Source organism: Chlamydotis macqueenii, chromosome 17, assembly GCF_036417535.1.
Source record: "Chlamydotis macqueenii isolate bChlMac1 chromosome 17, bChlMac1.mat, whole genome shotgun sequence".
NCBI classification, from domain to species: Eukaryota; Metazoa; Chordata; class Aves; order Otidiformes; family Otididae; genus Chlamydotis; species Chlamydotis macqueenii.
In genome coordinates, this window is record NC_141572.1 from 6841729 (window position 1) to 6983613 (window position 141885).

General features: G+C 42.4%; 3 protein-coding genes, 3 long non-coding RNA genes and 1 other non-coding gene across 21 annotated transcripts; all 7 read left to right on the forward strand.

The window, feature by feature from the left end:
- Positions 1–4736: 4736 nt before the first annotated feature.
- PUS1 (pseudouridine synthase 1) lies at positions 4737–13307 on the forward strand. The gene is made up of 6 exons (XM_086761737.1): positions 4737–4912; positions 5247–5474; positions 6968–7105; positions 7825–7927; positions 8197–8894; positions 11323–13307. The coding sequence occupies exons 1-6, from the start codon at positions 4817–4819 to the stop codon at positions 11371–11373; spliced, it is 1314 nt and encodes a 437-aa protein (XP_086617863.1). The 5' UTR covers positions 4737–4816; the 3' UTR covers positions 11374–13307.
- An 11752-nt stretch (positions 13308–25059) lies between these two features.
- Positions 25060–28034, forward strand: LOC147598581 (uncharacterized). Its single transcript, XR_015260449.1, has 4 exons — positions 25060–25115; positions 25708–25869; positions 27565–27768; positions 27867–28034. It is a non-coding gene; the product is annotated as an uncharacterized LOC147598581 (long non-coding RNA).
- Positions 28035–28411: 377 nt separating this feature from the next.
- LOC147598582 (small nucleolar RNA SNORA49) lies at positions 28412–28550 on the forward strand. The gene has a single exon (XR_015260508.1). It is a non-coding gene; the product is annotated as a small nucleolar RNA SNORA49 (small nucleolar RNA).
- LOC147598583 (uncharacterized) lies at positions 28446–31027 on the forward strand. Of its 2 annotated transcripts, none has more exons than XR_015260435.1 (4): positions 28446–29226; positions 30049–30182; positions 30343–30421; positions 30907–31027. It is a non-coding gene; the product is annotated as an uncharacterized LOC147598583 (long non-coding RNA). The 2 variants fall into 2 exon arrangements; XR_015260436.1 differs by lacking the exon at positions 28446–29226 and adding an exon at positions 29267–29958.
- A 567-nt stretch (positions 31028–31594) lies between these two features.
- Positions 31595–32514, forward strand: LOC147598584 (uncharacterized). Its single transcript, XR_015260447.1, has 2 exons — positions 31595–31670; positions 31970–32514. It is a non-coding gene; the product is annotated as an uncharacterized LOC147598584 (long non-coding RNA).
- A 2404-nt stretch (positions 32515–34918) lies between these two features.
- EP400 (E1A binding protein p400) lies at positions 34919–82672 on the forward strand. Of its 14 annotated transcripts, XM_086761970.1 has the most exons (54): positions 34919–36241; positions 38437–38547; positions 42404–42491; positions 42915–43022; positions 43722–44101; positions 44358–44660; positions 45384–45569; positions 46991–47131; positions 47236–47314; positions 47590–47642; positions 48699–48756; positions 49400–49489; positions 50710–50817; positions 51309–51502; positions 51695–51872; positions 52459–52595; positions 52956–53125; positions 53601–53775; positions 54183–54319; positions 54945–55131; positions 56102–56268; positions 56823–56977; positions 57499–57735; positions 58820–58984; positions 59457–59624; positions 61566–61657; positions 62451–62743; positions 63531–63733; positions 63835–64004; positions 64219–64415; positions 64900–65011; positions 65688–65831; positions 66126–66284; positions 66554–66637; positions 67165–67296; positions 67417–67461; positions 67569–67722; positions 68156–68397; positions 68957–69130; positions 69375–69422; positions 70441–70577; positions 71129–71185; positions 71307–71385; positions 72116–72316; positions 73376–73421; positions 73513–73622; positions 74240–74444; positions 74936–75099; positions 75482–75688; positions 75980–76175; positions 76792–76922; positions 77543–77710; positions 78465–78542; positions 80156–82672. In XM_086761970.1, the coding sequence occupies exons 1-54, from the start codon at positions 34919–34921 to the stop codon at positions 80426–80428; spliced, it is 9399 nt and encodes a 3132-aa protein (XP_086618096.1). In that variant the 3' UTR covers positions 80429–82672. The 14 variants fall into 14 exon arrangements, with proteins under 14 accessions (XP_086618096.1, XP_086618085.1, XP_086618086.1 ...); XM_086761959.1 differs by lacking the exon at positions 38437–38547; XM_086761960.1 differs by lacking the exon at positions 38437–38547 and having other exon boundaries at positions 77543–77704.
- Positions 82673–82869: 197 nt separating this feature from the next.
- NOC4L (nucleolar complex associated 4 homolog) lies at positions 82870–91988 on the forward strand. The gene is made up of 15 exons (XM_086761773.1): positions 82870–82965; positions 83103–83223; positions 83359–83465; positions 83746–83853; positions 84367–84516; positions 85147–85246; positions 85550–85584; positions 85688–85738; positions 86281–86392; positions 87019–87079; positions 87629–87739; positions 89051–89214; positions 89968–90050; positions 90976–91089; positions 91405–91988. Exons 1-15 carry the CDS (start codon positions 82870–82872, stop codon positions 91519–91521), a joined length of 1530 nt encoding a protein of 509 aa, XP_086617899.1. The 3' UTR covers positions 91522–91988.
- Positions 91989–141885: the final 49897 nt, after the last annotated feature.

The window sequence follows — 141885 nt, forward strand, 5'->3', positions numbered from 1 at the left end:
CAGCTCAGCACACTTGGATCTTTGTTTTGGGGGTGGGGGGGAGGTTGTGGGGGTTTTTTTTGCTTGTTTTTTAAACATGTAAAGCCCCCTTTTGTGGAAAAACCTTGTATGTGTTTGTTTCCTGCGGCATGGGATTGTGGAAAAGAACATGTACATACAAGTTTCCCATGCTGTGAGGGTAAGTGAAGAAGTTTCTTTAGAAGCTGCCTGTGAAGAATTTTAAGGGTTCAGGTGGAAACCCTGTGGCCAAATGAAAGATGGGCCACTGTGTGTCACGTGCCCGTGTGGACAGAGAACACTGCTGAACCCGTGGGACTCTTTCATAGGCAGCAGAGCAAAGGGGGAAAGTGCTAGCTAGGAAGACTTAAACAACAGAAATAAACAGTCTCTTCTAAAAGCTCTAAACCACGGGGCCTGGACAGTTCAAAAGCACCAGTGAAAACTGCACAACTTTCTAGATGTTTATTGTGACGTTACACTGCTGTTGACTCTAGGAGAAAACAAACCCGAGCCATTCTTCCAGGGTATTTGGCTCAGATTCCACATTTTATATTTAGTTGTTGGTAAGTACGTCAGCAGAACCGTGCTCATTCAGCTCTGAAAGATCAGAGGTGGTTTAGTGACATCAAGGAAGTAGAAATGAGTGGGTGTGTGTTGAACCAAAGCAATACAAAGATCAAATATTCCGCTTCTAGTTGCCAGCTCTTGTAAAGCTGTATTTCACGAGGAGTTAACTCCTTCACAGCACATTTTAGTTCCATGGTGTTTGACTTGACATGGAACTTGAGCTGGTCCCGCTCACCTGAGCAGGGTGAGTGTCCCGGGAAGTCGTGACAGCTACAGGGTTTTTGCTGAAGGAGGGGAAGGGCTGCGCGGCAGGGAGGCAACACGCTACCACAGCTCTGCAGGGCGGGAGCTAACGCTCTCCTGACAAGTCCTAGCGGTTGGGTTTATTTAAATTTATTACCATAAATATAGCGCTAATGACGGGTGCCATTCCCTGGACGAGGAATGGCACGTAGTGCGGGGATACAAACTTCCACGGGACATTTCTGTTCTAAAAGCAGCGTTTTTAGGGACAATAGAGTCAGAACCGCTCTGCCTCCTGGGAGCTGAAACCTGGCAGGGGATTTGAATGCTTTCAGGAAACGTTAAATACTGTATTTCTACGAATGGGCTTAAGCAAATAATATCAAACGGGTTTCTTCCCTTGCTCTGGACCGAGGGTAACCCACTTTCCAAATGTTCACAGTTGTCCTTCCTGAGCCCTCACTGAGACCCAGATGCTGTATTGGAGAGCCATGGGAGCTGGACTCAGCCACTGCTCGTGTTGTTAAACACGCCCAGCTGTGTCTGCAGGTCAGATCCAAAGCCCTGGAAAAGTCATTCCCAGTTCTGCTGTGCATGAGGCAACGTGCCACAGACCTACGGCACACGGGGTTCGTGGCTTCGGCTTCTCCTCAGCACCTGCTGTGCGTGAGCGTTTGCTAGCAGGGGCAGAGGGATCATTAATACACCGTGCCAGGGAATTGCACGCCTGCTAGGATTCCTGCTGCAGGTAACCTTGAAACACTTACAAATGAATTGTTGCTAAACTTCTCACAATTCAGACCTTGTTTTAGGCAGTCGAGTCACTTCCAATGAGAAGGGACTGGCCTGCGCTACGCTGGGAGCACCTGGTGGAGGAAGAACGCCTGACTTGGTCGCAAACAGGAACATTGTCCACAGCTGAAAGAGTTTCCAGTGCCTTTGCCTTCTGTTCTTCTGTGTGCTGGTTTCCAGCTAACAGGAAGCTGCAGATGAAGGTACTCCTCATCCCTTCTAGAGCAGCAGAGTCTCCACGGAGGTAAATTGCAATGTTATTGCAGAGGTTATTTGTCTAAATGAGAAAAAATTGTCTCCCCAGATTTGCTTTGGATTTACTTTCCCAGCACTGCAGTGAAGATGCTTCCACCGTGGCTCTCTGGGCTCACTGCGCTGCCCACCCCTAATCTCGTTAGTCAATTCAGCAGGTTTTTTTCTTCCCTTTAGTAAAAAACAATTTGAAGACAGTGTCCTTCAAAACACAGTGTTCCTTCAGAGCTTTTTAAAATCGATTAAAAAGAAATTATATTTCTATGAAAACGCAAAGAAAATCCTCTTGAAAGAAATCTGTCCTTTTCCAAAGCCGGGGAGGGGGACGAGAAAGCTGCCGGAGTCAGGTCAGGGCCGTGCGGGGCCGGGGGGAGCAGCCTCGCCTCGCCGCATCCCTCGGGAAGGGGCAGCGAGCCGGCGGCGCGGGAGCAGCGGGAATTCCGCGGAGGAGCGGCGGCCGGTGCAGCCAGAGCCCCACCTGCAGGCGGCCGCCGCCCGGGCACCGGGGAGCGGGGCTGGGAGCGGCCCCCCCGCCCCCGGCCGAACGGGGCCGCGGCCCTGGTGAGCAGCGTGGGCCGGCGAGGGAGGGGTGCAGCCAGCAACGGCCCCAGAGAAGCCTTGAAGGACCCCGTGAGCGCTCTTACAAAGCCATTTCCAGTGAGGACTGGTACCGAAGTCATCATGAAAACGAAATTAATGCACCTCAAGTCGTGGCAATCCTCGAGCCCCCGTCCTGCGGCTATTTGGCTCCCCGTGCCGGCTCGCTGCTCACCAAAGGCGTAACTGTCCGTGAGTCCCCAGATGCACGTGTCCCTAGAAAGCTTTTTTTACGAGGCTGATTTCACTGCTGAGTAAACTTGATGGCAGCACTCGCCGTTAAGGCCAGGCAGACGTGCCATTCAATGTACTTCCATTTTATCGGCCCTGCTAAACACATACGCAACGTTCTGCTCCTCACATAAACAGCAGGGAACTTCGTGAATTGTTTGCACTGATTCCGATTTAATCCTGGGTATGTGTGAGAGAGGAATGAAACCGTGTGTTAATTTAATTCCTGAAGAGGCTGGGTGCTTGCTGTGCATTGCAAATCAAATCCAAGCAAGTGTGCTGTCTTTGCAGCCCACGCATGGTGAGCTGCAGTTGGACCTTCTGCTCCACGCTGGAGACCGCAGCCGTGTCTCTGCCGCCTTTTCACTTGAGCCACGCGCCCCCGAGGGGCTGCCCTCCCCTCCGGCAAGTCACTTCCATTTCTCCTTGCCTTTGGTAGCTACCTGTTAAAGATAAAATAGATAAATTAAACAGAAAGAGGCAGCACGTGCCATGGCAGGTTGAGAGCGGAGCTTGTGCTGCCTGGTTTGAAGCCCCTTTGCTGCTCTCGGAATGGGTGAGGGGCTGGGACACCAAAGCTTTTCCCTCCTGGAGATATCCATTATCCATCTAAGCCCTTCTCCTGTCCCACCGCTGTTTTTCCATATGGGTTGGGGCCTCCTTCCCTCTCCCAGATTTAGCTGAAATGAGCCAAATTCAGAAATCACGGCAGGGAGGGAGGAGGAAGCGATGGTGGTGGGCAGACAAGCAGCACGATTGCATAAGCTTCACCTCCTAAGAAAATAAGGCAAAAAAAAAAGACTCAGACACCCTGGTCGAAGTGATAGAGAAATTTGTATTCCTGTTTCCCTTGGCAGCAGTGCTGCACTGTGACAGGCCATCTTTTATCACTTCTCTAAACAAACTGCAGCTGGGACCGTGTGATAAATCTTCCCCCTGCCCGGTGCCGCTACTGAAATAACTCAGAAGTGTCAGTTCAAAAAAGGACGCGCTGCATTTCTTCCCCTTATTAGCAGAAATAACAAGCCTGTGTTTGATAATCTGGCCTGCTTGGAAATGTCAACCCTTCCATTTTCCACCTGAATGAACAAACGGAGCCCTCTTACGCTAATCTCGCAGCGTGCCAGGGAACCCGCGTCCTCTCTGGGTAGCTCTGTCCTGTGAAGCGCTGAAGCTCGCCGCGCAACAAAACAATTTCCAGGTGCGCTTGGCTTTCCAGGAGGTACATGCTGTTGCCTGATAAGGGTGCCTGTTGTGCTCAGCTTTCCCGCTAAGCGCATCACCGCAGATAAAACTTGTTGCAGAAGACGTGAGCGTGACAACTGCTTGAAAAAGCCGGCTGGAGAAAAACCCAACGGGAAAACAAAATCGTAGGTGCCTGGGCCTGATGCTGGCACAAGCAGAAGCTGCATGGAAAGGGAGGACAGGGACCATCGTTACACCCCTCTGGGAAGGGAAGCCTTGAGCTTTTAGTGACAGAGCTGTGTCGTGCGGGGTATTTCCTCTGACTTCTCGTCCTTGTCGCGCTGTGGCTGTGCTGGTGTCCGCAGCTGGGTTTGCAAGGGAAAAGTGGACTGGCTTGCCTGCACAGCTCATATTTACCGCAGGAATGTATTTGTTAGGTTGCCCTTCTCCCTGCTGTTGCTTGATTCAATAACTTTTGCAGGCTTTTTGCACCTGGGGGCCCGCATGCGGCGGGGGCACGGGGCAGGAGCTGCTGGCCGACACAGGAGGCGGGCAGGGCCCAGCGCCCGCTCTCCGGGCTGCAAACCCCCGCGGCGGGCCCCGGATCAGCTCGCCGCCCCTTTCCAGATCCCGCCGGGCGAGCTGCTCTCCAGCCAGCGGCTCCGGGAGGGACCGGGCCCCACACGCCCCACGGCGGGATCCCCCCCCCGCCCCGCTCCCCTCGGCCCCGCCCGCGCCGCTCCCGCCCCGCCGTGTCCCCGCGCGGCCGCCGTAGGGCGGCACGTGGCTCTCTCGCGCCGCGTCCGCGCGGTGGCGTCGCTTGGCAGGGCCCGCGTAAGTGGCGGCGGCGGGAGCCGGGAACCGGGGCTGCGGCGGCGGCGGCCTCCTCTCCTCCTCCTCCTCTCCTCCTCCTCCTTCTCCCGCCCGGCGGGGCCGGCGCTCGGGGACGATGCTGCGGCTGCGGTGGGGGCTGAGGGTTGTGAGCTGCGGTCTCTCCGCCCTGGGGAGCGCGGCGTGCGGCGGGCCCTGGCGCCGGCCGCGCACCGTACGTACCCGGCGGGCCCTGCCGCTGGGAGAGGGCGGGCGGGCCGCGGGGGAACCTTCTCGGCTCGTCCCCGCTCACCCTTGCCGGCCTTCGCAACAGGGCTGCGGGCTGCCGTGTGGGCCGGCTGTGCAGGCCCCGCTCCCCGTGTCCCTCAGCGGCCGGCGGCAGCCCTGCGGAGGTGGCAGGGCCTAGGAGGGAGCAGGGGGTGGGCGCCCTTCTTGCCGCCGGTGGTTAACCGGCGCTGGGTGCCTCGCTCCGCTGCTCCGCGGCGTGGAGCTGTCGCTTTTGGCCTCAGTTTCTTGATGAGCCCTGTCTGCTCTTCCATCTCTTGCAGGTTCTCACAATGGCTGAGGAATCGAGAGCAGCGGTTGCCAGCCAGACAAAGAGACTGAACAGCGGCAGCAGTGAGGTGGTTGAAAGGCTAGACGAAAATGGACATGAAAATAAGAGGTTGAAGAGAGATGCAGATGAGGAAGATGCAGAGGATCAGAATAAAAAGTCACCCAAAAGGAAGATTGTGTTGTTGATGGCATATTCAGGGAAAGGCTACCATGGGATGCAAGTATGTGGTTTGGCGAAACGACGCGGCCTGCTTTTCTTTGAAGTCTGTTAGGTTTATAACTGTAGTCACAGTGACTGAGTAGAGAACCAGTTGCAGCTTGAAAAGCTGGGGCAGGAACAGTGCATACCTAGATTCAAATGGCTTGGTAGTAACTTGAATAAAAAAAGTCAGTGGTACATCTCTGATATTTGGTGATTCTCGTGAGTCTGCCTTTACTGTAGAGCATCAGCAGAAGATCTTTCATAAACTGCTGCTCTTGAGGAGGAGATAAGGCTCTTGAGGAGACTGAAAGCATGGGCACTGCAGTTCTGTCAAAACCTGAAGTGCTGCCTAGTGATCCCCTTCTGACCACTCCAGCTTCTGGCTGAAGCTTTACATTTCAAAGCAGTTGGGCTAAGTTTCTTTTAGGTTAGACCTCAAGTTGTCTCATTATGTGCAGATTCTGGAGAACTGAGCTGCGTAGTTGGATGAAAGAAACCTGCATCTATGTTGCTATCTTATGTACTTTTAAAAATATCATCTGTACTGGATTTTAAATTCTCCTTTTCAGATGCACTCTAATGGAGTGGCTTGTAGCAGTTTAGAAACAGGAAAACTGTGGCAAGACTTCTGTATTTGCATGCAGAAGAAAAAGGATGTTGCTTTGTTACAGCACCAGCATTCGAGCAGTGCCTCAGCACCAGCTGTGCCTGGGCAGGGATGGTGGCACACAGTACTGGCAGCAAGAGGATGATTTTGCTCCATCTGCTGCTCCTCTCAGCGTACTGCAAGCTCCGTACACGCTCTTGAGGCGTACTTTAAAAGCTCCACGGGATAGTAATAAGATTGCACACAGGGAAGGAGTCTTTCATGCTTATGCCACAAAGCGGATTTGTTCAACAGCAGCAAACCTTATGCTTGTGGGCACATCTGTGTAAGTGCCTGTCAGCTTTACTGCTCTCATAATTGAATGGTGTGTGTCGAGGGTGCGTGCTTTGCAGCCTTACGCACAAGGGGAGTTGTGCATTCTGTTACAGTTAATCTGTGAGTTCAGCGCAGAAGTCACTGGAGAAAACCCTAGTCTGCGTTACGCAACAGCTCAGGTGAACTGAGCAGAAGAACCCAACATAATTTATAGAAGCAGAGTTTGTAGAGGCTAGGTTTGGAGCAGCTGCTGTTAACTTGCAGGCACCAGAATGATATTTCATTGGTGCTGTTTCGTGCAGTTGAAGGAAGCTTCAAAAAACTCCATTGCAGAAGTACTGCACAGTGAAATTAGAAATGAGGCTTTACTTGCAACAACAGTAAAAGGTACATCAGAATGGAGATGTTTTATTAACATCTGGTAAAGTATAGTTAGTTTTATTAGAGAATGACAGTGCTTTTAGTGCTGTGAAAGGAGGACTAAAGAGTTTCACAACAATGTTAGATTAACAGAATTTTTCAGTTGTCATCTTCAGTTGTCCAATTATTATTTGTTCTATTTCTTATTTTTACTATATATCATCTTTTAGAGAAATGTGGGATCTTCACAGTTCAAGACAATTGAAGATGACTTAGTATCTGCCCTTGTTCAGTCAGGCTGCATCCCAGAAAACCATGGGGAAGATATGAAGAAAATGTCTTTTCAGCGCTGTGCTCGAACAGATAAGGTATGTCGATTAGGGCCTGTGCTCTCAAACTCTGGTGTACCCCACCAGTGTTACTGGGATTGACTGGTAAAGCATTGTCTAGAGTGAGATCCAACAGCAAATACTATTCACAGTGAATGTTGCTTGAAACTTCTCCTTTCATCCACTACTAAACTTAAGGACAGGCAAATATTTAGAAAGCACAGGATATTGATTAGATGGTGTTTGTAAAGCTGGTGCTTCATACCTAAACTTTGTCTGTGTTCCTGTCACATTCACCTCTTCAGCCTCCCAAACTGCTGCTGTTGCCCCTCGTAGTTGCTGCCTGCCTGATGCGGTGCTTGAGAGTTTAGCTGCGTCTCAGTTGTTTTTAAGCCTGCCACAGTGGGGTTCAAAGTCTGAACTGGAGTTCATGGCTGATCTTATGTATAAGTAATTTCTTTTCAGTTGGTGCTTTGCTTAACAGCAGTCAGATACAGTGAGATGCCATGGAAGGGAGTGCAGTGTTCTGCTGTATGAGGCTGACAAGGTGCTGTATGGATATACAGCACCAGCAGGTCTTCCAGGAGTATTCTGACTTGGATTTCTGCCTGTGGCCTTCCCTTTGCCTCGCTTCAAGCTGGAATCACCAGTGAGAAAAAGAATTAAACTTGTTCTTCAGCTGTTTCAATTCTGCAAGTGCTATCTCAGAGCTTCCACGGTACATAATTATGTATTTGTGTGTTTTATGGTTTTTATAGGGTGTGTCTGCAGCTGGACAGATTGTGTCACTAAAGGTCAGGCTAATAGATGACATCTTAGAAAAGATCAATAACCATCTTCCTTCTCACATCAGAGTTCTGGGTAAGGATACTGGAGTGGGCTGAGAAAACGTTTTCAAAGAGGAGCTTTCTCCTGCAGAAGGTCTCTCCCTTACCATTAGAATTTTACTCATACGCGGTTTAGTTTTAACATAAATCCATATGTTTCTGTTAGTTTGAAACTAGGGTCCTATAAAATAAATCTATCTTTTCATTTTATTTTATTTTTAAAATATTCATGTTGTTAGGAGCGAGATAACAATCATTTTGTAATCTACTGATTGAAAAACCTAATGTCACTTTTAAAACAAGGTCTGAAGAGAGTCACGGGGGGATTCAACTCCAAGAACAAATGTGATGCCAGAACCTACTCTTACATGTTGCCAACGTTTGCCTTTGCTCATAAAGACCATGATGTGCAAGAAGAGGTTTATCGACTGGACAGAGAGACCCTCGAAAAAGTCAATAAACTGCTTGCGTGCTACAAAGGAACACACAACTTCCACAACTTCACATCTCAGAAGGGACCCAGGGACCCCAGTGCCAAGCGGTACATCATGGAGATGTACTGTGGAGAGCCGTTTGTCAGGGAAGGCATAGAATTTGCAGTGATCAAAGTGAAAGGTCAGAGCTTCATGATGCACCAAATAAGGAAGATGATTGGGCTGGTGATAGCTATTGTGAAAGGTTATGCTGCTGAGTCCATCATAGAGCGCAGCTGGGGAGAGGAGAAAGTAGATGTCCCCAAAGCCCCAGGACTTGGGCTGGTCTTGGAAAGAGTACACTTTGAAAAATACAACAGACGTTTTGGAAACGATGGGCTGCATGAGCCACTGGAGTGGACAGAGGAGGAGGAGAAGATTTCTGTTTTCAAAGAGCAGTATATCTATCCTACCATTATCAACACAGAAAGGGAGGAGAAATCCATGGCGAACTGGCTAAACACCCTCTCCATTCATGACTTCAACTCTTCTGCTGTTGGGATGCAAGCTAACAACAAAAATTCAAAGGTAATGATTGAAGCCATTATTTTATCAAACGGAAGCTGTCAGGTTGAAGTGGCTCTTTCCTTAGTAACATTCTTGTTTTCCACAAATATGCTGTGGAAGATGACAGTCATCTGGAGTATGAAATGTGCACTAGCGTTTCTGTCTTTGTGCCCTTGGTGATAGTGGAATGACTACACCGAGTGTTATTTTTGCAGGGTTTTGCATGGGGCGGTTGAGGGAGGGAGGAAGGAATGCTTTAAGGCACAGGCCAGTTTGCAGAATCATAAACTGGCAACAAAGATTGTGGACACATTACCAGCCTTAGCTATTGTGAAACTGTTTGAGAGACTAGTTTTCAGGTTGACAGTTTCCCTTTAAATACCTGCTGGCTTTTTGTATTCTCAGATTTTGGGCTGATTCTCATTTTGTGTAATGCTCTGTTCACTAGATAAGGTTTGGGATCAGTGGGAAATTTAGGACCAGCTTTTCTAAGTAAATCTGCCATGAGCTCAAAATGGGTGATCGGAACAACTCCTGCTGAGTAAAATGAGGTGTTGCAGAATCTGATTTCTGACAACAGCAACTGCTGTCAGCTGTAAGTTGCAATAAAACAAAGGTGTAGAATGCGTTTTTAACAAAAAGAAAATTTCAATTTATGTTAAAGATTTTTAATTTTTTTTTTTCTGGTTGAGATGTAGAATAGCCTCACAAGAAAAGAGTGGAAAGACCTTTGGGGCGTGCTAGACGTAGGTTGGAAACCACATGAGGAATCTTGAGGCAAACCCGCAAAGTATTTCTTTAAATGGACAAGCACTGGAGTGACTTAAAATACACCCATGCTTGGTTGGAGAAGTCCCTGATCAACTCGACCTAACTTGTAAGCAAGCCCTGCTTCAGTGTGGGTTGGACTTGATGACATAAAGATACCTTACAGTTCTGTTTGTGATTCAGATTTTCTTGGTCAGAGGGCTGGCATATCCTTGAAGGAGGAATGATGGGCAGGGCTAAAACTTCTGTGTAGTGCAACTCAGAAGAAAATAATGACCTTTTTCACTTAATGGAGTCCTTCAAATTACCTTTATTTTATGTAGATAATGATCCTGCTCTGAAGAACATTAGGTTTAATCCTGTCTCTACCATTTTTTATTTGAGTACGAGAAAGAGTTTCAACATACAAAATAAAATTTACAACCTTGTTGAATAGTACAAGCAAGATACCAGAAATTTCTCAGGGTTATTTTTGTACTTGTGGTAATTGTTTTTCTGAACTATAGTGCTGTATGAGGACATTTGTGACAGGAGGTTATGACAAATGCTGCGTTAGTTGGGTTAAATGGGACCCAAAGAGACCATGTGGTGCAGAGTCCTCACCTGGCTCAGGGCCCTCGCTGATAATGCTGGCAGGACGTAACTGCTGACGGGTTCAAATCGCTGATGTATTGCTAGCAGGAGGCAGGTCTGCTTGCTTTAGATAAACTCAACCAAATACCATTTTGGCATCATAGTTAGCACAAGCTGTCTGGAAAAGGCTAAATAAGGGATGATATGACAGACTCCTTTGAGATTCTGCAGGCTGTTTGCACTTCAATGAGCTGTGATTGCTGTTACGAAGGCAACTGTCTAAATCTCTCAGAATTTGTTTTGTAGTAGGATATTAAAGTGTCACTGTTATGTTCATGATATTTGAAGGTTTGTATGTTTTCAGCAAGTGGTGGTGAGGAAAAAAAGGAGTAGCTACAGGCATATTGTCATGTTAGCCTTTCTTTATAAAATCCTTTGATGCCAATCATAGCAGTCAAAACACTTGCTTCAAAAAATTACGTAAAAACCCCTCAAATTTATTGTATCATATTCACCTACTCCTGAAGGAGTGGCTCCCAGTTAAGAACTCAGACTTCAGTTTCCTTGTAACTTGCTAACATTTGTAGTATTTCCCTGATAGTACTTTGTGCAACTGACTTCATCTTTAAACAAGTATTTGTGAGCCCTTGTATCTCTCTAATACAGTTTGGACATAAATTCTCTGCAGCAGACAAACAAAATTCTCAAATCTGGCTTTAGACAATGTAACACTTAGCTTTTGAGGGACTTGCATGGAAAAAAAGCACTTGTTAACTTGTCTCACCTGCGTTTATTTTAAACATCAGCATTTTATGCTATTGTCCCACTTGTAAGTGTCCCACGTACTGCAGGTTGTAATCATGCAGTTGTAAATGAGAAGAAATTTCTTCTGCTGATGCGTGTAATCCAATGTACATCTCTTTTTGTTACAAGAAGCATCATTTACCATCGCAGAAGTTTGTTACAATAGATGGGTCTAAGACATGAAGTTGGGCTCTAGCCCCATTTTCTTTACTTTTAGAGAAGCTTGAAGTCGATGTCTTTGATTTAGGTCAGTCTCTAGATGTAAATGAAATACTGACAAGCCATTTCCCTTTTTGTTTTACAGAACAGCAGCGATCTTGAAGGCAGTGATGGTTGTGATGATGATTCCGACTGAGCCAGTAAGTGGCTGGACATGGGACCCTTACTGCTTGCAATTCCCTTTTGTCTACAAAAAAGTGGCCTTTCTAAATTCAAGAATCCAGTAAAGCAGGGGCTTGTGTGCTTGCAGAACAAGAACTGGATGCCCAGGAGAAACTGGGTGGGGAAGACAGTGCAGTAGAAAAAGTAAAAGAAGTTTTTTATACCACTGACTGGTTCACCTGACTGATATACTTGAAAATAGTGTAACAAGAAAGAAGCTTCCTAAAAGAGTCTTGTAATGCAGAATATCTTAATGGCTATTTGAATAATGTTTTTATTCTATGTTTACCTGGAAAATAGTATTTTACATGTGTATAATCTCTACGTAAAGATGGGGCAAATAATTTTAATTTACTCTTTTAATTGTTATTGTGATGTTACGACTCCATGAACTTCTGATTTTTCTTTTTTTTTATTATTATTTCCTTCACCTTTACTTAACCTGATCTCTAAACAGCATTAAGCTTTTATTGTCCTTGTCATCTGTGACTTTCCTGTGGAATAACCTGTACAGGTTAGGAACTCATCATGCTGACTGCTGCGAATTCTTTTGGTATTGAAACAAACTTTCTGTGTTTTCTAAAGCTTTGCAAATCTAAAAGAAATTATTCTTTACTCAGTGAGAGGTCTTAATTTTGGAACATGGACTGATCCATGTATTTCAAGACAAGACCTTTTCTTTGGGAGATGTCATGCTCCTAGTGTTGCCTGTGTTCTTGGGCAGGCTCAAGAACATAGCTCCACAGCTGCGTGTGTAACTGGGCCACTGCTACCTGAGGTGTCGTTTCACAGAGTTGTAGTTGTGATGTGAGGAGAAGATATAAATTGTTACAACCGCAATTCAAAGTGTGCGGTCATGAATGTTCTAGCTTTGCCTGTGGTGGATCACTAAATGTGTTGCTGCTGGTTTAGTATTTCTGGTTTTAGTGGGAACTGCTTAGCCATCTGCTAGATTTGGGGTTGCGTCAATTTAGGATGCGTGAAAGGAATGGTGCTGAATTTCTCTGGGCTTTAATCAAGTCTGCCTTCACTTTGTGTGTGTGAGTTCCTAATTCCCATCAAGCTGCTCAGAACAGAGTAATGTGTGCAATGCTGTAGGAAGCACATGTCTCAGGACTGTCTTCCTTTAGGAATCGATTTCAATTTTCTGTGTTTTCGGAATCTGTGTACTCTGAGTTCTTGCTCTCCTTTCCCCATCTGTGGTTTGACTTACGGTTCTTGTTTCCAACTCTCCGGGGAGGTAGGGAAAGGAAAAAAATAAGTAAAGGCAGCGGCCTTCTTCCCCTCCCTGCCTGTAGAACACCTTTGGAAGGGGTGGAACACGACTCTGGAAGCATTTGGCTATTCATACAAATGCTTGATGTGCTTCCCTAGCTGGGTCTGTGTGGAGACCTGCTTTGTAATGTGGTAGTTTCTGAAAATGAGTAGTCAACTCTTTGGTCCTTCCTTTAGTGGCCTCTAATTTTATGGCTCCTTCTGGAATTAAGTTGTTGGGGTTTTGGTTTAGTGGTTTTTTTTTTTTTTTTTTTTTTTTTGCCAGAGCACAGCTGTCCTTTAAAAAGGGATTTGCTTGTTTATTTTATCTGGGTTTTAATTATAGCTTTTAGTTTTATCGTGAAAGCCTTGCTCATTTTATGAGAGCAAGTGTGTAACAGTCTTCTGGAGAGGGACTTTACCTAGATTTTAACTTATATCCCTTGGTGGTTCATACTATTGACCTCCCCTGCGTTAGTCCTCTATCCAAAGCTCTATCTTTCTATCCCTTTCAATCTGAAAAAAATACATTTGCTTATAATAAAGGCTCCCACACTGACATATATCTCCGTTGAAATCAACCACAACTTCTACTTATGGCCTTTGGAGAAAACAAAATAATAGTAATAATTAAAAAAAAAAGGATATTTCTTACCTCGTTTTGCGTTCTCTTTTATTTAATGGGGACTATAAATTTGGTATTTCAGCTCTGTTTTCAGTGCAGAAGCCAAATAAAAATAATTTAAAAAATACAGAGGCGGTCTAAATTCTAAAACTGACTTTTATAAAGGGTGCAACGCTAAGCTGTGTTGCGGCTAAGAAAATAAAGACTGTGCACTGTCCTGGCAGCAGAAGGCTGCTGGGGTGGGCCTGCACCGGGCCCCTTCCCCACCTCAGCCTGCACGGCCCCTGTGTTCGGATTCTCCCCACTGGTGGGTCTCTGAGATGCGGCTTGGGGGGAAATGCTGTATTTTAAGGGAAATTTAGACTGCTGCTGCCTAAATTCCACTTAACGACGCCCGCCCCAGCTCAGCCCGCTTCGCGCATGCGCCGAGCTCGGCGGCTCAGCCCTTCCCTGCGGGTGGGACGCGGGGCGGGGCCGGCTGAGGGGGCGGGGCGAGCGGCAGCTGCCGCCGTGTCCGCGGCCGCCAGGGGGGCGCCGCAGTGGCTGTGGCCGGCAGGGCGCTGGCGGGCGGCGCGGGGGCGTGGGGCGGGCAGCGGTGCCAGAGCGGGGCGAGGGCCGGGGGCGGCCGAGGGGCCGTGCTGCGCCGCGCCGAGCCGAGCCGCGCCGAGCCGAGCCGCGCCGCGCCGAGGGAGGGCTGCTGAGCTGGGCGTTAGCGGCTGGTTTTCTCTTTCCTGGAAGATGGAGGGCGTAAAGTAAACCACGTTCTTCCTACCCCGGGTACCGCAGCCCATCCGTGACGGGGTGCGAGGTCGGTCCGGGGCCGGGCGGCGGCGGGCGCTGCGTTGCGGCCTGTTGGAAGGGTCCTGGCGGGAAGGCTGGAGGTGAGGCTCCCGCTGGGTTCCTGGTGCACCTTGCAGCCGGGGAGGTCTGGCAACGCGTTGCTCTGCTGTGTTCCCTCCACGTTATCTTTGCGCTAAGGCTTCTTCCCAGCATGGCCAGTAGCACTGCAGACGCGACCACATTTTCAAGGCAGCGTTTAAACCCCGCTTGGGTTTGTGTTAATGGCATACGTGGCTGTAAGGTACTTACAGGTTAAATCACTCTGCCCCTCAAACGGCAGCGCTTTATGAAACGAGAGGCCTGGGGATTGCACGCGTGACGCCAGGCATCGCCCTGTTGTTGCAGCCTTCCTTGTCCCCGCGTGTGGCTGTGGGCACCGGCCTCTCTCTGTCTGCACGCCGACGGCGGTGTCAGTCGTCGTGCGTCCATGTGCTGCAGGGAGCCCGAAGCGCCCATTGACTGTCCCGTGTGATCTTCAGAGTACAGCCATACCCACTCAAGACTCCGTATGTGCTGCAGGAACCTCCGTGTCTGGCTGCTAGGAATAAAGTAACCGGATAAATCTACTGGAGCGGTAAAGAATTGAAGTGGATAAATGATTAAAGGGTCAATGACCGTTGAGATGAACTCTCTCTATGAAAGTTGAGCAGGAAGCAATTCTGTGTCCATAAAAACCATTTCATAGCAAAATAAAGAGAATGTAAAAGTGAAATCAAAGGTCAGTGTGGACAGAGCTTTGGAAGTGGTAGACTGATGCACCGTTTTATTGATAATGAGATACTTTATTAGGTTAACTTTATTTTAGTTCCAAAATGATACTTCATGTAAAGATTCAAAATTAGTTTTGAATAACCTTTTTTTTTAAAAAGTCGCACCTTTAAAATAACGTTGGTACATCTAGTACATATGTTAATGATTTATGATGAAGTATTTACGATCAAATGTAAGTTTTAAGCTTTGTAATTAAAGATAATTGCTTTAATGAGATTTGCTGTAATTGTAACAGCATATCCAATACCATTTATTATCTGATTTAAAAACCCTCTGGAGAAAATCTGAGAAATCTGAGCACTGCACATCTCATTTTCCATGCACTAGGCTTAAATTTGTACCCTCTGTGCCTGATTTGTTTTTTCTTTAATTGATGTTGTTGCATTGTATTTTTCCTTTTTGGTCATTTGATACCCTGATAGCGATTGGTTACCTAGTTATCACCTCTCTGTAGGATATTTTTTAAAAAAATCTTTGTGTCGACAGGTTAAAGAGCAGATAAGGACATTCTACACCAGTAGGTTTTGGGTACGCAGTTGTGTTGCGGTATGGGAGAAAGTTGATTTGAACGACTATATAACAGTCTGTACGGCCACTTTGTTTTTTTTTTTTTAATATTCCACTATTTTAATTACTGAAATTGCAATTTTTAAAAGTTCCTCTGCAGGTGGAATGCCTCCTGTTCCTCAAGTGGCTCAACAGATTAGCCAGGAGCAAAGCCACCAGCAAACTGGACCAAACTTGTCAAGTTTGCATAGTTCCTTACGTGCTCCGCACAGCAAGAGCCCAGCTTTTCTTCAGCAGGCTGTGGTAAGCAGCATGTGATTTTGGTCCCAACTCCAGTTCCTGTACAGCAACAGGTATGAGGTTTGCATATTATATTGTATGTGGTTTTGAACGGCTGTTTTATGTGTGTTGTAATTGCTGTTGTTGTCCATTCTCCACCTTTAAATAGTCTGTCTGAATACTGGGAAGAGAGTATCCACAGAAACAGAGTTATAACATCTGACTTGTTAAAGCGTAGACAAGATTAATTTTTTGCACTTTACCACTACTTTCTCTTGCAATTTTACTTCTATGAAGAACGTATCTATTCATTTATGTCATTTGTCATGGCTGCCCAACTCTCAGTTTAAATATTCTTGTGCTAGGTTTTCATTTTCCTTGAATCAGATTCATTTAATGCTTCAAAGTAGATTTCAAACGTGTGTAGAAGGCTGGGGGTAAGTTACAAGGTGCAGCAAGTGGGAACAGCGTGCTCACCTCTCCCTGTGTCCTGGCAATGTTGTCCTTGGTGTTTTGTATTGAGACTTTGTGGGTGATAGAATTTGTTACTCCAGCCTGGGGAGAAAGAAGCAAATCATTTCAGTAGTTTTTGCAAAACACTTTGCCCAGCACTAATAATTTGCTTCAGATAGCCATTGTATAGCACAGCTGGGTATAAATCTTTCTTTACAATAAAACTTCGTGTTCATTTAAATAGCTGCATCTCTCTTTTGGTTTTAATTAGTGATGCAGACATGCCATATGATTTTTCTTAAAGAAAGAGAAGGACTGAGAAGAGATCAGGCAGATTCCCTAGGGAAGCAGAATTTGTTCTTGTAATGAAATCCTAGAAGGAGTTTTAATTAAACAGAATCAATGATTTTAACTTTTTATGCAGCTTATTTAGAATAAGGGGGGAGAAATCACAATGAAAATTTGTGCTGCTTGTGCTTGCTTGCCAGCAGTTGCAGGATGCTTTTATGTGTTAATTAAAATGCCATAGACTAATCATATTTTTAAATGAACTTTTTAGAGAATTCTGTCCATCTGCCATGTAGCAGAGCATTTCAGTTCTGTGAAAATTGTCACTGAAACAGCCTTGCTCTTCTAGTGAGATTCAGGTGTACTGTATTTTAGGAGGAAACAATAGAGTTCTTAAGACTTGAGTACCACTGCATCCCAAACCTCTTTACTGATTTTACATAATACTGCTGCATCACAAAGTCCTTCAGAGACTTTACATAACGTTGCACAAGACGTGTTATGAATTATCTTTTAATAAAGTGCAACTTCAAACAGCGTAGAATGTTTCCAAGCACTGAAAAATCATTTCTATTGATTATTCATGTAACATTTTTCACAGAGTCTCTATCTTGGTTTTGTGTTGTGCAGTAGGAAACATAAGTTTAATTATGTTTACTTCAAGGAAAATGAAATTCTGCAGCGAATAACAGCACTGAGGAAAGAAGGTTTATGGTCTCTGAAGCGTCTGCCCAAACTCCAAGAGGCTCTAAGGCACAAATCACACCATGATTATCTTCTGGAAGAAATGCAGTGGATGGCAACTGATTTTGTTAAAAAAAGAAGATGGAAGATGATAACTGCCAAGAGAGCAATGTGAATTTGATATTTCCAACCAGAAAAGGGAGGAAGAATAGGCAGCATTTTCATGAGGAGGATGTGTGAGTTTGATTTGCCGCTCCAGTGTGTTTGTAAAGTTTGAGCAGTGCTCCTAAAGGGATTGTATTTTTTTTCTTTCTTTAGAAATATGTATATTAGATAGAACACAGTAAAAACTTAAAATAATTGTATTATTTTATTCAGCTAATTTTGAGTGTGGCTCTCCATCATGAGGGTATGATACTTCATAAGGAAACATGCCAGAAAAGAGAAGAAAAGCGACTGAGGGCTGTTGCTGCTTTTACTGCTAAAGAAATTGAACATTTCTGGTCCACCATTAAACAGGTAAATGTAAAAAAAAAAAAGAAAGAAAAAAAAAATCTAAAGACATCCTGAATAAAAACCTGTTGGACCATAACAGCAGGAATCTTACAACTGAGCTTTGCTCAGCCCACGTGGTGTATATTATCTCTTGGTAAAGACAGCTTCATGTTATGGGTGCCTGAATAATTTCAGGCCTTGTATGGCATGAGGGAGAGAGCTTCACTAATCCTAGTCGGAGCAGTTGGCTCACTGCAGGTGTTTAAGTTTGGATCTGAGTTACTCTTGGGTAGCTCTCGCTGATGATGTGGATGGCTTCTACTCATGGCTAGTTTTGTACACACTGTTCCGAGTGCTCTGCATTGTAGCCACGTCTGATGCCTGTCTTGCTGTTGACGAAATGTTAAGTCATTGAGAGCTGTATTTGAAGCTATGTGCACTCATGTTTGTCATTTCCTTCTGCTCTTTCCCCCCCGCCCCCATTCTCGCTTCATTTCAGGTGCTAGATACAAAACTGCAAGTAGAGTTAGAAGAGAGGAGGAAGAAAGTACTAAACTCACAGAACATCTCAAACAAAGGTAATAGGAATTTAGGGCTTCTTTTTGTATTACTTTTTTTCTTTTCTTTTGCATCCTGGTAGTAGAAGTATAAGCTTACCAAAACAAATGTTTAGGAGCTAATATTTTGGTCTTAGTTTTGAGTCATAAATATCTCCTGTCTCTAGCTCCCTAACTTCCTATAGCTTACTAAAGCTTTGATGAACACAATGTAAAGGCTTTTTTTTTGCTGAGCTCTTTTTTGTATCAGAGTTTAGATATTTGTCCCTTGGGGGCTACGCATGAGACTGAATTCACTAAAACTATCGTGTGTGCACCTGTGTCCCACTGCAGTTTGCCGTTGTGTATGTAGTCAAGTTTGACAAACTGGATTTTACATTATTTTTACAGTGTAGAATTCTTGTGTTCTTTTGACCCTAGCTTAGCTGTAAATAACATCAAATCTGTTAATGAATTATTCATCTCAGATATGGCAGCAGCATGCTTTTTATTATTTTGTGCAGAGAGAAGAGATGCTCCGGATAAGAGAGAGAGCCTTCAGAAGGAAGTGGTGCTTCCAGGTCTTCTCACATCTGCTGTAAAGCAATACATGGCAAATTTAGCAGATGCTGCCGCTGCTGCAGAAGCGTTGTTACCCAAAGACAGGGCTCAAACCACAACAGTGGTAAAGAGTGATACTTTGTCGTTATTGCGCGGCACTCTTAGAGATTATCGGAAGACTGGACTGGAGTGGCTGGCAAAGCTGTATAAGATGAATCTCAATGGCATTCTGGCTGATGAAGCTGGACTTGGAAAAACAGTGCAAGTTGTTGCTTTTTTTGCACACCTGGCATGTAATGAAGGTATGAAATACTGTAGATCTTCTATTTTATAAATCTGTATTTTTAACAGTTCATTAGTGAATGTGCTTTCAGTAAGAGGAAAAAATGCTTTTAATATGTGTAAGTTAAAGAAATGTATCTGGAATAAATTTTATAAAAAAGGAGAAATAATTCCTTTCATTGTTTGTGTGTGTATATATTGTTGGTATATACAGAATTGCCTTTTCTTGTAAGTTTTGAAGTGTTATGCGGTCATTTCCAGTCATGCTGTAACTTTTATCTCTATAGGTGACTGGGGTCCTATTCTTGTTATTTCACAACACTTTAATGTGCTGAAGTGGGAGATTGAACTGAACTGCTGGTGTCCTGCTTTGAAAATTCTTCTGTATCTTGGGAATCCACAAGAACTTTTTTAAAAAAGACAGGTATTGTGGAACACTGTTTCATCTACACATGTGCTGGCTAACACAAGCATTACACAGAAAATCAGCCTGAATCACCGTTATACTGTTGTGGTTAAAAAATTCAGCATGGTGATAATCACAACCGGATTCTTTTCTCTTTTGTTGTGTGGCGTACTGGAAGAATTAAGATGCTTCCTCATTTCATGAATGCTGGTTCATAAGCAGAGTTTGATATTTACCAATAAAATCTGCTTTGATGACCAGCAGTGTCTGGGTCGCCTTTTTAATTAGTGTGTAGGTACTTACTAGCATGATGTCCCTTTGCACAGACATTTTTGACTAGTGCCTAATCTCTGTATGGGAAATTGGCATCTTTGCTCTGGTGACTAGTACCTCATCTTAGTATTTGCAGAATTTTTTTTAAGAAAATGTGTTTAATTTAGCCATTTTTTTGGATGAGAAATTGACGTGTAATTCAGAAGAAGCAACAAGAAGTTTGGTGTGTGTTTTGTAGCTTAAAAGCCATGTATGTGTTTTTAGGCTTCAAAACTTCACTGAACTTATTTGCAAAATATACTTCTTCCTCTTTTTTTTTTTTCTCAAATATTTTTATTTTCAACTTCCACAGTTACAAGGAACTTCTTGGGTTCCTCCATGAATGCTTTTACAACATAAAACTTTTATCCCTCCTTTTGGGATGATGTATCTTTTCCAGTTACTTTTCAATTTCTTGCCTTCATATAATCTTATACTCAGTAGCAATTTTTCACTTCTCTCTTGAGTTTGTAGGATTGGGCCATATAAATAATGTAATAAATCTTTCCTACCTTGTGACCTAAGCAGAGCAGAAGAAAATTAATGACATTGACATAGTTTTGAGCATTTGTATTCCTTTAGATCTGTGACTTTTCCTTTAATTCATATTTTAATTTGATGTCTTGTGTTTCTATTTTTTTTTTTGTTTGCCTTTGAAAGCAAACATTAGGATGTTAATTCACACATTTGATGGCTTCTGCAGTCAAGTTCACAATAATTTCGATACTTCTGGGTAGAATTTACCTAAAGGTTGACACATAAGTCTTGGAGATTAGAATTTATCCATTAAGTATAGGTACTATTGATAACCTGTGACAACAAGTATAGGTATTCTAAAACATGTCCAAACTCTTCAACGGACAATTTAAAAGCACTTAAGGAAATATGGCTTTTCGTTACCAGTTGGTTTTGGATGGTTAGGAGACTTGGCTTACTGTGTTTTGTGGGAGAAGTTTTTTCTGCTTTAAAAAAACAGTTTCTCTTAAAGATATTTTATGTAATGTTTTCAACATCACAACCAGAGAGTTAAATTGAGCATTCTCTTCACTTTTGGGATTTTGAAAGCTTTGAAGAACTGCACTGGGTAAAGTGCAAGATAATCTCTTTTGATCCCAGAAGAGGAAACACTTAATCTTTGCTCTGAAATCCATCAAAAAAGCCTTTAGGATTTCTGTGTTCTTATGTTGCAGGAATAGACTGACCCCAGCAACTTTAATGTTTGTATTGCCTCCTGCAAGCAATTCTTTAAAGACTGTGAAGCATTCATGGAAGTACAATGGAGGTTCCTAGTTTTAGATGAGAGGCAGAATGGTAATAACTGGACAGAGAAGCACTGGGATGCAATATTCAATCTCCAAAGGTCTGGAGCATTCATTAAAAATTTTATTTTTGCTGTTGTCTATTACTTATTTACTTACTGAAATAACTTCATGCTTATAATGGCAGGTTTTAAAAATATCTTTGCTGTGATGTAATTTAAGTTATGAAATAAATCTTAGCATAGTCATTATATTCATTGTTCACAGTCATCATCGTCTACTCTTCATGGACACGCGTCTGCCTACTGCCTCGAAAGATCTGTGGGCCATTGCCTGTTTCCTGATTCCAGGGATTTCCCAACCCCATCTGGATTTTATGAAGATAGCGTCTGTGGAGGGGAATGAAGATCACGACCAGAGAGTGGCAATGAGACTGCAGAGAGTAAGTCTTCCTTGAGGACAGTCTCTTAATACTAGTGTCTCAGTTACAGTTAGGAAGTTCTTGTTTTGTATTCTTTTAGGTAGCGCAGTCGTTTATTTTGCGGAGGTCCAAAATTCACGTTGAGCAGCAGTTACCAAAGAAATACGAGCGTATCCTGACGTGTCCTCTTTCTAATCGGCAGAAGTCAATGTATAAAGACATCTTTTCTCAACAAAGGTACATCCATTAAGTAGTTCTTAATTGTTCATTCACTGTTACAAGTTAGAAACTGTTCCAGTTACACTAAGAGAGCTTGTTTGCTGGTATGTAATTTCTAAGTGAGCCGTGGCCAAACACAAAGACTGGAGCACATGGCATAATGCTAGTGCAGACTAATCACGTTCTGTATGTATTGAGCAATTTCTTCTTTTGTGTTTGTTTTTTTTAATATCTAATTGTTTTACAAGGTGAAAAGAAGCATAAATAAACAATATTTGCAGATTATGGGACAAAACACAGTATTCTATATTTGTAACATAGACAATTGAGCGTGTGTCACTGTTTTTGTCTGAATTTAGTTCTTAAATCATTTAGGAACTGAATATGCTAGGTTATATTTTACTTTGCTTTTCTGATGTGTCTACTTTGTATTTTCCAGTGAATTTGATAATTGAAAGTGGTATTTATTCAGGCATTAAAAAAACAGCCTTAATATTGACAATATGTGTTTCATATATTTTCTAATGTCATTTTAACTTGAAATAGAGTGGTTATTTGAGAAATTCAGGTTCATGATAATGTGGATTTAAAAATCAGAATATATTTTATAAATTATTAAAAGTTTGTGTGAATGTGAGAGAAGCTGGAGGAATAGAAGATTGCATTTTTAAACTCACACTTTTCTAAGTTTGATAACTTGGTGTTATCTGATTTATTTTGACAATAAACAATTTGAGTGTGCAGAAAGACCTAAGCTCCTAGAAAGCACAGTTTTTAGAATACAATTTAAATTATATTTTCATTTTAAATAACAGAACTCAAGAATGTCTTAGAAGTGGGCACTTTGTCAGTGTCCTCCATATTCCGACGCAGCTGCTGAGGGTGTGTAACCATCCTGATCTGATAAGTCCCCGGCTTCCAAGTTCTTCCTTTGTATTAGACGCGCTGCAGTTTACAACTGCTTCCCTGGTGCTGAATGCGTTAGGATGGGATCTTTGGAAGGTGAGTAGTGAGGTAATTCTCTTGGGCTTGATTTGATTTGACTGGGAGAGCAGATGGCTTAGGACATAAAATTTTTTACACATAATTCAGGTTCCAATTAAATTTCTAAATCTGAATTGCTAATTCCTTTATTTTTAGAAGCAACTACTAAGACTATAAATAATAACCATTGACTTTATGGTAGTACTGAATTTAGTAGGTATGCTGGGAACTTGCTGTCTTTATCAAAGAAGGTCAGACTGTTTTTGCAGCATTTTCTCCTTTTGCTTAAAGTTCCCAATTAACCTAAACCGATGGGCCTTGGAATCAAGGGAAGGGTGCCATTCTTGTCCTCTCCTGAGGAGCTGTAAGGGTATAGTGAAGCTGTGTACAGCTCCGGAGATGAGAAGCAGTATCAGATTCCACAGTTTAGTTTTAACTATAGTCTGTTAAAGTTAGGTTGCAAGGGATTTAATCCATTCTTTTTTTTCTAGTGATTTTGGCAATACTAGAGGCTTAAGAAAGACTGGGCAAAGCTAAAACAGCAGCTTTTTGTGCCCTGAGAAATTCAAGTAGTTACTTCTTTAAGCCTGTTGAAAAGATCATTTTGGGGTGGGGGGACGGGGTGCGTGTCAAAGGCTTGTGGAGGAAATTGGGTCAACATGCGAATAGAGACTAGAATGCCATTTCTACAGTGGCAAATGTTTTAATTACAAGCACTAAATTAACTGCAGAGCTTGTAATGTGAGGGTGCTGGCCTGTTTTTGACTCGTGGTAACTTGAGCATAGTGCTTTATTTTCATGGTGTAGATTGCTGAAACCTTTTAAAGTAACAGCAGCTGCTCTGTGCAAAATCACATGACATGTGGCTCTTGCACGTTTTGGTTTAATTCTGGCATCAGCTGTGAGCTTTTTACTCATTCTCAGATAATGTGGTATTATTACTACTTTTTTTTTTTACTGCAACTGCATGGTAGTAGAATATTTCTTTAGTTTGTTGAGTTTTTTTCTTTTTAAAATTTTTTATAACTTAAGCGTGCAGACTGGTCTCTCTTTGATGTGATTGGGATGGAAAACCAAATGACTTGCTACGAAGCACAAAGACTGCCAAAACGGAAGGTAACTAGGAAGTTTATTGAAGAGATCTACTGTTCTCCTTCATCACCCAGGCTTGAGCCGGTGAAGCTCAAACCAAATAGGTATGCAGTGTTTCAATCATTTTTTTTCTTTTTTTTTTTTTTTTTTTTTATGTAACAGGGGAAAATGAGGGCAGGGAGGGTTCATTCAAAATTTGTCTTGCTATCTTTTGTTTCCAAAGTGCTCACTGCTAAAGACTATATGGCAGTCTTCTGAGGGAAAGCAGACTGCTTTTTACCACTTAATATTCCTTTCATTGACAAAGGCTCAGTTGTGATCTTTCCTGCCAAACTCTATTGAGTTGAAGTCTGTTGTGTTTTTGATCAAACAGTGAAAGTGACTTCTGCAGTAGAGTTTCCTAAGCAAAATAAGGAAGTCTTTTCCTTCTAATTAATTTTAAGTCTAAGATGGGGGGCTTGAGGGGACAGGAGGAAAAAAGGTGTTCTGTTTACTTTTGACCTTTTATTTTTGCTATTGACTCTTCTCTCTGACAAGCAGTTGGCAGGGTTCATTTCTGAGTCTTGGAGTGAATGTAATTCTGCTGTAGAATATGTCAGAACAATGTAGCCTTAAACATTTTACAATCAATTAACCTGATAAGAACAGAGAATGGTTACTGAAGCCCAAAACAGCTTGTGTAACAGGTGGCTGTAACAGGTGACAAGAAGGATGTCCTGCACTAGTTCTGTTAGGCAGTTCTGCCAGAAGGGAGCTTTGTCAGTTAATGAAACTTAAGAATTGGAAGTGATAGCTAAAACATCTATGTAAAGAAGAAAAGAACTAATTATTTTGCCATTTAGACATCTTTAGTTTCCCTGAAGTACTATATGTGAAAGTTATTGTGACATCAGCTAAAAATAACTATTTTCTTTAATTTGATTTTTTTTTAATTAGGTTGAATGGATTAACAACTTCCTCATGTATGTATTTTGTATGTGTAGAAGGACAATTCTTAATTTTTAGGTTATTTACACCAGTGCAGTACGGACAGAAACCCAAAGGTAGGACTAGAGATTTCTCACGGTCTCAGTTGCAGCAGACAGTGGACACAGCAACACTTACGGCAGATCATCATGAGAAGATGCAAGGACGACAACCCTTTGCCATGTTTTCTGAAAATCAGCGTAGGAAAGGTGTGTTGTATATATAATAAATTGCCTTCTGGTTTGCTGTCTTCTTAAAAAATATTGCTTGAATTTGGGGAAGAATTGAGGTACTGAATGTGTTTGTGCATTCTGTATTTGAGTATCAAGTCACATTAGCAGTTTCCTAACAGGAATTCACTCACGAAATTTAAAAAAAAAAAAAAAAAAAAAAGCGTGTCATTATCTGTCTGTGTTTTATAAACAGAATGATACTGTAATGTGAACACTGTAAATTCAGCTGGCAGTTGTGCTGATCTCCAGGTATGCCATCTTAATGAAACTCTCTCCTCAGACCTGACCTGACCTGCAGTGTGAGACAGCTTTTCACACGTCAGTCCTAACTGCCTGAGCAGATTTAGGCATTATCACTGTCCCATTCTCTGTGTCTCTGCTGAGCCACTACTAAAGATCATTATTAACTGGGTCTTTTTTGTGTGATATAGCCCTTTGGAACAGACCATTTTCAGATGATTGGGGATGTAGTGCAGTATTTCAAGCACACTCTTCTTCAGGCCTTTTCTAAATTCTCTACATACTGATTTTAGCTGGGCACAGTATCATACAGTTTGACTGGTATTTCACTGGTATCTAGGAAATAATCCTTTTTTTTAAATAGGTCTACCAGTGGTACTGAGGGGAAGAACATTTCATGTGTAGTTTAAGAACACAGTATTAGAGGGAGACCTAATCTGTTCGCAGTTAAGTGCAACCTAAGAGTTATGTCTGGAGTAAAATTGCCCTTCGTTGGAAATATGGCACATTGCATGCATGGGATAAGCATTCAAATCCTGCGGTGTACAGTCAGGAAATTCTTGTTGTTAAACCTTCTACATTTTTTGTTTGCTCTTAACAGCCAGCAAGAGAGTACTTGGCCCAATGGCTTCCACAGTTGAAGCACAAGTGAGAATTACTCAGCCAGAGAAGCCTGTAACATTACAGTTTAGAGGGAAAACATTTACTTTGTCTTACAGTCAATTCTGTCGGCTTCTTGGTGGACAGTCTCTGAAACATCAAGGTAAGGTGCTACATGATTCTATTTCCATCTTTCTCTTTCTCTTTTTTCTTTTTTTCTTTTCTTTTCTTTTTTTTTTTTAACAGAGTGAATCTTTTGCCTGTCTTTTAAATTTGTTTCTTCCTCGAGGAGCATGGAACTTTAATGAAGCTCATAAATGATCTTGAGCTCAAATTTTTTTTTTGCTTTTCCATTTTTTAACTATTCAGAAATTGAAATTCTAGAAGCTACAATATCCTCATATTGTAATATCATGTGTCTATGAAGTATAATTATTTTTCTTCATTAAAATATTTTTCTTGTCTTGCTGCTTTCCTGGAAGACTGAATTTATTAATGTGACAGTGGATGATTTGAGCACTAAATCTAAATCTGTATCTACACTTTCCTGTCCAGCTCAGGTACTATGCTAACTCTTTATATGATAGAGTATATACTTGATCATTCACAATGTATAGTATACAGGATTTGTGTGTGCATATCTGTTCATTGAAATAGTCAAAGCTTTAATTTTTAAATCTTGTAGAATATTGTAACCAGCTAGACTCATCCATCTGTACTAGTGGACTCTCCAGTGGTAGTTTGAAAGTCCCATTATATTCTTGCCAAAGGCGTAAATTAGGAGAGCAGATTTATTTTTCACTAAAATACCAAGCCTAACATCTGTCCTTGTATCACAAATACTACTCTGATTGTCAGCTTTTCTCCTGCTCATAATCAGTCATAGAACTATCACATTAAGTAAGCTATCCTTATTTTCAACTTTCTTTTGCATACATTTATTTTTTGCTTAAGCTTTATCTGGTCAAAATATATTCAGAAAAAAAAAATAATATTTAAAGGGTGTCATAGAAGAAAAAAGACAACTAAAGGAACACCTAGCCAAAATATATTTTGGGAATGAGTGGCGTTGTTCCAGAACCCCCCTGTATGGCAGAGACTTGTTGGAAATTTGCCCTTGCATCAGTGAAAGAAAAATCTCTCAGCATTCTTCTGCCGGGATTAACAAATAGCGCTGGGCTGGCTTTGCAAATTGCCTTCCACACTCAAGTACTTCAGAGGTTCTAAAGAATCCCTTGCAAGAACTCCTTCTGACACTGAAGCAGCAACAGGCCGCCCTGAAGGATGTTGTTACTGGGTAACTGAGACAAATCCACTTGCAGTCTCTGCACAAGTTTGATGAGTGTATACTGCCATCCAAACCAGGGTGTTTATGTAAAGAACTGTAAAATGCTAAAAGTGATAAATGAGTTGCCTTGTTTTATCCTAATTGCAGGCTAAATTCCTTTGTGTAGAATCTATTTGCATCCCTGATGTATAATTTTAGATTATTCTAAGATTTTAAAATTCTTAATAGTTCCATGGCAGGTGTTATTAGTTATACAGCAATTCTAATTTATTTTGACATATCTTATATTTTTTGTGTGAATACTTACAAAAAAGTAGGAGTTTTAAGTCAGCTTATCTGGGTAACTTTATGGGTAATGGTAATTTCCTCTTGTCTTGTTCTGATCTTGAGTGTTTTTACATTTACTTGATGTTAGTGTAAAACTCAATCTACTGATGTACTTTCAACTGCCTTTAGCCAGGTCCTTTATGCTTCCATGCAGACATCTGCTTTTATTACTGGTTTTGAGTGGTTAGTAGCCCAAGTTGTTAAAAATTAGTATATTAAGGGTTTTTTTTTGTTGTTTTATAGAAATTTGTGCCTATTGCCAGCTGTAGCTGTTGCTCCTCCATATTTGTATGTAGCAAATCCTCCTTATACATATACCCATGAAATGAAGGTCTTGAAGTTTAATCTAAAGGAACAGATACTTCCCTACATCCATTCAGTGCGGCAGATAGCAAGGCCTCATTTTCCTGCAGTTTCCAGATCCCTGACTGATGCGGAGTGACTCAGGTATTAAACACCCACCACTTGTTACAGCTGCGTGTATGTGCTTTCTTTAATTGTTGAATGCTACCTGCAGAACCTTCAGGTTCTTATTTCATAAACAGGCAAGATGGAAGCTCTGGCTGTCTTGCTTCAGAAGCTGAGAGCGAGAGGACATCGTGTGTTGATTTTGACACAGATGATTCCGATGCTTGATATACTGGAGCTTTTCTTGAACTTCCATTTTCTCACGTACGTAAGAGTTACTGAGAGTGGTGCTCACAGCTGGCATTATCTGGTGAGAGGACCTCTTACTCAAGCTAATAGTGAATAGATGTTCATAGTAGGAGGGAAAATGCTAAAGGGAAGTCTAATACATTTGCAAAATTCATTTGCATAATTTCACTAGTTATTTAGCAAATTGTGTGTGTAGCTGTAGCACAAAGTATGTAATTATATGTGAAATATGTCAGTCATATTACTATTTGATGAGGCATCCAGGGTGTTTCCACGAGGCATGCCACTAGTTCTCCTACATTTATGAGTAATTTGTGCTTGAAATACAGACCTTTTGTCACAAATGTGTTTTGATTAATTGCTTTTGCTTTCGTTATCTGTTGCTATCTACATTGTTAGTACTTCATGTGTAGTTACTGTTTTTATGTTGGCACTTCCTCAGCCTTACTCCAGGGGCTTTTGTTTTTCGTAGAGTGCCCTGGCATTGCCTGAGGATAAATTGAAAGTATGCTCATTTCCCTCCCCAGTAAGATTTTCTATATCCGCTGGGGCCTACAATTTGAGCAAACATTAACAATATAGTTATTATTTTCTTATTTTCTATTTCAAATGACACTGCTATGCTTTCTGTCAGACGCAGTATAAAACATGAAGGAGTATTTTGCTTTAAAGGAACACAAGGCAGCACAATAGAAAGGATTCAATTTAGTAAATAGACAAGAAAAAATGATGAAGCACACAGAATGTAATAATGCAGTCAGGTGTGCTTAGTCATAGGATATAATAGGACTGCCATAATAGATCTCCAGATTTTTATCTAGTTGACTGCACCATAAATTAATGTTTAGTTGTACGCAAAATAATTTTGAATTGTGTAAATCTGTAATGTGGGCAGTCAGACAAATTAAAATGTTTGTATGCTTAATGTAGGTAGGGGAGGTAATAAGAAAGCAATTTTTCTGATCTTCTCATTCTGTAAAAAAATATTATTTAGAGATTTACGCTTTATTAATGTGAATTTGTAATTAAGTTGCTTGTCTCCTCATTTTAGGAATCCATAAAAAACTTCAACCAAGACAAGCGAGTCTTCTGTGCTATTCTTTCTTCCCACACTCCTTCCGCAGGTGTCAGCCATGTAGATGCAAGTACTGTTGTCTTCTATGCCACTGATTTCGATCCGCTGATGGATACGAAGGCTAAAGAATGGTGTGATAAAATTGCAAGAGGCAGAGATATTCACATATACAGGTGACTTTTACGCTAAGAAACAAGACATAGTGTAGGTGTTTTAAAATCAAAAATAGAGGGAAGATATTGTTAGGTGAAGATATTGTTAGGATTTTTTATTGAGGTCATCCTTTTAGCTTAAGTCATTTGGTCATTTAATATCCCTTTAAAGATTGGATCAGTCATACATCTTCCCTTCAGACTAAAGGGAAAATGAAAACCCTGTCCTTTCCCTTACTGTCTGTTCTATTCCTGTCTTTCCCTCCATCTTGTAAGCCATCTGGGTTTCTGTGTTGGAACAGACAAAACAAGAATTAGTATCTGTGGGGGTTTACTGCTCTTGATGAACAGTAAATGTCTGTCTTGATGGTCTATCATTGGATTTCAAATCCATTAATGATGAGATGCTGATGTTCATGTAGTTCCAAGATGTATTTGAAAGCTTCTCTTCCAAGCGACTGTTTCTGTTCCTGGAAGGACTTCCACCACTGACCAGGAATGTGTGGGTGTGCAGCGCAGACACTTAGCAAATCCCCTGCTAGTGTAAGGATTTTTTTTTAATCCAGTTGTATAGGAAATAATACTGTTTATTGTTCATTTTGAAAATAAGAACTTAAAGGAACCCGATGTTTTGAAAATACTAAATCAGATGTAAAAAGAAAACTTTCCTCTAAGAAACTAAAAAACTAATACAAAGCTCCCTGTGAAAATACCTGATGGACTCTAAATGAGTGTTGGTGCTTACTGCCATAGGTGAGGAACATTAGCCATGAAACAGTTGAGTTTCAGAACGCGTCAAGGTTTTCTAGGGAAAAGTATTTAATGAGTTTCTTTATTTTACAGGCTTGTAAGTGGTAATTCTGTCGAAGAGAGGCTGTTGAAAAACGGTTTTAAACATGTGATTCAAGAAGTGGCTGCTCAGCCCAGGCTTTCAACTCTTTTTCTCATGTCTGACAAAACAGCTGTCATATTTCTAGGTAAAGAACTGGCTGGAGTTCCCTGCTAATCTCCAGCTTTGTCAGATCTTAATTGCAGATTCCTGTTCCAGAATTTTTAAATTCTTTGTCTTAAAATGTCATCAATATTAAAATGATTGCACAAAATTTAGTTAGCTTACGCTACTTCATTTACTTTCAGTGCAGAGAACTATGACAAGCCACTACCTACATGTGAGGTAGTTTCCAGCTGTGCAGAGCCTATGATGACGCAGGAAAAGGTCTGTTCAGTTTTTCCAGGTGAATTACACTCTGCGCATTGTTTTCACTAGCTTTTCAATTATTTTCATTTTCAAATCTTTTCAATTACTTTTTAATGTAAAAACAATTGCAAAGGCTGGGAATAAAGAAAAATAACAAAGGATTTTGGAAGACTGAGAATTGTTCAGTATGGGTTTTGGCTGCCTAATCCCCTTTCAGTGCATCAGCTGTCCATGCCAGATCTGTTCCTTTACACGTCTGTGGTTGTCTAATTTTTTGGCATTTTAGCAATGTCAGAAGCAAGCAACCCTGATATATAATAATTATTTGTCAAGTCAGAGTTTTCTGTCCCAATTATTGGTATAGACCATTAGGAATTTGTTCTAGGATAAGCCTTTACGTCACTTCATGGTAACAGTCACGTTACCATGTCTACTCAGAATGAAGATAATTAAAAAGCCTATTGCTGTGATCCCCCCCGATCCGTCTATTTCTGTTGTGGTAGGCACTGACTGAAGGACAAATACCTCCACAACTGCAGGAGCAACAGCCTAGGCAGGAGCAAGAAGAGGAACAAACAGTGGAGCAAATCCAAACCCAGTTGCAAACACAGGGGGAAACACAGGTGAGAAGCACCAACATGATTGCCACGTGGTATGTGAATTCATTTCACTCCTGCACTTGTAGGCAGAGAAATACGTTTCTCCTGGCTACGCGAATCTGTAAGCCCAGATTCATGTGCGCTTACTGCGTCTGTTTTGCCTTTGCGGAAGCTGTGTGTAGGACTCTTGGCAAATCTCGAGAACTAGGATGTTGAGTAACAGGAGCATTTCGTTTGGGCTTTTTTTGAGCATTTCATCTGAGCTGAGGTGATGGACTTAAACGTTACTTAAAAAATACAGTCTTGTTGTTCAAGGATATAAGAATACTATTCAAAGAGTAATTATAGACAAGCTCCTTCTTAAAGATACAGGATTTTGGGCTTCATCCCAAAGGGGATTTTATGATGCTGAAAAAGGCATTCCATATATAGACTGGAACAGATGTAATTTTATGATACTAATATAATTGCACTTTTCCACTGTATTTATCTCGCTCACTGGAAGAATTTCTTAAATCTTCACGCTCTCTTTTGTGATCACTTTGTAACACTTGTAAATGTTAAAAATACAATGTATTTTATGGCACTTTCGGGCTTCAGGACGCCAGCTCTCTCCAGCCATAGCTGGACAACTGCGCAGATCCTTTTGGGGATTCTGCTTATACCAGGTAACCTTTTACTTTTTATTTTCAGTTCACATTTAGCTATTGAAAAATAAATCCTCAAATCTTATTGCTTACTTTAAAATTTATTGACAATAAATGGAAATGATGGGAGAATGGTCTTTCAGTAAGTCCTTTACTCTTTAGAAAATAGTTTATCCCCAGATGCTGTATTACTTAAGTGTAATTAATTTTAATTATGTAGAATTTTAAACACTGTTATCTTTGTATACTCTGTCACTTATTTTCAGTTTATCTCTATACGTTTAGCTAGTAACTAATATTCATCTAAAATTTACTTTTAGATTTAGTTGCAGAGAGTTCCAGGAACCAAGTCCAGCTCCTTAGACCACAGGGGCTGCTTTGGCACAGATGAAATCCGTGCAGAAGTGATCCCGATGGCAGCTGTGTGTCAGCCCCTGGAAGCACGGCTTACCTGCACCCTGGATCCAGCGTCCACGACAGCCTCAGGAGCTGCTGTTAAAAGTAGTGAAATGTCTGCTTTGTAAATGAAAACCGAATATTATTCGTTAGCAGGTAGAAGTTATATTTTCTTTACTGCTAACCTATTCCCCGGGTTTTTAGGCAGTGTTTATTGTAATCGAGAGTAGCACGAGGTTACTTCTTTATTTCTCCCTTTGCACTGTATGCGGCTTTTATTGCCCGTGCTCCAGGTGAGCAGTGTCTAGTTTGTCCCGTAAGCAGACAAGTTCTCTTTATGGATTTTTTTACAGTAAATCCTGGAGGAAAGCGTCAGCCCTGTCCGTTACCAGCCCAGACAGGCCTTACCCTTCGCACCGCTATTACCCTCCCCTCTCCGCGCTACAATAAAAGTTCATTTTCCCTCCTCTCCCCGAGTCTCGTTCGTGCGCCTGCTGTGCCCGAGTTCCCGCCCGTCCCGACACGCAGCCGGGACGCCAGGAGCCCGCAGCCCCTCACCACCCTAGGCCCCCCGCCTGCCTCCCTGCCTGGGGACCAGCGCGGCGCGGACCCCGACCCCAGCCCGCACGGCGGGACTCTAGCGCGCATGTGCGGGCGGCGGCGCAGGCGCAGAGCGCTGCCGGGCCGGCGGGGCGAGGGCGCAGGCGCCGGGAGCGGAGCGAGGCGCAGGAGGCGCGGTTTGTCTCCTGCCGGCGCTGGTAGCGGCTGCCGCTCCGGCCGCCCCCCGCCCCCGCTTCCTGTGAGGAGCGAATGGAAAGTCTGGCCCCGGCGCCCGCGGTAAGTGGGGCCCGCCGGGCTCGGGGGACAGCGGGGGGCGCCCGGGCCTCGCTCCTCCCCGCCTTCCCCCCCTCACCAGACCCGCAGGCCTTGGGCCCGAGGCCCGGCGGCACCGGTCGTGGCGGCGGGGGCGGCCGCGGAGAAGCGGGCCTGCCGCGCTGCGCCGGGGCGGGCGGGGGGGGGGGGCGCCGTGCCCGGGGGGCGGGTAGGGCCGGCCGCGTCCCGCCGCGGAGAGGGGAGCGGCGGCGCTTCCCGGGGCGCTGCCTCTGCAGGGGGGGCGCCCGCTCGGGCCTCGGCGTGGGGAGCCCCGCGCCAACTTCGGGCGCCGGCCCGCGGCGGGGCTGGGCGATCGCCCTGGGCCGGGCCCGGCCCGCGGCGCGGGCCCCTCGCACACTTCGGTTTTCGCACACAAAAGGCGATCCCCGCTCACCGGGCCGGCGGCGGCGCGCTGGTGGCGCTGCCTTATCAGCGTGTAATTAATTAATTGTTTTCACTTGGGCCGTAAATGTTAGCGAGGTATAGGTAATTAAAATAATAAGACCTTGTTCCTGCCGATAGGTGATATCATTTGAATCTTAATTATTTGGTATCAGCGCTATGAAGGAGTCACAGTAGCACGAAGTATTGCAGTATTATTAAATCTTTTAGAAAAGGTGCCTCTAAGGAGTGGAATGTTTTTTTTCCCTTCGCGCCCTGCTGAAGGATCTCCCTCAGATTTGAGCTCCCAGGAGCGGGAGAGACAAAACCTGCCCAGACTTCTTTTGGTCCCCGAGCGGGCTCCGTGGTGCCTGCCGGGCGTGTGAGATCTCCCGCTCCCGCGGCCCCTTTCCTCTTCCGCGGCCTCCTGTCGCTGGCACGCGTGTGACAGCGCGGCTCTGCTCCCTCACCTTCCCGGAGAGCCGACTCTTTCCCGGCGGCAAGGAAGGGAATATCTCCGTCCCCGGGGCTGGAGCAGGTTGCTGCAGGTGGCCCCGGACGGGGCAGAGGAAGAGCTGTGTTGTGTTTCGCTGCCTGAGGAGCAGAGGAGCAGCGGGACCGTCGGTCAGCTGCTGCACCGCGTACCTTTCCAGGACTGCTGCCGGGTGCGGCTGCCTGTTGCCACTTGTAACCAACTTCCGAGTTAGGAGCAAAGACACATACTTGTATGTGTGTTGGGCCTGGAGTACTAAAGATGAAACTGTTGTTTTCAAAATATGAGAGGGATTTAAAAAAAAAAAAATCAAGCTTCGTTTCACTTCTGCTGTTATTGTTATGTGACTCCCAGCGCTGAATCTACCTGTCAGTGCATGTCAGTGGAATTTTTTTTTTTGGTCAATGGTTGAAATACAAAACCAGAACGTTTTTAGATTTCTGGGTAGCTTGTTTTAATAAATAAGCATTTTAAATGAAGTGTAGATTTGCATTAATTTTAATCTCTTTAAGTGTTCTGAAGGAAAGAGAAGGCAAAGTTAAATATCAGCTACAATACTTGCAAACATCTAGATGATTTGGTAGGGAGATTGTTAAAGATGCATTTTTTCTCCAGTAGCTAGAACAATAAAGTTGAATAGTTTGTGTCCATTTTTATAATATTTTTAGTTATTGTTGAAGAAACCTACTGTACATTGTTAAAAGCAGCACTGAAACATTGAGAATAACGAACACAAAAAAGAATAGATGCTTTTGGTGTTGGAGACTGTTGATTCTTGAAGTTCTACAGAAAGGGAAAAAGTTTTTATTTTATAATTCTTTGAAGTCATTCTGACTAGCTAAGAGGAACACAGCATTTGTAAACTATTCAAAAGCACTTTGTTGTCTAGAGAAATGGATGAGAGATTTAGGTGAGCTTTTGTGATGATGAGGATTTCAGATAATGTGACTGCTGACATAAAACATTTTAAGTAGCTGCAAAGACAAGATATCTGAGTCCTTGCTATAAGGTAGCCTTTCAAATAGTAACAATAGTTTCAGTTACAGAAATGTTTTTACCTTCCCTAAATTTTTGTTTTTGTGTATTTCTTTAGAGTATACTGTAAAAAAACCCTAGAACAGTGAGAATGCACCATGGTAATGGTCCTCAGAATGCCCAGCGCCAGCTCCAGAGGTCCAGGTCCTTCACGGGCAGTGAGGGAGAAGAGCAACAGGCAAATTTACCCCAGTCCCCTGCAGCTTCTTTTGCACCTTCTGCAAGTCCGTCTGCGCCCCAGTCCCCCAGTTACCAAATACAGCAATTTATAATGAGTCGAAGTCCAGTAGCTGGGCAGAATGTGAACATCACGCTGCAAAATGTTGGACCGGTGGCTTCAGGAAACCAGCAGATAACGCTTACCCCGTTGCCAATTCCAAACCCAACGTCACCGAGTTTTCAGTTCAGTCCTCAGCAGAGGCGGTTTGAGCATGGGTCCCCGTCCTACATTCAAGTCACATCGCCGCTGCCTCAACAAGTTCAGTCTCAAAGCCCTACACAGCCTAACCCTGTGCCAGTGCAAACGCTACCAAATGTTCGGGCAGGCACTCCCGGCCCTGGCTTGGGTATGTGCAGCCAGAGCCCTACTAGAGGATTTGTAGATGCAAGCGTGCTTGTGAGACAGATCAGCTTGAGTCCTTCAAATGGTGGACACTTTGTGTATCAAGAAGGACCGGGAATTGCACAAATTGCTCAAGGAGCTGCTGCGCAAGTACAGCTTCCATCCTCTGGGACACCCGCTACGGTAAGGGAGCGCAGGCTTTCACAACCTCATTCGCAGTCTGGTGGCACCATTCATCATCTCGGTCCTCAAAGTCCTGTAGCTAGTGGAGCAAATATGCAATCTTTGACTAGCCCGGGCCATATTACGACGACCAGCTTGCCTCCCCAAATCAGCAATATTATCCAAGGGCAACTTATGCAACAGCAGCAGCAAGTGCTTCAGGGACAGCAGCTGGGTAGACCCATTGGGTATGACAGGACTTCTGGTGGATTGATAGCAGGAGTTGGAGGACCTACTGCATTTGGAATGACGTCACCACCTCCTCCCACAAGTCCTTCACGGGCCACTGTACCACAGGGGCTGTCGAGTCTTCCTCTTGCTCCTACAGTTAATACGGCAGTGAAAAAACAACCCAAAAAACTGGAGGAGATTCCTCCTGCCAACCAAGAGACTGCTCAAATGAGAAAACAATGTTTGGATCATCACCACAGGCAGATGGAAATTCTTAAGGAAACTTTTAAGGAGTGTTTGATTGAACTGTTTTTCCTGCAACATCTTCAAGGGAATATGATGGACTTTTTGGCTTTTAAGAAGAAACATTGTGTTCCACTGCAAGCGTACTTGAGGCAGAATGACTTGGATCTGGAGGAGGAAGAAGAGGAAGAACAATCTGAGGTCATCAATGACGAGGTAAGAAATCCATTGCCTAATTTTTTTGCAATAAAATTGTAGATGAAGTTGTGGCACCTGGATTGTGAAGTTTTAGAGAATGTGACAGTACCTGAAAAATCATTTTTACTTGATGAAGTATGGCAGTTTTTCTTTAAATAGTTGGTCTGAGAGATTGCAGTTCTGCTAGGTAGTGTGATTCGACAGGTCGGTTTGAGCATGCACTTAGATGTATTTATTTAAAAGAAAAGAATAGAGAGGTGAAGGGAGCTTTTGCTGTCCTAGCTAGTATGTAAGCCAGCACACAAATAGAGATGGCATTGGTGTGGAAGCTGTTTTAAGCTACCAGAATGAGTATGAATAGGAATCATAGATCAAATTTCACTTACTAGACTCATGCAAACCAAAGAAGAATGAGCAAAAAGTCTTATAAAAGGTTAACCTTTATTTGACTTGCATGACTCCTAACCATAGGTACTGCTGAAGTTCAGTGTTGTTGTGGCCAACCAAAAACCTGAATTAATGTAATTACTCGGAGAGAACATGTGAATCATCATGTATGGGGGTCCATAGTAATGAATCAGATTTCTTAGGCTGTCTTAGGGCTCTGTGCATCTATTGCTGTTGTCTAAATAGTTAAACAGATGGCACTTACAGACTGGACATTAACCAGTTAACTTTGTTACTTACACAAAGGTTTAAAATGACTATCGAACTTGAATTCACTGTTTATTCATGGCAAAGAACTTGAAATAAGCTTGCCACAGACAAATGCCATGCAACTTAAAGTGCACGGTTGTACCCGTTCGTGTAGCTGTTGACCTGCAGCACCCCCTTGGGTGCTGGAGCAGTGCCCGCCTTGCGCAGAGCCTACCTGCAAGCCTGCATGGCAAGTAATTGTGATAGAGTAGATGTAACCGATGCCACTGCATCACTTGGCACCTTTTAAGAATTGTAAAAGTATGTAGGGATGTATAGTTGCCAGTTTGTAAACAATCAAACCGAACCTCTTATGTAAAGAAACTCATATTGCTCTGAAATACCTGTTAGAAATGAGCGTCTTCAGTGAAAATTGGTGACTCTCTTAGGTCTGAATTGTTAGTGATCGTATCGTCGGTTGGAATGTTTGTGAAATGTTAACAGTATAAGAACTGAAGTTTAATTTATTCATTGTTTTGTGGTCTAAACTTGGCTAGTAAAAATATAGTATAGTTCTGCTTGTGATAGTTATTGATAATTTTAAAGGAATAATTTATTTCTATATATAGGAACATAAGAGCTACGCTGTTACTGTAATTTATTGACAATAGATAGTCAGTAATTTTTTTTTTCACCTGGTTTGTATTTTGTCAAATTGTTTAGGTGTTCTTGTTGAGTGGCATGTTTGTCAGCTGAAATACCAGGTATTTTTAACTACAGTACACACATTTTAGTGGGTATAAATTATGTAGGTTCATTGAAGTCAGTGGCACTATGACAATTTACATCAGTTGAGGCTCTACCCCTCAGTCTTTCGGGTTTGGAGTTTGCTGTACTTCACTGCCTTCTTGTGATGGAATTGCCTTTTGTTTGTGAAAGCCACTTGTCTGTTTAACTGGTGGAGAGTTTTGCGAAGTGCAACAGCAAAAGCCTTTATGTGTTTTCAGGTGATGAATACTTTTGAAAGACTAAGACATCTTTTGAGGATGTTCTCTCTTTGTATTTTTTTGTCTTTTTCTCTTTTATTTCCCCCTCCCTCCTCTTTATCACTTTCTGCTAAAGCAACGCACTTCATCCCTTGCCTGGAAAAGCTGATCACTTTGGGAGTTCAAGGGGAGCGTGAATGGTGGCTGTGCTCATTGCTTAAATAAATGTTGGAGCTCTCTTAAGTTCAAACTGTCTGTCATGCTAATTTGTTGTCTGTTAGGAGCAGCAATCATTAAATTTAAAACACACTTTTATGTTAACTGGATTTAAGAAAAGGTTTCCCGTGACGAGGAGCCACTATCAGTAGTCAAGACCGTTCTGCTATTAAAAGTGAGACAGAACTCTTCACAAACAGGCTACGTTCAAACCGAGCCGTACTGGTGGTCGGTTAGTTATAATCCCCTCTTCACTGAGGTACCATCAGTACAAAATGAGTGTGTTGAACAGTACAAAAAAAAAAAAAGAAGAAGAAAAACTTTTAAAAAGAAAATGATTCTCCCTTCTTTTTTTTCCCAAAATATTTCTCTCAGGTAAAGGTTGTGACAGGAAAGGATGGGCAGACTGGTACTCCTGTTGCTATAGCAACCCAGCTTCCTCCAAATGTTTCTGCTGCTTTTTCATCCCAGCAGCAACCATTTCAGGTACTTTTCAATGGTTCTAAAATGTAGTTTCATCCCAGATTTTTTTTCTTCATTCAGATTTGATATTTCTTAGATGAATTAGAATTTTCCCAAGAGCCCATCCCTTATCATCTAAACAAAACAAAAAAAACCTTTTGCAATCTTCAAATGCATCAGTAATAATGAAGCCTTGAGGAAGTTAAATCTTTGTCTCCAGGTTGCTGGCTTATTTCATTAACTTTCAGCTTGAATGTTTTCACTTTGGTTTGTTTGTCTTTTGTTTCCCTAATGCATTTGATTCATTTGTGCATTCTGCGTAGTAATAATATGGATTCTTTTGTCTGTGGCATTGTAATTGTGGATTTCTTCTAAATTTCTTTTCTTTTTTTCCTATCTATTAAAGGTTTTGAATATGGCTACAGAAGGTTTTGGATTTGCCTTCCCTGAAATGTTTTGAACAACAATAATAACCCTCTGACATAATGGTTTTAAGTAACTGACAGCTTTCCATTAGCTCTACTATAAATGTTGGGAAGAAGAAACTGAAGTGCTTATTTTTATTATATAAATCCTTTTTGACAATTTTTTCTTCTTTTTTTTTTTTCCTAAGTGAATACTGAACCAAGTAGAGATATTAATCAGTAAAATTTTTTTTGTGACTCAGTGATGGTGCTACTTTTAAATTCAGGCTAGTACGGGTTTATGCAGCTACCTTCAACTCCCTGTTACACAAACACCTTTGTTTATATACCCTGAGAAGTAATATACCCTAATTCTTCCATAACTAAACTATTTACCTTTTAGCTCAATTATACTCACTTAAATAGCAGGTGTAGCAGGGTGAATTACTCTGCTGCTGTACGGTCTGCGCTGTCTTCGTCTAGGTTTTGCAAAATGGAGAGTTAGATGAAATGTCAAGTGGCTTGTGTTCCCGTGCATGACAAATGAGATGTTCACTGGGATGTTTTACGAACAAGTTGTGTAGTAAAGGGGCTTGCACTGAGAACTCTTCGCTGTGGCCAATACTGACATGTGTTAGAAACCTCCTTAGGTAGTCAGACTTCCTCTAAGGTGTTTAAAATATGTAATATTGTATCAAGTTATTTGTTATAGTTATTAGGGTTATCATCAGCCTCTAGCTACATGTGTGATGAAGTGCTTCTGAAAGTATTGTACCGTTTCAGAGCCGTTTCAGATAAAATGGCATGCACATGCTAAAAATGTACAAAACTCTGTGTAATTGTGATACCTTTTAGCACAAACTGTTAACAGAAAGTATCATCTCTTTCCATCAGTTTTTGTCTTTGTAACTGTTTATAGAGAAATAATGTGTCCCAAGCAGCATCATCATTCAAATTTGAGTGCGTAAGTGCAGCGCTCAATGGTTGTGGGCGTGCTGCGTAATCACGACCTCCAGAGAACTACGTTATTTTAATTAAAGTTAGAACAGGTTTAGTCTAATGTTAGTGGTATATGACTGCAATTTATAAAGACATAACATCTTTGCTCTTTGAAACGCCTGGCCTAAGTTACATAGTGATAATGCAGACAGCTGGGAGGCATACTCTGAAGAAAATGTCAGTCAAAAATCCTAAAGTAGAGATGCAGCCTGACACCGTGAGTATGCAATCATCCAGAGTAAGAGTGCAGGTGAAATAAACGGCGTTTGAAGCAGAGTTTGGAGAACATACTTTCTTAAACTGATGTCCCAGAAAGCATTTGATGCAAACAGGGCATAAGCTGAGTTTGTTAATTAGTCCAGTGGCATTGTAGAAGATAAGTTTTTGTGACTTATGTTGGAAATTCTATAAATGCCCAAGTGTGTGATGCTCTGCCAGACGCTGGCTGTTGGACTTCAAATAAGCTGCATGTCTGCCTTATAAGAAAACATCTGAAAACTTAATCCATGTCAAGCGTGATGTGACAGTGAACCATGAGCATTCGGGATGAATATGTCAGAGATGCTTAAAACCGAAATTCACATCTCGAGGCTGTAGCTGTATCGCTAGAGTGGCCACAAATGCCCTCACAGCAGCAAAGAGACTGAATGTTACTAATTCATGGCTATTGATAGAACCTGAGTGGCATGAGATGTATTCAGCTCAAAAAGGAGTGTTTGAAATCCAGTCATTTTAGGTGACGATGGCTATGTTTGTTAATACCGTTTGATGAAGCACTGAAGATGCAGGGTTGTGACTACTACAGTTTATTTCAATATAGGCTAGGGTTTATTTCCTTAGGCTTAATTTACATTAATAGAATTTCTATTAGAAATCAGAACAGAAAAGATTTGTGAAGAAACTAGAAGATTCTTTGGGGAAATTGCTGTCTTTGCTATGTTGTCATAATAAATTTTCACAGCATTTGCAAACCCTTACTGTACGTTGATAAGGCAAAGGCTCTCACCATCAGAATATTACACTTAGAGAACTTGAGTGCTAAATTAGCTCATTTTCTGGGCTGTAGAGGCTGCCATACATAAAGTCGGTGTTTGTATTTTTGGATAGAATATTTTAAGACCTTTCTTGGCATAGCCCTTATTTTTTCTCATGGGCTATAGCAAGGCTAAATATTGAGGAGAATTTAAAAATATGACTTGGAAACTCACTAAAAGGAATTGGGCTTCCACAAACACTGGAGGACCTTGATAAGTAGTTGCCAGTAGTGCTGAAGAACATGGAAATCATCATATACCCCAACTTGTTTGCTCCAGTAATCCTGTATCTGGGTGTACCATCTAAGTTTGAGCTAAAAGGATTATCTAGGATATCTTCTCTGCCATGGTTGCTGATATTAATTGTAGTAATTTTATACTAAAGTTTTCATGCTCTATGTAACCTTACTGCAGCTAAACTTGCAACTTGCTGAATCAAACCCTGGTGATTTCTTTTGCATCTCAATATCAACAGTGCTCTTCCCGGCTCGTTAATTCATAGTTGTGGGATGTTTATCCTCAGACAAAACATCTAGTAATTTCTGATGAGCTCCGATGTCACGTTAGCCTTATGGCAATATTGTGTTTCTCCTCATCTGCTTTTTTTGTGGTACTCATTTTGCCAGCTGTGCAAACAAATACAAGTTTAGCATCTGGAAAACTGGAATTGGAACTTGTGTAACTTGACTGAAATTCTTTTATTCTATTTTCGGAGTCTTAGCGATTTTTCCTGAAATATTTCAAGACTAACTCTCATGGAGCTTTGTCCTAAGAGTGACAGTGGTAGAGGCTCAAGTAAGCTTAAACTGTCTTCTGGATGAGAGTTAATTTGTGTTTTACTGGTGTTTCACACAGAGAAAAGGATTAGCTTTCATGAATGTATTGACTTTCATTTCTTACTTTTGTATCTTGTTAGTTATGATACAGTTTATATATAAATTCTCTTTCCTCACCTAATTTACCTTCTAATTAATACTGTAATGAAATCACAATGTTTAATTTTTGTTGTGTCAGCTTTTTATTGCAGCTATACACTATATGAATACATCATTTTAACTTCATTGCAGCATCATGCAAGTGATGAAGGGTAATACATTAAAGAAAATTTCCATTTATGAAAAAAAAAAATACTGGGCAAGTTTATTTTTTACATATTGCATTTTCGTCAGTTTGGTATCACTTTTAAAAAATGGTAGTCCTGTATTATATATAACTAATTTCATCAGTTTAGTTACTGTTTTAAAATTTAAATGAAGAGTATCTGTGCATTATGGACATGTAAAACTTCATTGCAGATATTGAATGAGTCTTATTTTCTTCGTTGTATGACCATTCTGAAGGATTTGTTCTGTGCTGGCCTCTTTAGATCCATTTGTAAATTACATCTTGCTGTTAGGCTATCTGCAGATTGAACTTTTGTCGTTTGTTTTCTTTTTCCAATAGCAAACACATACAGGGACTCCAGTAACGGGGACTGTGAACACCATAGAAATTGAAGCTTTTAAGAGACAGCAGGCACTTGCACCAGCAGGTATGTTCCACGGACAGAATTTCACTTAGATTTTTTTTTTTTTTTTCCCTCCAAACGGTTAATGGAGCCCACTGTTCTGTAACTCTTGATATACAGTTTTGCCTCACCTTGGGAATTGCCAAATCCTTAGGACTATCTATTGTGAATGGTGCTGTGTGAAGAGCGCACTCCACTCACAATATATAAGACTGGATTTGGCAGGCATGGAGACATTGTTAGGTTGATTGTTCTGGCTAAGAAGATTGGAGATGGCCAACTTGAAGTTACAGGGACTATGCCCTCGGAGCGTGTTCTTCATAAATGCTACACATGTATGTAGTTGTAGCTTTCTGAGCTGATGTTGGAATCATGTGTAGTAATTTTCTTTGTAAAATTGAACCCATTCCATTATACCATGCCATAAATGGAATTTGAATATCACAGATTCGTCTAAGAGACCACGAATTGAAGTGGGCCGTCATGGGATGGTTTTTCAGCACCCGGGTGTGGCTTCAGGAGTTCCTCTTCAACAGCTAATGCCAACGGCACAAGGTACTGTGTCACCACATGCCAATTGCACATTAATTTAACAAGGAGATGTTAGTGATGGGACTAGAAACTTGGGCTTCTGGCCTTCCAAGATCCTAGTCCCACCACACACTTCTCCATGTAAATTAATACTTGGTATGCAATGCCTGGTTTGTTTAAGGAGCTGAGTGACGGGCTCCAAAAGTGCATGTGGGCATGGAAATACGTCACAGGTGCTGATGCAAAATGGCTAATCTTAGAATTCTGGAACTGAGCCAATGATTTATGAAAAGGAAACCACATAATTTGCAACATCATGACAAATTTTTATTCATTATCCGTGCCAAGCTTTAGAATACATGTTAGAGTGAATGTGTTGAGAACTAAATATTATTTAGACTTGATGCTGTTATTTTAGGTTAAATTCCATTAGCTCACCAGTCTTTTTTTTCTTTTTAAAAGAAATTCAGAAGACGCATAACGACCTTTTTTTTTATAGTTGCTGTGCTCCAAGTTTTAGTTGCAGTCCTGTGCATGAAATACTTTGTTGTTTATTGTAATGGTCATTTATTTTGTGATTGTGACGTGGTATTTTCAAGTGATGGTGTTTTGTGGCAAAGTAAGTAACAAATTAGTGTATTTGCAGTTGATTTCTTCTTTATATCACTAAAAAGCATTGAACATTTTCATTTCAACTGTGCTGTGTTTCCTCTTGCTTTGTAGGTGGAATGCCTCCCACTCCTCAGACTGTACAGCTGACTGGACAGAAACAGAGTCAACAACAGTATGACCCATCTAAAGGCCCTCCGGTGCAGAACGCAGCAAGTCTTCATACACCTCCACCACAGCTGCCAGGGAGACTGCAACCTGCAAATATCCCCATGACATCTCTCCCAGCTGCACTACAGCTTTCACAGCAGCAGCCACAGATAGTTGAATCTCCAGTTCAGCCTCAGATTCAGGTGAAGATCCAGCCTCAAAGCGTACCCCTGACTTCCACTCCACTTCCAGCACCACTTCAACAGCAGGTGCCACCAGCAATCCATGTGCAGGGACAGGCACCAAACCAAGTGTCACAGCCACAAGCTACAATACCGCAACAGGTATGTGAACTTTATTGGGGTGAAAATATGTTTGTTTCAATACCCACTAAAATCTAAGAACATTATCTTATTGAAAATACATGAAATATGTTAACAATTTTTAATTCCACTGGACGTTTAAATACTTTCCTTATAAAAATGCAAGTGTAAATTTTTTATTAAATTAAATTAAAGTCCACACTATGTTCAGCTGTAGTGTAGACTGAGACAGTATTGAATCCTGAACTCATCACTAACGAGTGTGTTTCTTGGGCAGACTGTGACTCTGACACGACCGTCTGCAGATCCTGCTCAGACTTCTCAGCGTCTTACGGCAAATACGCTCCCGCCTACCTCATCCATTGCCCCGACAACTCTCTCAGGCACAACACCGCCTTCTCCATATCCAGTACAAACAAGCAGGACCTCTCCGGCAACTAACAAGTCCCTGTCTCCTATTGCATCGAAACCACCAGGCTTAGCAGTAGCAGCAGCACCTAAAACGCAAAGTCCAGCTCAGAATGCAGCAGTAGTACCACAGGACAACTCTCAAGATAAGCTTGCTGAGCAAGTAAAGCTGGTAAGATTTTTTTAGTTTTCCCTGAAACTTACAGACAGTTGACACATAAATAACAATTGACATGGGGGATATGCTTGATGTATGAAAATGGGCTATTTGGGGCTGGGAGCAGTTGTTTTTTTTTTTTTTTTTTATAGTTTGGTTTACATATGGAATTTTGCTTTTATGGGCATACAGAGAAGCTGGAGAAGACTTACTTATCTTCATACAGTTGTTGCTTTCTTTCTATTACATTGATTCTATCTACTCATTCAGGGTGATTGCAACCTTATTTATTTTTATAGCTAACTGGAGATGTTGTTTTGCTTATTTAACAGGAACATCGTAGAAAACTTGATTTTCACAAAATCAAGCAGTATTAATAATGAAGATATATTTATTTTCTGTGGATAAATACATCTGTAATTTCAATTTATGAAAAAAAAAAGATTATTTGGCTGCAGTTTGCATGTATCTTGTAACTACCCAGTAAAAGTTTTTTATCCCTTGTAATACAGGTTGAAGTACTATAATTCTCTTCACACATAAATTGAATTTAGTCTTGTAATTTTTTCATGGATGCAGTGTTCAGACTTGATTTTTGTAATGTGTGTGTCATGCTGTTACACCTTTTTTTTCTGTCAATTATTTTGATGATGTGGGAGCAATTATTATTTTTCTATTTGGATACTATTTTAGGTGAGTTCTGCAGCTTCATTGTAACTATATGTACTTCTTTTTAAGGAAAATCAAATCCATCAGCGAATAGCAGAACTGAGAAAGGAAGGTTTGTGGTCCCTGAGGCGACTGCCTAAACTCCAAGAGGCTCCAAGACCAAAATCTCACTGGGATTATTTGCTGGAAGAAATGCAGTGGATGGCAACTGATTTTGCCCAAGAGAGAAAGTGGAAGATGGCAACTGCTAAGAAGGTACTTGAAAAATATTTTTTTGACTTGGAGCAATCAGTCTTGCTATCACTCAGTTTGGTAGCAAAGCTATTCAAATGTTCTTTTTCTCCATATAGAAGTGATGGGAATATAAGGCACCGATTTTTAACTTAAACGAGAAGTCATGTTTTCAGCTTTGGATATTCTAGCACTTGGAACAGACTAGATAATTGTATTGGTTGTGGATGCAAATAATAGTGTTGAGTTTTGTGGATTTTAATGCTCTGGAAATCAAATAGTTTGTTTAGGGGAGCCAGTCAACATGTACTTGAAAAAGTATGGCTGCCACACCTGCCTTACAAATCAGTTATTCCCTCTCAGTGAAGAGTAAATACAGAATTGGGTAAATAACTTCCATTGGGTGTGGTTGTCTGTCTAATTCTTCTCTCTTGATCTCAGAAAAAGATGAAGGAGAAACCATGGAGTTCTAAGGACAGCAGTGGAAACATGGTAGAGAACTGTTTCCATAGGGGAAGAAAGCAGCACAGTGGGAATAATTAAGTCAGTGATGGAATGAAAGCTGGGGTGGTGTGAGACAAAATATGCAAAATCTGTTTATTTACAATAAGCAAGAGTTTTCTATGAATTCTGACAATGTTGCTCCTTCTTTTAGTTTTAGTTTCCCCCAAAACCATTTATAACTGGTTTGAGGTAATGAAGAGAGCAACTGAAAGGCATTTGTTTAAATTGCCGTGTTGTTTTCTACTGTATATTCCGAAATAATAGAAACTCAGAACTCTCTTCCTTACAAGCAAAATATTGAAATAGGTGTATCATTTTGTAAAATGACAATCTGCATTTTAAATATAATTTAAACCTGGGTATGAAGCATTTACTCCATTTGTAGCCAATGATAGGTTTTTGAGAATAGGAGAAACAGGAAGGGCAAACGTGAAATGATCCTTCGCCTAGCAGTATGCTTCAAACTTCTGGAAGTCAATGTTTTAGGGACCTCCTGAGGTAAAGGTTGCAATCACGTCAGTCTTTAACGGCCGTTGACTGATCTTTCACTCATGTATGTACACTCTTTTTGAACTCATTTTACCTTTGGTCTCTGAGATTTTGTGGTGTGATTTCTATGACTTCATCTGTGCTGTCTGAAAAAAAGTTTTCTTTTGTATGTTTGCTGCTAACCTGAGGTAGATTTTTTTCTAATTTTTGTGTTGAGAGAGTAGTGAATTATGAGTTTCCTACCTGATTGCCTAGTTTTAGTTCTTGTATTTTCTTCTTTGAGTTTCATGTCTTGTTTTACTGGCATGATAAGAATTAGAAATCTTGGAGGTAAGTGCTGCGTGTGTAAAGCTATGGTCAACATCTGGCTACTGATAACCACTGTAATCTTAAGAAATACAATGATGTGTATGTTGAGGTAACCATATTCAGTATCTCTCTTGGTATTTTAGATGGTAAGAACTGTGGCTCGTTATCATGAAGAAAAGAAACTTAATGAAGAGAGAGCTAAAAGGGAAGAAGAAAACAAACTAAGACGAATTGCTGCATCAATTGCTAGAGAAATAGAATACTTCTGGTCTAACATTGAACAGGTAAAATACCAACTTATTAATACTTGTGCGAGTCATAGTATTTTTTTTCATCTTCAGTAATTTATAAAATTTGAGTGCTTAATTGGACTTGATTTACATTTCAGGTTGTTGAAATAAAACTGCAAATTGAATTTCAAGAGAAAAGGAGAAAAGCTTTGAATTTAAAGAGAATTTCAAGGAAAGGTAATTGTATTCTATTTCATAAGAAATCCAGTATAAATTCTGATGATATTATTTTACATAATTTTGCTCAATGGAGTTTAATCTTTTTGGAGATAGCATTGCTCATAATAGGTTGTAAATGGATCTGAACTATGAGTTATGGGTTTTTTTTCTAGTTTTGTGCTAGGTTTTGTTGATATTTCTTGTGTTTTATGTTGAATGCATTTAAAAGTTCAGGTAAGAAACATAAAATTGCTAAGTGACTAATGCATACATCAAGTATAATAATTTTCCAGGTAAGGATACAAAACATGCAGAAGACTTTTTCTTGGAAAAAGAAAGTGAAATGGTAAGTCTTTCTGTTTCTTAAAAACCCCATCACATTAGTGTAAATATGACTACCTGTGTGAAAAAGTTTTGATAAATGTGAAATGTTTTTCTTAAATACCTGTTGATGATAAGCAGACTTCTGTGTAGTTACTGATACAATTTTTTTCTGATTCCGAACCACAGCTGTTAACGGGGAAGTGGATTGCGGTTGATACATGTCTTTCATACTTACTGAATGGCTTTGAATCAATCATTCTAAGATTGCGAGACCAAAAAAATCTACAAATTAATTGCCAGACTTGTTTTGGCCAGAGTTTCATCTACTGTAACCAGGGGTAAACTTTGTGGGACATGAAAGCATGTTTTCAGCAGCTCAGCTGTGATTTATCTGCTGAAAGATGTAGGTGTATATTACAGAATGGATCAAACTGAATGAAACTGAAATATCTTTTGCCTTAGACAAAATGTGTGCTAGGACTCCTTGGCTACGTCTGTGCAACTGGAAAAAAATGGGCAAGGGATTGTTCTGAGACCCTGAGCCATCTGGCATGGCCCAGCTGATGCCTGCTTGCTGACATACTCCCCTTTCATCATGCAGAATGCCTGCATCTGAATTTCCTGTTAGGAACAAGCTTTAGCATGTGCTGTCAGTCCAGCTGTGGCCTAGCACTGTCTGTGAATGTTCATTTACACAGGCTAAACCGTGCCACAGAGTGTGCTGGACAGCTGCCTTTTTTACTGACTAGTGAAAATTTAGTAGTTGATTCCAGCCTGGGTAAAAGTTTTGTGCCTTGACAATGTTTTTAAGGGAAAGAGTGTACTGTAGCTCTGTGCCGCAGCTAGACCTGAGTAATTTGAACCACAAACACCTGAAGTGGCTAATTGCACGCTACCTTCAGTATAGAAGGAGAGTATCTGTTTTTACATGACCAGGAAAGTGCTAATAGGTCTCTCTGTTAGCAAACGCTGTTGTGATTGCAAGGCACTTGTTGCTTGGTTTTAAAAAAAAAAACAAACAAAAAACCTCCCAACTTTGTTTTCTGTGATGTTACATATTTTAATTATTTAATGCTAGGGTTCTTTGTCATCTGGAAGGAAAAGAAAGGCAAGCATATCTTTGACTGATGAGGAAGGTAAGTCACTTTTTGAAGTTGTACATCTGTAGCATTGTGCTTAAGTTGTATATTAAAACCCTGAACCCACAGGTTTTCAGTCTGTTACTGCATGAGTGCAATGCTGTTCACAAACTGAATACCAGCCCTCATCTGTTTCTTAGAGAGAGAGTCAATTAGATAGTAAATTTTCCTTAAAAGAGCTTCAGTGAAAATTTGAAAATAAAATTTTCCGTGGAAACACACTGCCATCATTGTTGCTGGATTTTAATTCTTTTGGTCTTCATTCCTTCATTTTTCAAACCTTACTAGGGGTCTACTTTAGTTCCTTTCTTGTGATGACGTGTGACATGTTTCTGACAAAGAAATTCCCCAGTGTAAGCTACAGAATAACCTGTCTCTGGTGGCCATTGTCAACCAACACTTCAGAGTTCAAGACTGCCTTTCGTCCTGAGGCAGAAATGCCTTTCTCCTTTTCACTTACCTTTTATGTTCTATGTATAGTTGCTCTCAGGTTTTCTTGTTTTCCATGCAGGTCTCTTTCTTTTTGAATCCTGCTGACTTACAATACTCTATGCTAGTACATTTCAGAGGCATATAATTACAAACTTCCTGAATTGCTGTGTAATTGGAATGCCAATGTTAGCATTTGTTTTTATTGTAGTTGAAGATGAAGAAGAAACAATTGAAGAACAAGAAGCTAAAGAAGGAAACATAAACCATCAGACTGAATTGTCTAATCTAGCCAAAGAAGGTAGGCGTGTAGCTTGATTCCTCTCAGTGGTGGGCTCCGAAACAGGTGAAAACATGCAGTGGTTATTGCATTTGTAAATAGGGTTATAGGTGGGAAGTTGGATGCATTCAGATGCTCAGTCATAGGTAATCTGTGCTTATTTTTTTCTGTGTGGTGGTTACTTTACGGGGTGATGATGGACATCTGTACTTTATAAAGACGGCCATATACTTAACTGGTTACCACATGAGGTGGCTTGAGAAAAAGTATTTCTTTACTGAAGCACTGCATTTCTTTAAAACCTCACACCAAATGACGCTCCACCTAAGTTCTAGGAATGCATGATAAATAGTTAAAACCAGATATGTATTAGATTGAACATGAACATTTTATCATCAATTGTCTTGAGTATCTCAGAAGAGTTTTGTGACCCACCTAGTAAGTCTGAGAGGGCCCCGAAGTGCTGATCTTGGTCGGTATAAATACTTGAAGATAAGGTGCTTTTAGGGACAGTGCTCTGGCTAGCAGCTCTCTTTCATTAGCAACGTAACAATAACTGCTCTGCTGAGCTTGATGTATGCAAAGTATCCTGTAGGGATCACTTCACTTATCATGGTAAAAACCTTGCTGATTTTTGGAGGCAAGCTTCCCATTAAGCTAAGCTTGCCTGGCAATTAATATGCAGTTCCCAAATCTGTTTGTTTAGTCTGTTTGGCAGCTTAGTGGCTGCAGCCAGCTGGCCAGTTGGAGGGATTATAACTCTTGGCCAGTCAGCCAGGTTCCTAATGAGGATATTTCCTGATTGATTGGCCACTGCCAGCATGTGCACTCCTGCTTCAGTAGATCCAACAAGGGATCATGGGGTACTGTTTAGTGGGGTTGAGGTACAGCTCAATTTTGAAACTTTCAATTGTCTTTCAACCACTCAGCTGGGTTTGATGCCCCTACCTCCCCAACCAGTGGTTTACTGCCAGTTTGTGTGGTAGGTTTGTAATGTAGTACAAAGCAAGCTGGGTGAGCAAACTGCTTGGTGTAATGCCAAGTGTTCTCCGTAATTGAGGTCATTAAATAAATATTGTCATCATCCACCTAATAATTACCTCTTCAGTTAGCTTCTGATTAGAGAACTGGCTTAATACAATTGTAAAGAATGTAATAACATTAAAAATAATGCTTGTTTTGTAACAATGATTGTTATAAGTTTTGATATTTTTAAACTTACATCCTTTAATGACCTTCAGCTGAATTGCCTCTGGAAGATTTACTAAAGATGTATGAAGGTGCCTTTGCAGAAAATTTTCACTGGCCCCAGCCAAAGCCTGACAGTGAAGAGGATAGCAGTGAGGAAGGTAAATTACTTTTTGTTTAGATGAAGTTGTGCTGGCGTACAAGGTGAAATAAATTGATTGGCTCTTCAGGTCTCTATTAAAAGATGTTTTATACTAGGGGAAAACAAATACTTAGTGAATCACATTTAAAATGTTTTTTATTTTTAAAGTGAAGAAGAATGTTATATACAAGAATGAATGGAAAGTACAGTGGCTTTCTTGCTAAGCATTTGGAATGATAATTAGAAAAACTAGATGTATTCCTATTATTTCTAAATATTTTTGGCTAATGATCTGTGAAAAATTTCTTTCTTTTTTTAATTTCTCAATTTATGAAAAGAGGGTAGTGTTTGCTTGTCTTAAAGTCAAGATGTGTGAGATTCTCAGGAACAATAGGAAGCCATAGAAGAGCCTCCTTTTAGACCCCTGTCTGAATTCTAGCCATCTCAATTCCTTTGTGTAACAGATGTTAAGTTTATTTTAAAGGCCAGTGTAATTTTTCTCTCTCATAGAAATGGAAGACCATATCTCTGATAGGGAAAGTCCTCAGAAAGAAGTTGTCCTCATAGACTCTCTTCTCAGCATTGACCAGTACAAGGGTATAGACAGATCAAGTCCTCCAAAGAAGCATATGCGAGACATTTCAGAAGTTGCTGCTGCAGCAGAAATGCTGTTACCTAAAGGCAGCTCTAGGATAACAACAGCGGTAAGACTCCCTGTTTTCTGCTACTGTGTGCGCTTGCTTTTACATAAAGAATGCTTTTTTCATGATTTCATGGATTTTAGCAACAAATCACGATAAATATTTTCTAGTTATTGAACTATAGGATGGTTATGCTTTATGACATGCTTAATGAATTTAACTCAGAAAAAAAATATCAAATTGTTCACATTACAGGTGAAATACAATACTCCATCACTACTGTACGGACCTCTTAGAGAGTATCAAAAGATTGGGCTTGATTGGCTAGCAAAGCTGTACAGGAAGAATCTTAATGGCATTCTGGCAGATGAGGCTGGGCTTGGAAAAACAGTACAAATTATCGCCTTTTTTGCCCACTTGGCTTGTAATGAAGGTAAGTTTATTTGCTTAACAATTTTAGAGAGGTACTTGGCCAGCATTATCTTTGTGAATTGTAGCACAGGGTGACATTTTTTTCTGCTGAACCATATCAGGCTTTAGTTGATGCACAGAGAAGATTATGTCAGAAAAACTTTCTTAGGTTGTGTGACATAGAGGTGCCTTCTTACCAAGTATACTATTTGATCAATCTTCTGTTACCTTCTAGGTGATAAAATTCTTCTGAAGCCTAGTTTATTAGTATAAAAGTACTTTACAAGTTGTTTAACGGCCAGATGGCCACAGATAGTTACATTCAAGGAGTAAACGTGAACAGTTGGACAAATGTATCTTGTATATAATCTCAGATATTACTAATAGTGTTGTACTGAGGATGGTTTAAGAATGTAAGTAAGACGAAGCTTTTATTATTGGGAAAAATAATAAAGAATAGATCAGTCAGTAAAATACCGCTGTTGTTATTGGATCTTAGTTTTAAGGATTAATTTAGTGCACTGCACTTAAAAAATCAAGGGAGAATATAAGCCACATGAATCGTCAGGAGTCTTTTTCTACTGTTAGCTGCTATATTTCTCCTGCAGGTAATTGGGGCCCTCACCTTGTTGTTGTACGGAGCTGTAACATACTGAAATGGGAGCTGGAGTTGAAACGTTGGTGCCCAGGGTTGAAAATACTTCTCTACTTTGGCAGCCAAAGGGAACTTCGGGCAAAGAGACAGGTACTGTATTTTGCAACTTTTACACTGTTGCATTTAGATGGCAAGACTCTTCCTTTAACCTGCATTTATCTGGATGTTCCTTGTATCCTGATGGGATATGACAAGTTTTTAATACTGAAGTTGGTTTACAAGGAGATTCACACCTAACAGTTCTAGATTTTCAAAGGCATTTTTGGAACTCCCTTGGTATTGAGCAATACTTAACCTGCTTTCTCAAGTGACTGTGATTTGAAGACCAAGACTGTCTTTTAAAGTGCTTTGGGTCATCTTTCTGTTCTTAGTGATGAAATAACTGGTTGTAAGATACTTGAGAATTCCGCCTTAACTTTTCTGTCTCGTCATCTGTTTCCTTTTCTCTAGGAATGGACAGAACCCAATAGCTTCAACGTATGTATCACTTCCTACAAACAACTGTTCAAAGGCCACCCAGCATTTATGAAAATGCGATGGAAATACTTAATAGTAGATGAGATGCAACAAATAAAGAACATGACTGAGAAACACTGGGAGGCACTTTTCAGCCTCCACAGGTATGGAGCAGAGAATTGTTTTCCTACTGGCAGTGAGCTTTTCTCTCTTCATGTCACACAGTTCTCTTTTTAACAGAAAACTGATAAAAACCTCTTGATTTGGTCTGCCCAAATTCCTGCGCAACATGCACCTACAGAGGTGTCTTTAGTTGAAACAGTTGAGATTCAGACACATGCTCAGGATCTTTTTGTTGCCACTGTGGTAACACAGTAATTCTTCTTTGCTGGTACTCTGTGTGCTCAAACAGATCTCCTTGTATGTTCTGATACTTTGCAATGAGGAAGCTAGTTTGGTGTTGTATTCAAAATTAAAAAGATATTTTATCCTAGATTTAATTTTATTAGCACTACTATTTCTTCTGTGTATCTGACAAACCTAAAGCTACAGTAAACAGTGTTTCAGTATTGGTGTTGGTTTCATAGTGATGCTAGCTAAATGCTCTCTTGGTTACAAATCTTCTTTTATTCTTCACAGCCAGCATCGTTTGCTTCTGATAGACACTCCTTTGCATAACACGTTGATGGAGTTGTGGACCATGGTACATTTTCTGATTCCAGGAATTTCTAGACCTTACCTAGATTTTCCAGTAAAAGCAGCTAATGAGGAGAACCAGGACTATTGCCATAAACTGGTCATCAGATTACACAGAGTATGTTATAATTTTTTTTTCTCATCTATCCTACTACAGTAGTTAAGCTGTTGGGGAAAAACCAAGGAAGAAATGAAAAGATGTGATTCAGCTCAAAATTTCTGGCCTTTCTTTACGTTTTGTTCAGGTCAGACAGAAAGTCTGCCTGAAAGCAGAGGTTTCTGCTACTAGAATAGTATGAATATTTCTTTTTAGAAGTAATACAAGGCTCAGATTTTGAAGGATAACATACAGAAGTTATAGAACAAATTAATGTCTGTACAACTGTATGCATAGCAATATGATTATAAATGGCATGTGAGGTTTATCACATCAAGTGTGTTAGGTGTGAATAGGTTTAGCTTCCTGTTGTAAAACTGCATCTTTGAAGTGAGAAGTTTTTTTCCCTCAATTATGGAATGTTTCAGATGATTCAGCCATTTATTTTGCGAAGATCAAAGAGAGACGTTGAAAAGCAGCTAACAAAGAAGTATGAACATGTGCTAAAGTGTCGTCTTTCTAGTCGACAAAAAGCTATGTATGAAGATGTCATATTACAGCCAGGGTAAGGAGTTGAAACAGTAAATGAAAAATGCTGTCATTTTTGGTGCTCAGGCAAGATGATAAATGATTGTCACAGTTGGAAGTGTTTCAGTGTTTTTCTGGAATTTTCTATGGTGACCAGTAAATAGAATGTGATTAAGTTGTAAACTGAAATTACAGGCAAATGATGATGGGGGGCCTAATGAAAACTATATATTTACCTCTGGAACCTAAAAATCAAGTTGTAATGGTCAGGTTTGCTGCTTTTTTGTTTTAAGGTTTGTCTCTAATGAGAGGTTCTTTATTTCTTAAAGCCCAAATTGTTTCTCCTTGCACCCACTCATTTACCAGTGCTATGATGTCAAGTGGTTATTGATAGGTGCAGGGATGGAAGCAGAAACAAAGCAGGTAAAAGATAAGGAGCTGGTTAGGTCGTATTTGACTGTAAGGTAGCACTGGTCCTTACATTTCATGTTTGCAAATTTACATTTGGTACAGTGCTACTGAAAATGCTCTAGAAAGACCTGGGTGAAATTTAAGCTTGTTTTAAGACTTTTGCATTACATGTTCTCACTTTGCTGATTTAGCGGCATCTCCATAAAATTTGTACTTCGTATTAATGTATTTCTGTATAAATTATTTGGTAGAACCCAAGAAGCCCTCAAAAGTGGACACTTTATCAGTGTCCTGCACGTCCTGATGCAGCTGCAACGGATTTGTAACCACCCTGATCTGATAAACCCTCGACTCTCAAGTACCTCTTATGTATCAGAAAGGCTGGAATACAGAACTGCATCTCTGGTACTGAGTGCCCTAGAAAGGGATATTTGGAAGGTGAGTATGAAAGTGAACTGTTTTTTATTCTCTTAGTGCCCTTACAGAATTTCAGTAGTTCATATTGTTTTCTTATACTTCCTAAGTCTACCTGAAGTCTATAAATAGAAGGAATTCACTATTCCATAGCTGTGCCTGCCAAGCACTTACTTGCTGCATCTCTTTTTTGTAATCGTAGTTCAGCTTTTCAAGTGGCTTGTAGTCAGTAATTTTTCATTAACTACTTGGTCAAAGAGGAATTAGCTTTACTTTCATCATACTCAAGTTTGCAGGAATTTTCCGACACTGAAAACACTCTGGGTAGCACAGTGCTTATTCATGACAGTATGTAATTTTCTTTCTTCTTTCAGTAGCTAAAGGAGAGCAAGGCTTACTCTTTTTCACGTAAGAGTAAACACTCTGATACAGTGACTAAATTAACACACTTCTGTCAATCCATTTGACGTACCACTGTTTGTGTTACCATTAAAGAAGTGATCCCCTTCTTTGAGGATAATCAAAGGAAATAATTGCAGTAGAGAGAAGTATGAGTGATGGAGCAGATGAGATGATCTTTTTGGTGGCCTTATTTCCATCCTTCATATTTTTCTACTCCTGAGTTATATGCATGTCTTTATAGTTTGGCATTTGAGCTCAATAGTTCACAATCATCTTCTAGGAGTTCTACTTAATTCTTTGGAAATTATGGTATATGAAGAGTTGTTAAATGTGCCTTGCTTTGATTTCCATAACTCGCTAATGATTTCACTTCTTTTTCTTCCAATGCCGATGTTTCAAGTGGGGCTGTCAGCTTCAGATATATTTCGAAGGTTTCTAGACAGTTTTGGCTAATAATTAATAGTTTATTTTTTTAACTTGCAGCATTTATTTCGAGTTTAAAAGTAAAATATGGAAAATGAATTCAGCATAGAACAGAGAGAGCCTTAACTGTTCAGGTCATCACATAAACCTTGTTTTACAATATCCCTAGGAATCAGACCTGTCTCTTTTTGATCTCATTGGAATGGAAAACAAAATGACTCATTATGAAGCACAAATGTTGCCAAAACAAAAGGTTACTAGAAAGTTAATTGAAGAAATTTACAGCTCCCCGCCGCCACCAGCTAGGCCCAACCCAGTGAAGCTCAAACCAAGCAGGTATGTACGACTGCCCTCCTGTTAAGCTAGAATTACAGGAGGGAAATGTAGATCTATTGCTATGTTTACGGAGGTCTGCCTGCATCTCTGGTAATGCGATTCGCACAAAACCTCAGACTTGACTTTGCTTTTTATTATTCTGTTGCTTTCCTGTTTACCCTTGAAAATAGGTGTTCTATTTTAATAGTTTTTTGAGGCATATCATTCCAGTTGAAGTTTGTTTATACATTTCCCATAGTTTTTACTTCAATAGCAGATGAATTTTATTCTTGCGAGACCGCTTAAGCTCTTTGCTGTAATTCTGATGCATCCTGCATTAAATTGGATGCATTGCAATGAAAATTTTCTTCTTGCTTAGACTTAACAAAATGACTTTATACAATATCCACACGGGAGTTTTGCTGAAGCGATGAGTCTTGCCCACTTCAGCCATGTGCGAGAAAGAGATTAGCATCTGATGTGATCAGTTAATGCTTCCCTTGCGTTATAGAGTTTATTTTTAAAGGCCAGACTGTGATCTTCCTGTAAACTTTGACTTTTCATATTCTTTTCAGGTTGTTTCAACCTGTTCAGTATGGTCAGAAACCTGAGGGCAGGACTGTAGTTTTCCCAAGCTCTCAAGTACAACGCACGGTGACTACAGCGACAGTGACCCAACAGGGACAAGTACGAGGAAGATCACCCATAGCTACGGTGTCTTCAAATCAAGGTAAGAGAATTAGTGCTGGGTTGGGTACCTGAACCTCTGCATAGACGGATACAATTTAGTCTGTTAATAGAACTCCTTTACCTCTAGCTTAATGGTCTAGAGTACTAATAGCTTAAAAATACCAACAGACTAATTGCCAGTAAATTTCCTCACTAGTTTCTACAGTATGATTTGCCAGTATAATGCAAAACTAAGCTTTGTGTAACCTAACTGTTAGAGTATGGAGTAAATATGGCACAGTTGGTATTTAAATCCTGATCACATGTAATGTTCTGTCAAAGACTGGAGTTTACAGTGCTTTTGTGTATTTCTTTAACCTTTAAACAATGTTTTCCAAATACATAATGTTGTGAAAATAGCATGGAGTAAAAGGTGTGGATAGAAATCCCAGTCTGTAAGGACAAGCTGTTCCTGAAGCCATTTTAATATCCTTTTGGAAGGTTTCTTTTTAATGCAGGTTGTTTAAAAGAGTGGAGTTAAAACCTCTAACAGCTTGCCCAAACAACCCTTATTGATTGCAGCTGCAGCAGCACAGTTTCAGACAACTCAGGCTTCCACCAGTGCTCCAAGACACCAGCCCGCAGCGACCTTCACCACAGCAACTAGCACAGCCAACCCTGTGAAACCGCGGGGCCAGACCTCTGCGCAGGCCTCCCAGCTGGGCCAGGCCCAGCCGCAGGCCCCCCCGCACACCATCCCACAGAGTGTGCTGCCTCAGAGGCTGGTTCTGACCTCTCAGGCCCAGGCACGGTTGCCTAGTAAGTGGCCTCCCCTTTCAAGGTTTCTCCCACCTTTGTACTACAATGAGGTTAAGTTACTAGGCACCCTAAAATGTGTACAGAATCGTTGTTTTTTTTTCACTCTTCTGATTAGCCTTGCTCAGTACGTTGCTTATGACCAAGGAAAATCGAAAATTGGATAAGAAACAATAGAATTGCTGTGGACATACATTAGCGGTGTCAACTTAATCTCCTATTTCTGCATGTTTCTTCTGCTGCAAGACTTCCTTCAGACCAAATGTTTTAGCTCTATCCTAATTATTCCTTTCATATTAAACACTAATCCATCTGCTAAAGGCCTCTCTCGCGGAGAGGAATGTTGCAACTGTTAGGCAGAGAAAAGCGATGAGGCTTTGCTTTAAGGTTGTATGTGCACTGCCTATTAGCATGTGTGTAGAGTACTGAGCACTGATGTATTAATTTTATCTCTGGGGTAATGCACTGCCTTTACAAAAGCTACGTGTTCACTCCAATATTTTCTCAATATCATAAAACTTAATGCTTAAATGCCTCTAACCTTTCTGCATTTAAATCACAAAAAGCTTGGTCCTTGTCACTTTAAAGCTTTTTGTTTTGTCTAAGCACAGATTGAAATTTGCTAATGAAACCTGATTTATATTAAGCAGGCTATTTCAAATGTGTATTTCGAGCGCCACATCTGTGAATATTTTTGTCTATTCCTTAAACCTTCCTTCATGCTCTTGGAAAGGCAGTGAAAATCACTTTAATGTCTCTAGTTGTTCTGTTACAAAGTGTCACATGAGTTTTCAGGTAGCTCTTAACGTTTTTGCTAATGAAAGTGATAACTCCTAAAATGTTGATGTTCTTACCCTTTAAACAATCAGCTTTTTTCCAGTTTGTCCAACAAATACAGAAAGCAATACCTGCTTAACTTCTATATGACACTTTTGATGCACTAAGTATAATTATGCATGGAAGGCGCTTCAGCACCAGTTTACTAACCAAAACTTAGAATTGTGAATATTGAACAAGCTGCCTCCTACTTTGCTTTTTTTTTTGTTGTTTTTTTTTCTTTTTTAATGCCTATTTCCCTCCTTAACAGGTGGTGAGGTAGTAAAAATAGCCCAGCTGGCTTCTATAGCAGGAGCACAAGGCAGAATCGCTCAGCCAGAGACCCCTGTAACGCTGCAGTTCCAAGGGAACAAGTTCACTTTGTCACATAGTCAACTTCGCCAGCTCACTGCAGGGCAGCCTTTGCAGTTACAAGGTACTTATTTCAAAATAGGGAATTTTCCATTGTTTAGAATGCTCATGTTTTGGTATGGGCAGCGCGTTCCTTGTTGCTGTATGTTAAGGAGATTTTTCTATCCGCACTACTTGTACGGTTCTGCTCTACCTGTTTTCTGTATAAGACAGGGAAAACAAGGTAGCGCTGTTTTGAAAAACAGAAATTTCCTTTTTTGGTTGATTGGATTTCATCTGAATTCCATATAAAATACCTAGTTTTAAAATGATAACCCAACAACATGAATCTCCTCTTTAACTATGAAGACCTAGGAGCTTTCCTTGTATTGGATATTATGGAACTTTAAATCAGATTGATGTTAAGAACTTGTCTGGGAAAATTTAAAATTATTTGAAAAAGGAATGATCAGTTTGTAACAGTAGTCTCTTTTGCTAGAGAACGCTATTCTTTTCCACTCTATCCAGACTAATTTTTAAAAAATCTTTTATTGCAGGAAGTGTTCTTCAAATTGTTTCAGCACCTGGTCAGCAGTATTTGAGACCTCCGGGTCCAGTTGTCATGCAGACGGTTTCCCAAGCGGGAACTGTTCAGAACGCTCTGAACGCTTTAGGAAACCAGCATCAAGCAGGTGTCCCAACTTCCACAGCAGTGACACAGCAGGGTAGGTTTTCTAGCCCGAAGGAATGTCTCTATCTGAACATTCATTTATTAAAATCACATTGATATATAACTCTGAATTGTTATAGATCATAATTTTGTAAATTGAGTTCAGAAGCAGGTAAACTATGAAGCAAATCCTTCTGCGTGATGTGTATGAGAGTTTTAGATAATTTTTTAGTACAAAATTAGAAGAACTTGAAACTGTATTAAATATATAGAATTTTTTATAACAATTGTATCTTAGGTCAGATTTTTGTGGGAAGAAGTAAGTTTGAAATACTTTGTTACTTTTTTCAAAGAAAGATCAAGGTGTTTGTTTCTAATAGTGACAGAGAATGTCCAGAAATTCCCTCAATTTTTCCACATTGATTTTGCTTTTATCTAGTTTTCATTGCTTCTCTATCTAATCAAGCTACTGTTTTCCCTTTCCCATTGCAAATACTGCTTAGATGTTTGGTACCTTGCTGCAAATGGGATCAGTTCCTTGCTTAAAAACACAATCAAGATGTTGCTCAAAAAACAATAGAGAAATTGCTGTCTAGGATGCATTTACAACACAACAGCAGATTGTTAAATGGTGATAAATGCAATGCTAGGAGTTTGTTCCCTGGAAATGGCCATCTGCTGTAATTTTCTCAGGATATAAACTGTTCCATCAAAACAGACTGTTTACTGCTCCTTTTTGATGTATTAATGTGCCCTTAAAGTTAATATTTTTACTTTCTGAAGAATAAACATCTCATCATAAAAAGGGAGAGGAAGCTTCAACAGCCTCCCAGTTGTTGGGAGGTAAAGGATTTCTGTCATAGTTTGGAAGATCTGTGGCTCAAATGTTTCGCCCTCCAGCTCTGATTACATTACAGGTACTCCTAATATGGCCACAGTTCACAATGAAAACTGATGTAAGATTTCTACAAAAGCTCACACATCTTACTGCTCTAATGATGGTAAAAAGAGAGCTCTGTTAAAAGCAACAATAAGTAAAGTACTGTTTCCAGTTGATAAAAGCAAACATTATTATTTTTGCTGTTCGTCTTTGGAGGAGGATGTAAAGCATATTGAAAATACTTACTTTGACTCTCTGAATTTTGGATAAAATGCCAAATAAATTCCATTGCTTTAGGTGATTGGAAACTATTATTGCTGGACTCACATGTAGCTGTGTAGTAAAATTGGATTTATACTGGCGATCTGTATTAGCTTGTTTGTAATAAAAATGCATCAGGAATGCAGCTCTTCATGGGTGTATTGACTCACCACTAAGTACAGTTTCACAGTGACTAGTGGAGGGTTACGCTGCTGTTCTGGTACAAATAATCAATGGTGATGAGCAATGCATTCTGGCTGAGGTAGAAACTTATATATCCTGTCAAGAAAATAACTGCTACACAGTGTCTGTAGTCTGCTAGTATTACTGTAGTTTCAATTAGTTCACGTGTGTGTATTTTCTTACAGTTTACTTAGCTGTCTGGGAAAACATCTGCTAGCAGCTGAGTTCACAGGAATGCTACTGTGAGATTCCATCACATAGTTTAATCCATTTGTAGATATACTGAATTTATATGTTTTCTGAAAAATCTTAGATTGTCTGTTTTAAGATGAATTAGAACCATTGCTTCCTGATTTAGAGTATAACTTCTAAATGTTTATCTATTGCACTACACATGACATTTGAAGAAACAATGAATGCAGCAGGTCTTTGTGCAAAGCAAAGTAAAATTCCATTGATCTGTCTTGGATTTTTGTGAAAACAGTTGATGTAAATATCTGTCAGATATCTGATGTGTACAAAGTACAAATTTGCAATAACCAGTGGACATTTAGACTAAAAATTTGTCTGCAATTATGATGTGTTACAGCTATGAAATGTCTGCTTTTCGAAAATAATAGATGAGGCTAATCTTCCGAAGAATAAATATATAAACGCAAGGTTTATCCTCAGTTTGTATTCCAGGTAGAACTGCAGTTACTAATTTGGCATCTGGTGACATAGGAGCAGCATTAAAACCAGCACTTACACATGGACAGTCACAGGTACTTAATTTTTATTTTCTTATGGAAATACAACTTTTCAGGATTGATGAAAGTCCATGTAATAGTTGGAAGCTATAATGTACAAAGTTGGAATTGATTAGGAACTTTGGCCATTACAGAGTGGGTAAAAAATCCAACTTTTGTCACTGTTACAGGTTGATAGATCTGATGCATTTTCATCTATAATCCGTAGTTTAAAATAAATCCTAGTGTATAAAACCTAGCAGCTTTCTTGTGATAGCCGATGCGTTCTTATAACTGTAATATATCATAATTGTGTAGTAATGTATGAACAAAGGAATCGTAAGATTTTCTGTGTGTTTTCAGCAAAAGGGCAATTGGGCAAATTTTTAGATCTCCAATATTAACAGGTTTTAGAGAAGATACTTAAGGAACCTATAAAGCATAGGGAAACAACAATTTGATGTTAAATTGTGCAAGAACCGGAACCTTATCAATATTGATGTGATAGTTGAAATATCCCAAATATAAGTTATTAATTTTGTTTTATTTCCAAAACTATGAAAATTTACTTTAAAAAAGGCAAGAAGATCCTAAAATAAGATAGAATTGCCTTTTTAATATGAATTGAATTTAGCTATATTCTTCAAATTTTGTCTGAAATTTACAAGTTTTGTGATTTGTGATTGATCTAAGCAGTTGTTATAATCTAGGATGTCGATGGTATAAAACACACAGTACTCTGATCCTGATAGCTTCATTCTACAGAAACTTGAATTCCTAAGCGATTGTGATGCGCAGCAAATGTTTCTTTCAACTTTTCTTGACAAAGGAAACATATGAAGAAAAGAACCGCCTTTTGAAGGAGCGCCTGGACAGAATCTTTTCTGGCAATGAGCGCCGTTGTTCACGGGCCCCAATGTATGGCAGAGACTTGCTGAGTGTTTGTTCTTTGACTGGTGAAAGAAAGCCCTCTCAGCTGTCTTCCAGCAACAGTTGGAGGTGGGCTGGCTTTGTGAACTGTTGCCTTTCTTCAAGTGCCTCTGGAGGCCCAGGTAACCCATTGCAAGAAATGATCCTGACTCTGGTTCAGCAACAAGAATCTCTAAAGGATGTTGTTAACAGGTAATGTGTGATTCTGCCTTGTAAGCCTTTACTACATTTAGTTATTTCTTAAACACTCTTTTTCAAAAACTTTAAAACCTTGTTTTGGTTCACGAGCTTGTTTGATTTAGACTGATTTATTTAGCCATAAATGATGTGCGGTATGAACATAAAAATACAGTCACATCTGTTCCTTTTAGGATGTTTATAATTAGAGTTTTCAGTATAGCTAAATTCAGCTGACCATACTTCAGCTTTCAGTCTTATGCTTTGGATTTACTTCTGAGTGGGTGTCTTTTGGAGCCAACCAACAAGAGTTAAGACACAGAGATGTAGGCAGAGGCCGGTTTAGCTAAAGCTAACATTTTAGCAATAGCTAAATATTGCAGAGTAATAGCTGCTGTTTCTTAGAAACATGAAATGCAATTAGAACTCCTCAAACCTTTTTGAATTGCTGTTAATAAGTTTGGTATGATGCGAGTTCCTTGTGTTTGACCACCAGTGACTGAATACAGTGGTCAGAGTGCAAACGCCTTAACAGAAGCTATCATCAAAGCAGACCAAACAAAATGAAATCAAAAGATAAAGGGAGATAGAGAATATTAACACTTTGAACGTATGCAGCACTTATCTGCGGCATCAGATAAGTGCTGCATGCCCTAAGCACTTATTATCTAGCCACTTAAACACAGTGGTTAGATAACAGTGTAAAATTACATTGTTGACAGGCTGAAAGTTATTGCTGCAGATGATAATTTTGTATGTAACTGTTAAAACTGGTATTCTAACGTTTTGATGCCTTTCACAGGGCTCTCTTGGTATTGCCAGCTGCAGTTGCTGCTCCTCCATGTCTGTATGTAGCAAATCCTCCCCCTTCATATAGTCACAGACTGAAACTCCTTAAGCACAGTCTTAAACAGAAGGCAGCTCCACACTTGCATCAGTTGCAGCAGATTACAACTCCTCACTTGCTGCAGTTCCCTGACCTCCGGCTGGTGCAGTGTGACTCAGGTAAAGGAGGACATTTGGTGATAATATTTCAGTAATTTCCCTTTTCACAGGAATGGAATTTCTGTATAAAACTGTTATTGGTTTTCTTGTTTGAAACATAGGAAAATTAGAAGCTCTTGCTATCTTGCTTCAAAAGTTGAAATCCGAAGGGCGCCGGGTGCTGATTTTGTCGCAGATGATTCTGATGTTGGACATACTGGAATTGTTCCTGAATTTCCATTTCCTCACATTTGTGAGGATTGATGAATATGCTAACCGTGAGCAACGGCAGGTAAGTTTGCCCTGACAGTTGTCTGCTGGTACAGCCATATGTGCTGCTCAGGCTTTATATGCCAGAGCAGGGGAAGGAAATGTACCTTGTCCTTACTTATTTTGAAACACTTCACTTGTTTTTGTCTGTTTTTGTTAGGCTACAGTGAATTTGATTTGGTATTTTATTTTGGTGCATGATTTATTTACTCCTTGCTTTTATTCCGTTTATCTAGGAGCTGATGAAAATTTTCAACAGAGACAAGCGCATTTTCTGTGCCATCCTTTCCTCTCACAGTCGTTCCACTGGAGTCAATCTTGTTGAGGCAGACACCGTTGTGTTCTATGACAATGATCTAAACCCAGTGATGGATGCAAAAGCTCAGGAATGGTGTGACAGAATTGGGAGGTGTAAAGATATCCATATATACAGGTGATGGTTACAGATCAATGACCGCTCTGTAATGTGTTTTAATACAAGGTTAATTCAGATAATGCTAGTCTGTATGACCTGAAATGAAGTGGAAACAGTGATGAAAACTTCATCTCATTGCAATTAAAAAGATGGCAGGTTATCATATAAAAATGTGGTCTTTCTTAACACCAGATGTAATGAATGAATCATACCTGCGTGGTTTTTGTCTGTTAGTTTACATGGAATTCTTTAGGTGAGGGGTTTTTTGTCTTTTTTAAATTACACTAATTGTTAAAAGAAAGCTTTTAACTAGAGGTGGTAATATGTGTTTTGTTCTGGGCCTATACTAGAACTAAAAAAAACCCCACAAATCACCACATTTTAAGAGTTCGTTGTTATTCTCTAAGGGCAATTTCTCTTTTTGTTTTCTGGAAGCTGTTTTGGAAATTACTTACCAGATTTCTACTCTTTTCTTTTTCTTTGTCTTTTTTTTTTTTTTTAGACTTGTCAGTGGTAATTCTGTGGAAGAGAAGCTTTTGAAAAATGGCACAAAGGATTTGATCAGAGAAGTAGCTGCTCAGGGAAATGACTATTCAATGGCCTTTTTAACACAGGTAAGTTAATATTCAAAATTCGTTCAAACACCTGTCTTGCAATGTTTAATAAATTCAAGCATCTGTGTTGGAGTGTTTAATAAATAACAGTTTAGTAGAGGTCTGTTTGGGCTAGAATTGGTAGGTAAGCATATTAGATTTCATGATTGCTTGAACTCTAGCTCTTAGGGCCACGTTCTCTCATGTACTGTCCATCTGCTTTTGTTCCATTACTTGCATAGTGATGCACAGGAATCACCTGTATGACTTAATATGTTCTGGCTTCTTGTACCCTGCTGCAAAATTCTGCAGTGCTTGTAGGGATGAATGTTTCAACAACTTCAAAAATGTGAAATTTAACGTTGGGGTATTTAGTGATGCGGAAGACAGTGGCTGCGCTGATGAAGCTAGTCTGTCCCCTTCTGGCACTCCCAAGCGCGTATTTATAACTTTCCTATAAATGAACTGTTAACATTTCATTGTACTCTGTAGTCCTACAGGAGAAAGTTACAGAAGTGAAAACGGACAGTTTTCCAGAAAGAATAGATAGAGGTTTATATTATCTTTAGTCAGTCCGTAGTTTATAAGGTCACTTGAACCTGAGTTAATTCAAAGTGATATTAAAAAATTGAATGGTCCCGAAAGCTTAATGTACTTTTTTTTTTTCTTTTTTTTTTTTTCCCCCCTACTTACCAAGCAAACAATTCAGGAATTGTTTGAAGTTCATTCTCCTATGGAGGATTCTGGATTCAGAGTGAAAGCAGAAGAATTTGTAGTACTTTCTCAAGAGCCATCTCCAGCAGAAAATATTTCACCTAAAGTTGCAAGACCATTCATAGAGGTAATTATTAATACATATATTAAAAATACAGTTGTGCACCATTAGTGTTGAAGAGCTGCCTTATCTTTTTTTTATTTGGATAGATTCTGTCAGTCTGTTTTTCTGGTAGTTTTATGTGGTTTTGTCATTTTCCTTGTAAAATCCCACAGTTGAGTTGTATACTTTCAGGGACTGTTTCTCTTACCTCAGCAGAAACTTACTCCAGAGATTTGTCGGATTTCAGTGAACTCCTTATGGGGTTTTTTTCCATGTTATTGAAGTCTTCATTACTTTTAAAATATGTCTTTCTGAAAGGCCCTCAACAGTATTGAACAAGAAGATGAGGAGCCAAATGATTGCATACAAGAAGCAGGACCTGAGTCAAGCATTGAACCTTTAATCTCAGAGCTCTGTGAAACAAAATACAATGAAGAGCCCTCACAGCTGCAGGAGTTAGTTGCTGTTGTGGATCAGGTACCGTGATTTTCCATGGATATTTGTTTAAAAAATAATGTTTAATTCAAATATCTAAATTTCTTTGCAGTCTGGCCTTAAAGCAACTTTGTTGTCTATGGGATTGATACTCCCATTAAATGGATGGGAGATCTCCTGCTGACTTAAGATGTTAAGCTCTCAGAGAGGGAGATTAGTTTTAAGGAGAGCTGTGATACACTCTCCTTCAGTTAACATTTCTTTTATTATCCTCAATAATAACTTTTTTTTTCCTTGATTCATTCTTTCAGCTGACTCCAATTGAGAAGTATGCTTTGAATTATTTAGAGCTCTTCCATGTTTCAGTTGATGAGAACGAGCCACGGTTGAATGAGGTAAACCAACAAATCTTTCTTTTTCATGTTGTTCTGTCATGGTGTATACAGGCAGGGTTATATTTTCAATGTGAAGTGCAAGTTTCTCCAGTGACGTAGAATATATTGTAGGCACTTCTGTGATCTTCTCTTGCTATACTTTATGAACACTGGAATGCCTTACAGAGAGCTTATTATCTGAGGATTCTCTCAGTTTAAGTAGGTGTCAGTAATTTCTTTTTTATAAAATGGGAATTACATTCTTTAGCACAAGTCAGCAAATATTTGTTGTACTTAATTGGTAGTAAGGGAAAAAATAATTAATTTCTGTAAGCCTGCTTATTTGGGTAAAGGAGCTGTGTTCTGGTTGTCTTGGTTGTTTAACTGAAATTCGGAGTTTGCTTTATTTTGAGGGTCTGAAGACTCTCAACAGAGATCAAAAAATGTCTTCTAAGTGATTGTAAAATTATCTGTTAGGAAAGAGATGTGGCCGTTAATCTAGTGTCTGTTACTGCATGAAGTTTATAAGGAGTTTAACTTTCATCTAGATGGAACTGAAAACTGCGAAGAAAGCATGGGAAGTCCAGCATATGAAGGAGTTAAAGGAAAAAGAGCAAAAAATGCTTTGGGAGGATGAAGAGGAACTTCTAACCTACACTCGAGAGGATGCATATAACAAAGTAATTCCTGATTAGTCTTATTTTTCCTAATAGTGTATTGCTTAACAATTATTTTAGGAATACCTTTTCCTTCAGGGTTCAGTTGGATCATTTGAATTGTATTCTCTTTTTGCTGTGTAGGAGTATGTCTACGAAGGTCCAGATGGACAAACTGAAATAATGCCAGTAAGTAAAAGTAACACCAGTCAGCCTAAACAGGCTTTTTATTGTTTTAAACATAAAGATCAGTGGAGAGGGTAATATTGTAGTAACTACAGCTTCTTTCCCTGCAGCTTTGGACTCCTCCCACTCCACCTCAGGATGACAATGATATCTACATAGATTCTGTTATGTGCCTGATGTATGATACCACCCCTATTCCAGAATCAAAGTTACCTCCAGTGTATGTCAGGAAGGAACGTAAACGACACAAAACAGATCCATCAGGTAAGTGTTAGTTCAAAAGTACTCTGAGATTTATTGCTGAAAGTTAAAAAAATGAGGGAATTTTTCATACCTCCTACCCATCTGGTGCAGTAAAGATCAAATTTGCAGGTTTGAAGAGATGAAAATTCTTGTCTCACCGTAGTCTTGAAGCAACAGAATCGCTGGAAACCCCAGTTCTTAGGGTGTGTCTTTCTGTTTGGATATGTAGGTGTTCTTGAAAGGACAGTTTCAGAAAACAGGCATTCTACTGTGTGAGTTAGGACAAGGCTGATCTTACTTTATACTAGGTTCTGTTTAGTTACTGACAGTACGCTTTTAAGAGGCAGTGAGGAATACTCTGTACACATGTAGGAGCCTTTTGCTGCTATAAGTAGCAGAGGAATCAAAGAAAGGTAGTAACTATTTACCAAAAATGGGGTTTTTTTTGTCTTAGCTGCAGGTAGGAAGAAAAAGCAGCGTCACGGAGAGACCGTTATTCCACCTCGTTCACTTTTTGATCGAGCAACTCCAGGAATGTTGAAAATGCGCCGAGAGGGCAAAGAGCAAAAGAAAAACATCTTGTTGAAACAGCAGACACAGTTTGCAAAGCCTTTGCCAACTCTTGTCAAACCAGCTGCTGAGGCTGGACAGGATAATCCGGAGTGGTTGATCAGTGAAGACTGGGCACTTCTGCAGGTCAGATGATACTGCCCTTTCTGCTGTTGTTATTTATTGTATTTTTGCTTCTAATTTCAGGAATGGCTCCTTCTGCACTTTATCTCTTCAAGGTTGTTTCTAACTCTTAGTGGCTAGTTTGGCATTTTGCTGACATAACTCAGAACAGATTGCCTGTCATTTGTGTTCCTCTAAGGATAAGTTAAAGGTTAAACTTCAAAATGCATGATTAAGTCCTATTTTTGTTGCAGAGACCACTACTATTATGTTCCAGCTTAGTTGTGCTGGCTGGACATTGGATAATGCAGCTAAGGTTCTCCCAACCTTTCAGAAGAGAGCAGCGCTTGAATGGCAGCTCTCCGTTCCTCTTATACCAATCTCCAAGTGTTTGCTTGCATGTCAGTCTGCATAATAGCATTTTATAATTATTTATTCTCTGTGAATGTAGGTGAACCCATAGCCTGAGCTCTTCGCTGTCTATATATTGTAGTAATGGTGTGTGGACACATGCAGATAAGGGTAGGTCTGGAAAATTGGAACGATTTGTCATCTGAATCTTTTGTACCTTTATCTATCGTAGGCAGTGAAGCAGCTGCTGGAGCTTCCTTTAAATCTTGCTGTAGTATCGCCAGCACACACTGCCAATTGGGACCTTGTTAGTGATGTTGTTAACTCATGCAGCAGAGTCTATCGCTCACCAAAACAATGCCGAAACAGATACGAAAATGTCATTATTCCAAGGGAAGAAGGAAAGGTGAGTTTACATAGAATGATGCGTCTTTTTTTACCTTAAGTTTGTAGAGCTTTTTTTTTCCTTATCTCCGTAAACACTTGTTTTTTGTTAAATGTTTCAACAGTGTAAATAAATAACTTTTAAAAGATTATAAAATTATCCTCATCAGGATTTCCACTTATTTTATGTGATTTCTTTGAAAAGAAAAAGCACCTGAACAAAATCTTCCACGAAAGATCATCTAACTTTCCTTCTTATTTTACAGCTAATGTACGAAGCTAATCCTAAAAAGAAGACAAAAAGTATTTATAAGGTGTGCATTGGTATTCTTTCAAAATCAAATCTAGACACTGTGGTATTTAGCAGCAATGGAGGTGGGCAGATAATTCATATGAGATCCATGTTGAGTGTTACTTGAGTTCTGAAACATCAATTAAAATTCCAAATTTATTTTTCCTTTCTTTGTTGATACAGTGGATTGACACCAGACTTCAGCTTTTGGATTTGGTAGATAAATTTTAAATCATGTGAGAAGTTTGTGATTTCACTTAAACTGTAGTGGGTATTTTTCCACCTAACAACCATGTAACATATCCTGACTATTATGATGGTACTTAAGATCTGTAAGAATGTACTTCATGCTAGAGTCTAAGTGGATTACAAATATATAGTGAATTTAATGCTTGAAGCACCTTTTAGTAAATAAGGATGATAGTATGCTACAGAAACAAAAAGAAATTCCATTATTATAAACAGCTTCTTCCAAACAGTACAGCAATTTAGTGACAGAACTGAGTAGAGAATGTAGAACTTCTGGCTGTAGTCCTATTCTCTGACTAATAAGCAGGTTTGTCCCTGACTGGCAGTTTCTGCTTAGGAGAAGCCAAATGTTAGAGTGGCATGGTGTGCTGGATGTTAACATAGCTTTGTTGGGAGAGCAGTGCAGTGATGGTTTTATTCTGTTATGTGTGCGCTATGCATAACTATAAACTAATGGGCTCTTGGTTTGGGTACTGAATTAAACTTGCAAAATCTAAACTAAAGCAAAGATTCTTTTTCAAATTAGAGTTTGCCATTTTGTATGTCCCCAAGTGCTGATGCCAGTGTGACCGTGAGAGCTGCTCCTTATTTTGCTTTTTCTTTATATATTTCCCATAGAGTTTTTTGTAACAGTAAGTTATCAGTGACACGAGGCAGAAACCAGTCTGTGATAGATATGTTGGAGTACACTTTTAAATAATCTACAAGCGCACCATGTGTTTGTATGTAGACAAAACGCCATGTGAATGTGTGTGTTTGCAATTGAAAGTTGGTTTGTTTTCATTTTTTAGACTAAAAACAGTCGCCCACTTCGTACCAATCAGATCTATGCTCAAGATGAGGGTGCAACCCACACGCAACTTTATACTAATCATTTTGAGATGATGAAAATGATTGCGGGAAAAAGAAGTCCACCTATCAAACCTCTGTAAGTTAAACTGGGATCGTTCTGTCTCCTTGTCACCACAGATCTCCTGGATTTCTGAACTGCTCTTGCGACTGAGAGTTATTTTACACTCTGTTTCAAGATCCTGGTTTTTTTTTCTCTTTTCTTGATCTCTTTCGTTGTGTCCTGGTCTTCTGTTATGGGAACACCTTCATATTTCATGTGTTTGGGTTAGCTTTTACTCCCTGCATGAATTTGTTTTGTGTGATTAAGAGCAGAAGAGCACTCAGTTTTTTTTTAATTTACTTCATTAAACTACACTTTCCGTTTGCCTGAAGTGTAAACGTTTTGATGTCTCTGCTGTTTAGTAGTACATTGTTTTCTATCTATTTTCCTGCAGTGACTTTTTCTGTATTCATTTAATATTTACTGAGTCTTTCTTGAAATGTCTGTCTGTATGCAGGCTCCAGTGCTGGTGGGAATATCGTGAAAACTTCACCAAAGCTTCAGTGTCATCTGCTAAAACATGTGAAATTAAATATTATTTTTAAGTTTTTTTCTGTCTCCAGTAATACAGTTTTGCTCAATTTCAGACTTGGCATGAATCCTTTCCAGAAGAATCCAAAGCATGCCTCAGTGCTTGCAGAAAGGTGGGCACTCTCTGTCTTAAAGGAGTTATGAATTGTATAAAAGTGCTTTTTTTCTTTTCTTTGTTAACTTCCAGTTTTTTAATTTTAACGATTGTGTGCTTTATCCTGTCATTGTTTCTAGTGGAATAAACTATGATAAGCCACTTCCTCCAATTCAAGTAGCCTCCCTCCGAGCAGAACGTATTGCGAAAGAGAAAAAGGTACAGTCTCCATCTCAGCTATACATATAACTGCACTAATTAAACAAATTAGACAACAGAGGAAGTGTGAGCAAAATGCAAGGTCAGGCTGGATGGGGCTCTGAGCAACCTGATCTGGTTGGAGATGTCCCTGCTCACTGCAGAGGGTTGGACTAGATGACATTTAAAGGTCCCTTCCAACGCAAACCATTCTATCACTTTATGAAAGATGCCTCTGACAGAAGTTTGGCAGTACAGTAGATGTTATGAGCAGCTGCAAATTGTTCATATACTGAAGTTTAGGTATCCAAGTTCCAAAGTGGGACCTTTCCTTGGGCCTGTATGTCACACTCATTGTTCAGAAGCATCTTTTTGGAAAATATATAAAAACATGTAAAAATCTTGTTTTATTCTGGACCATTCTGTAGCCTCCTTTCTTGTATTACTCAGAAAGAGATACTTGACTTGCTTGTTGCTGGTAAACTGCTTGTTGTGCTATGCTCTAAGCTGTGTAACCATGAGTATATAGTTTGTTGTTTGAAACTAGTTAGGTCATGTCACTTGGCGTTAGAGTTACAGTGAAAACAGATCTGTATGCTGTCTCTGCACACACATACATAATACATGCTTAGAATCAAAGAGTTTTTGTTTGTTTGTTTGTTTTGTTTGTTTGTTTTTTTTAAAAAAGAACAACCTGATTGTTGCATGCGCTGTTTTGAAGACTGTGAAAGCTCACACTTTGATTTCCTAGGCTTTGGCTGAACAGCAGAGGGCACAGCAACAAACAGGCCCACAGCCTCAGCAGCAGCAAGCTGGCCAGCAGCAGGCTCAGCAACCAGCTGTGCAGCAAGCGCAAGCCCAGCCTCAGGCGCAGGCTCAGGCGCAGGTAGTTCAGCAGCCCCAGGCAGTCGTGCAGACTGCAGTAACTACGGTGGCCAACACTGCAGTACTGGTAAGAAAGGGAGGGCTTGGTGCCTCTGATGTAGTAACTTCAGTTCTTCTGTTTGTACCATATTTGTGTGTTTTATTTTCTCTGGAAAGTGAGACTTTTGGGTCAGTATAGTGAAATAAAAGCTCTTTCTTTCTTTCTGTTTTTGTTTTTGTTTTTTTTTTTTTTTTTAAATTTTCCTGGGTATGCTGGTTATCTTCTTTTTTGCTCATTTATTCAGACTGTGTTTGTACCATTATAGCAAGAGGTCTTGGCATTCTGAGGTGGAAAAACACCATATCCTTTGCAAAGATTTTTTGCCTTTTTCAGTTTAGATTTCAATTTAATTGAATCGAGTCTGAGCAAATACATTTACACAATCAGTGAACAGTATTTATACAGAGAACTTGGAGAATAAAGAGAATGTAGCTGTAAGAGCTACTCTGTTGAAGTAGCTTAAAACCCAGAGATCTATTAACCTTTGCAAGGCAACTTGAATGTTGTGTTCTACAGGACCTACCATGGTTGTTTTATTGCAGATCTGTGCAAAATTTTCACTGCTCCCTTAAATCTTGAGTCTTGTTTTGATGAATGTAATGACAGGTCTGAGACTTTTGTTTTTAGAGCCAATCCAGTTTGCATACTAATGTGTACAGGCAGTGATGATTTTATTTTGCTTGTTGAAGGGCAAGAATGCTACAGCTTTTACAGAAAGAGCCAGAGGGTGGGTTCTGACCCATAAGTATTGCTGTGTTTCTGCTGCTGAGTGATGTTCATGTGTGAGTGGTTGTCTGTGGCGCACCAGGGTAACACATTGCTCCCTTCTGCTAACAAGGATGTCAAATGACCAGTATTTACCAAACATTTGACTGATCTCCAGTTGTAGTGTGGCAGAATCCTAATATATACATCAGTTGTTGGTATGTAGAATGGATGAACAATTGCAGAAATATCTCTGCATTTTATTGCATTTTGTTTTTTCACTTCTGGAATACAGCATTTTATTAAACAGCATAGTACTTAAGAGCTATATTCATTTTTCTTTTATTGTTTTTCTGAACTGTTACCTTGTCTTCTAAATAGGCGGGCACAATCAAAACGGCAGTTACGGGGACAAGTATACAGACTGGTAAGAAGACTTTATAATTAGGCATTGGAGATCATAGGACATTCGGATTTTCATTTTTAGAATCTCACGTTTAATCTTGGCTTGCTTTCAGCTACAGTGAGTGGAAATGTCATAGTGAATACTGTTGCTGGAGTCCCTGCTGCTACGTTTCAGCCCATCAATAAACGTCTGGCTTCACCTGTTATACCTGGAACATTGACTGTGAGTAGATTGCATCCCCAGTTGAGTCCCTGGACTAATGTTGATTGTGTGTTTCATCGGCGTATCTGTTTTCCTCCTTAGCTTTCCATGTTATTTGCTTCTTGCAAATTTCATGTGCATCATGTGATTCTGTATCAAACCCCTCTCCCTTACCAAAAATCAGAATACACTGGAACAGTTTGTCAGAACAAAGTGCCTAATAGATACTACTGTTAAAAGTAGTTCATAGGCGAGTGCTGTCACAGGCAATGTATTATGTCATTATCATTTCCAGGCTGTAACTGTTTTGTGCTTTGTTAATTGCGATCTTTATTATTATTTTAATGGTTTAAGACTATGGAAGATAAAGCAAAAGATTGAAAGGTAGTAAAATCAAATTTCTGTAACGTAGTTAAGGGTTTGGTGATCAGCCTGTTTAAAAAAATATTTAACCAGATGCTGATTATGAGACCTATCCAAACAGATAGATGTATTAGAAAGATTTGGACCTCCTTTGCTCTTGCAATGTTTTCCATTTTTGATGTTTGTTTCCAAAATTGTATAGTCCGTTTCCATAAGGTTCCGTAGCTTTATATGAGGTATGGAAACTGAGAAGTAACGACTTTGTTCCTTTTCAGACTTCGGGAGGCACTGCAACTGCACAAGTGGTACACACCCAGCAGCGGACTGCAGCAGCACCGGCTGCTTCCACAGAACTGGTGACGATAGCATCTACCCAGGGAGTGCGTGCGGTAACATCAGTTACAGCATCAGCAGTAGTCACTACAAACTTGACACCTGTCCAGACCCAGACAAGATCGTTAGTGACTCAGGTCACACCAGGTAATAATGGTGTGTTTAGGGATTTTTTCCTAGGGTAGACAGAGAATTCCTGTAATTTGTTTGACCACTGTAGCCCCACAATATTGAAAATGTGGATTTGTTGGCAGCACAATTAAAGAATGCCATGATTTTTAACTTGCTTATTGTTGGTGCTCAGATTACATTTTTCTCCAGTATTTCTGAATAAAGTGTTGCAGTAGAGGAACTGGTTGGCCTCTAGGCATTAAAATTAAAAAATACTATTAATAATCTAGTAGTAAAATATTGGAATTGACTGTCTCTACTAAAAACCACTGTGAAGAAAGGAGCATATATTTTGTTATTTACTCTGCTTCTACATCAAGTTTATGCTAATGTGTTGTTATTTGTAGTTAGTCCACAAACTGGAGCAGAAAAATATGCATTTAACAGCTTGGCTTTTCAGATGAAATCAATTAATTAAATTGAATGTTGAAAATCTTCAGAGCATTTTGTTTTTTCTTTATTCACAGCTACACCAACAGTCCAGCTGTCCGGCAAAACAATCACCCCTGCTCACTTCCAGCTTCTGAGACAACAGCAGCAACAGGCTGCTCAGGTGCAGGTCCCACAGATTCAGGCTCAGGCACAAGCCCAGTCTCCAGCTCAAATAAAAACTGTGGGGAAATTGTCACAGGTAAGGAGATGCTTCTGTCATGGCATCTTACTCTCATGCTAGTGTAAGCATCATTAGCAGTGTGTGTTGTACCCCGTTTTCTTGGGCTATAGTGATATGCAGCTCTTTCTTAAATTTGATCCTACAAAAATTTCATGAAGGCAGCGAATCTGACAGCCATTTCAAGCAGTACCGCTATCGCAGTAAGTTGGGATGTAAAGCACTTGCTGTTTCTTATTCACTGGCAACCCACTGCGTAAAGGAGTTGCATTCTGAGCTCTTTGATCTTAACTAAAGTCTGGCATAGAATGTTTCTCCTTTAAAGCTCCAGATTCATCTCCATTTTTTTTTTCCTGTAGTCACGTAAAAGGTTAGAAATGATGGAAGTGTTTGATTTTTGCAGGAGCAGCTGATCAAGTTGCAGAAGCAGAAACTGCAGCTTCCCCAGCAGCAGGCAGCGCAGCAGACACAGCAAGGGGCACAGCAGCAAACAGCACAAGTGCAAGTGCAACAGCAACAGCAAACTCAACAACTCACTGCCGTTACGGCTCCTCGTCCTGGCGCAGTCCTCACAGGCACTACTGTGACAAACCTGCAAGTTGCTCGTCTTGTAAGTTGTTTTTGACTTTGGAAAAACAGTCTTAACCACCTTATTTACTCATTTAAATGGACTGGATGCTGGTCATTCAAGCACAGAAGTGCCCTTTGCATTACTTAGGCAGTATGAAAGATACAGCTGTAACATAAATAGCCTTAAATTGCACTTACCATCTCTCAAGTGTATTACTGTAAAAAAGCAATTATATTTAGAAACATTTACAATTATAACTTTATAATGACCTGTTATATGCAGCAAATATTTTTTGTGCCAGTACAGTAATCTTCATTCCTTACTGCTTAGACTCGTGTTCCTGCTTCCCAGCTCCAAGCACAAGGACAGATCCAAGCCCAAACTCCACAAGCAGCACAGGTTGCTTTGGCAAAGCCTCCGGTGGTATCTGTTCCAGCCGCTGTTGTGTCGTCTGCTGGAGTCACTACACTCCCTGTTACTGTTGCAGGCATTAGTGTTGCCATTGGGCAGCCGCAGAAAGCAGCAGGTATGTCAACAAACTTAGTAATAAAATAGTAATAATAAATAAAAAAATAATAAAATTTTAAATCTCACTTTTTTAAAGGTGAGATGTTTCAAATAATGTCTTCTGTGGGACATTCACTTTTTAAAAACTAAAGTGATAGAGGTTGTATTCTAATTTGTTTCTAACCTCCCTTTAATCTGGAGGTGAGCATGATTCTTTAGCCAGATGTGGTTGTTTTGTTTTTTTTTTTTAAGTCTGTGCATGACAGTAGGCAAGCGGATATAGTTTTAAAAATGAAGACATAGGAATATCATTTTTTTATAAAAATGTGAGTTGGAAATAGGGATACTTGTATTTCATAGCTGTCTCCTGCACTGTGGACAGAATTTTTCCTGTAGGAAGATTATTGTTAGAACACAAAGTTGGCTTACTCGTGCCCTTGGATAACAGAACGGTTTTTCACCACTCTCAAAATCGTATGTCTTATTCCCATTAAAATCAGTGGGTTATTAGTGCTCAAAGCTATGCAGATGTATAGGTCTATAAAAAGCACACTCTGTGTTTGCAAGCTGTGACTACTAGAACAAAGCAATAAAATTAAGACTCCTACAGTTCTAATTATTTTTGTAATTTTCAGGAGGCCAGACAGTAGTTGCACAGCCACTGCATGTCCAGCAGCTTCTAAAACTCAAGCATCATCAGGCAGCGCAGCAACAGAAAGCTATCCAGCCTCAGGTTGCACAGAGTCAGGCTACTGTGCAGCAAAAGGTATTTCTTGTTTGCTCTTCCATTGAATTATATAATGCTTCTGTGGTTGTAAAGCTTCAGCTCTGAATTATTACAAGGACACTTCTAGAGTCAGTATTTCTAGGGGAGGATCTTAAGTATATGTTGAGAGAATGGTTTATGTCTGCCTTGTCAGGTGATTAATAGTTTTTTAATAGTTTGGCATGATTTCTTGTGCCCCAAACTGGGTGCTCTTTTCTAAGTAACAAAGATTAAGGTTCTCTTTAGTCACTTCTAATATAATCAAATGTGGAAAATTCCCAAAGATTTTTACTGTTTCTGATATAATTTGTGAAAATACTTTTTTTCCTGAAAAGTTGTGTTCTCATGGCTTTGCTGTTAACCAGCCACCGTGCGGTTTTTTGGAAGTGTGTTATGGTATAAAGTGTGCATGTGTGTAAGAGAGAACCTTCTCAGTAAACACTTCAGGTGATTCAGAATATTTGCATAAGTGCATGAAAGCTTTTGCCTAGTGCTTATTTTACTATTATTAATCCTGGGAGGATTTTGTTTCAGTAATTAAATGTAATTCATCTTGGTAGCTACGTACCTAAAATACACCTATATTTTGTATTCACTGGTGTGTTTTTTCTCTTCTGCAGATAAATGCTCAACAGGTTACAGTCCAAACACAACAGCAGACATCACAGCAACAAAAAGTAACTTATACTACACAGCCTGCCATTAAAACACAGTTCTTAACAACTCCAATTTCCCAAACCCAGAAACCAGGTGGAACCCAGCAAGTGCAGGCCCAGATTCAGGTACAGGTAACACAGGTTTACACCTTTAAACTCTGCTGTGACTGGAGAATTGTAAAGATGACAGGTGATGTAGCATTTTGGCATCCACTCATATTAATTCTAGTCACACATTTGTTTAAATTGACTTTATAATAAAATTCATTGGTGCTAAATATGTGGCCTTACAACAGGTCAGAGGAACTGTCTGAGCTGTAAGTTTGCCTTTCCTCGTTGAAATAAATAGAGTCACTCCTTTTTATTAAGCAAGAGATTCCATACTATGTTTACTAAGGAACATTTAGCCAGAGTTCTTGCTGGTTTTTGATGCTGCCTGCCAGCCTAATCTCTGGCAGCCAAGAGTAGGTGACAGTTCAGTTGTCTTCTTTTCTGCATAACTGGATCAGTCTAACCAAGGAAAAAGAAGGGAGTTAGGAGCTGGAAGCCTTACTCTTTCAAAAGTATATGAGAGATAATGTAGCCCATTATAACTTCTGTGCTTCCTTCGATTTTATGTGTAGTTAGGAAGAAATGAGTATGTTGCAGTTAAATTTGAAAATACGACTTTTCCTCTTCACCTCCTAGCTAAGTTCTTCAATATACTAATCTAAAAAGTTTCTTTTTACGAAAATTGAGTATCACTGACAATGCCAAGCTGCAACTTAACATGAAAACCTTCAGAAAGGTTTTCACTTGGTAGCAGTTTTTGACAGGTATAATGTGTTTCTGCTCGTCAGCAATTTTTTATTTTGACCAAATTGTTCTTTATTTGCTGTCACTAAAGGTTGCAAAACTTCCACAAGTGGTCCAGCAACAGGCTACTGTTGCCAACATTCAACAGATGGTTTCAGTTTCCCAACAGGTAGGTTTTGCGCTTGTCGGATAGAGCACTAGAAACATGATCCTATTGAAAGCTTGTTTATTTGGAAGAGGTGTATTTTCTACATTATGAGTGGGATAGGCAGTATTTTTGAAGCACATAGCAAGTTCTCTTGTCTAAAAATGAATCATTTGAATACTGGTAAATGGGCAATGTTTGTTCATCACTGTAGATAAGCTGCAAAACAGAATTGTAAAAATATTTTCCAGTACTGAAAGAATTTTTAAGAATTGGTTTCTTGTGATATATTGTCAAGATAGCAAATAATTGAACTAATGAGCGCCATCTGAGTTTGTTCTACAAAAATTGGGACAAGTCCAGGGTTACAGGTTGTTTTGTAACAGTTTAAAAAGCTGTGCCAGGTACTTTGTGAAAGTCTGGATGGCGTGGTATGTGTTCTGAGTGTGTTATGATTACAGATGGAACTAGGGCAAGAGAAAGTCAGACAGTTTGGTCTCCCTTCCCCTATCTACCAGGCAGTTTATTTAACACTGCTCAGAACAATGTCATTCAAACCATTAGCAACAGGCATAACTTGTGCAGTTGATCGGCAGGAATGATTTAACTTTGGATGGTGGATGAAGTTATTGCCTTCAGTGCACAAAAATCTGAGCCAATCAGCTTTTAATCTGTCACAGTTCATAGTGCAGTGTTTTAGTGCAGAGTAAAACCTGTGACTGTTTGTCTTAAAATGATGATAAAGTGGTGTAAGCTGACTGATAAACCATCTCAGAGGTGAATGCTTCAAGGGCAAGGTGGACAGCAGGGAGTAGAAACCTCATCAGTCTACACAAGCTGAGTTGTCCTCTGTAGTCAGTAAGAGCTCCAAGATAATTTTTCAAGGGACATTAAAAGGTAAATTTTCAGAAGCCATTGATGTTGGCATAACTCTGGGCTGTTGAAGTTCGTGATAAAAAGACAAATAAACAGCTCCCTTCCCACACGCGCCAGTGATGCCAGTAGCAGTAGGAAATACATGCTAAGTATTTTAAAAATTACAGTCTTGATGTGTGTGGCATTATTTTACCTGCATTTTTAGTGTTTCCCAGTGGATTCCTCTTGGGTTGGTCAAGAGTTCACTTTCCCCTGGAGAAGCCCTTGCAGCTTCGTTTGGCTTCTCCTCTGACAAAGGCAGCTGAAGCTGCTCAGTTTTCCTTACCTTGTCCTCTGAACAAGATGTTTAATTTTTTTCTCCCTTGCTTTCAGTAGAGCTATGAAAATTAGATTTCTGGATGAAGTTCAAACTATTCTACCCTAAATTGGCAATAGAGACTGGCAGCTGTAGTCTGAAAGGGTAATGTCAGAGACTGGGAGCCTCAGTGGCTGTATTTATTGTCATGATATGGGTGTAGAGTGGGCATTTTAGCCTCTTGGATCCTCCATCTATCTCTCTGTTTTTTATCTTGTTCCTTCCCTTCTGCTTCTGTAGTACAGGAATTTTCCTCTTTATCCAGTAGTTTTTTTTTTACCTTCCACCTGTCTTCTGTAAAGGATCTAGGGGAATGTCCTTTGATTTGCACTGCAGAGATTTAATGAATGTTCCATTTAATGCCAAAGTATTCTTTTGTCATTGCCTTGTCATCGTAATGTCTTAGGTACAAGCTCAACCCCAAACTGTGACACTTTCTCAGACAACAGCAGGACAACAGCAGGTTCAGGTGATTCCTGCAACAACTGCTACTGCTCAGGTTGTCCAGCAGAAACTGATACAACAGCAGGTTGTGACAACGGCATCTCCCCAGATTCAGGCTCCAGGTGTACAGAATCCAGCCCAGACACCAGCAACATCTGAAGGCCAGAATCAGCAAGCAAAAGTACAAATGAGGACGCCTACTGTCAGATTAAAGGCACCTACTAAACCAAGTTGAACTAATGACTAAAATGCAATAACAGGGAAACACAGCATTTCTTGTTTACTAAGCCAAGTGAGAAGCTACTCCCAACATCCAAATGAAGACAGGCCACCTCTGTTTTGTTTTTAGCAGAAGATTTTTTGCTGGTGAACATTTAAACATGGAAACTCTCACATCAGTGTATTAGCAACTGTTTAGCACTCAAAAATCTGTACAAGATACATTCTGCCAGTGTTCTCTGTGCTCATTCAAACCAGATAAAGCAAACATTACCTATGTTTAAGTTCTGCCCAGCTTCACGAACGTAAAATGGTAACATGCCATAAATGTCAGTAAAATTCATGTTAGCATACCATAAACTGCCCGTGGGATTATGCAGCTCTTTGCTGTAGTTTGGATGTGCGCTCAGTATCCACGGTGAAGCCATTCAGAGAGCCAAGCGTGGCCAATATAGCAAAGTATTTTCCATCTGTATAAAAGCTGCGTGTTGTTCTCGCTTGAGGTAAATACCTGTGGAAAATCTAACGTATATTTGAAGTGCTCCCTGCGAAGTTTAGCCAATAAATGTGAAAACCTGTAAGTATATGTAATTAAAAAGGAAAAAAAGTTTCATTCTCCATTTTTGTAAGTCTTTTAAAATGTTTGTTAGTAGTTTTGTGTACAGTTTACTGAATCACCCAACCTGTGCGCTCATTCTCATATTTCACTTTAAGATAATGGATATTTTAGGCATGAACTGAGTAAATACTGTGTTGATAGTAGATGTGTACTAAAGTGTAGCCCATTTTTTGGTAAAAGAATTGTTCGGTGGATACAGCTAAACAAATGATCCATAGCTGTTTCTCATGGGACTTCTGTCAAGGAAACTCTCCAACTGATAAAATTTAATGTCTCGGTTTCATTCTGCTCTTGCAACATCTTTAAATGTTCAGTACTTTCTACTCCACTTTCAGTTCTGGGGGGTGGGGGTTGGGGGAAGGGGAGAATAGTGAAATTAAATCTAAGACTTAATTCTTCAACTCTGTAAAGAATAAGATCTAACTTTTGTACTATTCTTTTACTAAAGCTAATGATGAATGTATCTTCAGGTGGGTATTTTGGATGTGAATAGAGCATGGCCTCTTCCTCCAAATCAGTTTGCCTTACTGTTATGAAAAAAAAAAAACAACCCAACCCACAAACAAGCAAAAAGCTGCATAGAACTGTGGGGGTTTCCTTTGTTTTTTTGCATAAAATGACAAACAGACTCCGTTTTCAAACAGCACTGAGTGAGGAATCAAAAAGCTCTTGGTGGCTTGAATGAATTTATTTTACTTTGGCCATAAATCTGCATGACGTGTAAAATTCAGGCAAAATTATAACATTCCTTTTCTGAGATGATTTTAAAATTATTTTTCCGTTCTGTAATCTTTTTACTCTTTTAGGAGGGGAGCCTATTTAAAGGCAAGGAAAGCATCTCTTTTGTTCTTATCTCTGTATGTACACACCTATTGGTACCTAGCAATCCAAATGGCTTAAACAAGAAAGAATATCCAGTCAGCTCCTTGGTGTGCGGTAGGGATAGGTCCAGCCCATTCTGTTATCATCATGAATGTAAACGCTGGGTCAGGCAGCGCTCCTGATTTTTTAGTTTTATACCTCTTTTCTCCTGCATCCTTTTTCTTGGACCCTCAGGTCTGCAAATACGAGGGCATTGTTGGTTTTTTTTTAGGCTGTTTGTGCATGCAGTAGTCTTCCCCCAACCCAGCTGAACCACTGGTTTGTGCCAATACCCAAATTTCGTTACCACCGCGATGCTGGCAGTGTTAGCAGCGGAATAGTTTAACTTGAAAAGCAAATGCAGCGGTGACAGATAACTGACGCTGTGTACAGTATAGTGTTGCTTATCCAGAAATATTGCTTAGTTAGCCCCAGTTTTACTTTTAAATGTTTAGCTCTTACTATGTGCATGGAAGTCGTGTGTGGGGAACACTGCCAGCAGCGGGAGGGCTGTTGACTGCGTCGTCGTGCTGGTCTGGTTTTGTGTCTAAAGAGACGATTGTTTCTTGTTTAGGTCAGTTAATGAAGATAAAAATCACCTTTTTTTTTTCTCTTCTTCCTTTTTTTTTTTCCTTTTGATGTGTCTTTCTCCCAGGAGTGTGTTAGGAAGTCAACCTGTAAATAACTTATGAACATAAGCATTTGTACTTGATCCAGTAGGATTGTACGGAATAGTGATGTATCCTACCTGAAGGTGTAATAAAGTGTACATTTTTATAACACCGCCTTGCCCTGCCTTCTGTAACGCGAGGCGGGGGTCGCCGCCTCACGGAAAAGGGGGGCTCGGGCGGTTTTTCCTCGAAGATTGCGGTTTTCCAGGAGGCCGGGAGCGCGCTGCGGGCTCCCGGGACCGGCCCCGCCTGCGGGCGGAGCGGCCGCCGGCTCCTCCTCCTCCTCGTCCGCCTTCCGCCGGCAGCATGGCGCGGGCCGCCGCGCTGGCCTCCTGCCTGGAAGCCGTGCTGGGGAGCCGCGGCAACGCCAACCGCGTCTTCGAGATCCTGGAGCTGCTGGCGGTGCGGGCCGGGGGCCGGGACCGGGCGGGCTGTGGGGCGGCGCCGGGGGCCGAGGGCCGCGGGGAGGCCGGGGGAGAGGGGCCGCGCCGGGCCGCCCGCCCCGCCGCCCCTCAGAGACGCCTGTTCCCCAGGGCCAGGAGGAGGAGGAGGAGGAGGTGCTCTGCGCCGCCCGGACCTGCAGCCGGCTCTTCGGGGCGCTGCTGGAGCGGAGGGAGCTGTTTGTGGGCCCGCTGCCCGCCCAAGAGGCCTCTCTCGCCGGTGAGCCGGGGGCTGGGGGGGTGTTATGCCGCGGTGTCCCCGGAGAGGCAGGGCCCTCGGGCTGGGGTCGCGTCTCCCTGGGGCTCGTCCCGGCCGGTCTGGGCTTTCACGGCTTCTCTGTGCTTCACCCTTCAGAGAACTACAGCGCGGAGGACAAATACAAGATATGGATGAGGCACCGCTACAACGACTGCGTGGATGGCTTGGCCGAGCTGATGGGACACGATTCCTTCCAGGTCAAGGTAGGTCCTGAGCCCGCTGCTGGGACACGAGTTCGTGTGGGGGTCCCTTGCGATGCAGAAGCAGTTCTCGCTCTGATATTTCGGTGTGGGATGGCCGGCCGTGCTGTGAGACATTGCTGGTGCTCTGGCTTGCCTCTGCTCACCAGCCTGCCGGTAGCAGGCACGCAGCTTTCTGTGAAGAAAACTTAGTTTGTTCTTCCTCCTTTAAAAGTTGTCTTCTTTGGGTGTGCTCCCTGGTGTCCTTTTTGAGGTGGGATTTTTTTTCTTTTTTTTTTTAAAGGAATTGGCACTCTGCACCCTCATGAAGTTTGTTGAGTTGGAGGCACAATATCCTTTGATCAAAGTAGAGTGGAAGGGGAGTTTAACTTTTCCTTGTGAACTTCTTAAGGTAAGCTGCAGAGCTGAAAAGTTCCTCCGTTTATTACCTGATGGCACACAGGACCGCATGTGCTCACCTTCTCTGGGACTAAAATTTCTAGCTAGGAGATTTTCACTGGGGAGGGAGAGTGGTGGTCTAGAGAGAGCACTGAGACCTGGAGCTTCTGTCCCAGGTGAGGCGGCATCTGCAGGTGTGGGAGCAGCTGCCTTGTACGTGTTCAAGCTGGGGTCCTGAGTGCTTATGGTTCTTGTGGTTTTTTTGGAGTCTATGGCCTCACTTGCATGGATTGGGAGATGGGAGGGAAGATACTGCCCCTGGTTCAGCCACTGTGTCATTTCTAAATGATCCACCTCGGAGATCAGTAGGGTCTGTTAAAATGGCTTGTGACTGTTGCTCTGGAGCAAGCAGCACACAGCCATGCATTCAGAAAGCTGGGAGGTGCCCTCAGCCCTCACAGCTCGCTGTCTGCTCCACTGCTGCAAGAGACTGACTTGTTATTTTCCTCTACAAACCCTTTGTTAGGTAGTTGTTGATGGCCTACTTCCCATAGATGAGGATGCTTCACTCCTGATCTCTCGCTTTCAAGAATACATGGAGTATGATGACATTCGGTACTTTGTCATAAAGGCGGTCACCGAGAGTATCGGACAAGTCATGCAAAAGACGAAAGAGGTAACAAATCGTTACTGTTCAGGTGGGTCTGGAAAAACTGCTCCAAAAACATCTATCTTGTGCATGAAGCAGGCAGGGACTAGAGGTGTATGGAAAGACTTCAGAAGCAAGAGAAATGAGTGTGCCCATTTGAAGGCATTGATTTTTTTTTTTTTTTCCCTTTTTTTTTTCTTTCCCTTGCTCACAATGTCTTCAGTCTGAAATTGGAGGTAGTTCAAGACACGCGTACTGTTGTTCTTGCAAAACCTGGTCTGGGCTCTAGCTTCTGTTTTACCCAAATCTCTGCAGCTTGGGTGGTACGCACAGAACTTTTAACTCTGTTCTCTCTCCGGTGCAGGGGAAGAGTCTGTTTTCTTTATGTGGATCCACTATTTTTGTTAAACCAGAATTAGTTCAGAGGTGGGTTTTGTGTTAGACAAATGAGTAGTACTCCAGGATGAGGCAGCAATAGAGAACATACCAATACGTAGTTCAGCCATCAGGATTTTTCCTTTCTTTTTTCTTTCATAAATATATTCAGTGCTTGAGAAATAGGGGAATATTGAAGTCCAGCATCTTACCTTCTGTTGTGGACCTTGCTTCATGTTTGATTGTATGTTGGTATGTTGTTTGTTTGTTTGTTTTTCTCAGAGGCCACTGCCGTTTTACCAGCAGAACGTATTTTCCCTCATTGCGCCCATTAACATGCCAAACAAAGAGAGTGACATGGTCAAATTTATGGTGAAGCAAGGTCAGTAAGCTCCACATGATGAACTGTGTATGAAAAGGAAAGTCAAGTTTAAGATTTTTGTTCTGTAAATACTTTATTATTGCTTGCTGATGAAAAATGTCTGCTTCTGTGATCACAGTGATTCTAAACAGTATTACAAAATCCAGTGCCTCAGTCTACGGTGGGGTCTGTCATGGCCTTGCATCAAGACAAGGACTTCAGCCCAAATTTTTAGGATGTCAAAGGACTAAGTAAAAAAGGTTCATCTTAATTTTTTTAAACATCCATTTAAAGTTCAGCGTCTGTTTTCCCTTTTTTTCTTAGATAACAGAGAGGAATTGAAAGTGTCAAAGCTGCAGGTAACTATTTATTTGGTGCTCAGAGCTGAACGTTTTATCTACTTAAAATAGAGCTTTATCTACACCAGTGTGTTTAACTCACTGTTTGCAATTCTGTTTTAAGGCACACAAGCAGGCGTTTGAAAAAATGTGGCTCAGTTTTTTGAAGCACAAGGTGAGTGTCACTTCTGCCACTGACATGTGTTGCTTTCCAGTTGCTAATCCTTAGAGGCTGTGGCTGTCCTTGCGTGGAGCTCCTGGTAGCACCCCACTGTGCTTTCAGTGTCAGATGAGAACCGCCCAGTCACCGTTTCTGTTGGATTGTTCTTCTGCCAAGAAACATGACGTGATATACAGTCTGCTGCTTCTCCTTACTCTCAGCCTTTTTATCCCACCGTAAACAAATCTACCCGTAAGGACTGACCTGCGGTGTAACAATCTGTGTTCACAAGTTGAGGGTTTCCAAGCCTTTTGGCTGGTGACTTTCCCATCTGAGTGATGATGACACTTTTAGTTGGGAGCACCTGCTTCTTTTCATGGCCTTGATTGTCAGGTGTCACTTGTAAAGTTCCATTTGGGAACTGTTGCTGCAAGCCCTTCTGTATTGTCCTGGCACATTCCCTTTTGCTTGTGTGTTGCCTTTTGAGCCATGGGTTGCTGTTTCTTTCTGAGTTCTCACTGCAGTGATTGTTTCACTGTATCTTTTGTCCTTCATAGCTTCCCACTGGCCTGTACAAAAAAGTTCTTGTCATTCTGCATGACTCCATCCTGCCTTATATGAATGAACCCACTCTTATGATCGACTTCCTGACCGTGGCCTATGGCATAGGTGAGCGAAAACAGGCTTCATGTCCTTTGTGATGTGTGCCTGCAGCATGGTGCGTATGGACTTGGAAGGTCTGCTGGATGCGGCACCATGGCCTGGGTGATGAAATAGTTGTACTTTTGACTGGGATGAAGCTAAGGAACTAGGGTGAACTCCCTTGTCCCTGAAAGTGACATGTTTTTATCAGTGTTGTTGCTCCTTGTATGTAAGGAAAATCACATTTAAGGCTTTGGGAAGAGTAGAACACTGGAGTGATTTCTTTAAATGTGGGTTTCGGCCAGCACTGCTGATACCTGGGCTGCATCTGGACAGAGGATGTGCAGATCCCTACAAAAATATCCTTTCTGAGGAGACCTTTCCCTCCCCAGTGTGGCTTTCTTGTGGGATTGGAGTAGCATGTTTGTGTCTCTCAGTCCTTCAGAGTCTGTTCTTCTAAACTACAGCTTAATCTTTGTAACTTGTGAGCCTCTGGATGGTTCTAGTTGAAACTGTGCCACCATACCGTCACACTGGCTGTAATTTCAGGTACTCTTAGTTTTCTGTGCCTTTTGGGAAGGTTTTATAATAGAAACAAGTTGAAGCTGACATTTATTTTTTTGTTGTGTTGACACCTGTCTGCTTTCTTACAGGTGGAGCAATCAGTCTTCTAGCCTTAAATGGACTATTTATTCTGATTCATCAGCATAATCTGTAAGTAAAAAGAGCATCTTGTTTAAAGGAACATGGATTTTGTCATTTATATCTTTATAGAAAGGAATTGAAGTGGATTCTACACATCTTCAGGCTTTAAAATTCCCCAGTGAGAAAGCCAAACACTGCACAAGAGACTCAGCTGTTCGTGTGCTGAGCTCTTTAGATAGTCTGACCTTTTTTTCAGCTGAGCCTAAATATCCTCTTCTTCAGACTGTGGTTGCTCAGCACTTGAAAATTGATTTCCATTGATCTGATTACATAGTGAAGCTGTCGTTCTTTGTGTGCCTTTCACTGGATCCTGTACCACTTGCAGTCAATGGACACAGCTTCACTCCCCAAAATGGCTGGGCACTGCAAGAGTCATAAATTCACCTTACAGCTTGTTTTCGAGTGGTGGCTGTGGAGAGAAACCTAAGCAAGCTAAACAGAGCACAGCAGTGGTGTGCGATAGTCTATAATGAAACCACAGAAGCATTTAGACTCAATGTAGTCCCGTTGTATGTCACTGATCAGCAATGGATGTTGCCTTTTTCCTTTTTTTAACAGGGAATATCCTGACTTTTACAAAAAGCTGTACAGTCTTTTAGACCCTTCTATATATCACGTGAAGTACCGAGCCCGCTTTTTCCATTTGGCTGACCTGTTTTTGTCTTCATCGTAAGTAGCATCTTTATTATGTACGTTCATATGTTTTCCTCCTGCTTTTCTGTTGGCCAGAGACTGTTCTTGAACCAGTCCCCCACATGTCTGGATATAAGGTATTGATTGTGCCTACTGGATTAGATTTATTTTCACTGAGAAAACCTAATCCAAGAGTGTTGTGGTAGTGTTGTGTAATTTTTCTTGTGCTATTTTTTAAGATTTGCCGCACAGCCATCTACTTTCAGACAGTAAAAATGCAGTTAGTTATCAGAGTTTGATCTGCAAATGATTATGGACGTATTTTGATCTGTATTCTGCTTTGGCTGAAAGTGATGATTTTTCTGTCTGTCTTTATGAATATGGAAAATAACATTTGCAGGCTTTTTATAGATCATAAAGCTGTTGATAAATTGATGACCTTTTGCAGACATACAACACTGGAATATCAAGTGTTTGACAGTCTGTCTTGATGCTGTCAATTCATTGTACATGAGGAAGAAACTAGATAAGCAGTTGGTCATATAGTTGTCATCATATGATGTAAAATAAACCAAGAGTAACACTTTACAGTTCAGCAGGAGGCATTTAATATCAAACCCCTTGTATTCACAGTGTACAGTGGAGAGAGGAGCAAGATCCGACAGTGTCCTGTGGGCTGGCTTTGCTGAGCCTTGCAGGTGTGGCGAGCCCTAGGGCTGAAGGCTGAGTGGTTGAAAATTGTCATCTTTCATCCCAGCTCTTCTGACCTGTAGAAAGTGCCTAGATGAGCTGGTTGCTGTTAGAAATTTGCATTTTTACCATAAAAAAGAACCGAACTGCACACGTACATTACAGCAGCTTTATGTTCCCATTAAAAGCTGCACTGCTTGCTTTAGTCCTGGAAGCGTTACGTAGATTTAACACCGCGGCTCATGTATTAATTAAACTCACAAAACAACAGAAGAATATAATTAAAGTTGCCTGGCCAAGCACTCAGAAGTTTATAAAATGACTGAATAAAGATTGCCAAGTGGGTGACCACGTACAAGAGCTGTGCTTGGCTACGGCGAGTGCCTGGAGTGGTGCCATGCATCTGGGTTGAATCAGAGTGATTGGAGGTTGTTCATGCATTGAATGGAAATGCCCTCAGATTTGTTCCAGAGAGCGTACAAGACCCTGTATTACTGCTTGAAACCAGGACTCTTACAGCTTCTCTTTACTCCATAGCCCAAAAATTCTGAGGAGCCTTGCTGATCTTTAACCTGACATGCTGTTTGGGTTGGTGAGGCTGCTGGCTCACTTGCTGGGACTTTGACATGTTGCTTTCTTCTGTCTCCTTTCCAACAGTCACTTGCCAGCCTACCTGGTGGCAGCATTTATAAAGCGCCTGTCCCGGCTGGCCCTCACTGCTCCTCCTGAGGCTCTGCTCATGGTCATTCCCTTCATCTGTAATCTCTTCCGGAGACACCCTGCGTGCAAAGTGCTGGTACACAGACCTCACGGGCCAGAAGGTGAGAGGGGAGGTGGGCAGGGGAGTTTTGTGTTAGGCTTTTAGACAGCATCAAGAGCAGGATTCCTGCGGAGGAGGATGGGAGATCCTAGCCCCAGTTCTGAGGTTTAGAAGGATCCCTCTCTCCCTTGAGTTTGTGGAAAGCCAGCTGGCTGCTCCTGCAAGTTCTCTGACTGTGAAGACTTGCCTGCATTGCTCTTCTCTGACCTTGGGCCTCGCAGTTGGCTCCCCTGCCTCAGTGATTCCGCAGGTGAAGGCTGCTTTGAGCCTGACATGCTGATGCAGGCTACTTCCAAGTGCTAAAGGACTGGGGAACTCTACCAGACACTGAATTTGTCTTGTTCGCCCCAGGACTATAAAGAAATGAGAAAAGAAACCAAACACAGAAACCAGAGACCACCTCAATTTCTGTCTGTAGTGTTTTTGTGTAGGTGGCCGCACTAGGGCCTCAGCAGTCTCCTGAGATTTACTCCTCTGTGATTTAACTGGCTGGTATTGATCATCAGTAGTGACCATTCAAAGCTGCCTGAAGTGCTGTTGAACTGACTATTCCAGTTCTTTGTGCCCTACTTGTGCTCTTTAAAAGTAATTCAATTCTGTAGTGCTGCCAACACTGACTCTTGGGTTGTGCTGGGGTCTGTCAGTTTGTCCTGAACCCTGTATGTCTTGGGAAGGAGCAGCTCTGGCTGCAGCACTGCTCTGGGTCTCTGTACATCACGCAGAAGGTATTAGCTCTGTATTTCTGTTTCCTTAGATATGTCAGAAGATCCATATATTATGGAAGAGGAGGAGCCATCTCGAAGCAGGGCTTTGGAGAGCTCTCTCTGGGAGATTCAGGTATGTCAGCTAAAAAGGAACGTCTGTATCTGTTATGGTCGTCTTCCACCCTTGCTGCTTCCTTGACATGCATTGGCAGTGGGCAGTCCCACTTACAAGAACCTACTGACGTAGGTCTTGCATATGAGATGAGTTTCTGGCTGATCTTTTATTCTGCATCCTCTTCTGTCCTAGGATAAGCAGAGATTTTACACACTGGAGAAATCGTACATGCTAATTAGTAGGTGACTTGTGAGCACACATCTGACCGTGCAGCTGAAAAGTGTGCAATTAGCAGCTGAAACAGACTAAATAGCTGCAAACGTGTGAGGCTTTTTATTTGCTTTGGAGGGGAGAGAGGAACTTGCTGAGTGCTGATGGAAATTAATTGGGTACAGATAGGTCATCCTGTAGAATTGTGTTTAAAAATGCTGGATAAAACTGTAACATCCACCTTTCACCTGGATTGTTCGTAGGATGGTGTATGAAGGCTGGAATTGGTTAAATTACTCCTGATGGGTCCAAAACCTTAATGGCGGGATTGTCCCTTTCCATTTAAATGCTACAAGGATTTTGTGTAAGGGTTGAAGCAGCAAAAAGAATGTTGTGCCGGAGCAGGAAGCCCAGAGAGCAGGAGCCCACGTGCAGCATCAGGGCTGTGGGAGGTGGCAGAATTGGGTTGTGCGTTGTAGGCATGGCCGGTGGAGGAGTCTGTCCTGAGCTGGATGTGAACTGGGTGGGAGGGGTCTTTGATCGTTTGAACGGTGGCTGAAATCAGGATTTCTTGAAGCTCTGTCGGAACACAGTACAGCAAATTTGCCTCTGCCAGAATTTGATGTTCCCTGAAGATCTGACCAACAAAGGGGCAGATACCTGTGTGGGAAGCCAGATGGGTCTGTTACCTTGTACTTATGACACCCATGTCCTATTTGTCTTGTTTTTGCAGTCTCTACAAAACCATTATCACCCAGATGTGGCCAAGGCAGCTGCTGTCCTGAACCAGTCGCTGTCTGAAATAGAGGATGACTTATCAGGGCTCCTGGAGCTCTCGGCTTCTGAGGTAGCGTTGCTGTGTCTTTGTGCGTGACTGGAACCAGAGGAAAGGAGACTGGTTCCTGGATGCTATAGCTGTGTCCTGTTCATCAGCCTTGCTGCTGGGGAGGGAGCTGGGCTCACTTTGGGTTACCCAGAGCCAGGGAAAACTGGAAGATGTCTGTTAAATAATAGAGCACGAGGCAGCAGTGGTGACAGGATGGCTTTTGTGTTAAAGGTTTATTGCCGGACCTTGTAAGAGGTTAAAGCGAGCAGTGGTATCAGCCAGGGTGAGGAGCTTGTACTGAGTTTTGCCAATATCTTCTATTTTTTTCCTTTGTAGCTTTTTGATAAAGAAGTAAAGAAAAAGGCTGTTGATGTGCCCCTGGAATTTGAGCAAATACGAGGCCTATTTGGGAAGAAAAATGATATTTTTGCAGAGCACTTCAGTCTAGGTTGACGTGATCTCTTACAAACACATCTGCACAACTGCCTGATCTTAGGGACATGCACAAAGCTCACGTGTTGTGCTGAGCAATTCTGCCCTTTGAAGTATCCCCATGTGATGGGAGCTGGACTGCTTGAGAAAGATGCAGCCTTCTTCAGTGACCTTTGCTACTGCCCATGGATGGACTTTCCTTTGTTTCTCGTGCTTGCGTACTGCCGCCTGATATTTGGGAGGGATTTTCCCTCAGAGCAATGTTTACTGGACTTATTCTTTACTGAGACTCCAGCCCTTTTCTTCAGAGCTGCTGGTGCTGGCTGTGATCAGTGACCACTGACAGACCGTCTTGCTGCCATTCGATGGGGCTGAGGGGCAGTGCAGTCTCTGACTACTGCTTTTATTTTTCAGATGTGTTACTTTTATACTGGAGCTGACAACCTGTTTGTAGCAAGTGATTTCAATACATAGCTGTAAACACCTGATGATATTGTAATTATGTTTTTTTATATAAATTTTTAAACTCGCAGCTTCAGAGGGATGTTTAGCTTCTATGTACTCATCTCAGCACTCCCACATTTGAGGCATTGAAAGCTCTGGTTTGTCAAAAACAACTGGTAGATGACGATGCTCGGTAATTCCATCTATGAAGTGTTGCTGATGTTCCTTCATGTACATCCATCTCATGCTGCAAGGTTGCTTAATTCAAATGTCATGAGCTTTGGAAATGAGCATAATCCTGGGGACTGCTCTATCCAGGGATGCCAGCTGATGTGCAGTGGGAGGTATGCCTTAATCCTTGATTTTTGCTTTGGAATGATAAGCAGCTTAACATAGTTTTGCTTGCAGCCTGCAAGTGTTGTAGGATCTCTGGCCAGTGCATATCCAGCTGCTGATGAAGTTTTAACTAGTCTACTGATACTAGGTGGTTTTGTTAATTTGAATTTTTCATATAGTTCCAGAAATCCTGCAGAAATTCCTCCTGATAAGGTTTTGTGGTTTGGTTTTTTTTTTTTTTCACCCCCAAGGTTGAGATAAACTCCTTATTAAGAATGCTGATAAAACTCAGGATTGGTTTTTTGTAATCACTTTCAACAACTTAATGTTGTCTTATTAGACTTTAACACTGATTGCGTATTTTGAAATCATATTTTGTGGAGGAGACGAATACAGTCAAGAAAGTGGAGGTCAAGAAATCTAATTTCTGGCAGACAAGTCTGTGTAAGTCAAGGAAAACTGCAACTGTCTTGGAGACAGTAGGTGTTACATTTTCTTCATTCAGTCGTCGTCTTGCTTTCCAAACAAGGGACGTGTCCTCAGAGTGTAGAGCTCTACCTCTTTTCTCTGATACTTTTGAATTCAATTGGGGATGTTCTTCAGCCTTTGATTTTTAGTTGGGTTGGGTGGGTTGGTTGGTTGAAGTCGTCTTAATCTTTGTTGTTCTCTTGTGAAAAAGCAATCCTGTCTCCTCCCTGGCCAGCCTACTTTGCTTTTTTTTTTTTTTTTTGGCTTCTGGTATCTGTGGTAGGAAGGCAGAGCGGCTGAGATAATTGAGATCTCTCACATTGCAAGTTCAGGTTCACCCAAGCTTTGTATTTCAGCTCTAAAATGTATCCCCCTATTTCATATATGTGTGTGTGTTAAACAATGTGTTAAACATTTGGAAGTGCTCTGGTGCTAATGAGGACCACATAACTACCTTTGAAAGAAGTACGTAAGTTTAATATCTTTCAGATGAAATGAATGAATGAATATATACTTTGAACACCTTTGCATCTTTTTGTTTTACTTAGGTTAGCCCGGTTCTATCTATTTGAAATTACTGGTGGACATCTCATTCCTATCTTTCATAATAATGACACTTGAGAGTGTCAGGATTCTTTTTTAATGCACAAACATTGATTGGAGCAAGATGCAATTTATTTTTTTGAGTGCATTCCCAGTGCCCTGTGTGCTGACCAGTGCAGCTGCCACTGATGTTGAGGTGGAGGGTTAGGCTGACCCCGTGTGTTTTCACACATCTCTGCGTATTTCAGTGCTGGGCTGGAAATGCTGTTAGCATTTCACTTAAAGGACGTGGAGCTGACCTGGTGTGACTTCATTATTTCATGGTGATGCTCAGCAGTCCCAGGCACAGCCCCACTGTGCTTGGTGCAGACGAGACAAAGTGCAGATGGCTCAGAGGAGCTTACAGGTTAAAGCCTGGGTGCTCTTTAGACAAACCTTGTAGGTCTTCCAGAGACTTCATCCCCCATCTCTGATGCTGCGCTTGCCTAAGCAGTGTTCTTAAACCAGCTCTTATGTGGAGATAGCTTTAAGCCCCTGCCTGTCCTTGGAAAAACTTTCCACCTGGTCCTTCATCAAGCTTTTATCTTTAAACTTTCACCTCCCTCCCCTCAATGGGAGGCATCAGGCAAAAGAATCAGCAGTTATAAATATTAAAAGTTTCATCTGCACTGAGTGAACAACCCTTATCAGGCTGCACACCCGCTGCTGCTACTGCTCGCCAGGTCTCCGCAGACTGCAGATTACAGATGCTTTAATCATAGTGGGTATTAACTGGGAGGCCAGACTGAAGTACCAGGCAGAGAGTGCATAAGTCACTCCTGTTATTATTTGATTTTTATCACATGTGGGGAGCAGGGAGAGGGCTGTTCTGTTTTTTTTTTTTTTTTTTTTTGTAGTTGTTGGGTTATTTCAGTGAGCATAAAAGATAGTTTTATGAAAACATTTACATAGTCCCCCAGCCTCCCCACTCATCACTGCCTCACTCCCCCACCTGGGGACAGTGATAAGGTCTCGCTGTGTTGCAGTGGGCTGCTGCCCTTGGTTTATTTTCCTGAGCTTTCCTTCCTTTAAACGCCATTTAAAGTCATCTCAGCCTGAAGGTAAAAGATAGAGCTGCTTCTCAAGAGCATGACGAGATTTATCTCGTGAGCCAAAGGTCCGGATGACTGTGGTGTTTGTGTTAATCAGCTTAGATTCTTACTTTTAAGATATTCACTGGGGGTTAGAGGGAAGCGTACATTCACATCCATAAACAGATGGAAAAGTGCAAACGCCAGCTGGAGGCTGGGGGCAGGCTTGCCCCAAGTAAAGGGATCTCTGCTCTGGGGCAGAGTCAGTGCCTGTCCTCTTCCAGCCCAGTGGGACTGAAGTAGGCTTGGTTGCAGGCTGATAGCAGTCCTCCAAGAAATTAGGCTTCTCTGTGTAAAGTAACTTGCTTTTCACACCATATGCTCAGGTATCTCACGTAGGTATTAAGAACTGCCTAACCAGCATCCCTGCATGTTGTCTGAACATGGGAGTCTGCCTTTGCACCTCTGGATGGGATGTACGCTCCTCTCAGCGTGCAGGAGCTGGACACTGAGTGAGCTGATAAATCCTGCCTTAGCTCCAAAAGGGACAGGTCCACAGGGTCCCAAGTGCTTAAAGTAACCCAGTAAGAAATGCCTAGCCCTTTGGACCAGCTGCTGCTAGCATTAAGATGGTTTCCCAGCACTGGGATAGTGAAAGCTTGAAGTGTAGCCATAACCCTTGTGTTTGTCACGACCTGGTTTTGAAAAACAAATGAGCTCTCGGGTAATTTACAGCCCTGCTCAGGCAAAGAGGGCTGCAGGATCTCGCTTGGACTGACACCAGCCTTCTCCAGCGCTATCATAATCAATATTCATTAACTGAAGTCTATTGGACTTGGAGTTTTACTGCTATTAATAAGCCAAGAGTCTAAGTGAAGTTTATGAAGGAAATTTTAGGTCTGTTAATAAAAATAATGGCTTTCCTGCAATTTCTTAGGGGCCGTGCTTGCATCTCTAAAAAGAGAGAACTGGAACACATGAGTAGAGCCAAAAGAGGAAAACAGAGGGGAAACTTCTCTTTGGAGCTGGTGAAAGGCACCTGCAGTTGAATTAGTGCATGGCCAGCTTCAGAGATGACCGTCTTGTTTTCCTGTAACGTTCTAAGCTGCCATCCTGCACACACATGAGAAGAGCAAAACTCGAGCTGTTGGGGAACATCACCTGCTCAGCAGCAAGCCTGAGCTCCCTGGCTGCTTTGCACATCACTGGGACCCAGGGAACTGGCCCAGTGCTTTATAGCTGGAGGATGTCTGCCAGCAATGGCCACTGGTTCCTCATGAGCTGTGGTGCCAACCTTCCTTTTCCTGAGAAATAAACCCTGACAACCAGGATGCCGGGGTTGATGGTGCACGCGTGGATGAGGTGAGTTCAAACCTGCAGACTCCTTGGCCTGCTGGTATCCCCACTTGGTTGATAAACGAGTGGAGCGAACCTTATCAAAACGAGCAGGCTGCAGTCCTGCTAATGTAGCTCTGCTCGTGCTAAAGATAATTGATGCTTTAATAAAGCTGCACATTATCCAGATTGTGGCTGGGGTGCTTATGTGAGGAGCAGCATCAATCACAGGTGACTGTACTTAACTTTTATCAAATATTTAGGTGGATGGCAAGGTGCATCCTTGCGCTGCTCTTGGGGAAAGTGTGTTGGGCTCTGAGATACGAAGCGAATGAATCATCACATCCCTTTTGCCTACATCGGCTTCCTGCAGATTGGGAGAGTGAGGATTTACATGTCAGTTATCTCGGCTGGAGACGGGCGCTAGCACGTGCTGTGGTACTGGAAGCAGAAGCTTGATGATGAAGAGCTGCAGGCCTGGGAGCAGACAGCAGGGATGTCTGCAGCAATGGTCGCTGCCGCTGGTTACCCAGCGTGTGCCCGGTGGCTCTGCGGTGGAGCGCAGCAGGGCAGCTCCAATTAGCTGTGTGCTTGGCTGGATCCCTGCGTCCACGCAGTGATCTTGTTTGATACGTGCCTGGAGGGTGCCTGACCGCTCGCCAGCCCAACGCGCTCCATGGGGTGGCTCCAAGCCTCGGCGAAGTGAAAGGGAGCTGGAACAGATTCACTTTTGCATCCTATCCCACGGCTTGGCTTCCTGCGCTGGCTGCATCATGTCTAAAGCTGTGGTGTGTGCCTCCTTCCAGAGATACAGTCCTCTCCTGGGAAGCTTTTCCTTGTTAAGATGACTCCTGAAGCATCCCGCTTGGCCGAAATCCATCCCCTGTGTGCTGATTTTAGCTGGAGTAGAGTTAATTTTCTTCACAGTAGCTGGTATGGGGCCATGTTTTGGATTTGTGCTGAAAACAGTGTTGATAATACAGGGATGTTTTAGTCACTGCTGAGCAGCGCTTACACAGAGTCAGGGCATTTTCTGCCTCTCACCCCACACTGCCCTGCCAGAAAAGAGGATGGGGGTGCACAAGAAGTTGGGAGGGGACACAGCTGGGACTGCTGACCCCAGCTGCCCCAAGGGATATTCTGTACCCTTTGGGGTCATGCTCAGCGTATAAAGCTAGGGGAAGAAGGAGGAAGGGGGGGATGTTCAGAGTGATGGCATTTGTCTTCCCCAGTTACCGTTACGGGTGATGGAGCCCAGCTTTCCTGGGGATGGCTGAGCACCTGCCTGCCAGGGGGAGTAGTGAATGAATTCCTTCTTTCACTTTGCTTGTGTGCACGGCTTCTGCTTTACCTGTGAAACTGTCTTTATCCTAACCCATGAGTTTTCTCACTTTTACTCTTCCGATTCTCTCCCCCGTCCCACTGCGGGTAGAGCAAGTGCCTGGGTGGGACTCAGCTGCCGGCTGGGATTAAACCGGGGCACCCTGGACCACGCTTGCCCGAAGGCTGAGTTTCCCAAAGGTATTTAGTAAATGAACTCCTGTTATATTTGAGGGACTGGGTATGAATATTGATGGGAGATTTTTTTTGTCTTGCAGCTTTGTGGCCTGATTTACTTCACACTTTCTCTTTATTTCACACTCAGGAGCAGCGATTATTTTCCTCCCTGTTCACTGTGCCCCAGAGTGGGAGGCTGGAGCACCCCATCCTCCTCCTAGGGTGCACTGCTCTCGCTGCCAAATTTTGCTTGGGGGCTTTGGTCCTGGTAGGCTGAGTTGCTGATGTGGAGCCTGCCAGGCTGCGTCCCACGGGCCAGCGAAGCTGCAAGCCATCCTGCGCGGTCCTCTCTGCAGCACCCGGCCCCGGGGAGCAGCTGGGGGGGTTCCTCCCGGCTGCCCTGCTACGTGCTTGTCGGGTTTTTTTTTTTTTGGAGGAAAATGCCACCCTGGCTGTTCTGCGCGGAGCTGGGCAGCAGGCGATTGCTATGCAGGAGTTTCATCCGCTGCTGGTCTCTTATCTCCTTGATGCAAGGCTGTGGAAAAGCCTCTGGTTTTAGAAGCCAGCAGTGCGCGCTCTCAGGGGGAAAATCAGATTAAAAATCTCTGGTTTGAAACTAAAGGACAGGGATCAGAAAGAAAAGCGGAGTCTGTAACTCCAGCCCAGCGTCCCGCTGGCCAGAGCCGGGGGGGCCGGTGGCCGCTAGAGGACGGTGCAGACCGGGCCCGGCTCGCTGTGCGCGGCCACGCGCGGCTCGGCCGGACACGCGGGGCCGTGCGGGAAAGGTGGCACAGCTCGTTTGCCACGAGGTTAAACCCCGGGTCCCGAAGCCCCCTCCCCGGAACGCCTGTGCCCACCCGCGCCGGCGTGGACGATGCGTGGCCACGCGGGACAGCAAATCCCCCCCGCAAACCGAGGAGCCGTGGGAGCTGCCCAGGAAACCGCCCCGCCGTGATCCCGCTGTCCTGCGTGGGGGTGGCTTCGCGGGGCTGGGGGATGCTAAAAAGGGAGGAGGGCGAAATAAAAAGTAGGTGCATGTGGCATTTTGTCCTTATGTTTTTAAAGCACATCCTAAAAATTTTTGGTCCCAGTTTAGGAAAAGGTTCTGACTGAGGACAGCACTCAAAGCTACGCTTTAACTGTCTTGCAGGTGAGATGTAAATTTGAGCTGTAGAGCCCTTGACTGTCTTTAGCACTCCCCTGAACTCCTGACTGAGGAACTGGGGTGGCAGAGCACCCATCAGAGGACGTCTGAACAAAATACCAGCAGGGCAAAGACTGCAGCCCCAAGCGCCAGGCCTGCTGTCAGAGGTTCCCCTCGGCCTGAGCAGCAGCTCGCTCTCCAAAAACCACACAGTGAGACCAAGCACTCGGTGCAACCAGATCCCAGCGCAAGGAACCTGTGGGAGAGGCTCTGCTGGCTGGCGGGGGGCTGTGCCGGACTGGCTGTCTGGCCGCAGAGCTGGACTGGGGACACGGCTGGCGTCGGCGTGCTGGGAGCCTTCCTGCACGGTCAGCTCGGAGCCCAGGGCATGGTCAGTGTGCTGTCAGTGTTGTATCTATCTCTTGCAAAAGTCATGTTCTCGTGGCGATGGGCAGGGGTCACGGGCTGCAGGCAAAGAGCCCCAGCCCTGCTTCAGTGTTATGGGGAAAATGAGGAGAGAGGGATCTTCTGGTGGGGGTTTGTCCTTCTGCTGAACCAGTGTGTGTGTAAGAGTACATAAAAATCAGGCTAGCGCCTGATATTCAGCTATGGGCTCAGAGAAGATAGTTTCATGGTCTCTTCTAGCTTTGAAAATGATGCTGGGCGAGTGATGCTCATACAGACAAATAACGAGGAGAGGGGAGCATCCAATTAAACACTTATCCCAGCCACCCAGTCAGAACTATCCCTTTATCGCTCTATAATGCATCATAAAGGCTCTCTTGACAATTTTCTACTGAGTATAGCAAAATAGAGCTTGGGTCTGTTTCTGCTTTAGCTGTTTCTAACACTATCCATCATTGCTATATCCAAACATGATCTTACTTTGATAATAGGGCTCCAAGCGGTGATAAAATAAAGTGAGATTAAAATAACTACATAATAATAAAATTCCAGATTAAGCTGAAACCATGGTAAATCTTTCAGAGCTGTAGAAAGGTAATAGCTAAGCTGCGTGGACTCAGTATTTTGCTGAATGATTGTGATAAAATGTGTTGATCCACATTACAGCTTTATGTCTCTTTCTGTATAATAACCATAACTACAGCTCAGCTGCAGTTTGACACTTAAAAAGATCTCCTTTGAATTTATAACTTGTTGCATGCCTTTTGTTTGGCATTTATAATCTCCGAATAGTAGAAAAGAAGACTTTTCTTGTGCAGTGATAGGTGATGGGTATTGACTCAGCACAAGGGGCCGTTAAGACAACGGGAAGGCCAGATCCCTTCTACCCTGCTAGGAGCTCTTTGGTTCCCTGGTTCAGCACGGTTCCCCTGTAAGTCCTGGGTTAATATTGTAGCCGTAAAGCGGGGGAAAGGGGGGTCACAGGTGCCCCTGCACTTTGTGAGTGGCCAGGACTCCCCTTTGCCTCGGCTCTGACAGACGGAGCTGCGTGTCATGGGTTTCCCAGCCAGGCAGCTGGTCACTCGTCCCTTAGCGGCAAGCTAATGACCCAGTCAGCCTCCTGGCCACTGGTTGCCATCTGCCAGCAACGATGTTGTGACCCTTGGCATTTGGTTGAGGCCTTGCCACGGCTCTAAGGGCACATGAGAGTTGTGAATCGGCTCGGCCCTGTTTGCTAATTGCCGGAGAAGTCGGCAAAGGCTGCTTCCCGAGGGAGGAAGCTCTGGAGCTGCCTCTGGAGCGGTGTGCGGGCCAGCTGCGGGGCCCTGCTCGGGTCCAGCACTTCTCATGTAACATCAGATGGTTTTGGTTCCTGAAGAAGAGCAGCGTCAGGCCAGGGAAGGTGAACCCATCACAAGCTGCGGCTGTGGTTGCCCGCAGCAGTCATCATGGCCGCGGTTCCTCCTGGGGTGCAGCGCTGGTGTGGGAAGAGAAATGCCGCCTCCTTTTACCGTGCTGAGCTTGTGGTACGGGCTTGCAAATCTGGGAGCCGAATCCCTTGCAGAACAAGTTACAGATCTTGCTCCACAGAGCCGATGGTGCTTCTGTATTCTTTCGACTTACTGTTTATTCTTTCAGTTCGGAGCAGTGACCCGGCTCTTGGCTCTGCTTAGCGTATTGATTAGTCCAGAATCCCATCTGCCGCTTTGCTGCAAGATAGTGTAAAACTATTGTACAGCCCTGAAACATTTCCGAAATAATATCAGAGCCTCGTGCTCTCCTTACCAATGAGGAACTTGTGGAGCAGCTTTGAGGGCAGGCAGGGGAGGAAGATTACTGGAGCAGGCTTTTAAAAGGAAAATTGGAAATCATTTAGCCAGGAATCCCCCTCAGCCTGGCAGCCCGCTTGTTGCTGGAGTTTTCCTCTGCAAGATGAAGCCCCTGCCACAGCAGTGCCACAGCACATTGCGGGGCTCTCCCGCCTGAGAGCCGGGCTGGCAGCCTGTCCGTCGTGCTAAGCTTTCCCATGGCCGTGCTGTACACAGCTACACAGCGCGGGGGACAGGCAGCGACCATCCGCTGCGTGGTCCTGAGCATCACGGAAACCTGAGCATTGCCAAAAAGAGAGCACGAGGTTTTTGCAGGGCTTGGAGCAGGGATGGGAAGGAAGGAAGGTCAGAGCGCAGTGCTGGCTCGCAAAGGGGTTTTTCTCCACCTATGCAGGAGTGGGAGCACGTGCCACGAGAAGGGGCTCTGTAGACATGTCAGGTACGGGGTTTGAGTTCCTTGAGTGACATTAATAGAGTGGAGGTTTTCTTCCCCTCTGCTCTGCGCTGCTGCAGAGCGCTGGCCCTGATCCTCTGGGATGGACCTGATGGGCGTTGGGTCTGCTCCGAAAAGCCCCTGCATGAGTGATGGACAGACTGACTGACAGAGCTGTCTGTCCTACGGGCTCACAGGTCGGGTATGCAGGGTATGCAGGGGTAAGGCACAGTGGTGAAAGGCTCCTGCCCAGCAGAGCATCCCTCTCCAAGGACCCCCTTCGCTCCGGCCTCAGAGCTGGATTTCAGCCCTTCCGAACCGGCTGACATTAGAGGAGACTTTGAATTTTGAACATGCAAGAAATTGCTTCTGGAGGCTGGAATTACTTACAGGGTACAAATGATGCCTGAATGTTAATGTACGTTTCAATATGAATGTTATGGAGTGGATGATAACTTCACTAAGTGGAGTGATGTTGCACCAAAGATGAATTCAGCCTGAGGTGTTTGCTGGCAGACACACTGCCATCAATCCCTGCTCATGCCCCGCAAACCCTCAAGTTTTTTGTTGACTTGGAAGCCAGGAGGACCCCAGAAGAGAGGCAAGGAGCAGGAAATAACAAAGATATGTCTGTACATTGGAAAGGTAAATTGCTCCCTCAGAAAAAAAAATGATCCCAAGGGTTAGCAAGTCACCAGTGAATGCAGCAGCAGAGCAGAGCTGCAGAGAGTCCCTGGAAGATGAGAAGATCAAGCCTGGGAAGCTACAGTGGGAGAAACCAGGAGGACTGAGGTTTCTAGTGGTCTGGGACTGGCCTGACCCTGCCCGTAACAGGCAAGAGCAGCGGTGGGTACAGCGTGGCTGGGAAGGGAAGGTTGATTTGCCTGGCAGAATGTGCATTTTAATTGCTCATTTACTTTCCTTTTTATGTGATTTGATTGTGAATTATGTTTTTTGCATTTGTAATTAGAGGGTAGAGCAGATGGTGAGGCTTTGTCTGAAGTGATGTAGCCGTTGAGATAACTCATGCTCCTGGCTGACAGTTTGCTGAAAGGGAGTGTTGCACCATGAGGGCGCCCTGGGAGTTGCCCTAACACAGACCCACTTTTTAAATAGTCCAGGACAGATCTTTAAATGATAGAAATCAGCATCGCCCCACTGAAATCGGCATCCGGGATGATTTGCACCACCTAGAAAGCTGCTCTCTGGGGAGAAACGCTTCTGTCCCTACACCTGGAAACGCCTGCTCTCAGCCGCGCTTGCAGTCAGCTGTGCTGCGTTTACGTACGTTAACACGTGCTGCAGCCAGCCCGCAGCATGCTAGCTGGGTTCCTTTGCTTGTGAGTTTGAAAAGGAGCAGGTTATGAAAGCTGCTGGGCACTTTACAGAGCCCATGAGCTGTGGTTTTACCAGGAGCGGCAGGAGGAGGGTGGTGAGCTGGATCTGGGACCCCTGGCAGCCTTTCCAGCCTCTCCCTTGGGAGCTTGGGCTGTGCCGCGGCCACGCACCCCGACATTGCCGCTCGCTCTGCCACAGCGTGCTGGGGGCCAGGATGCAGGCAGAGCATCCCGCACAGCCAGCCCAGCGTGGGTGACAGCTCTTCATTGCCTCGCGAGTTGCCTGGCTCTGCTTTGTCCTCGTCTCCTGCACTGAGAAGCTGGATTTTGTCATTCAAAACTTCCAGCAGAAGTTACAAAGCTGGACTTTGAGAGAGAAACCTTGGAAAGCTGCAAGAGTTCAGTGAAGGGTGAAATCACTTTGCCTCTCTCCGTGTCAGCCCGACACTTCCATTCATCAGCTTCCCCCTTGGTTAGTGATTTGCAGAGAAAATGTTGGACTCGAGTCTCAAAACAGTAGTGAATCCTAATGATGTTTTTGAAAAAGAGAGAAAACCCTTTCTAAAAGTTGCTTAAATATGTTTTAGACTTTCACTCATGTTTTCTTTCATGAGACACAAGCTTTTGGTGACATGCCAGTATGCAGAGCAGGGAGCTGAGCTAGTAAGTCTTTTTCTTGGACCTGGCATTGAATGGCCCTTTCCCATTTCTGATAGACCTTGGGCAGCTCTGTGGTGCTTTTGATACGGTACTTCAGTGAAAACAAGTGTAGTGCAAACCTGCGTAGCTGATGTGCATCATGGTCCATAGTTTGGTTTTATTTCTAGGAAAGAGAAGTGTCTGAGGCAAGTGCTGGGCAAAGCGCTGCACGCTGGGCTGAGACCGCTGGAAGAGGAGGAAGAGGAGGAGTGTGACCTGATCTGTGTTTGCAGAAAGTGGAGGAGCAAGGCTTTGAGCGGAGGCTGAGGAAAACTCAATTCTTAACTCCTCTGGGGATTTGGTGCCTTGGGGATGGTACCTTCCCACCCCGCTTGCTGAAGGAAAGGTAACTTTCACTTGGAGGTATTTATCCTTTGGCACTTAGCTTCAACTGGGTCTGGCCTGCAACTGGTTCTAATCTGAGCTGAGTGGGAGACAGAGGTTTGAATTGACAAGAACCTGTCTTACAGTGCAGAGTTGTCATCTGTGAGCAGGAGAGCACGTTCTTCTTGTGCTCTTCCGTGTTGGGACCCAAAGGAATCAGGGCTGCGTGGGAAACGGCGCAGAGCAGCCTGGGGCCGCTGGGTCCCGGGTGTCTCTGCAGGGACGGCTGGTCTTGCAGCAAAGCTACGGCGCTGATAAAAACTGTCCTGCCCGTGGTTGGTAAGCATGTTTAGAAAATGAGGGGAAAGGTGGAAAATCCTCGGCTCACTGTTTCGGCTAAAGCTGTCGCCAGGTTTTTAGGTCCTTGTTCCCAAATCTGTGGGAGCCTGTGGGAGCTTTTCTGCCAACTTCAAATGAGCTTTGAGCTGAACTGGAAAGCCGTGCAGAAAAAGCTGTCCTGGCTGCTCCCTGGCAAGGGCTAATTAATGGCTCCTCAGAAGTGCTAAGATCTGTGAAAAATGCGGTGTTATCATTGTGTTACTGGCACAGAGCTTCACAGGATGCTGACAGTCCCATGGTGACCTTTTTCTACCTGTCTTAGGCAATGGGCAGCTCTGCTTGCTTGAAATTGGTTTGTGTGAAGGAAGGGCATCCCCATGCATGGGTCGTAACATGAACCTTAACAGGAATGAGCAGCCCCCTGCAAAAGAGTAAAAAAAAGCTCAAACCAGGCCCAGAAACCCCCTTGTGTGTGTATGCAGCTCCCAAAATCAGCTGTTTTGCCACCTCCCAGCCTCCCACCTCAGAAAGAAGGGGCGGTTCCCACTGGCTTTCTCTGTGCAGTTAGACCTTCTGCTTTCCTTGGGAAGACCTTGACACAGCATGACTGGTTAACGAGGGTCAGGAGATGCTGACGCGTTAGTTCCTTTCCCAGGCTGGCTGGAGGACACTTGTTTATGACATTCAATAATGATAAACAGAAGAGATACGGAGTTCAACCCACGTCAGCTCTGTGGAGCACGTGAGTGCCTCCATACTGAAGTGAACGTGGATGAATGTTTTACAGCCTGATTATTGCCATCTGCCTCTTCCACTTTCTAGGAAAATTGATCCAAGAAGGAGATACGGGCAATGCTGTGTTAGAGCAAAGGCTCATCCCTGCGTGGGATGACTCTGGGCGGTGCAACCTAAGGTGAACTTTAGAGTGCTCCCACGTGCATCCCTGAGGCCTTTGGCTGCTCCACGGAGGCAGCAGAAGGCCACCATGCTGGTGCATCCTCCTGAGCTCCCCGCATGCCCTTAGCCACAACCAGGCACCCGCACCTCGCTCTTCAGGCTGCGCTGCTGCAGCTTTTGTAGGTTTTGATGCATAAAGGACCACCGAGGAGATCCCAAAACAAACCAAACCTACTTAAGAGGACATGTACCTGCTCTGGTAGGGCTCTGGAGGCTTCTGAAACACACAGGAGGAGGGGTGGGAGGTTTCCCAAGGGAATTTTGCCGGTCCTGGGGGCTGCAGTCAGCTGGGTGGGCTGCTGTGTGATGGCATCCTTCATCTTCTATAGTGATGCGGTTACTTACCTGTACTCTCCGGCTGGTGCTTGTAAACACTCATAGATTTATTTATTTATTTATTTTACTGTTTAATACAGCAACACTGTGAGCTCTTTCATCTGTAAAATCTATCTAAAAAGAATTAAATAAATATATTTACAAATGCACACACATATCATTTAAGACAACAAATAACTAGGAAAGGCGAGACAGTAGTAATTCACGCTCATTTTTCCCGTGATGTTTTTAAATGCCTCAAGTTTTCCTCTTGTGGTTTATGATGTTATCACGCTCCTGTCTAAACTACTACCTTAAAATACATTCTGTGGGGTTATTTTCTCCATAAAAACCTGACAATAATAATTTCTCCTGTAAAACCTTCAGTTCCTACTCACACTGTAATTTGGAATCTGCCAAGCCATCCACAGCTATTTGATGGCTAGCAAATTGCGGGCTTGCAGGTACCTGCTGTCCCCGCTGACAACTCGTAGGTCACGTTACGACACTGATGACTAATTCCCTGCGCTGGCAGAGGTGGGCTCGGATCACCAGCGAGGATGAGAGGACATCAAGAGGCACATTTAACGGATTGTTTCCTTTTAATATCGAGCATGCTGTCCCAGGCCAGCTCGCGCTGCGTCTGAACACGACGCTGGTGACCTTGGAAATGGACTCGCTGAAGGCAATGTGTCGGTATGCGTGCCGGCTGTCCGCTCTGATCCGATTTATCCCTGCGTGTGCTTTGTGCAGGCTGCATGGCTGCACTCTGTGTCGTCCTGGAGCTGCAGCGGCAGGTTGTGCCCGGCCGGGCTGGTCCTGACGCCGCTCCCTCTCCCAGCTGCCGCTGCGTTGATGGCAGCTTTTCAGGGCTTTTGGCGGAGAGCTTGGAGCGACGCTGGGGCTGCCTTTCATGCTGAAGCAGAAACTCACCACTTAATGCGATGGTGGCTTTTCTGGGAGCTGTTGTCTTCTGCTTGTGCTCTAGCGAGAGCCCAGTAACTGCTGGCTCCTTGGACCTTCCTGAGCAGCAGCTCCCTCCCGTCCCAGGTGGGTGAGAGCCTGGCCTCCAGGCCTCGAGGAGGAGGAGCAGGACGGTTCCCTGCGTGCAGTGGCAGCACCGTGCGTGTTCACAGCTGCGGAGATGCTACCTTTGTTGCCTGGTGTCTTTTGTTGAGCTGACAGTTTAATTTCTGTTGCAGTCCTCCCTCCCTTCTCCAGCCTCTCCCCTCAATCACCTCTCATGTCTTGTAATTTGTGCTTAGCCAAACTGGAGCCGCCTTGGAGAAATATTCATCATCTCGTGGGTTTTTCTTCCCTGGTGGGTTTTTTTTCCCTTACCGTTGGAAAGCAGTCCCATGAGAATTCTGTCCTGGTCAGGTTTGAAGCAAAGGCTTTGCTCTCAGATTACAGCTCTTGCCAAAAAATGTGGGGCATTGCCAGACCATGAGCACATCCTTGCAGTGCCTGACGCTGTGCTTCTGTACGATATTATTTTTCCTCTAGGTTGTTTCAGATTGTCTGAGAAAAGGGCAAGATTATTTTTTAGGATTTTTTTTTTTTTGTTATTTTTTTTTAAGTCCCAGTTTGATTTTTATTTTGAACTTTCAGCTTACTTCATGGAACATTTTTTGATCATCTGAGCTACTATCTGCTCTTATCTTCAAAGGACACTACTGAAGAGCCGTCAGGGTCTGGCTTAAACAGGAATTAAGTGTTTCTGTGGGTTTCAAGATGATAGGAAAAAAATGTGATGTCCTGTTTCTTGCACATACCATTTGTTTTGTCCAAAAGTTGCTTCAATTTAGTCCAATGCAAACGGCAATTAATCTGCTGGGAGGAGTTCAAGGGTTTTCCACATAGCTGAAGCCGTGACTGGTGCATTTGCCTGTGTGCAAGGACACCTTGCTGAAAGGCGTTGATCCACCGAGAGGCTAGCGCCTTTTCCAGCAGTTGATAATCATGGTTATGCCAGCCTTTATGGAAAAAGGGGTGGATAAATGGGTGAAATGCAGAGGCACTGCTCATGCGTTCAGTCAGCTCTAGGACTTTCGCTGCTTCCTGCACGTCGTTGTAAATCAGGAGTAGTTAACATCACTCCTCCCTTGCTGCCTTGCGGCTGAGGCATTTATTCCCGCGCAAAGAGAGGAGGCCAGCAGCCTGTTTGCCCCATTTTTAAGGTCCATAACAGCAATCAGCCCCTTACTTGCACCAAGGAGCTCAGGAAACATGGGCTGTGGGGTTTCTAACCCCCACCCCTTTACTGCGCTGAGCTGGTTTGGAGAAGATGACCTCGGCCGCGCGTGTAGGACTGCCAGTGGGATGCTCTCTGCCGAGCAAGCAGAGAGATGTGAGTTAATTAACGAGGACCTCGATTCCCTCCAGTGATGGCAATGCTGCTGATGCTGGTGGCAATGCAGATAGATAAACAACCAGAAATGAGCTGTTAGCCTTTGGAACGGCATGGTGGGGAAAAATGGCTGTGAAATGACAACAGTGGTTGGGAAAGAGATTTGATGGGGGAGAAGGGAAAGCAAATAAATTTAGTGTTAAATTAGTACTATTTGAAGAAGAAATGATTTGGCGTTAGCCTTAGAAGAAAAGATACTTGTGTATAAGTACCAGAGACCGGTTACTGCTCGTTTCCTTTCCATGGAGAGGTCGGTAGCCATTATATGCCGTTACCAACTGCCAGGGCCTGGGGAGGCACCACCTCTGTGCCCTGTTTGGCCTCATTAAATGGCAATTAGCGAGGACCTACTTCAGTGGTAATAATCCTATTGCTGCAGTATCAAGAGCAACGTCAAAAGGAAAATCTTTTTTTCTTCTAGGTGACTTAATATGGTGAAATCAGACTGATTCAGCAGTCGTGTTTGTAAGCAGGGCTGCGACCTGCGCTGGGATCTGGCGTTGGGGCTTTGCCTGCGCTGCGGCACCGGCCCCTCGGTCTCGTGTTATGAGTGGAGCAGCCCCTGGGATCGGGTTTGTCCAGTGGAGCGGAGCCTGGTGAAGACATGGTCATTCAGCTGCTGCCTTGAGGGCGGCCTGAAACTCTGCCACGCACTCGCACATCCATGCAAAATCAAATAGCATTTGTATAGTGTCCTGTCTATTGAGGTTCCTGCTTTACTACGTAAACAGCCTGTGCTTTATCCTGGCTCCTCTGTACAAAGTGTCAGCTGAAAGATCTGTGCAGGCTATAGCACAGACACTCAGAGAGGTGCGAGCTGGCCGTGGGCCTGTTGAACCCTGCCTGCACGGGCTGCTCCGGGTCCAGCGGGCCCCTCGAGCGCATGGGTCAGGTGGGAATTCCGACACAACCCTGCTCTTTTCTAAAGCAATTTGTGTGTTTGCTAGATTAGGTTATAGTGGGAAAGATGACTTCTGGGCTGAGTGGTGGTAAAGCCGCTCGTGAAAGCCAAGGGACGGGGCGAGAGCATCTGCTGCGAAGGGTGACGGACTGCTTCGAACGTGATCTGGCGATCTGCGTGTTAAAGCTGCTGCTTCACAGCTCAAGATCGACTTGAATTGTGCTTGCAGAACTGAGCAGAGTGAGGCTTTCTGCCTCATTTTGCCCTTGAAACTGGTTCAAGGAGGTAACGTGCCTGTTTTACACACTGTGGGCCAAACTCTGCTCTCGATTACTCCTCATTTCTGTTCTTCTTTCTGGGGCAAACTCTGTCCATCACTCAGCAGGGCCCTTTCTCATGTTTCTGGTTTAGTTTTTTTTTTTCCCTCCCTTTCCCTCCATTTGTTTCCACAAATACACATACCAGTAATAGCTAAATCACATAGCAGTCAATTTATCAGTATTTTGGAAGAGACATTAGTAACATATTTGCTAGGAAGTCAATGAGGGGAAATAAATTAGCAGAACATCTCATGGATGAAAGCGTGTATTTTTTTTTTCCCTTGCTGCTCAGTTAGCTCTTAAATTTCTATAAAATAGAGCTGGTACTGAATGGCAGAGACATTCAGTTTCTTTCTTCTCCTTCCTTCCTTTTTTTTTTTTAAATATATGTAAAAATATCTATATATTTGATATGTATATAAACTACAAGTTTTAAGAATAAGGCCCAAACTATTGTCTTCTTCTAATCACAGTTTGTATTCCAAGGAATATACTGCATTTTCATACTAGAAGTGTAATTCCTAAGACCAGCACAGAAGTAGTGGTAATAGTAAAAAAAATGATACAGCAGGGCCTTTTTTTGTGTTTTTTTTTTCAGAGTGGTGATAGTATTTGCATTTCATTTTTCAGCTATAAACATTTGTACTTGTCACTATTTAACAAGCATATTAGCAATGGAAAATGTGAGCGAAAAAGACACACAATGCGCCCATGTTGCAATTAGCCCATTACGTATAATGATATAGCTTGAGGAGTTCCCGGTGCAGTGCTAGTTTCAGAAACTAATTATAGCAGCTGCTTTATAAACTGCACGGTTGGTATCCGCTGCCTTCACATCCAGCAGATGAGTGGAATTGTTCACTCCCGTGAGAGAAAAAAAGTGCTGCATTAACGGGGGAAGGACGCGCAGAACCGTCTCCTCTCCAGTCAGACGGAGGCACTGAGGGTTTATCCTATGGCAGATACTTTTTTCAAGAGTATTGTCATGACAACTGAGTCAAGGAATTCCATTTCCTGCCCTTGTTACAGCTGTTGTTAGGTGAGAATTGAATCATGGCATTGAATTTGCTAGTTAATTTTTATCGGATGTGTTTGATTTCATGCCCTACACATGGTATAGTTGCTGTAAACATGAATTCCTGGCATCTTACTGTATTTTTTTTTTTTTTAAATCTTGAAGGGAGTCTGGTTTGTTTTACCTTTTTTTTTTGTGTGTGTGTTGTTGCTTTTGTTGTTTGGTTCCTCCCCCGGGATTTAGTGGCGTTACTGTGATGGCAAAGTGACCAATTGGAGAAGCCAGGTATTCAATTTTGAGAACCGTACATGAGCTTTTAACGCACCGCCTTACACCACCACCTGCGTAACAGCAGCGCTCGTGTGGGGTTTCTCTCTCTGTCCAGGGCTGAAGTGTGCAGCTGGAGCCTGGGAGCACTGGGAAAGGCCAGGGTACGGCATGTGCTGTGTAACTTGCCCCCCCAAAAAATATGTATGTGATCCTCCAGCCACCAAGAGCCTGTGCACACCGCTGATTTACGGTTTGTCCAGCTTGCAGGTGGAGCAGGCAGCCTGTGAAGGGGTTTTACAAACTGCTCAGGCATTGACTTATTTATTGGCAGCTTGTATTAACTGGGCTTGCTTAAAAACTCCAGCGTAGCTTTAGTTTATGTTTATTACATGCAAGAGGTAGAGAGAAGCTCAGGGGGGCAGGGTGGGGCGGGTGGGATGTCAGGTCATTAGTTCCATTGCTGTAGCATCAGCAACCCCCAGATGTACCCAACCCATGCATCAGCTCAGCACCACACACCCTCTCCCACAGCACTGGACCCACGGGTGGCTTTGGCCATGGAAAGGGCAATAACTACACACAGGGGTTATCACCCGTGGCATTTGCTGAGCCTGGGGGCCGTCCCGGCTCAGCTCTTGGCCAAAAAAGTGTGGGAGAGGGGCGGTGACGAAGGATGCTGCCAGCAGCAGGAATGCTGCAGGCTCACACCGCTCAGGGACACTGTCAATGTCAGCATGGTTCTGCTCTCAGTCAGCTGGTGCAGCCGGAGGTGCTGGCGTCTGTCTGGGAGCCAGAAATAAGCACAGGCTGTGCTGGTCATTTAAGAGGGGTCCCACGGTGCCAGTAAGGTAACCCTGAGCTCCCCTGGGAGCATGGCTGCAGCCCAAAGCCAAACTGACCTGACGGTGCTCCCCGGAGGGGCTTTGCCCATAGGCCATGCTGCCGTAACAGCGCTGACTGACCCCGCAGCTGGGAAACACTGCGTCCGAGCTGCCTCGGAAGGTGGGAAGGGACAAAGACCGCCAATTTGTGCCAGTGTGCCCGTGAGTCAGCACTAAAGTTCTGTAGCATCATCCTTGCCCACTGGCAACCTCTGTTCTTGTCTCCTTTTTAAAAGTGTTTGCGTATTTATTTATTTAAATTGTGTCTGAGGCTTCGTTCTGAACAGCTGACAGGGCAGAGGCAGCCTTTGCTTCCCTGCGAGCTTGCTGACGAGTGCTGGGGCTATTCTTGGCTCACGAGTGTCCAAGTGTCCATGACAAACAAACACTGGAGCATCTGGAGCACCAGCTGCCCTGCCAGCTCTGCACCGCACCTAGACTGCTGCCTGGCAATACAATAACAAAGGGTCATTTACAGAAACAGTGTTTGTTTCTGGGAAGGAAGGGAAAAAAAAAAAAAAAAAAGATGGGAGCAGTAGTTTGTGTCAATCCACCCAAACTTGGACTTCAGGAACTCAGAGCAGGATGTGTGTGTGTGCAGCTCACTTTACTTCGGGCACTGAGGAGCCACTGCTTTAGAGCGCTGCGCCCTGCCGCTGCGTCCCTGGCTTTGCCATCAGGGTGAGGATTGCCTTAAGCACCCCTACGCAGGATGGCATGGGCTACAGTGTTGGTTAGAAAGACAAAAGGTGATCATGAGGTGGCATTTTTATCCCTTTGGTTTGAGAAACTGCATTTTGAGTGCAGTTGCAACTTTAATTTCCCTTTTTTTTAAAAAAAAAAACCACACACACACCTGCTTGCTGTGTACAGTGACACCCCCCCCCCCCCCCCCCCCACGAACTGGAAAAAGCCCAGTTGATGAGTGTGGTGGTTTCGGTTTTTTGTGGGGTTTTTTTGGTTTTTTTTTTTTTTTTTACTTATATTGACTTCAGCATAGCAGATGATGATAAAAATCCATGGCTGCTATGTTCCCTCCCCAGGCAGCCCTAGGCTGGGGCAGGGAAGGGCTGGGAGTCAGGGCAGCCAGGGCCAGTGTGGAGCACAGGGCAGCAGGATGCTCTTCATATCCCCGTGTGGGTTTGCAACCCCCATTCACTTCTCATTTCTAAATGAGAGTAACACCAGTGGGGGCCAACGTGATACAGAGATGGGAGCATCAGTGCTACCACACAGCGAACCCCTCGGCAGCTCCAGAATAAAGGCATCGATCACTGTGAATAAAATAGTGCTGAAAGCAAAATAATAAGGAAATAAGGCAAAAGAGAGTAAATGGCCAGGGAAGTGCTGCCTGTCTTCACTCAGCCCATGAAGCCAGAGCCAAGGCAGCAGCCCAGGGAAGCCGCCTGCAGCACGAGTTGGAGCGGGACTGGGCGTTGATGTTATTTCTTCCCTGGGCTAGCCTGGGTTTCTTTGCCATTATCGTTGTAGCTACAGCAACCGATTCACATCCTATTATCTTTGGGAACACCAGGACCTGCATATTAAAGCAGCATATTTATTTTTATTAGGTTGGTACATTTAATTAGCTGCCTTTGTACGAGGGTCACATCCTTGACCTATTTGCGGCACCTCAGTAAACAGGCTCCGTGCAGCAGTTCCCCTGCCTTTTGCAGGCATGCAGCGCTGGCAGGTTCCCCGGTGCAGGGCTGTTTTGAGTGAGGGACGATTTCTGGCCAATAACTCAGTCGTTTGCCAGCCGGTGAGAGCACCTGGCTGAAGGCAGGCTGTGGCGCAGGCTCGTGCTGTGCATTTGGGGCCCAGGAGGCACCAGCTCATTCAGAAGAGCTGGCACACAAAAATTCACATCCCCTCCTGGCTGCATGCTCCCAAAATGTCTGAATTCATGAGACGTGCGAGCAGAACTGGAGGAAAGTCGTCAGCCCCATACTCCTGACCCAGGCAGTAGCTGCTCTGGTCGCAGACCACACGTAGCCCCAGTGGGGCTGTGTGACTGGTGACAGTGGGGTGGCCTCGGAGCACTGCTGGGCAACACGGTGCATCATTGTGGGGAGTGCTGGAGAGGGCTGCAGCATCCAGTATGGCTGGCAGCGCGTACCAGACACAGCTGGGGTACTCTACTCTGTGATCGAGCTCCACATGGGCTTGTGGATGGCTTTAAATGTCAAATCTCTGTATTCTGGCTTCTCCAACTGGCTCCGCAGGCTCTCCTCTACTGTTTCATGCCGTGTTATGTGGATAAACAATGAGTTAAATTCCTGTGTGGACCATAACCTTGATGTCCTGTACATCAGGAATAATAAATTTCAACTCTCATGCCCAGTTTAAGGATATTCCTCAGCTTAATTACAACAAATTATTTCTCCTAAAGATGAGCTCTTTGCTACAGGAAGGAAGAGGGAAGAGAGGCTTGTGTGGTAGCAGCCTTAGGGTTTGTGATAAAGGCTTTTTCATGTGACAGCAGAGGCTTATTTATGAAAAACAATAAAGTTTTGAATCAAACTCTTAAATCTTGAAATTGTGTGTAAAATGTCTAATGACATTTCTTTCAGCTCCCAGCAGATAAAGGCAACACTTGTTCATGACAAAGCAGCCTTTTCTGCTCCCTGGAGCCACAGAAGCTTGAATCTAAAGGTCAGGCAGGTGATGGGAGTAACACAGGCTTGTGATGGTGGGTGGCAAGGTGCTGTGAGACACGTGGTAAAGAAACTGGGCAGCAGTTTATCTTCCTTTTTGGTGGCGGAGGGGTATAGAAGTGACAGGACAGACATGAGGGTAGCAGGTGGAAGAGTTTGCTGGCCTATTACCATTCAATCCTCACCTGCACCCAAGATCCAAGTGCAGGAGGAGACCAGGAGGCATAGAGGGAAAAAGTGTGCAGGTTCCTAGGAAAAGCTCCACTGGCATCAAGAGTGTTTTTAAGGATTGTGTGGCTGAGAGAGGGAAAAAAAAAAGTATCTCCACGAACAGTCAATTAATGATCATTATGTGATAGCAATGTGGCAGGTCTGGAAATCCTGGCACCAAGTGCAACTCATTTCCAAGAGCCTGACAGTGGGATGCTGTGACTGCCCATCAAAGCTGGGAACTGTCAGTGTCCTGCGGCACCTCGACGGCCAGCGCTCTGATAACCCCCCAACCGCTGCCTCTGCAGCTGCCCGCTGGTGTGACGGACGCTTGAGAGTCTATTCAGACTGCAACCATTGCAAGCCTTTTCCAGTGGTGTGCATGGGCACTTCTGAGGGTGAAACCTGCTGGATTTGCTCCTTCCACTCCGAGGGTTTGCTGTAGGGGCACAACCAGCGTGCCTGCAATCCCAGCAGGGCAAACCATGAGGGCAACCGGCTCCCAGCATCAGATGGTCAATACAGAGCTCTCCCCACTGCACCAATGCTTAAAGACCTACAGTTTTGGCAGGAGGCAGCGTCCAAGCTGTTCACCTGATGTATCGAAGCTCTCAAGAGTTTGCGCTGAGTGCTGTTGCTCCAGCCTGCAGAGGATCAGGAGCTTCGTATATCTGCAGGTACTGGCATTGCTCAGCACTTCATTGCATAAGGCCTTGGAAAGGCAAGGAAAAATGAGGCAGAAAATTATTTTCATAGGCTGAGAAAAATGGTTTGATTACTTAAAGGGTACAGCATAAGCCCTAGACACAAAGCAGAGGTGCAACAGAGACAGCAAAAGCAGCCTGCGAAGGCGAGTTTGTTGTCTGAAATGACTGAGAGATGCTGTCCTGGGAGCGCATCGGATCCAGCAGCCTCGAACCAAACAGCCCCGTAGGCACCCCGGCATCCCTAGTTTTGGAGAAGATTTGTCGGAACTAATATATATATAGCCAGCTGAAGGGTAACTCCAAAGAAGAAGGTGACAGAAGCATTAGTTTTTGCACTTGGTGCTTCTTTCTGATGTAAGTAACCTCCAGCCTGTTCCCAGGCTGCCGCTCACCTTTGGCAGCATCCCCCTGCGAACACCGGCATGGCCACAGAGCCTCTTCCCATGAAACGTACCCATGCTCCCAGTCTGATACAATGGTCTGTTTTTCTTCTTTTAAAACTTATCTTTCCTCTTCATTTTAAAAATAAAAAATAACTTGCTGATTGTCTTTTATTTCCTTTTCATGCTCTGCACGGTGAGTAATTAGCACTGCATCACACTGGAGAAATTACAACAATATAGTATTTCTACAGTTAAATCTGCATAAGTATAATATCTTTGAAAAATAACAAGCTGCTCTAAGGGAAATTAATGATCCCATTGGGACAGTCATTATTCTGAAACAAAAGCTCTCAGTTTTCTTTGCCCACTTTCATTTTCAGCATTTCTTTCCTTTTAAGTACTGGCCGCATATTCCAGCCATTTTTTTCTGTGGCTGGAACATAAATAATGATATGTTTAAAGCAGTGTAAAATCTATCTTGGAGCCTTTTACAGCCATCATTAGAATATTAAGCAACTTTAAAATTAAGTCAAAGTGCATTTTGCAAATCTGTTTTGTTGGCTATATATCATCCCTGTTCATCAAGCCAGTTCAGCTGTCAAGTCTCATTTTCCTTGACTGTTTCTGGGAGTTGTTTCTTCTTTGAGGAACGTGACTCCATTTATCACAATAACTATTTATTATCTGGGCTATCATCATATTCTCTATGGCTCAAGCCATTGTATTTAAGACAAGATTTATTTTTTTTTTTTCAAAAAGGATCGACACTGCTGTATGTGGTGTGTTCTGGCATTTAACATCTGCACACAAGCCTTGGAAGTCAAACCCTGGAGCTGACAGCAAGAGGCTTTGAATCAAGCGATGCATTACAGCTACAGCTTAAATCATAAGCCAGCTTCTACGGTTGTATGAAGGCACAGAGGACAAGCGATGACATTGCAGGGCTGGCTTGGTAGAAAGAAAATCTTTGTTGTGAGCACCACATGTTGTAGACAGTGGGCTCCTGCAGGACTGGGCAAGGGCTTCAAAGCCCTAAATCCAGCCTGCACTCCTATAAGCCAAGTATTTTGCAGGATGTAGGCTGACTTGCTACACCCACTTGAGGCTTTTGCCGTATTAGTATCCAGAGGGAAGCCAGCCTCAAAGGGAGCAAACCCTGTGACAACTGGCCTAAATGGTCCCAATTTTTAATGGCACTGAAAAGCTGCAGTGTCATGTTTGTAGCTGCTTAGGCAAGTCAGGAAGCATTTCTGCTTCAGCAGCAGCAACTCCTGGGCACCAAATCAGTGCTATTCTGCATCCCTGGCCAGGACCATATTACCCTATTTAAAGGGTCTTCTGTGCCATCTGTATCAGCCAGCTCTTTTTTTTAATGATTTGGTCATTACTTGACATTAGCATGAGGCAGCCTGCTGCGTTGGTATGGTCAGAGCCAACGCAGAGTCCTTGAGCAGAGCAGTCAGCTGTGCCGCTTACGGCCGGGAGAGCATCACAGCCCTCCGACAGCCCTGCCCTGGCAGATACAGCTCTCTAGGTGACCCTGTGAATGGCGGGCATCGCTTACACCACTTTTGCTTTGATGCACTGATGTTGGGCCACCATTATTTTTAGAAAGACACCTTCATTGTACAGATCGCAAACTTATTAGTATTTCTGTATTTTCTACAATGTACTTGGGAAAAAAAAAAGGCTTTGTCACTGTGCAGGTACGTTTCCAGCAGAACAAATGTGGAGAGTCAGAGAAACCCTCTCTCACCCAAAACCTATTATCAAGTCTCAGGTGCATTTGTGAGAGCTGTTGCAGTCAAGGTGAATCGCAAGGATTCTTGCTGAATCTCTGACAGATACAAATGCTTAGTTATCCTTGGCTTTTCTGCTGAACCTAATCAAAGGTATTGTTTATTAAAATCCTATTGTCTCTGCAGTGAAGAACAAGGACAAGCTTCTCTGTAGTGATTTAATACTTCCGACAGTTCAGTGTAAAGATTTATTATGGCCAGCTGAAAGTGCAAACATGCAATGCCCAAGTCATTACTTTTAATTTGCAGCTTCTTTAAAAAAACGTATACACAAGGCTAAAACCCCAGTCCTTCTTTACAGTTCAGTGTGACCTCTTCTCAGCTAGGGAACAAAACAAAGCATAAACCCTCGCCCTTCCCTTCAAGCAGAGGAAGGACATTAAGATTTAGCGCTACATTTAAAGGCAGACTGCCACGCCCCTGCAACACACGTGTTGTTAGACTAGAAACCAGTCTAAAAACAATAAACTGATCAAACTTAATGGTTTAAATTACCAGTTTATATTACCCAGTTGCAGCTGTGATCCTCCTCTTTGAGAGGATCCGTCAGAGTGGAAAAGATGGGTTTGATTCGTACAGAGGGGCTCAGCCCTGCAGCCTTGGGTGCACGCAGGCAGCTCTGAACCTGGGTTACAGCAAGAGCCCTCCGTGCAGGGTCACGTAAACCCAACTAATTAAGAGACATGTACTTTTTTTTTTTCTTTTTTTTTTCCAAGTAATGAGCTTTTCTTTGTGAATCAATTTTATTAAGGTTTCAGGAACTGTATCATAATAAATAAAGCACAAAGATAAATGAGTGAGCACAATTAATAAATACAATAATTCAGCCCTCTGAACTTTTAAACTGCTTATCTAATCATATGTAATCTTTATTCACAGCATTAAAACTCTCACATTACAACAGTTGTAAGTCAATTAGGAAAATGGCTTTAACAGTTTAAAGAAGGTAAAGGCAGTGTGTGCTTTTCCAGACTGTATGTACTCAGGTGCGCAGAGCTCTGCCTTATCGGCTCTGCTAAGGACTAACATCTACATCTCAAAGACGACCCACGATAGAAAGCTGCTGTCCCTGCTCCCCTGTGATACGTAATCCCAAATCTGGGAGACTGGTGGGAGCTGAGAGCACCATCACCATCTTCCATGGCTACTTTTTTGACAGTCCATTAAACCACACCAGCTAGGCACTCAAACCAAAGTCTTTTTATTCTTAATTATCTCAGAAGTCCTAGTCATAACAGCTTCTTACTTTGCAAAAAGTATTTTCTCTCTCTTTGGCATTTTAATATTTCTAACCAGTGCTCCCAGCTACATTCTTTCTCATTGCTAAAGACATGAAATTTACAAATTAGAAAAAAAAAAAAGCCAACTGCATAATAAAACATGTTTTGGCAGGTTTGGTCATGCACTCCACTGAGGCGCAAAGGCAGGACGGTGTTCGCCTGCCCCAGGATTCAAGCCCACCCTTGCAGCAGCGGCACAGCAATCCTGGCTCCGGCTGCGCCGAGGGAAGTCAACCATTCCTGATGATGTCTCTTGACTTTGAGTACAAAGTTCTCCCTCTTCGCTGTGGTTTAATTTGCACATAACTCTTACGGTGAGATACTTCTAGTTTAGATTTCATATCTATGCTTATTGGGTTTAAGAGAGCGTTTCCCCAACTAATTTTCACTAACAGCCTGTGCAGGGCTGGCTTCTGCTTTACTCATTTCCAGCTGCTAACACCGCACTCCAGGCCTCCCGCATAAGTAGTAAAAATGAAAGCGATAACCCCAAAGCCTGCGTTTTCTGTGCCTTCCTGCTGCTGCTTTTTCATTTAACATCTCTCAGGTTTCTCTCAGCACTTGCCCATTAATTTGCCCCAGACTTTCTGCTCCAGGAGAGGCTCTGTCTTTGTATCGGGGAAAACAAAAAGACAGGTTTAAATTTTTGTGGCGGCGCCTGACACCCATGCAGGATGGGCTCCCTGAGGGATTTCATTTAACAAAAAAAAATATCTCCAAATGTATCCAATAACACACTCACTGTGCTGAGGTGCATCGCTCCCACCATGCAGGTGAGGAGCCTGGAGCCACGCAGCGCCCGAGCTGTGGCAGACAGCTGATGAGTGATGCTTTGCCTGGTCTAAGAGGTGGTGTCTCCCTCCAACCTTCTCAAGGCTGAAATTTTACATGGCCTTTCAGATAAAAAGAAAAAAAAAAAACCTGTTGTCTTTGATTATGTTTTATCTTTTTGTCCAGAAAAGTTGCTTTGAAAGTAGCTTTTATGGGTGATCTATGGACACCTTTCTCCTGCAATTCTGCTGTGACCTTTTCGCCATCCTTCCAGAAGCATCTCTGAAAAAAGAACAAAAAAAAAGCCAAACAAAAAAGTTATAAACAGATATTTCTTTCTTCTACCTTCAGAGAGTGGTTTTTGCCTCCCTCAAAAGCATGTTCCTGCTTTACAGGCTTCAAATCTGACTGCAGAATTGGAACAAAACAGTCAAAGCCATTGGCAACAGCCAGCTTTGGACAGAGCAGCAGGGAGGTACAGCCTCCAAACAGTTTGCACTGGTGAGTAATACATATTTTTACCTGTGGAAAAAGTCACACTTGAATTTCTGTTTAGAGTTAACACTTCCATGGAGAAGTGAAAGATATGTGTTGGGACAGGAACTGAAGGAAGAATATGAATATGAAAAATTAAAAAAAAAAACTAAACAACCCTGACAATGAAGAGGGAGGTTTGGCCAAATACAAATGCATTAAAATCTTCAGTACTGATGAAATTTTGAACACAAGCTTACAGAAGATTTAAGGACACTTTCCAGGAGTTACTGCACTATACACTATTTTTTTTTTGGCCAGATCTGGAAACTTTAGAATATCTTGTAAAAGGAAAGCTTTTGAATGGTATTTCCTTCTCCTGAAAAAATAAAAAAGCAATATAATAAAAGCTTTATAAGATCATCTGCTTTTGCAACAACATTTTTTTTTTCTCACAGGCTGTATTTTTATTTGCCATGTAAAAGCATTCCAATTCTGAGATTTTGTCTAAACCCTTGCCTTTTTTTTTTTTTTTTTTAATCACTACCTGAATCTCAGGGTCTGTTTCCATCTAAATCCACATGAAGCACTTATCCGGTCACATTTCAGAGGACCCAGTCATGTTTCAGCAGCTGGGAAGGAGCATCACACCTGAACCAGTGTCATCCCAACAGAGGCCACTGGAGCCTCCATCCCCCCCATCAACAAAGACATTGTCACAAAACCCACTGAGCCATGAAATACAGTGAAACCACCAGCTCCTTGCAGGAGACCTTATGTTTGGTATTTAACGTGCCTTTAGCCTTTTAACACGCTGCTTCAGCTGAGCTGCATGCAAGAAGGTTCAGAACAGCACTGTGACTGCAGCACAGGGAGCGGCACTGAAGCGGCTGCCAGTGCTGCTGCCTAACTACAAATTTCAGACTCAGGGGCAGTGATTTCTTTTTTCCCTTCTCTCTCTCCAGATTTTGAGCCCATTCTGGAGGTCGTTGCAGAGACAGTGATGTTAGGAGGAACAGAAACCTGACTCCTACTCCACGTTTTCTGAAAGTTCAGCCTTACAGCCACAGCCCAAATCTGTTGTGTGCCTCCAAGCTCTGATGATGACATAGTCACTGGTATAGATAATTTGGCTCCTAAATGTTTTCTTTGTGCTTTGAAAAATATCTTGGAGCAGTTTCTTAAATGTCATTCCTTGTTGTATGCAGTGCAGGCAATAAACAATAAAATTATTCACCTTGAAGAAACCATCTGCTGTCTTTAAGGACATCACCAGTTTTTTTTTGTTGCTTTGAGTGGTCCTCTGGGATGCTGTCAGTGTCATTAAAACACCGTGTTTCCCATCGTCTGCGTGCCAGACTCATTTTGCTTTAGAAACAAAAATGATGACGGGTAAAATAAGCAGAAATTTCATTCTCTATTAGTTTCTATATTTCATTTATTTTGTAAATGTCTCACGTAACGCTTGGTATTTGGAATTATTCTTTGAAGGCTGCCTCAGAACGATTTACCCCTTGGATGCGCGGTGCTCGGGGTGCAGCCGTCTGACCCGTTCGCAGGCTCCGCTGCGCCTTGGTGAGCGCTCCCTGCCATCTCAGAGCCTCGCTCCGCACGCGACTGCTCAGCACCGAGAGAGCTGACCCGCACGACGCGCTTTGCAGAGAAACCTGTGATGCTGAACTGCAGCAATGCAAGGTTACAGTTAACCCAGGGACATCTGTCTCCATTTTTCTCCCATTTTCTCCATCTACTCAATCATGGATGGAGAGGATGTTGCCGTTTTCAACGAAAGTTCAACTCCCTTCCTCCTCCCGTGCCTGCAATATATACTCTGCCACCTTCTCTTTGATCTGTTCCTTTATAACGATGACACGCCTGACAATGGCTGTATGTCCCTGTGCACGGGGAGATCCATCACGGCCTAAAGAGGACTTGTCTCTCGCTCCCTCGGACAGCAGTGCTGTGATCCTTAGGCAAAGGCAGGCAGAGCTCTTCCCACTCCCCTCTGCTACACCCACGTAATTACTGGCCTCTTCCCTGCCGGCCCCCGCTCTCCTCACAGCCTTTCTTGGTTCCTTCATTGAGTTCAAAACAAAAAGCCTCATCAATGCCCCTAAAACTCCATCCCCGCTTCATAGGAAGAACCTGAGGCTCAAGACAGAAATTATTGCAGGCATGTCCATCTCAAAACTAGCTCTTGCTGCCCAGGACACCAGTTTACGGGTGATGAAGGCCACGTGCATCTGCCCCAAAACTCGGCTGAGCAGAAATCCCTCCTGGCACAGCCCGAGCATGGGCAGGCTCCGAACACGGAGGTATGGCTGGGCTGGGGGATGGAGCTGAATAAAAGGTAAAAAAAAAAAAAAAATGCTGGTTTAGTGAAAGAACAAAGGTGGAGAGCTGCATTTGGAATGGGCTGGGAAAAGTAATGGGTTTTAAAAACAAAGCTCCCTTGCTTTAACAGCTGTGTTGTTTGGGATGTGTTACCTTCCTCCCAGTGAAAGCCGGTGAGAGCAGATCATTGATGCAACAGTCTGTGCCTTGCAGGGTTCAACCTTAGTTTCAAGGTTGTGAGGTTTATTTCTGGAGGCTATATTTACTATAAAAAACTTTCCATAACCTAGCTAATGTAATGAAAAAGCAATCAAACGTTAAGAAAGAGGCATCGCGTCAGAGACAACCCACCATTATTAATCTAGCTGAAACCAAAGGCTAAGGTCTGTCAGCCTTAAAAAATAAAATTATGTCTTTTTTAGCTCTACAGCCTTTAATTATTCCTCTCACCAATCAATGAGTTATAAAAATATAAAGACAAATTTCAAGCTAGACCAAAGCTCCTTTGACAATGAAATGAAATAAAAGCACAATAAAAGCAGCTCAAGGTTCTAGTGACATCAGTTTTGCTGTTGTGGTTCCTGATATCAGAGCATCCTTTGATGGGATTATTTCTCCATGCCTCGCTATCCATTCATTACTGTACCCATATTTTAGATTTCATGTTACAGTCAACAACAAAAAAATACCCTTGGCAACCTCCGTTACATCCTGCAGTTAATTTGAGTTCTCGCAAAGTGCTTATATTTACTATGAGTGGTAATCATACATATGCATGAGACCTTAAGTGAGGGAGAACGCGCTTAGGAGCTAAAACAGCAGGAGGTTTGCCTAGAAGAGATGTCAAAATCAGTTCACTTTTGTTATATACGAGTAATTTAATTTCCTCTACAGTGTTATTAGGGCAAGAATGAAGTAACATTCTTTGGCATAATTGAAGCAAATCCCAGCAAGACAAGAGGATAACAAAGCCTTCCCATCTTGTCATGTCAAATTCTTACCTACTATTCAGCGCATACAGAGGCATCCTTGGTATTGAACAAATTATCCAGTTGAGTTTATTAACTTGTTACATCCCATGACCTTCAGCATATTTACTGTTGGATCTTTAAACCTCTATCTTTCTTTAAGTTACTCCTTCACAACCAACCACATTTCTGCATCAGACCACAAATACCGGTGGCATTACATTCTTTCTCAAGTCTCAATTTTCACCCACAACTTCTCTCATTAAACCCTGAAACATGCTCTCCATTTCCAATGCTCCCTCACAGATTATAAACCAAACAGCCAAGGAGTCCTGGGACTGGGAAGGAGTTGTGGGAGGCTGGCTCTTTCCCTCCCCCCCCATCCCTGATGTAGTAGAGAACGATGCTCGAAGGCGTCGCGGTTGGCAGCCCCACGGGATCCAAGCCCAGCAGCCAGAGAGACCAAAGCCACTGGGAGCTCCTTCTGCCAGCTGAGGAACAACCCTGCTGCTGGTGCCTCTCAGAGGCAGGTTATTTAAGTCAAATTTAATTGACTTAAAGCTGTAATACTCTCCAAAGGAGAAACTGGAGCTTTTGCAAAGTAGGTTGGCCAAGCCATGATGGTAAGCCACTCCATACTTTCTGGTACCAACCAACCCTGCAGCTTCTGCAATGAAACTCAGAGCAAAACTTTTGTTGACTCAGAAGGTTTGTTGTCTTGTGAAAGAGCCTGAGTTTCCCAGCTCTGGACTGCAGGAACTGACAGGTGGGCAGGGTTTCTCAGCGAGCAAGCTCTTGTAAACCTCACAGGTCCAAGGCCACTTGGCTGCAACAACTCACAATAATTTACAGCTCTGAATGTACCATATTTGGCCCAAATGGGAACTGGAGTTGACCAACGACCAGCTCATCTCTGAACTCAGAAAAGGCAAATTTTGCATACGAACAGGAATTCATTCTGCACGGGAGGGACAGACGAGAGCTCGTGTTTATCCCTCCTGCTTGCTCTCTACACAAATCTCTCTGAGCAAGAGAGTGAGAGTTCCCATGTCGGGCGACTGTGTGCTTCCCAGATTTCAAGCCAGGAAGAAATGAGGGGAAAAAACAGGGAAGGTGGCACTGAGAAAAATGATAGATTCTTCATCTCCTAGTGCCCTTCTGAAAGACACTTTAGCCCTTTTATAGCAGGAGGAGAGAAAGCAGCAGAGGTAGGGAACAACATTTCTTCCTTACTCTCTAGCTGAAGGAATACAGCTGTTCTCTACCTGCCTCTGGGTCAGTCCGAAACGACAGACGTACATCTCCAGATAGACAATCTGATGCAAGAACCACCTTCAGTATTTATTTGATACTTACCAAGCTCTAAGAAAGTACTGCTTGGTGTGATCCAGCATGGTAAGGACACATCTAACTCTTCATATCCCTGCTTGAGACCCAGCCGTGCTCTTCTGTTACTGCCATCCCTACCTTATCTGCAAAACAGGAATAAATACTATTTATGCAGCTGTCTAAAGCATTTGCAAGCATCATGGGAAAGGTAGTGTGCATGTGGATATATTATCAGGTCTATTCATACAAAGAAAAGTAAAATGACAACATGTAAGCAATTTGCAACAGCTCATTTTAGCCTGGGAAGGTCACAGTTGCTCCAGAGAAAGCTTCGATGCTCTGAGCAGAGCTCGCCCGAAGGAAGACCACTCCATACACCAGGCTCAGGGAAGCCTCAGCTTACAAATCAGCTTATCTTGGTGATGCACAACTTAGTCTTTTTTTTTTTTTCACATGGTATTTAAACACTCTTCACCTTGTGAATTCCTGAATACGTGAGATAAAAACAAGTCATTGTAGGATGAACCTCAGCTCACTAAAGCTGTCAAACAGAAAAGGAATGAGTAGAAGCAAAAAGGAGGGAATATTTCACAGATGTATTAGGTGGAGCCACAGATTTCTTGCAGATGCTGTATGTCTCATTTATCATATTCTTCCATTCTTGACTTTTAAAAATTGTTCTCTTGAAACGCTACTCCTACATATGCAAATTTTGTGGCTGTTTAATTAAGAAAGGTGGTAAATGACAGTCATTTCCAGAAGAAAGTAGTAAATAAATAGCAGTGAAAAATAAAATAAAATTGGATATCAGCAAGTGAAGTGAGTTTTGTTGAAATTTCTTACAGTGATAAATCAAAGACAAAGTCCTCCATATCCAAAGAAGAGTAAATCATGAAAATTAGTAGTAGTCTGTTACCCTTTCTTGGACTTAATGGATTCCCACCTTTAGGTATTAGACATGATCCAGGTGTTCAGGATCATTCACTTCTTTAGCCTTTCTGCAGAGACAGCCTGCTGGCCCCTCTGCCATGCACTGCACCACTTACCTATGGGATATTGAACTGAGCTGGGGAGCTCATTCCACCAAAAGGACAGTCATGAGATGCTTGGAGCCACCTGGGTCCATCAATAACATCTCAGTTTGAAACATACTATTTGGCAAGTTAAAAAGAAAAAATTAAAACATCTACCCACTCTGCTGTGCCCTCCATCAGTGCCAGAACTGCCGTGTCCTTACTGTGCTCCACACATCCAAACTCAAACACGGCTCCATCAAACCTAAGGGCAAATGTTCACAGCACAGCCAGATGTTCTTGGTGGACTTAATCAAGATGGGAAAAACACTGCATTGTGCTTTTATTACTTGCGTACAAGCTGATGCAGGGATCCTGGGATTTGAGACTAGAAGAAAATATAATCATCTAACCTGACCTCCTGAATCACACGAGAACACCCGCAGGTGATGGGTGCTGCCTGATGCTGGAGGAATGCAGCAAGGCACGATCTGTGATTTCACCCTGGTATAGACCACTGCTGGTGAAACTGAAATGGGAACTCCTGAAAGATCTCTGCCAGGATAGAAAATTGCCTTCTAGCTGTATTAAGCTAAGCTGTAGATGAAATTATTTTTATATTCATTGCAAGGGCTGCTATGACAACAGATGAATGCTGCAGGTAATTTAATTACATTTCTGTCAGCCCCTGTGCCTTCCAGGAGACAATGCAGAAGCCAACAGCATTTTCTTTTAATCTTGCAGGTGGCACAGAAAATGTCAAATTCTCCTCCAGAGGGCCTAACAAGAGCATTTCACTTGAGTCATGAAACATTACTTAAGTATCTTGAAAGATCACTCATGTTTTTTTTTCCCAGCATCTCCAATTCCGTGTGCATCCCCCCCGTCGTTTCAGGAATTGTGCTGCACAGCAGCACTCTCCATCCTTCTTGGTGCTCGCATGCTGAATCCTGACAAAAGCTTCCTGCACTCCCATCCTGCCCCACCGGGAGAGGAGGAGATAACAAACCTGTGGAAGTTGGAGTTCTTCATCTAGCATGTGAGAGCGCCGAGAAAGCTGCAGTGTCCCCCTCCCGCACTTGTCTGTCTTGTCTCAGCTGTATCAATGGGAAGAAGCGCTGGGGGATGGATAAGAGAAAAGTTCCCTTTTTCCTGCAATCATGAACTGTGCAGCAAGGAAAGGAAAACGACTGCTTTAAGGACAAAGTATTGACTGATACAACAGAAATAAGTTAATCGATACTGACTCCTGCTTGCTTTAAATAGGTCACACATGGCACGAACACGATGCACATCCTTCTCCAAAGCGTGAGGACAGGTCATTCTTGCCACAACGAGCAAAATTTTAAATGTTATTATATATGCATCATTCCCTCATATTCAGGGACAATGTTTTCATATGCAAAAGTCCTAATTTCTGTACAGCTGGATGAAAGCCTTTACTGATGGACAGTACTGACATCAGTGGGCGCTGTGGGAGCTCAGCATAGCTTGACAAGTGATCTGTGCCTCACCAAGGTTGGACCCAAGATAATTCAAATAATCTTATAATTTACATCAATTAAGGCAGGACCATGGCAATTATCTATTGCTTATCTGAGGAAACTGTCTGAGGAGCAATGCTTCCATACCAGGGTATAAACTCAGTTGCCATGTAATTAAGTCATAGTTACTTAAGCACTGAACAAATGTGCAACAAGATTCAGAAAATACATTAAGGCGATAAGAAATACCCAGGCATTTAGCTGGCATTGAGGAAATTAGCCACACTAAATTAGATATCAATGAACACATTTACTACCATGTCAGTTATTATTCTGAGTATAAATCGAAACTTAATCAATTATTTCTATGGATTTCTAACATAAACTCATATTAGGCATTAAAAAAATAGTGTTATTTTATAACGTTAGGTCTGCTATGTGTTTTATGACACTGATGAAGAAGATAAGACACCACAGTCTTCTCCTCAATACCTCCCTAAACTGAAGAGAGAAAGGTGGAATAACAGCAAGACAAGATCAGCAGTGAAGATAGCTGACAAAGCACTGAAGGAAAGTCTTGGAAGACCTGGATGCTTTTTCTAACTCCTGAATAGCTTTGTGCTTTGATTTCTCCTTTGGTATACAGACATAACGATACTCCTATCGTGAGGGGCTTTGACATGTCTCTGATGGAAAGTTCTAGAGAATTACAAGTTATTACTCATGCTCATCCATCAGATTTGGTGGACCCCCATGCAGCCAGCAAGGGGGCTTTGTAGCATGGATCTCAGGAAAAGCTGCAAAAGAAATACTTCTGGATATTCTGTCTGAAAAAAAAAAAAAAAAGCAAGTTCTGATCATTAGATCAAGATCAAACAGCAGAAAATAGTTAAATGAGTTAACACCTAGAACAATGAATCAGCATGGGAGACGCTGATTGTACATAAATCCAGATTCATGCTGGATTCTTCTCCAAGGAGTAACAAAATAAAGGGTGATCTGAAGAACAGACAAATAAAGATTGAATGTAGTTTATGAATTCAGTAAAGGAGACACATCTGAGCTAATATCTGACAAAAGTCACAAAGTGAGAAGAAAAGCATGAAGAACAGAGTTGTTCCACCTTTTACATTTACCAATCCCAGAGCTCCAGGAGGGAACAAAAACTGGGATGGTGGAGCCCTCAGTTTGGAAGACAAAGGAACTATGCTATTTGCTAAAATGCAGCATTAACCAAGGATAAATTAATGTTTACACAAACACATAGAGAAATGTGTGTGTATATATATATATATATATATCTCTCTACACACACACACCTAGAAGGAGAAACAGAAGATAGGTAGGTATGTGATAAAAGCTGGGAGAATAACACAAGTTTTGGATGGAGGCACTGCAAGTTATACAGGTTGTTCCAAGTGAATTCCAATAAAAACTTGCACATCCCACCACCTTGTTCCTCTATTCTGAATATTTTAGAAGTAAATCAGGGTTCAATGGCACTAGTTTTCATATCTTTCCACTGATACAACTAAATTCCCTTGGCAAGACAAGTCAAAAGGTACAGACCCAGCAAAAGAAAAAAAAAATAAAATTAATGCATTTTAGGAACCACTAAAATTGACCTAAAATAGCTTTATTTTATGTTTGCCATTTGAGGATTTAACAACCTTGGACTTTTATAAGCTGCAGCCAGTTCTCTACATCTCACTGAAAGGCTTGGCTTTGTTCTCAGCAGTATTAAATTCCCGGTCCAATCCTCTGATGAAATAAAATGGTTTTCTTCTATTGTCTGCAGATCTATGATTGGCATAAGCTCTTCTCATTGTTATAGATAACAAGGTTGACTGTACTTCTGACTCCAGCTACATCTTCAAATCTCCATTCTCCACCAGCTACCTTGCCTGCCTGGCTCAGCCTTGAGTTATCAGCTCTCCCCATGCGGAACAACAAAATTCTGCCACTTGCAACCCTGCGCAGGCTGAAAGTCCTTGTAAATCAGACATGACTACATTGGGGTCTGAACAGCCTCTTGTGATGTTTCCCTCACTTCATGAAGCAGCAGCAGTGGATGCCAGAAAGCCACATACCAGATATTGGAGCAAAAGTAACTTAGGGGTTGCTATTCTGGTCTGTGGAAAGTTTCACCTGTCTCACATGCATGTGATAAATGTCTTTCTGTATGACTCTATCTTGCCACAACAGCTTCTGATCCCTGACCCCCCTCCCTCTCTCAGAACTTTTTCCCCTCTTCAGAATTATTGAAGATCCCCGCTGTAGCAGAGTGGCAAAATGGGACTTGTAAATATTTCAGAAAGGCTGCAAGAGCCTTCAAGCTAACAGGTCATCCCATTATCTTTCAAGGATGCACCCAAAGCTGCCCAGAGGCTTTCCTCCTTACCTTCCTTCTCAGCATACTTAAGGAAGAATTTCCTGGAAATGCTAGTAGTGGCTTTTATTGTCCAGCATCTCCCTCCCGAGGCAATGAGAGCACTCTCCTAAGGGATGTACTTCAGTATCAGTTTCCGTGTGTGTTGCGGTCCTTTACAATAACACAAAAGTATCTAAAAAAAATAAATCAGAGTTTTCTATAAGCATTTTTTCCACAAACGCAATATTCTTAACTGCCATATGAATGTCTCCTCACATCCCTAACGACATCAGGACCCATTTTCACAAAAGTTTCTCAAAAATGCAAAAATTGCTTTTTAACGTCCTACCATCACCTGCCTCTCTGTGGAGGCGCAGCCTCTCCCCCTGCCATCCATCCTGTCAATTCTTACATGATTGTTCAGAGTGCTTTTCTTCATCCTTCAGAGCTAGTTGTCCGGCATCCTCCAACTCCCAATTTCTTTTAGGGTCTGTCTTTTTCTCCGATGACAATGAAACATTTTGGCATGTGCATCCAGCCTCGTTGCTTGGACAGTTTAATGAAAACATCAGTAAAGCACAGACTGGAGAAGGAGAGGGAGGTGCACAGTCGTTAGGATCTGTTATTAGTACTTTGCACACCACCATAAGCTTTTGTACACGAGCAATTAATACAGCAATAAATACTACAATGACCTGGAAAAACTCGTTGAGGCTGGGAAGTATAAACACTGCCCTCCACTTAAAATAATTGTCAGAAGCATTTAAGAACCTTCACAGAAAAGAATATCTGAAGCTTCTGCTGCAGACACCAAAAGTCCATCCCCAGCCATGACAGAAAACTTCCACCATCTTAAAAAGAAGTCAGCTGAGGGTGTCAGAACAAACGCTAGCCCAGTCATCCTTCCAGATCCGTATGTACCAGCGCACCTAGATGTAAGTACTAGGTTTAGAGAAGGGTAAGCGAGAGTTTACTCCTGTTGATTTAGCCAGCACACACAATATAGAGCGTTGATCAGCTTTACACTGGCTGCATAAAGGAGGACAGGTGATACCTGACCTGCTGGTACACAACTAACTCATCAAGAATTCTTGAGCACACTTGAATGACGGACTGAGTTTATACAAAAGAAATGTTTCTCTTTGTGTTTTTGACTTGGTATTACAAATCCTAGTGCAGGATCTACTGTACAGTAAGACCACGGCGGGAGATAAATGTTGACAGAAACACAGGCATGCCCTGTATGGCCAGAGACGGAGCCTGCAGTCTTTATCCAACACAGGGTTGAATTCCTCACACACGTTTTAAACCTTTTCCCCCAGAGACAGTTCTTCACCTACACATTTAAAACATCTCACAAAGTCAAGTTTCCCCAAGGAAAGCACAGACTGCGAGAATCTTCTCCCACAATTTGCTTGTACATGCTAGTTACCAGCAACTTTGCTAATAATGCATTGCTCATGCAAATTAATTCAGCTTAGAGAAACAAGTCTTGATTATTATAAAATGCTGCAATCATAGTATCGCTTCCGGCCAGCTGAGAGTAAATTCATCATGCATTTGATATTTAAAGCTGCTGTGGTGATAAATGCTTGCCTTCATTTATGACTGTACACCAAGAGAGAGAGAAAATAGAATACAGGAAAATGACTGCATGATGGGAATCCCAACAGAAACCACTGGAGACAAAGGCGGAGATGTGAAATCTTTTTCACAAGCAGCTGAATGTAGCTGATACGCAGCAACTCATCCTCTCTTATTTAACAAGGAGCTATTAGAATAAAAGCAACAACAAATACCAGTTTTACTCAGACAGAAGCACCGAGTAGCGTTTTTGTTGACTGTATCTGATAGAAGTCTGACCGTGCCAAGGTCAAGGACAGCCGTACAGTCCTAGGCGTCTCTTCTGCCCAGCAGTACGCATGCAGCCATCTGTTAGGATTATGGATGCTCGCTCTATTTGTGCAGAGCGTATAAAGGGGAGGATAAACTCCTCTGAGGTTTTGATAACAACCCTGCTGCTGCTCTGTACCTTTGCTCTGTGTATGACACTACAGTAAAAACAAAAGGATAACAAATTCAACAATAAATATCCGTGATTACACTGCACTAATTGTTTTCACAGTTTCTTGTGAGTCAACGTTTTGGGCAATGCTGTCCAATACAGAGCAAATAATTAACTCTATTGGTATTCAGAGTAGTGGTGTTAATCATGCTGAACTCTTTTACTAATGAATGTGGTGAGAGTAGTGCAAGTCAGGGAGAGTTAGTTGCAACTTTTCATTCCAAAAATGAATGAACCTTGCAGCAAATAGCTGATGAGTTTTGAGACCATGGCAAGTCCCTGGCTCACCCCAAGAGCGCCTGAGCATCTGATGATGATGGGATTTTGAAGACCCCAAGGAGATGGTCAGAGTGAGCGTACTGGGCAGACTGGAGTGCCTTTTTTCCTCAGTTGCTCTCATGACTCACTTTGTCCTTATAGCAGTCACAGGATATCTTACCGGCACGACACTGATAGCAGCAGCACTGACCTGTGGCTGATTTGCTCTGCAAGAGTCTTTCTAACAGACGAGGCAATAAACATGTCCTTCTGCAACGTGTGGATGTATAGCACCCCGTAACAGATCCCCTGAGTAATGCTTTATACGTACCATCTGCACCATCTGTGGTCAGAGAGGAAACGCTAGCCCAGACTTGGCTAGCGTGTCAGAAAGACCTGGTTCCAGATGGAGGAAAAAAGAAGATCTAGGGACAAGAGGAAGCAAAAAATCTTTCAACATAAAGCTCTTGGCGACCCGTGTTTGGCAGACCTCTGTTGTCATTAATCCTAGGATAACGTCGTAGAAAAAGGAGCTGAATTCCTATCTACTGCTCTATAAGGAAATGATAAAGCAGCTATCCATTTTTTCATTAAAATTAAATAATTGAATCTGTCCGGATTCGTGTACTTTTCCCCCATGAGATATCCAGGAGAATTAAGTTTCAATTGACTTTCCAGACCTTGGTTATCATAGGAAGGTTTTCAAAAATTGGGACATTTGGCAATTTGAAATTCAAATGGGTTTCAGTCAATATGTTTACTATTGCCAGACAGGCATCTTTGTCCCCTGGGTGTTTAATGCCTCAATAAGTAATTGGTCCTTTCATCTTTTATATGCATAGAGTGAAGAGTTTATGGCTCATACAGTGAATTGTCAATACAAAGGATCTTTGCACCAGTCTTAAATAACTCAGCTCCATTAAATCTCGTTAAAGATCCCTCCTCCCTCCACACTTCCACAACTAGTCTCTGAAGATTATTTCCCCCCTCCTCTGATTTTCAATGGAATCCTTAAAAGGGAGCTCTGGTTTTACTCACCAAGCCTAGATACAGACAAAGACATGGAGGTCAACCCGAGGAAGAAGAATATGCACCCAATGAACTGAAAATGCCAAGAATTTCCAGGAAATGCCTTTATCCATTAGGTCTGAAATTGGACAGCTCTTTTGTACATTGTGCCCTATACATACACACACATACTGCATAAGTACAAATACTAAAAAGAAAGAAAATGTTATTTTCAAAGAAAAAATTTGTAGTGTTATTTCCCAGGGAGCTTAGAATTGAAAGCTATTGTCCTGCTTCCTCAAAACTGAAGCATTTTTTTATAATGTGCTTTGCTTTCAATGAGTCAGAGTTTTACCAGAGGAGCTGTTACTGTTGGCCGGTTCCCAGTCAGCTCTAGGTGCGTGCTGGAGCAGGCAGGACACCAAAAGAAGCTGGTTTGGTTTATGAGCTGAGACTCCATATCACCACCCTGGCAGTACACACCTGAAGCAGGTAGGGTTTGCACCAAGTTTCAGGCTAAGTTTCTGATTGAGTTAGATCTAGAAAGGTTTGGAAAGTCTAATTTCATGAGGCTCCAACACGAAGGGCTGCAAAGGGATTCTGACCAGCCAATGCAGCTTCTGAACCACAGTTTTCTCCCACACTGAGTGCACAAGGAAATATTGAGCTTTTTCCCAATGGATCGATACCATTACTCTCATCCTAGTGTCACCAGAGCTGATGATAGAACACAGATAAATCTGCAGTATTGAGGGAGCACCTTTTTCCTCAGCTCAGTTCTCCATCCCTCCGTTATTTGTCACTCGTCCCGTGGCCTCCAGAGTGGAGCATGCTGGAATACTGGCCAGCTGCTGTCTCTTTGTACAGATTAGCAAATCTTTTGTAAGTGTTTATTAGACTTTGCATTGCAACCTTTTATATTTAGTAGGTGTGCTCTCCGTGTGGCAGAAAGCATTCCATCAGTGTCTGGAGGTAACTGGGTAGGCTAGACATTTATGCTGAGGTCCATAGGCAGAGGAGAAAGCAGTGTGTAATCAAGGACAAATGCAGATAAATTGAATTTACTCACTTGCACCACGGGCAATGCTCTTTCTATACATGTCAGAGCTAAGATTACGCACTCTTCTTATTTCTCACTGTGCTACAGGGATGAAGAAAGTCTTCACAGACTCAGACCAGAATCCTTCACTACTGCTAATTGTTCATTTTTATTGCATATGTCTTTATTAAATTTAATTAAACTCAGCTCACAAGCTTTGCATACGTAATAATGAATAATAGTTAGTAGTCCACTTCTCATTACTTTTCAGTCAAAGGATGCCTTAATGCTCTACAAAACACATTACATATATTTAGAATTTTTTTTACCCAGCAACAAACCTGCCATCTCTCATGATGCTTGTAGCAAATCTCCAGCAGTGCAAAGAAACCCCCCCCTCACCTCAAACTAGGCTACACAGATACCAAGTGCAAATGAAATGGCCCTCAACTAGGGATTAGTAAAGTGGCTATATTGATTTATATCACAATCTGGCAAATTGCTTGCAAAACCAGATTTGTGTTCTGTGAATGGAGAAATAACTCTGCATTACTTTTCCTTATCAGAATGACAGCATGTCCTCTTGGCAATGAGGGATCAGATGCATCTACAAGTACCAACTATCTTATCCTTTAGTCTGTAAAGTCAGCCAAAATCACAGCCCGAGCTGATCACGATAAAAAAAGCCCTCTGTCCAGTCAGTCATGTTTTCAGTACATATTTGCTCAGCCCTGAGAGGAATAACTAGCATACAAAACAACTTCCAAAGAAACACTCCTTGTATCAGCTAAAATATCAAGACAAGACACTTAGAAACTTTGCTAAATATTTTATCCATGTGAAAATCCATATTTACACTGTGGCATGTGGCTTCCCCTGAGATCTCTCTACCAAGCTTCACATTTCTGGGATGGGGGGGCTTAATCCCCAAACACAGGCTGTAAATTTTTGACTCAGGTGACAATGGGTCAGGCATAGTCATCTCCATACTCCTTAGTTGGGGAAATATCCATCCCTGATAGGGATGGCTGAGCCCCTCACTTTACACTGCTGTGCCTGTGTTAGATGGTGAGTCTTCTCGGGGGCTGCAAGAGCTGCCGCGCTCTGCTTTCCGAGGAGTTACATCGTGCCCATCAGCACGGTGTCCAGGTGTCCATGGCCAACGCTCCGCAGCAGTGGATGAGTCGTAAGATTTGCATATAACAGAGTCTTGTAATAGCATGTTAACACTGATCTGTCCAAAGGGCGCTGTAGGCAAATGTAAGCTACAAACAACAGGCAAAGGAAGAACCTGATACCTCCCTCCTGCAGGCACTGAGGATGAGTCTTACATAAAGAAAGAAGAAAAGCTAACGCTGTATTGCTCTGAGAGCCGGGAACAGAAAGCACAGAGCCAGTCCGAGGTTTTGACAATCTTTGAGGATCCTGGACAATTCACCAGGGGCATATCTTAAGCATATGTTGCCTCCATGACCTCATACGTTGTAAAGGTCCAACATTTCTGCTCTGCAAATGTCCACTGCAGGGCAGAGATACAGCTACTGCTCTCACAAGATCAAAGAGAAAGAGGAGAAAGGGTAAATTCAGCTGAAGATGAGCTGCTTCCTCAAGACATGCAGAGAAAACACGTGGAGAAGATGCTGCGGTTCTTCCTGGGGCTGGTCACAAAGAGCCCATTTACCTCAGACTTTTGATAGTGCCCTGGTAACATCTGCTATTATTGCAATTTGGCATCAACTTCCTGTGGCTCAGCACGAGAGCCACGAGAAATATCTCATCCTAGGATAAGAAGAGGAAAAAGTAATTAATAGATAAGGGTCTTCCCAGAGGAGGCTGATTTGCTTTCTGATCCACAAAGCATTGCAGATTAAAAACTGTAACTAAACGATTCATAGAAAACTGAAACTGCTGGAGAAGTGGGTGCTTTTTTTCCTTTGCAGATTAGGGAGACTGTCACCCTCATATCTGCAATCAGGACTGCTCAGTTCCCCAGTCCAGCACGCCTTCTAATTGCTCCCTTTGCTTCATTAAAGGGAGGGTGAAATGAAATTTCCTGCACTGATTAGAAACGCGGAGAAGGTAATCGCCGTCATTTGCATTGTCAGATGTTTGTTCCCCCTGATAGAAGAGCATCAAGATTATTTGAAAAGCACCAAACAAGTGCTATGCCATTTCACTAATTAAACCCACCCTTCTGCTCTAAAACTGATGAATAACAACTGAACTGGACTCCTAATTCCTTTGTCTTCTATTATTTACTCTTTTATAACAGTGATTTACAGCAAGGTAGTGCTTTCATTATTCTTGTTAATTACCTCTGTTCTCTACTTCAGCTTGTAAAATGTAATTGCCTAAAACATAAATCTAGTCTTGCCACCTATGTTCACACATAATTAATATTATTCAGGCCATTCTTATAAAATCTTTATAAAACATAATTATACACGTGCCATTCAGTGCTATGTTGTGTTGAGGATGCGCTAAGCCTCGTCTGAGGACTAAGCAAGTTTGTATATTAAACCTTCCTGTTTGTGTTCCCATAAGGAAAATTTTAAAAACTCCATTAATTGGTCAGTGAATATTGTAGATTGGACTAGCACACCTCCTTAAGCGCGCCAGCCCTGCTCTGCGGCTGCTAAGGTTTTTGAACAGGGGAGCAGAGGCACTTTAACAAACCCTCCTTCGCTCCCCACCCCTGGAAACAATAATTTCACTGAACTGAACAACAATCTCTAGGCAAGAGGGTAAACAAATGCAGCAGTTCCTCACTCGAGTGACTGAGTGATTACCAAGTTTCTTTCTGCATGTAGATAATCCCCAAACAAATTATTTTCATCCTCTCTGTCCCTGATACTTCAAATAAAAAAGAAATGCGTATCACAGAGAACAGACATCTTTCAGTGGCCGTTTTTTTTTTTCTCCCCCGTTGTAATTTTTCAGTATTGCTTATGATGATATGTAAGGAAAAATCTATTAGAAGGAGAGGAAATGCATTATCCCCAGCTGATTGTTGACATGATATTAGCTCAGTATTTGTCAGGTTTCTGGTAATGAACAAGTTTATATGCACCACTTCATCTCTCCAACAAAACACTTGGCTATATGAACAGCAGTAATATCCCAGCTGAGCCTAGTGAGAGAGAAACATGCTTATTATTTCTCAAAAAAATAATCTCATTCCTCCCTGATTCATCTACTACATTACGACCTAAGTGTGCATTTGGAGGTACTAGATCAGCTAATGTAAGCCCTTCAGCCAACAAGCATTATCAAGTGTATTTCCATTAACTTCCATTCCCCACAATCGTAGGAAGGACAGCCTATAAAATACTGCAATTGCATTTGCAATTGTTAATTACTGTAAATTCAGTGTCTGAGATAAGAGCATTTGCCCTCTCCAGGTCTTCTATCTGATGTATTGTGGTCGTTACGGCTTTTAGGTGGCTTTGCAGTGGCGAGGTCCTGTCCATGGGGTTTCTCCTGCCTTACACCGGCGTGCAAGATCCGAATCAGACCTTCCCAGCACTACAGCGCTGGCAGGGCCAGGACTTAATGGCTCAAACCGCAGTGGAGATCCAAGAGATACGGCCCAGAAAGGAGGCAAGCAGGGTGTAGACTGGCACGTGAAATCAAGACTCTTTCTCCATCTTTTCCTATTCTTTAGATGACTGCAAGGAAAAATATTTCCTGCCTGACCCCACCTGTATTTTATTGAGTAACAGCCTTCTCAATAATGCATTTTGCCTGAGGAAAGCATTGTAACTTAGTTACTTTGGGGGAAAGCATGGAAATGGGATGAGAAAGCTGAGCCTTTAAATCAGTTTTATAAATCTATGCCAGATTGGGGTGGGCAGCATGAAAGAGGCAGGTCAAATTCTCCATCAAGTACAGCTCCCAGAATTAGACAGATTCATTCTTTCTTTTTTTTTTTTTTTTTTTTTTCCAAGGGAAGGTTGGTTTCTTAAAGTCAGATCTATTGGATATAAGCCATAAAGCTAAACCAAGTTCTGGAACCTAGCTTCCTTTCTTCTGAATGCAGATCTGCTACAGAAGCATATATGCCTTCTGGAGATTTCTTTCAAGAAAGGCAGATAAATTCCACTTGAGTCCTAACTTAAACTGCTAAAAGTGGCTCTCCAGCCTGAACTAGCCATTTGATAGGCTCCCCTCTAGGGTCAGCCATGATGCAGTCCATCCCATTTTATGTGAGTTGTGTAGGAAAAGTTGACTGCCTTGCTTCTCAGCAACCTGTTTTTCTCCATAGACTTTAGACGACTTCTAGACCACCTACAGCCCTGCACTGGGGGAGTGCTACTCTGCACGTTGTCCTGGTGTCTCGTGCCTCCCGACCTCCTTACCAATGCCAATTTGAAAGACAGGTGTCCAATGCAAGTGGCCAGCAAAGAAGGCTGCATCACTGGGGACTCCTTATAGTCAGATACAGAACATATTTTAATGTCAAGCAGGTCCTTCTGAAAGTGATTTTATTAAAACTTCTGAATTAATAAGTCTATCCTTCATTAGTATCTGGAGTAATAAAAGCGGCATGGAACTTCTCTTTAGTGAAATAAAGCATATCTAAAAATCTAAGAGGAATGTGAAAAAACAGTTGTACTCCGAGAACTGCTTTTGCTGGTGCATCGTTATAATGACTGTTGTTATAGTGTGTGCTCTTGGGAAGGAAGAAAGACTGAACAAAGGAGTGTATATTGGAATACAATATATAATATATATAATGGAATATATAATATATAATAAAGGAACCAACTTTGGAAGTTAAAAATACAGGTATTGAGGTCCTGAGATCTAGGGTCGCTCAGGTATTCTTATAGACCAGAACAGCTTCTGTATTCAGAGGTGATACTGCAAGATCTGCAACCATTTATCAAGGGAGCAGTGGAACAGATTATCGGACACCTCTTCTGTATCTATCTCTGGGACTCTATGAAGAAAAGTCCTCAACGCAGAGATCTCCGAGCACAGCAGACACTGAGACCCAGATCACAAGGTCGTGTGTCAGGCTTATCTTTAACTCTGGATGCATCACACACCACTAAGGGCCTTTTTTATTTTCTTAAAGTTTTCTGTTGTTTTGTAGTTTTCCTTAAGTTCTACAATCTGCTCTTACAAGCCTGACACAACTGTATCTCCTGCACAGCCGGGAGTTCCTGAAGCTAGTTTTCTAAAGAAAATGTTTTTTCCATCCACTGCCTCCATGAGCTTCCCTACTGAGAAGAGTTTATGCTTAGCTACACTCAGGACATAATAAATGCAAAAGAAAAGGAGGCAAAGTGAGGATTTAAAGAGCTGTATCAAATTTTATCACTGGAAGATCTGGCAAAGACGACAATCCTATTTTCTTCTGTGTAGTACATTTTGGAGTTCATTTTTCACAGAAACCTCTGCATCTACCTAAGGGATTTTTGTTATTTTGAAGTACCTAAATGGGTGAACTGGTCAGACTCTAATTGTGTCTGAAAGGCTATAGTTGACACACACTGGAGACTTAATTATGTAGCATGTGGCTCCATCTGTCAGCTGCAATATCTTTTGTTACCAAGAATTAGACTTCCATAGAAGATGACGTGACAGATTCAATTTGCTTTCACAAGGATAACTGTTATGTGGGCGTTTGAATGATGCTGGAAATTAGAACAACATTTACATTCCTTGTGTAGATATTGAAGTGCTATTTACAGCAAGGTTTGTCCAAAATATAAAACCAAGATTGAATGGGCGGCAGTCAACACAAAGCTGAAAACCAGGAAACAATTAATTAAAATATCGTTAAATGAAGGACAGTCTTACACAACACTGTCTGAGTAGAGATGCACCCATACACATGTTGAAAAATTTTGAAGAGTGTTCTTTTGTGTGAAGTTAACGGAAACAGCAGCTGTACTAAAATTCAAAAGCTTTTACGGCACATATGATAGCAAAATGTAAAGACCATAAAAATCCCAGTTTGGGATGGAGAAGGGATAACGTTTTCCCCAAAGCTAGAGATTTTAAACCTTTTTCAACTTGTTTACTATAAATTCTTTGCAAGGCTGATGCAGATTGCTGTAAAACTATTTAAGCGTGATGACTACAAGCTTACCTTGCTTTTCTGCCATTGTCTCTAGCTCATCGATCACATCTCTAGATTCATTGCAAGATAAACAATGTGTAATTCCAGCTCATGGTTACTTTGGCCTTGCTGCTGCTCAGCCACTCATTCAGCTGAGATAATCTGATCTCTTATCATCGTGGGTCCAGAGCCTCCAAGAGACACCAGTACCTGTGTATCACTTCGCAGCATGAAAGGGGGAAGAAACGTTATTTTCAGAAATTACATGTGAACCATAAGTTTTCCTCCAAGTTTTTGCAATCACATTTTCTTAATTTTTCTTAATACACATCTCTGCCCCATTTCAGTTCGCAAACCCACACAGACTGCATGGGAAGCAAAGCAACTGATGACAAGTTGCTGGCATATTTACAAAGAGGAAAAAGCAGAAAAGAGAAAAACATACTATGAGAGACTTTGCTATTTGCTCTAAATTTAAGTGACTTATTAGTTACAAAACATTTTTAACAATGGATTTAATTTGAAAAGAGGGGGGGGATCCCTTTCATTTGCTTAGAGGCTGGGACTTACTCCAACTGATGAACATCATCATTTTTAATAAGCTATACATGCATCATATAGTGATGCATCTAGAAGTCCTACCTGCCCTTATGTCAGCATGCAATATACATTTTCAAAAAACTCCCTGTATTTGTCAGCTTTTGAATTCAACGGTTGTCCAATTATCTCTAAAATTGTTATAATCTTAGTTTTAGCTAAAAAGCTTTTATTGAAAAATCTACTAGTAATCTTCAGTAAACGATAGTCATAAACAACACTGCTAAATCATAAACTTATAACTGCTTGTGATTAATCTGGAGAGAGACTTACATTAACACATTCAGTTCTAAATGGTCTCTCATTCCAGCATCCAATAAGTACTGATAAATTGAATTAGCTTACTTAGTGTGAGGTTTGCTGGGAGCTAGCTTATAAGCCTCCACTGAATTTCCATTTTAGCATCCTGGCAAAAGTGTGAAAAATCCAACCTCAGGCCAGATTTTTTGAAAATGGCACCAGACTGTGAGGACCTAAAAAAATGCTACATCCATGCTCCTCTGAATGAGTTTCTAACACTCATTTTACATTCAGTGCCTATGCAGGTTTTACTTCCCAAAGCACTAAGCAACCTGAGGCCAAGCAAACCATGATTTCTCCATAATTGCATCCCGCTGCAAGCCTGCAGCCTCTGCTCAGGTTGAACCTCTTCATGCCTGCTTGCTGCATTCACCCTACTCCGTGCATTTAGATTTGCACCGTGATCTACAGCCATGAAACAAACAGGAGACACAGGCAGGGGACGCTGATGTGCCAACATGATCAAAGCCTATGGAGGCCATCAACAGAGGCACTAAAAAACACGCCCTGCTTGGGAGCAGGAAGACACAGATACGCGAAGATGTTCAGGAATACGAGTGCTTATATGTGTTCCCCATCCATATTTTGGTGAATAAGAGCTATCAGAGAAAAACCACACGGTCGTTAACATGATGGGCTACACAGCGTTTGGTTCCTCCATAGCAGAGCTGTAGCTGAAAGGCAGACGCACGCGAAGGATGGGAATGATGGCGATGCCGTGGGCTGGCAACAGCTGTAGCTCTGAACTGAGCTGAACGAAACCGTGACCCTGCAGACTCCACTAACCACGTGTGGATGCATGTTCCATACTAATTTGTATATTTTGCAAATACATAAAATACACCTCTTCCTCTGCTACAATTAATTCATATCTACTTCCAGTTTGACACCAACTGTAATTGGAGCCGAAGCTGAACAAGAACTAATGCTGGTCAGTGAGAACTCACTAAACGCTGATTTGAATATTGCTCTCATTTGCAGCCTAACTGGAACTTGAGAGCTGCAGAAGGAATGAAGCAAATCTAATGAACGTAAAACCCGGGCAGCAGCGCTGCTCGCTTCGAAAGGCATGGCTCAATTATGCTGCTGGAGCAGCTTGAGCGGCTGCAGAAATCTGTTCTCTGGGGGGCCTGGGCCCGGGGGGGCTGCCCCACGGGCCCTCCCGGCGGCCTGCGAGCTGGGCCGCGCGCGAGCGCTCTTCCCTGTGGGATCTGCCCGCTGACGGAGCTGCTCTGCAAAATTAATACCTGCCAACTGGCCCAGGGTGGGGAGGAAGGTGCATTTATTTTATTCAATGTTTATCTTCTCAAACACCTCCCCTTTGCCTTGTTAGCGGAATCAGCCGGAGACACCGTCAGGGCGTCCCTCACTGCATGGGGCTGGGAGATGCCTGGGGATCCTACGGGAGCCAGGCGAATCCTGCTCAGCAGACAGATTTGTTTAGCAGCCACACGAGCACCTGAATACCTTTCACACTTAGATAATACTCCTCGCTTCCCAAACGCACAAATCAAGCAGAAAAAACCTCCAAATGGCTCAATTAAATCCCATCTAACTGACACCACGGGAAGCTTTTAACTAGTGCAGAAAGCTAAGCTATGTTTTACTTCAGCAAAATGAGTAAATAGCTTCTCCAGCACACCAGAAAAAAATGTAGAAAACAGGCAAACTTTAAACTACTATTTGGTGTTAAATACTTAGTAAAAGCCTTTTTTCCTTAGATTAATATCTCACACTTATCTGCTCTATACATTTCGGAGACATAGTGAAAATTGCTTATTTCTAATAAAATGTAGCAACTGTACCCTGAGGAAAAATTACTGTGTTATGAAATATTTTTCACCTCTACCACAGCCAATTTAGTTTTCATTTAAAATTCAATAACTGCATCATACTCAGAATCTTCCACGACTGTCATAACGACTTTGAACAAAAAGTGTGCTGTAAACAAGGAAGATTAGAAAGACATTATTGAGGTAATTTCTCCCCAAGTTTC

Excerpts from the sequence above, each read along its gene's own strand:
- PUS1 (XM_086761737.1), top strand. The coding sequence starts at position 4,817 with ATGCTGCGGCTGCGGTGGGGGCTGAGGGTTGTGAGCTGCGGTCTCTCC. Across the intron at positions 5,475-6,967 it reads AAGGCTACCATGGGATGCAA|AGAAATGTGGGATCTTCACA; the intron begins GTATGTGGTTTG and ends ATCATCTTTTAG. Across the intron at positions 7,106-7,824 it reads GCTGTGCTCGAACAGATAAG|GGTGTGTCTGCAGCTGGACA; the intron begins GTATGTCGATTA and ends TGGTTTTTATAG.
- EP400 (XM_086761970.1), top strand. The coding sequence starts at position 34,919 with ATGCACCATGGTAATGGTCCTCAGAATGCCCAGCGCCAGCTCCAGAGG. Across the intron at positions 57,736-58,819 it reads GGCCCAGGCACGGTTGCCTA|GTGGTGAGGTAGTAAAAATA; the intron begins GTAAGTGGCCTC and ends CCTCCTTAACAG. Across the intron at positions 58,985-59,456 it reads GCAGCCTTTGCAGTTACAAG|GAAGTGTTCTTCAAATTGTT; the intron begins GTACTTATTTCA and ends CTTTTATTGCAG.
- NOC4L (XM_086761773.1), top strand. The coding sequence starts at position 82,870 with ATGGCGCGGGCCGCCGCGCTGGCCTCCTGCCTGGAAGCCGTGCTGGGG. Across the intron at positions 85,247-85,549 it reads CAAATTTATGGTGAAGCAAG|ATAACAGAGAGGAATTGAAA; the intron begins GTCAGTAAGCTC and ends TTTTTTTCTTAG. Across the intron at positions 85,585-85,687 it reads TGAAAGTGTCAAAGCTGCAG|GCACACAAGCAGGCGTTTGA; the intron begins GTAACTATTTAT and ends TTCTGTTTTAAG.